Raw genomic sequence first — 139261 nt, forward strand, 5'->3', positions numbered from 1 at the left:
ATTACAAGGAAAGGTGGCTTTAATCAAAATTTGGATTTTAACCAAGCTTTATTTCTGAAGGAAAAATTGGACAAGTATTAAAACTGAAAATTAATTACAGCATACAAAATGAGTGTACATGCACACAATTGGTCTCCCTCCCCTCTTATATATTTGACCACTCTGGCTGCTGTTTGCGCTAGCAGTAAACTCCACTATAAGAACATGAATGTCTTCAATATTGATATACTGTCTTATTAATGTTTAAAAGCTTGGGCTGAGAGCTCTGGCAAAATTAAAGTGCTGTGATAGATTAAACCAAAGCAATTTAATTAAATGCATTAAGGCAAAAAAAGTGTTAATTAGAGTAATTAGGTGAGATTTTGGTCTCCTGTTGAGTCAGAACAGCTGCGGAGACCTCACACCCAAGGGAACGGTTACAAGGGAATTATTCGTCTTCCCTGGAGAGGACACTAGATTCTCTGCGAGGCCCAGGAGATTCATATTCCCCAGCACATCCAACTGGCCTATGATGTCACCCAGTGCTATAAAACTTTTTAATGGCCCTCTAAATCAGAATCATGGATTGGAGGCATTTAAGGCTAAGTGAAGACAGGATAAGGTTATGGGGTGAAAGAGGGAGAACAGGATGAATAGAGACATGAAGGGAGAGCGAGAGAAATGACCTTGCCGATGTCATAATGCAAGCAATATCCAATCAGAATGCATCTAGCATGAATGTTCATACCAGCACATTAAAAGCTATTTTTGTGCTTTTGTAATGTAAAATTATAATAACCTTCTGTAAATTATCATTTTCCCCTCTTATAACAAATTAGTAGAAAAAAAGCCTTGAACGGAATAAATGAAAAGTAATCATTTACTCATCCTCATGTCATTCCAAACCTGCATGTCTTATTCTGGAGAACACAAAACTGAAAATTTAGCAGACTGCCAATGAAACGTAAGCAGATGGGGACCAGTGACAGCAAACGTTCATTATATGGAGAATAGCAGTTTAAATATTCTGTTAAAACTAAAAATGGGATAACATTGTGAGGCAATAACAGTGTTTGCAAGTGAACATAAGCAAATGTACTGTAAGGTTGCACAGAATTCTGGGATATGATGCAAGAATCAGCTCCATTCATCCACACAGTCCTCAGTGTCTGAAATCAATGTCCTCATTTGCCAGGATCAGAGCAGTTCTGCAAGGAATGTAGATCTAGAAAGAAAGAGAAAAGTACTCATTCACACTAATTCATATTTATATAAAGAAATATCTTAAAAACACCTATCTATCTATCTATTGTATCTTGTTTTGGTTTATTTGTTGATGATAGACTGATGAGAACACCCAAGATGTAGCAACCAGGTATAAATGTGTTCTTCAGATTTGAAGTTTCAATTGTAGGTAAGTCCATGAATAAACTGAACCATGTTTTAAAATGTTAAGGATAGTGGCTGCTCTGATAAACCTGCCATGTACAAAACAATTCACATGGCTTTACACTGACCGAGCTCAGAGAAGGCAAAACAATATTTCTCTTGGGAGAAAAGCTTGAAAGCAAGTTATTGCGCTGTTAAAAGGAGCTCTAATCTGCGGAGGGAAAACAATTCTTTATGTAACCTGGGAACAACTAGCAATATAGTTTATATTAGTGAAATCACTATTCTTTGACCTCACTTCACACAGCAGGACATGAGACTACAGGTCTGGGATCAGTCCAGAGGGACCTTAGAAGTGATTGGGTCCGGGCATCTACGTACCGACAAGAAAGACTTGTTTCTCTCAAAGGAAAAAAGGAAATCAGAGACTATATCTAGTGAAAGTCCTCATGAATAAAACATTGTGTGTAGGGAGAGAAAACAGAGTCATTCTTGTAGGTCAGGTTGTGGTTGATTTCCACAGGGAGCAGACGTGTGCTTTATTAACTGGGCCTGCACTCACCTGCTGGAACTGGACCTGAGCGCCAAGAAGATACTGCCGCGATTACAAATGGAAAATCACTGTTTTAACACTAGAAGCCTCACTATGTTCCTGTGTGTGGCCTTGCATGAATGGTTTATATATTGTGTTTTCAGTGGGATTTATTGTTTAAGAAATAATGAGATTGAACTTGTTGAGCATCATTGACAGCAGCTGTAGTATACAGAATGCTTGGACTTAAGCAGGTGCGTTTACTCTGAAGAGGAAACTGAGGCAGTCTCCTCAAAATATTGGATGAGAAAAAAAAATTGTTGTACAAAAATAAAGAGCCCAAGGAGTTTTCACAGACCCCCTAAAGTGTGGCATGAGTTTACTAGGGGGTAATTGAGAATGAATGGGGGAAAGTCAAATGAGGGGAGGTAATGCCCGCATTGCGATATGATTAGATATGTGTGGTCATGAACAGCTGTTATTGGTTCATGCGATAAATTCCACTTCTTGTGTTTGTGCCAAGCGGCATCCTCCTGCTCTCTCGTGATGCCCATACAGAAGTGACTTAAAGGGATAGTTCACCCAAAAATCATAATTATGTCATGTCATGAAGCATCGAAAATACATTTTGGTTCAAAAATAGCAAAAACTATGACTTCTATTCAGCATTGTCTTCTCTTCCGTGTCTGTTGTGAGAGAGTTCAAATCAAAGCAGTTTGTCATATCCGGTTCGCGAATGAATCATTCGATGTAACCGGATCTTTTTGAACCAGTTCACCAAATCGAACTGAATCGTTTTAAACGGTTCGTGTTTCCAATATGCATTAATCTACAAATGACTTGAGTCTTTTTAAATTTGGCTGACACTCCTTCTGAGTTAAAACAAACCAATATCCCTGAGTTATTCATTTACTCAAACAGTACACTGACTGAACTGCTGTGAAGAGAGAACTGAAAATGAACACAGAGCCAAGCCAGATAATGACTCGTTCATGAATCAAGAACCGGCTGAATCGGTTTTCAAAAACACCAGTAGTTCTTTCGGACAGTTCGATTCAATAAATCGGTTGAAGAAAACGGTTCACCAGTTCTTTTGGGCTCAACATAATGGCGTCAATTCCGATGATTGCAAGCCTTCGGTTTATCTGGGCTCATAACATTAGCACAGAATCAGTTCAGAATCAATCACCAAAAGAATTAGTTCGGTTCAGACGCTCTATGTGTCAGTCTGCTTCATGCTGAATCACACATGCACAGTATCATCAGCTCATTGGTTCTCGAATCGGACGGGTCTGACAGAAACAGTTCTTCACTCGTGAATGTGTCAGTCTGTTGTTCGTTATCTGGCTTGGCTCAGTGTTCATCTTCAGTTCTCTCTTCACAGCAGTTCAGTCAGTGTAAAGGAATTACTCCGGGATATTGATTTGTTTTAACTCAGAGGGAGTGTCAGTTACATTAAAATAGTTAACAGTTTAAATCATTTGTGGATTAATGCGTATTGGAGACGCGAACTGTTTAAAACGATTCAGTTCGATTTGGTGAACTGTTTCAAAAAGATCCGGTTACATCGAATGATTCATTCGCAAACCAGATATGACAAACTAATTTGTTTTGAACTCTCTCACAACAGACACGGAAGAGAAGACAATGCTGAATAAAATCATATTTTTTGCTATTTTTGGACCAAAATGTATTTTCAATGCTTCAAAAAATTCTAACTGACCCTCTGATGTCACATGGACTACTTTGATGATGTTTTTCTTATCTTTCTGGACATGGACAGTATACCATACACACAGTTTCAATGGAGGGACTGAGAGCTCTCAGACTAAATCTAAAATATCTTAAATATTATCTTAAATATCTGAAGATAAATGGAGGTCTTACTGGTTTGGAACGACATGAGGGTGAGTTATTAATAACATAAATATGATTTTTGGGTGAACTATCCATTTAAACTGTAATTCGTCAACTTGCCGCTAGAGGCTGACTGCAAAAGGGAGTCAATCCCATAGACTATGTTAAAATGCCCAAATATACAGCAGAAAAAAATATGTTTACAGCTTGGTGCAAATGTTTTTTTTTTTTGGTCTATATAGCTAATTTTGTCCTTCATGACAACTGTGAGGGGGTGATTACTTATCTGTTTACATTATATTAAGCCTTAAAGTTCTGCATAATTAAGGGCGTGGTCACTTGAGTGACAGGTGGATTGCCACTGCTGTCACCACCAAGATGGCGATGGCCGGCTCCGCCTACTTTTGGCCTCAAAAACGCTCTTCGTAAACCTATGGTTGATGTCACGGACACTTAGTCCATGTTTTTATACTGTCTATGGTTTGTGTGCATTCTGTGTTCGCGAATCAGTCTGAATAAACAATATAATAGTTTTAATATGAAGACTAATTAAAGTAAAGCATACTAAAGTAAAGCCTTCTACACACTGCACAATTTTAGCCATCCTGTAAGATCAATGCTGATCACAGTGTGCGACATGGACCTAATCAACTTGGTAACGACGTTCATGTAGACTGAACGATAATGACCTATTGACCCGTATGCTATGACGCATGTTATTATATAAGAATGAAACATCATCAGCATGTGCTAGTGGTAAAAAAGTGGGTCGTAGCAGCAAACACTGTGTGATGATCAAGCTGTATTTCTGACTCTGTCAGAAAACTATGGTAGGCGATCTTTGATTGCATGACTGTGACAACGGCTACCTTTGAACCTCTTTCACTGTCTGACATAGGACCAATGATTAGAAACCATGATCACAGAAATTGCCACAATTGTTTCCCAGTATCAGTCTTTTGTCAGAGACAGACAGTCTCAGGCTAAGGTAAACAACTCACTTCTAAATATCCACTTTTTTACATCAAAATAAGACTTCAAATACTGAACTTTGAAAGAACCAGACTAAAAATACTTCAGTCTGTGTGCATTGAATTTATTTTATTAACATACGATCACCATGATCCGATCAATCAGATCGGATCATCAGTCAATCAGAACACTGCGCATTTACACTTGGCAACATCAGCTTATTTTTTTCTATCTGGATAACCATTTGGATCTGTCTTTTCTGTGAAATATAGAAAATAAGTCTACAGACCTGTAGTCTTGGATCCAGATAGAGAAATCAGCTGATGTTGGCAAGTGTAGACGCGCTGTGTTCTGATTGACTGATGATCTGCTTAATCGACTCATGGTGATCTGTATGTGGACAACATCCTGATGCAGGTTGCATGTTAACGGCAAGTAAAACACAGCCATAGAACCAATCAAGTTGTTGAGGATTATTAGGAGGTCATGATTGTCAAGGGCTTGGGGGGCAATTTGGCCATGGGATTTTTAATGACCACAGAGAGTAAGGACCTCAGTGTAACATCTCATTCAAAAGATGATGCTTTTTGGCTGTCAGTGTCCCCCATCTCTATACTGGGGCATTAGGACCCAGACAGACTACAAAGTGAGCTCCCCCTGCTGGCTTCACTAACACCAGGGGGTCTCCCATCCATGTACTGAGCAGGTTCAACCCTTAGCTTCATTGGAAAAAAACAGTCTTGGTCTGAATGGTGATATGGCTGAGGCTATATAATTAACTAAAATTCAACCATTCATAATATCTATAATAATAAAATTATTAAAAATAAATAATTGTAATTTTATTAATAATTAATTGATAAAAGTTAACTTCCACAAAATGCATGTTATTATTGGTCAGGGTTATTTAACCCAACACCACACAGTTTGATTTAATATGAAACTTGGGGCCCTGTGGCATCTTTACATCCATCAAGATCTAAGACCCTTGCTTTAGAATAACTTTCTTTAATATCCATGATTAACATTACTACTGTACATTATCAGTATCTGTGCTGATTCAAATAGTTACGTAATGTTTTGAAAAATGAAGGAAGTTCTTCACTGACCCCCTGCATCACCATTATGGAGCCCCAGGGGAAACCTTGGATTTATATTATAAGCCTGCTGCAATGGATTATATTGAGATGCATCTAGTCTCATGCCTCTCTGTCTTCTGAGATTTACATCAGATTTCATTATGAAACAGACACAGCAGTAACTATTGATTCATGAGTCACTGAAGTTAATCTCAGAGCTCAGCCCTGAATACGTGCAGTTCTGCACCTGACCACTAGATGTCACTCCTGCAGTCTGGAAACAGGAAATGGGATTTTGAAATTAATGGAGGCTATAGGCAGCTCGAGCTATTCTTCTGGTAAACTGCAAACTGTTATGTATTGAATTTTGACTAAAGTGTTCTCTATAATCTTTCCACAAATAGGTATTAACTTCCAAGCTTATTTTGGGTGTTTTCTTAAAGCCAGTTTACATTATGCTGTATAAAAATACAACTAGTTAAGAAAAAACTTAAATCCCTCTCTAATGTAAAATGTAAAATGATCTAAGAAAGTCTCAGTCTATGTGACTGAGGAGGTGAAAAAAAAGAAGCCAATATTGCTTTCTTTGCATTCAGACTTGATGTTAGCAGAACGCCTACGTCTATACAGACACCTGATTTACCTCAAGAGAAGCACTGAACTGAAACTCACCCTTAAGAAACCTTAAGACATGGGAGAAGAGAAGAAAAATAGATAAAATCTCACTTTCTGTCCAAAGTCACATACAGACAGACGCTGAATGAATGTTTTTGTCAGAGCTCCGTCTGAGTTACACCGGTATCTTTGCTCAATTAAATTGCCTGCTGCGATTAGCTGGATCTCTTAAAAGGCACTCTGAGCCAAAACGGTATTAACAGGCTCATTGATTCCTGGCATAACCATCTTTCAGTCAACTCATCAGCACCGGTAATCACGCAACTCTGGCCATTACAAACTACATGGCTGCCAGTGACCCCTGACCAGCTGGCTAATCCATCACTGACATTTAAAGCAAAAACACTTCAGGTACAACAGTCCTGGAGAAAGCAGGGCAGGAAAGGGGACATAATGTGATTATCACTCTAGAACATTTTGTAAGTTTAGATGAATAGTGACATGACACACAGCTAAGTGGTAATCCATACTCAGATTTCATGTTCTGCATTAAACCCATCCAAAGTGCACACACACAGCAGTGAACACACACCCAGAGCAGGGGGCAGCCATTTATGCTGCGGTGCCCAGGGAACAGTCAGTGGTTTGGTGCCTTGCCCAAGGGCACCTCAGTCATGGTACCAAAGGTGGAGAGAGCACTGTACATTCACTCACCCCACCTTCAATTCCTGCCAGCCCAAGACTCGAACTCACAACCTTTGTATTACGAGTCCAAATCTCTAACCATTAGGCCACAACTTTGCTTTAAAGATGTCTTAAAGGCTCAATTCTGTCAATGCTTACTCACACTGTTTTAATACAAAAAGGATACAGAAGCCCTAGAAGTATCTTTGAGTGAGGAAAAGGTCAAAATTCTAATTTAAGTTAAACTTGAAATCAAGCCTTCTCTGTGCGTTCATAAGAAATGTTATATAGCAATTTCAGAACCAGTTGTTTTGAGTCAGATCTTTTCAATAAATCTGTTGATTCAGTTCACAAAACTGGTGTGCATGACTGATGAACCAATCAGATGGTTTGTTTCGCTGAGTTCAACTCAATGTTAGAATTAATGTTAAATAGGAAATACAAAATAGTGCACATGGGCTACTTTGATGGTGCTTTTGAATCCTTTTTCAAAACTGACTTAACAGAGAATCTTCAGAATGTGTCTCTTTTGTTCTGTAAAAGTCACTCATATGGTTTTGTAATGACATGAGACTGAGTAAAAGATGACAGACTGTCATTGTGGATAATCCCTTTAATATCCCATTTTTATGTTCCTTTCTTCTCCCAAAGTAATTTTAACTTGGGGAAAGAAAAGATTAATTTCTTGATTATTATAACTTGTGTATGAAGGCTGTGATACTACTTTATTTCATGTTAATGTTGAAAAAATGAAAAAAAAGGCAACCCTCCCCCCAAAAAAAACAACAACCTATATCTAAAGCATTTTTAAGAAGTAGATCAATGTATGCTTTATTCAGATCTTGGTTTGTGCCTCAGGCTAGAATGCAAAGCGAGTCAATGTTAACATTGGAAATGTAAAGGTAGTGATGTGATTCATTAAAGGCTGCTGAATCAGGACTCATGCTAATACAGGAAGACAGAGCAGAAACATGATGAGGTTGAGCTCCAGACTGTCTGCTCTGCATCTGCACACACAGGTAAATCACAGCTGCAATAATCTAAGGCTGATTTATACTTCTGCATCAGACCTATGGCGTAGCCTACACATAGACGCACTACCTTACAACATAGCCTGACATGCACCTCTCCAAAATCTAAAATCGCATCACTTCTACGTGGACCGCAAGCACTGTGATTGGTCTGCTAGAACCCTCCCTCCCATACTTGAGTTTTGTGTGTGTTTGTGCATTTTAATATAATAATATGTATTTAATGTAATATACACTTTCTAATATAAAATAAAACAAAGCAAAGAACAAATGTCTTATCATTTATTATACTACATAGCATTATACATCTGTAGTTGTCCGCGACAAATAATGTTGATCTGCTATGATACAAGTCGTGGAGATGGAAAGAATGCCATCTTCTTCTGTTCCATTATTGTCTCCTTTTGTATTTTTAAATAATGATTTAATGGTTTGATATTAATTTGCACGGCTATAATGCTTCTCAGATGAGCCGCTTCTTCTTCGGATTTTGCCGTGGTCTGCGGGTTACACAAGCAACATTCCCATGGACACTGCATGTGTACTGTAGGTCATCATGGACAACAACACAAAAGTATAAATGAAAACTGATGCATAGCCTACGGCATGAAGGCTATGGTGTAGGTCCGACGCAGAAGTAAAAATCAGCCTTTAGGCCTCAGTTTGGAAGCAGGTTAAGGGGTAAATTTGACTGATCATCCAACAATTTGGATTTATCCCCTTTAAAATACTGCTACTGCACATGTAAACACAACCATTGTTCCCTGCTTCTATGCTAAAGCCTGGCTCACACTACAGGAGTTTTAGCCTGATTTAGCCTCGATTTTCTCCTCCCAAGAATCAGATGAAAATCTTGTCCAGAACCTTGATAGGTTCAAATGTTTGGCACAGATTATTTGGTAATGTGAGGCGTTTGTTGAAAAAACTGTGGTGATGTTAGTCGAAAACTAAAGTCTTTCATGATGAATGACTGAGACAGTCTCACTTGCTAAGCTTAACAGCCTGCTGAGGAGCAAAACAGCATACCAGAACCAAAACACAACATGCTGCTGACTAGCTAAGCTAATCTTTCTAGCAGTGATAAAAGAGCGGTACTTAGAGCGAGGAGAATGAGAACAAACGACGAGAAGTGTCAAGTGTTTCATGCATTAGTTTTTGATTGAAGCCACCTCGGTGAGAGTGAGACTGTGCAGATGTAGCAGCAGGAGCTTTGGGCTCAGTAGGGACAGGATGAACTCCCCGACACTTGCTGAAAGTGCACCAGCTGGTTTACTTTGTGACCCACACCGTCTCGACTTCTCACAAATTAGTGCTCTATACTAGTTTGTGCTTAATAGTAATTGCAGGTAGACCTATGAGCTGTGGATGTTTTAATGTGTTTCTTTAAGTTTCAGTGTCAATCCATGTTTAAAAGATATTATGCTCTCATTTTGCCATTCACATATCATTTTAAAGGATTAGTTCACAAAAAAAATAAAATAATAATTTAGTCAATTACTCACCCTCATGTCTTTCCAAATAAGATCATTTTTCATTCAATTTTGCTACATTTTCGAATGACATCTGAGAGCTTTCTGACCCTCTATTGACAGCAATGTGACTACCACCTTCAATGACAACAAAGGTAGAAAAGACATTGTTTGGAATCAAGTGAGTAGCTAAATATCACTAGATGATGTTATATGCCATTTAGCCTATTCATTACCTGCACTGCATTCAAGCTAGTGTCAGCATTTTATTGTTACTTCTTCTGCTACTCTCTGTGCTCACATAGTAGGTTAATACCACATATTGCATAAACCATTTATATATTCCGTTGCCAAATGGTAACCAAAATGCTCTGTTAAATTCAGATTTATAATCCAGATGTTGTTTGACAAATCTCTATACATAAGTCATTGCTTGTCACTAGGAGCTTGGAAAAGTCGTTAAGGGTCTGAAAGTCGTTATCTAGCAATAAGTTGCATATTTGTTAACACTAATGGGAGGAAGTGCAGCATGCAGAGTGGCCGATAGGTGCCGCCTTCTAAGTTATGAGCCAGTTGTGATGGATTAAGTTGCTTCGGCTGCATTTAGAGGATCCAGTTGCCGTGGAGGTGGTCGGTGCTCTGAGATGCACATTTAGGATAGCGCATAAGTATTGACTGGTCAGCCTGAGAAACGCAAGTTTGTGATCTTGTGTTTAGAAACCATTATGAGACAGTCATTGTCAGATTTATTGGTGATTTTAATGATGATTTTAATCAGAGACTATAATAACCTTTGTGGAGTGGTATTGCCTGTTCATAGATAAAGGAGCTGAGTTGCTTATCTGAGAGGCATTTCAAGGACTGATTTACGTGAACTTGCCAAGAAGGGACTTTGATGACATGGACATTTCACTGGCTACATGTGAATTAATTTCAACTGTGCTATAGTTTGATTCAAGAGGGTTCACATTAACACAGCTATTTAGCTTATTCATTATTCACACTATTTCTCTAGGGCTGCAGGTGGCATAGCTACATTTGTAATTAAATTGCTTTTAACAATAGTGTGATAATGCTATTCATGTTAGCACATCATTTTCAGTCTCTCAATGCTTACATTTAAGGAGACAATGCTTGCCTAGTTCCTGCAAAGCTACTTCATTTTGCTGGGGGGATATTAACTCAAGAATTATTTCTTCCGCTCATGGAGTTATTCAACGTTATTTGTCCGGTATACATCAATTTCTAGTTTTATCCTCACCAGCTGTCTTACCAGAGAACAGCATTCCTGATCATTCTTTAAATATACCATGTCCACCACATGAGATGTTCGTATTCACTAAAGTGACAATCAGCCTGAATGCAGAGGCTGGGAAGTTGATCAGAGAAGACCAATCATTGAGAGTGGGAGTACAAACCGATGGTTTGAGGTGAGCTGATTGAGGAAGTTTAGCAGTTTATCAACCTTCTGAGCATAGTGGCCACTGATGGAGGGACATAGGCTGAATCAACAACCGAATAAGGAAGATCAATGAAGACATAGAGACAGGCTTTCCAAGAAGACCCAGAAGACATTTGCATCCAATGGGAAGATGTGGATAATGTGGCCATGGAACATATTTTGGCCAACATGCGACATGATCTGAAAATGGTGAAATCTTCAGATCTGATAATGGTGAAAGTGCACTCCCTGAATGATCTTAGAACTGTACTTAGTATGTCTTTGTGTTGGGGGGGGGGGGGGGGGGGGGTGGGTGTTAAAACCTCAATGAGGCTTGCCTGAGGAAAGTTCAGAATCTGAAGCCTGCTGCCAAATATAATATAATATAAGGTTTAAATTTAAATTTATAAGTTTAAATATAATATAAGGGATTTGTATAGATTTGCATATCCTGTAACTGAAAGGTATACCAGAACCTTTGCATATGGCAAATACACGGTAAATTTACAAACTGCAGTTTGTAATTTATAAAGATCTGCAAATGATATGTAAAATATTTAGAAGTGATGAATAGTCTACACTTTAGATTAGGGGATGCAGAAAGTGTTATAAATGACTTGTGTGCATATACAAATAATTTAAAACAGGTAACAAAGATCTACAAGTGATATGTAACACAAGAGATGAAAAGTTTACACTTTAGATTAGGGGATGTAGAACGCTTTGTAAATGATTTATTCATGCGTTTACACATCATCTATAACAGGTTTTGAACACTTTGTAGGATATAGACAGCTGTCTTCTCTGACACACATGGAGTCTTTAACTGTGAAGGTTCACTTCATCACTAGATCCCACACACTCCACACAGAACACAAGTCTGTGCTGATGAGTGAAAGGATTTAACACTAGCCACTGGAATCACCTGACTGAGGTATTTATAAATGTTTATCCACTTCAGAACAAATGAGTTACTCTTAAAAATAGTGTTTTGGCATACCTGCATGTTTGTGCTTTTGAACACAGACCAGCTAACAAATTTGCCAATAAATCATATACTGATCATTTACTAATGGTTTGTTCATCATTTGTTCATGATTAACAATTGTTTATTGAGATAATCATACAAAACAATTTTGACATAAATTCTTCAATTATTTATAAGTGCTAAATAATGTTATCAACTAATAACTTATAAACCATCTACTAATGATCAATTTGATTGATTTCATGATTTTAAGATAACTTACAACACATTTGTAAATCATTAGCTTACCACTCATTTATTAACATATAGTCATGTTTTGTAAATGATTCGTTCATCATTAACTAATAACTTATAACTGACTTATAAGTGAATTAATAAAACATTACTAAAATGTTAACTTATTACTTACCAATCATTTATAAATGTATAGTCATGTTTTGTCAATGATTAGTTCATCATTAACTAATAATTTATAAATGACTTATTACAGAACGTTATTATAAAGTGTTACCGTGTCGTAGCAACACCCTAAAAACTGTAGCATCTACTCAGCAATGCATGTTTTGCACAGACACCCCCAAAAACTCTAAGCTAATACCCTAAGCTTAAGTGTAGGTGGTTTGTATCCCAGGCAAGACTCCAAGAGATGTGGACACAGTGCTTGAGGGCTGCAGGTTCAAAGGTCCCTAGACTTCTTTTGATTACAGCAGCACCTTACCCCAAAATGCTCCAGGGTGTACCTGTGTGCAAATATGAACTTGCTCTTCATGCAAAACCAGAACTTCAGAGACTCTTGCAAGATTTTTTTCCCAATTCGTGCTTTTGAATAGAAGAGGAACAAAGCTGTAAAATAACTGCAAAGCATCAGATATTCGCTTCACGTTCGATGCTCGTAACACCCACAGTGAGGGTTTGTGGCTTGCAGTGCCTGTCTTTTAAAAGGTGTGCAATGCTTTTGGGTAGTTAATATATTTAAACACTTTGATCAACATTTTATAAGCATATAAGGCAGACAGAATAAGGAGAGTTGTCTCTCCCCTTGAGTGTCCTGGTCTATCCTCTAAGGATCCTGTTTTTCTCTTTGCCTTTTCCTTGTTCTGCTTACCGCTCGATTTATCTTACCCCAGAGTCAATCTTCCTGTTAATAAAGGCCATTTCCTCATGTGGAATGAGAGGTTACTAAGTCACCGGACCCATAAAACTGCGATGCCCTGTAGAGTGTTCAATAGCAAGGTGTCCTTCCAAGACCTGTCACTCACTCAACCTGGTCACTCGGACCTGATGAATGTGGGTCAGAGGAAAGGTTCTAAATTAGTAAGAAAACTCCCACTGTTCTTCCCGGCCTCCATCCCAGTCTGCTTCCTTATCTGTAAAGTGTGTGAACATGGAAGATTCATATTGCTTTAGACAGAGAGTGAAATGAAAGGGAGCTTTTTGGTTCCTTTGATCACAGAGCTTCACACTTCTGTATCTTTCCTCTGTTCTTTTCTTCAGGAATCGTCAGAAGAGCTGCGTGGCCCATCATGAGCTGCAAGGATCTCATCAAGAAAACATCTAAGGGCTGTAATTATTCAATCCTGATGCTCATTAAGAAACCTTTTATTGCCCGTTCTTCAGAGAGACAAAGACGGAAAGAGCGAGAGAAGAAAAGAAGAACAACTGTAAAGTATGGCCTGTGCTCTTTCAGACCTCCTTTAAAGTGATGAAAAACTGGTACAGAGACTATTTAGCCACAGCTTTCTTCACTTTGGAAACACACAATGCACAAAGACCATTGTGAGTGGAAGGTTAACACAATGGCTGATTCAGCACTGAACGGGTCCTAAAATTGTCAGAAACTACTTTGAAATGAAACAAGCTCACCTGCTATCGAGCCGAAATTGGAGGGGAGCAAAAACCTTTTTCCTGATCCGACAAATTGGAGCTTTTTGCAGCGAGCACTACTGTGTATAAAGTACTTCTTCTTCTACCAAAATGAAAACTACGAGGGATAAAGTGAGTAATTCATGCAGAACGACTGTGGAAGGGGCTGTTCAGGGTAATGGGTGATGCTTCCTACAAGCGGGCCTGATGGAAACCAGCGTGATGTTTATTTATGTCCGAGTGCTGAGGGTACCATGTGAAACCTGCAATATTGAACAAACACCCTAGCTGTCCAGCACAGCTCATCCTTTTAAACTGCGATAGCTGTGAGCAAAGAAGTACAAATTCAGAGTGCAATGTTGGCTTGTTTCTGAGAAAGAGAATAGAATGAGCAAAACAACAAGAGTGAGATAAGTCAGAGAGAGGGGGGAAACGGTGATTGAGGTGATGGGTCCCATTAAAGAGAAATGCAGAGAAAAGACAAACTTTAAACTGACTTTGAAGCAACAGTCCTTTAAATAAAACATGTTGTGAGTCTCCCAAAAATGGAAGCTGCATCCGGCACCTGTGTCTCCTATTAATAATTCATTTTCTGTCACAATCAGACATTCCTCTAAAGCGTGTGTGTGTGGTGTAAACTTGTTTGTATGGTGTTTATGTTTTTATATCAGGTCTTTAAAATGTAAGTATTAGATGAGTGAGAAAAATGCTGCTAGATAGGTTAGCATGGGATAGATAGCTTGCACTTAGTTAAATAATGTGAACTGAAAGAAACGATGAGTTTGGTTCTGCAGTTTAAAGCAACAAAAGAGGAATTAAAAACTGAGAACATATTTAATTTCATTGGTTTAAAAAAATGGCAAGGTTTCTTGGCAACAGAAATTTTTTCACAAGTATAAAGGTCTCTAGAGGATACCGGGGCAACTGTAACACTCAAATTATTTATAAAGCCACCAAATATGATAGACTGATGACATTTATTCTGCACCCACTCTGCTTGTCTGCCTGAAAAAAAAAAAAAAAAAAAAAAACATTTTGATTGTTTCACAAAAAAGTAAAGCATTAAAATAGAACATAGGGTGAATAAATGATGACATAAATAAATACATTCATAAATAAATTGCATTATGGGTTTATATTAAATTGTAGACATATAAAGACAGATTTATACAAAAAGATGTAGGTAGATTTGTAGCATTTTGAGAGCTATGAAGTATTAATCCAGGCTACAGTTGCTCCTGCATTGGATGAACCACGTTTCATCCATTCATCCATCTATACAAGCTTTCAATATCTAATATGGCCAAGAATGTGCGGTTACATTGAAAATGTTTGTTTTGCTTTCCACCTATTCATCCATCTTTTTTATTCATCTATATACCCTTAATAAGCTGCCTAGCCAGCCGACCATGAAAAGGAAGGTGAAGCGGACCGTAAAGGATAAAAATGAGGAAGACGTTGTGAAACTAATAGGCTGAGTTTCCTTTCTATAGCAGAGACAACAAATGATACATTTATCAGTCTATAAATAAGGGGCAGTCAAAGATCAATAGCAATATGAAACAAGGGGGTGTGTTTATGGACCTGCCCAGAGAGAGTGAGAGGGAGAGCTAAACAAAAAGCTTATGTTATGAACAGAAAGTTACCCAGGCTTTTACAGGCTAACTGATTGGAGACGGCTCTTTCAACTGTTCGTTACAGGCCTACCTTATTCCTTGGCTGGAGTGCTCAATCAGAAAACAGCCTGGGGAAATGACTGAATGGGCAGTTACTAGCAGTGGAGTAAAGGGAGAAAAGAGGGAAAGATAGAGACAGATTGAAAACTCTGAAAATAAATCAGGTATGGGGGAACAGTTTGAAGTTCAGCCTAAAACATCCCCAAGGGTTCATCTCCATCTACAGAGCTGTGTTTGGAGTCTCCTGCTGTATCCAGGCTAGCACTGTTCACTCTAAGGACACCATACACATCTTGGGACTAATTGTGAATTCACAGCCTGGAAAAATAACTGACTTTATATTTTACATATATTTAAGAGAATAATTATTTTCCAAAATTTGTTTTCTACATCTAGCCTTTGACCTTTTTTTTAAGCTTCCGTCATTTATAAATGACTTTGTCCCATAAGGGTAAATTCTTTTTTTTAAATCTAAAAAACATAAAAAATCTTTATGAATTTCTTCTTGTGCTGCTATATTTGATTTAGAACTCACATGTGAACATGTCTAAAACCTGAATCAAATGTGGATGCATTTTTACTGCCTGAAAAGCATAACTTTTTGTTTCAAAAGCATTAAAAACAACTTTAAGATTGTGTTTCATCTTGGAATTTCAAATGATTTATCATAGCACAAGTGAAAGTCAACAAGACTTCTTTTTCAGTGTACCCAACACATCCCACATGTAAGTATATGTTGATTTGTGCAATCATCATTGGAACATCACTGCCTGTCAGAGTACTAATGCCAATAGATATTGACATCTTTCCTGACCTCTGGTTCTTGTATGGACAACATCTTTCAAACTGGCATACAATAATGTACCCAAATGCCAGACTTCCACAACAACCTATTCTTCATCACTGCCCTTACCCTCATTACTTCTATCCTCCTTGGTCCACAACAACTCAGATAGCCTTCTCAATGCAGGTGTGTGAACTGTCTTCTTCTTCTTCTTGCTTTATGGTGGATAACAGACTTATAAGTGCATTGCCACCACCTATCTCTCAAATGGGCCATTGATACTTTATCTACAGTCTCAATTAAGAGTGTCAATGGTCAACTTGAGACATAGCTGCTTTAGAGCTTAGTTGGAATACGGTCTAAAAAATATTTTTGGTTTAGATGATTTAACAAGTTTATACAATTCTTCCTCTCCCATAGTAGATAATGAATTGTTCCTCAGGGGATCTATAGCTCATCTGATGCAATTCTGTAACTGATGGCTGCATGGTTACAATTTTATCTCTAATAGTATTGATCTTGGAAGTAATGTAGTTCATAAAGTCATTGCTGCTGTGGCTGTTGGGAAATGTCAGTGCCTGTTGATCATTTTTTTTCTCTCGTTAATTTAGCCACTGTATTGAATAAATACCTGGGGTTATGATTGTTTTCTTCCAAAAGAAAAACTAAATAATCAGATCTATCAGGTTTAATGCTTTTCTGTAGGATAGAGTACTTTCCCACCATGCAATACAATACACCACTAGTTTTGTTTTCCCCCAGTTGTACTCCACTCTCCAAGCTGCTCTCTTTAGGGTACCAATGTGCTTATTATACCACGGTGTCAAACTGTTTTCCCTAACCTTCTTTAAGCGTAAAGGAACAACTAGTCTTCCTACCTACTGTCCCACGACAGTTTTTCGGCATCCCTCCTTCACCCCAACTCCTCACTTCTAATCTATTTATCCCAAATTAGGGATAGGGGGAGTTATTTGGGTTCGGGGCTATGCTCCGGGCCCGGACCCCTCCCCCCAGACAGCACGGCAAATTATGACTACTATTCGCTTTCAGATTAGATGTAAGGGTGAACTCGTGAAACGTCTAGGCTATATTACATCTGAGGATGCTGCAGATGGCGGATCATTTATAGCCGTTTCTCACAGCAGCTGGAATAATTAAATTTATTATTCTGATGGCAGATTGTAATCCAGAAAGGTCCATATGACAATCATCAGTGACGAACGTATATTCACCTGCAATTATCAGTAGTTTACAGGTAATGCTAATACAAACTAAATATACAGAGTCACACAATACTTAATGTTGTTAACCTTCAAACTTTAAGAAAAATGTGGCAGACTTGTTACTGACTTGTTCCGTTCTGGTGAAAATTCTTATTTGGGTCATACTTCCAAGATGTAGAATCTGAGATTCTGAAATACAGTGAATATCTACACTAGTGCATTGACTGACAGCCACACATACACCTCAAAACATTAGATTTTGCCTGAAAGAAGAAAGTCATGTGCATCTAGCATGGTTTGAGGGTGAGTAAATCATGGGTTAATTTATATTATTGGGTGAACTATCCCTTTAACACAGAATTAAGTAAAATTACACAGCACAATCAACTAACAGTGCATAACGAATCTTCACATTACATGAAGAAATGTTGCACTGCATGCAAATAATCTTTACAGTAGAGATAGAAACTGTAAAATTGCACAACACACTTCTAGAACTTCACACTCCATAAAATAACTTTACATTAAATAAAGAACCTTTTACATGGCATTAAGACAAGGAACTGAATCGCTTGATATACAATAACTGTATAAAGAACTCTCCAAACCAACCTTAACACAGCAAAAAGAAGGTTTGCATAACCAAAGAATCTTCACACTGCCTGAAGAGCCTATACACCTCAAACAACAGTTTGGGCTGCTCTGCAAAAAATTACTTAAAAATCTTCAGCTGATTTATGGGAAGGGCAGCAGTGCTCACCTTCAGAGTTCAGACTTCATAGACTATATAAAGTGGATTGTCATAAAATTCAACGAGCTGTAATGAGGCCGAAATGAGATCATGATTTATTCAATCTCTTGCTCTACTTTTAAGCTGTATTTTTCAATAAACGCCATACTCTCTGAAGCTTACTATTGCATAATGAAAAACGCCTGTGCTAACCTCTTTAAAACCACTGCTGTTTTGAGCTAGTTTGGGTAACATGTTTTTATACAGGTAACTGTAGCATTTTACCAGGGTCAGAATCAAGGTTCTGTTTACAGCGCCCCCAATGTGCTTTAATTCAAAGCTTTCGACACAAGAGACCAAAAGAATCCTTTTTTAGCTGCAAGTATATCCCAAACACACATACTTACACAACCTTGAAGTACTACACAGACAATAATCTAAGCTAAAGTGAAATAAGCAAAGATTTCTGTGGCTCATTGCATATTGCAGCACAGCATGGAAAAGATAGATGCTGTACAAACCAAGGTCAATTAATAAAAACAATGTGTAGTTAACAAATCTTTCCACAATACAATGATTCAGGGAAGCAATCAATTCTCAAACGAGTGGATATATGATTTTTCTAATTTCATTTCTACATCTGTTACTTTTGGATAGAGGATAAATGCATTCAAAATGTTGAATTATTTGTCTAGCTGTAAATGTTTGCTTCGTGTTACACACTCATGGACACAATTGTTTGTTCAGTGACACATTTGTTTAAATTTAGTTTTGTGGTTCCACTAGACTAGATAGAAAAGCAATTAATTGAACGTGGGTCTGAGATAACAAATTCCAATGTCAGATCGCCACTCATTATAACAAACTAAATAAAGTCTCCTCCTTGAACAATGGAAATGCTTATTCTGCATTAGATACATGCCTGCTACAAGTAATTTCATAAAGTGGTGAAGAAAAAAAATGGGCGATGGAAAAATATGGTGATGGAAATATAATAATGTGATTTCTATGGATCGACTGCTTTGTTAAAGGGCAAACTTGAGGTCATGGACCAGCCCATAGTGTTGCCCACTATTACAACATCCAATTTTTGTCAACAGTTTAGGAGTGGAAGGTTGTAATAGAAATGAAACTTACCCGAAATGACTGGGCTCGGCCATTGAAAGGCATGGGCTCTGTGAAAAACTCTGTGTCCTGCACAAGCCTCCCGTGACCCCCGTACTGAAGCTCGTCCGAGTTCAATTTGATCTTATATCTGATACAAAACATGATCAAGGAACTGTAAAGAGACTCCAGTCAAACGCTCTTTGGTGTGACATTTATCTCTCTCTTATTCTTTCCCTCTATCTTGTCGGGAGTAGCTCAGGGCCAGATGGTTGGTTGGATAATGATAAACGCATGAGATGTGATGGATGGATGGCTGCGTGTTGAGTAACAGCTCAAGACAAGAGGGAAGCCACCAGACAAATGACACACAAGACATTGATCTCTATCTACATCTCTGAGGTGTTACACATGCACATTTGCAGTCATGAGAGACTTCTAATCGATGATACTTGTTTGAGTGAGAAGTCAAAAGAATAATACAAAAATATATATATATATTAAAAAAAGTCATGAACTTTGAAAAAAAAAGTATATATATTTAAATAAATAAATAATAATAATAATAATAAAAATCCGCACTGATGCATTAAATCCATTTTTTGTTTTTTTTTTTTTTTTTTACAGATTAAGAATATACTTGCATATTCGATTTATGAACATTCACATGAATGCTAAAAAAATGACACCTGAAGCATATTAGTCATGGTGCGTTATGGAGCAGTTTTGATGATAAATACCAGCTTGCGACCCTGCAGTCATGTTTCAATTGAATCATCAGTTTCCCAATGTTTAGAGGATCAAGACCCCTGCTAGTGCCCAAATTTATGTTCACCACATACTGATTCACATCACAGGGAAATGGCAGGCAGATGATTGCCAGTAAGTATATGCTATATGTCACAGGGACATTTATAATTATAATGACTAATCCATCTTCTTTAGTCAAGAGTTTGTGTCTAAGGAACATATCTCACCCTTGCCTTCCTGTGGAGGCCCTCAGGCAATCTTCTACGCCCCCCCGCTAGCAAACGTAATCATTAGCTACAACATAATTTACCCCATCAGAGGCGTGCTAGTGTGTATGTGTGTGTGTTCACAGCCAGACAAGTGAACAGGCTCCGCATGGTGAGGAAAGAAGCCGGGGAGACCTCAGTTACTCTAAACTATGGCATTATGGGAAGAAAAAAAACCTAATTAAAATACTAGGTTTTTCTATAGGTGGATTCTTTATTATTAAACGTTTCAAATGTACCAGTCACACAAAATGCAGTTAAAAGACTGCATCATGAAAATTAAGTAACACTTCAGACTGGTAAGTGCGAAATTTTTTGGTTCGGAAAAATTTCAGCTAAACATGTGATGAAAATGAATGCATACATCTGAACAGAATAATCCTGAAGGACAAAGTGGAAAATATTATTATTAAAAACAATGAATTAGCTTTTCTTACATTAATATTATACATATAATGCTGTATCTAACAATATATATATATATATATATATATATATATATATATATATATATATATATATATATTTTTTTTTTTTTTTTTTTTTTTTTTTTTTTTTTTTCTGCATAATTTCACAATATTTCTGCATATATTTTCATTGCCTGCAAGGGTAATGCATTAAACATATTTTTGCAGCTTTTTGGCTCACAATTAGCATAAAGTCAACTTTTTACGGTCATAAGGTTCCCTGAAGGTCAGTGTCAAAAAAAAAAGAAAGAGAAAAAGAATTTCTCGGTCACTAAATGTTAACAATTAGCATGAATAATCTTATCAGAATCGATACTGTGAAATGTGAGTCATTGAACGGCTTGAGTGTTCCTGTGAAACTGAAAAATAATTTCTGACATTTGACTGCTGCTGAAGAGGTTAAACATCTTTAAACTGTGGAAAATAACTCTTGTTATGTAATAAAGAAAAAATTTTACGACTGGATGGAAATATTCTGTCTAGGGCTGTCAAATCGATTAATCACGATTAATCGCATCCAAAATAAAAGTTTGTGTTTACATATGTATATATATAAATGCACACACAAACACAAACATTTATTTTGGATGTGATTACTCGCGATTAATCGATTTGACAGTACTAATTCTCTCCTTTCACAGACTTACATTACCAATGTTTAGATGAGTGGTTCTCAACTGGTGAGTTTCATTTGATGATGCTTGTAAAAGCAGCCAGCTGCTGTAGGGATTAGAGAAAGTCAAACATGTTTTTTAATTGTGAGCTGGATAAGAAGGGCAGGTGGCAACCTATTCTCATTAAACCAGAAAATCTCTACTTCCAAAAATTATGGAGCTGATCCAGATCCGCCTTCCTGCTTCCCAAGAGGCGTATTCCTTTACTCCTTCATCAAACAAACAAAACCTCACAAAGGAGGGAAAAAAAAAAAACATCAGGTTCAGGAATTGCCAAGCACATCATTTTGGAGAGAGATTATATCCGCCGACTTGCCGTGATAGTTTTAAAATCGGCAATAAAAACGCCACGGCTCTGTGTAAAATTGGGGATTTGAGAGGGATTGGGGTTGAATCTAGTAAACAGACAACAATGGCGTGTGCACAAGCAGAACCGCAACCTTGATTTCCAGAGAATTTCTGCATCTTAGGGGAGGCTGGTGGGAAAGCAATCTCTTCTTTTTAGATTTCAGTCTTGTTTATTGCATGCCGTCATGCATTTCCAAATCCATTCCCATTAAGTCTGTTTTTCCCTTTTTCTTCTTTTCCCCAGGTTGTTTGGAAGGTGGCTGATTTCTCTTAGAGCTACTCCCCACTAGCTCCGAACAGAGCCGAACAGTTTCCACCAGGCTCCTCCACTTTTTACAGAAAGGCTGGATGACTCTTGGGAAAGGAATCTGGTCTCCACACTACATGAATCACTTTGGGAATCAACACCGCTGTGGGTCATTCACCTAAACTTCTTGAACTGTCGAAAATCTAATATCCTAAATCTAAAATCTATACCCGCATGACCTTTCCTCGCTCTCTGTCTTTATCTGCTTTGAAAGTTTTCTCTCATTTCAAACACACGTTATCATTCTCTCTAGCCAATTCGCCCTTTTTATTTCACTTCTAAAAGCTTTTTTCCCCCTACTTTAATGCTGCCCTTAAATCGCCTCTGTTGAAATGTAGGAAAATGTCCAGACTATAACGCATCGCTTTAACAGCCCTAGAAGCTCTCGTTTCAGAAGAATTATGCTTGTTTCTTCTCAGTGTAGATAAACAATTTAGTTACCTTCATTCTTCGGCTACACAAATTATGTCTGTGTGCCCACTGTGTGAATGAGATTAATGTCTGAATCTTATGATGGTAACTACAGCTTCAATCAATCACCATTAAATCAACATTAGACAATCCAGTCGATCTCTCCCATTTGTTTTGAGTCCAATTGTTGTTTATCAAAGGCTATGTGTAGAACGGAATACAAGTTTACTGCTGCACACATTGTACTGACTACTGTTTGTTATAATAGTATTTGAATGATGTGTTTTAAAACATTACCGATCACCAAAGGTGATATGATGATAGGAAAAATATATGAGATGGGTGGAAAAATTATATTAAAACACTTTTGCATTCCTTCACAAAAACTTTGAATTTGCTGGCAAAACATTTGTTCTCTCATTATTTTTATTATTAGTAAAAAAAAATTTTAAACAATCATAATATTGGGATAGTAAAAAAAGATAGAAAATATTTACTTTTCTTTAAGAAACATTTTCTTATATATATATTTGAATCTCTTAGCATGTCAGGGTCACGGAACATACTTTTTTTTTTACGGTTCTCGCCATATTAAGAGATAGAAACTTTCTAATGCTGTGTAAATACAATAGAGGATCTTGGGGGTCAAATACGTTTCATTATTCACAACAGAGCTTATTTATTAAAATTGAAAAAAAGAAAAAGAAAACAATGCTAAACGATTCTAAATGAAACTGCTGATTCATTAGTGCTGCTTTGAACTGAACAAAGGGAAGTTCCATCCTTTGAAAGAGAGTCAGAGTACTGCTCTGGGATGAATTTAGTCTCTAAGCTTGCTGGAAAAGAGTCTAAAGAAAGTGAAAACATGCTCATATACAGTACTAAACTGAATTATAACTGTATATTTCTAAAATGCATCCCAAAACATAATATAAAAAATATCACAATTTTTGTATAATTAATTAATATTTAAAACATAAGAGCTGGAAAAAAACAATACCGATGTTTGTGTCTCAAGGGGCTCATCTTATTTTGTGTCTTGTCTTTGTGTTTTATGTCTTGACTTTATAATAAGGAGTTAAAAATACAGACAAAAATACAGCAAGAGAATGAGACTGAGCCCAGGGCACTAAAAAGCAGAGATTACAGCAAGTATTTGTCAAAGTAATTAATGTTATTGTTTCGGCTTACTGCCTGTAAACTGCTTTGAGTGGCAGTCATTAAAAGTCCCTCATGCGTGCCCTAAGAATATGTAACATTATACAATCAGTAGCCTTTCACCTCAACTTGGTGCATTAGTCTTCATGAATAATGCAGAGAAAAGTTTCCAAAGTGTACACAATGTCCCACCATCCTGGATATACAGCTCTCTCAAACTTCGCTGAAGTTGGTCCTTTCTCTCAGCACCCCAGTCGATCTGAAGATAACTTGCCCCCGGACACATTTTAACTGGGGAACCCTTAAGTCTGATATACTGTAGACCTGACTGCACTCTCTAGACTTCTCGAGGGATAAAGTCTGGAGGACTTCATTTGTTTCTCTGAGAGTGGACACACTCACATAACCAAACAAAGTTTACTAAAAAGTCACAAACAAAGTGTGTATGTGAACCCAACAGGAACACTGCAAAGTACAGTATTAAGAGAAATATGAATGAATTAAAAAAGGCTTAATGTTCTTAATTTAAATTTTTTTTACAATAATATTAATATTAATAAAACATTATTTTAAGTAACTCAATTTCATCTTGTTGTCCAATAAAAATAAATAAAATAATAATATATCTAAATAATTAAACAACTAAACAAAAACTAAATAATAAAGAACAAAATTAAACATAATAAATACAAATTAATTAATTAATTAATAATAAATAATTATTAAATATCTTCATTTTATTTAAATAACAATATGTTTTCTTGGTGTCCAGTACAATATCAAGTAAATAACAACTATTTTTTTTTTTCATAATTAGAATTATGCTTAAAATGTAAAAATATATTAGCCAATAAGTTAAGAAAAAAAAAAAAACATTTGTAGTATCATGGCATTAACTAGTGGAAAGAGTTGGGGTGAGACTATCAGTCCAAATAATGAAAGATACTTCTTTTTTTTTTGAAAACAAACATTATTTTGCCATTCTTTTTGCTGTCACCAGTGGAGCCAACAAAGTTTATCTCTGGTCTTTCTGAGAGGCTTTGTTGATTTTATGCGATTCATTCAATCTCTCCTACGGGAAAACCACCATCCCCACATACCCTTCCAGTTATTGTGACCATTCCTCCCCGTCCAGCATCAAAAAGCGTGGCTGTGATCACCTATCAGAAGCCAGGGTGAGCCAGCCACGTTCTTATCGACCTACCCAATCGGCTGAACGTGCCCTCTGCACTTCATGGCCCTGGAGACCGGATGGATCGATATTCTCCCACGAGGAGAAATGATTGATCGTCCTCCAAGACCCCGTCCCTGCCTCCCCCAAAACAAAACACTCCAGCAGAGGAGAAATCTGGCATAATGATCAGCTTTAAGCGATTAGTAACGGTTCCAGCCAGTCAGCGGCACAGCTATGGGAACGAGGCACGGCAGATATGAAATAATACCAGACCTTCATATCATATCAGAGGTGTGTGTGTGTGTCGCTGCATTACGCATGAGATATAATGAGGATGTGACTCACAGCGAAATGTGTTTCTCAAAGACAGATCAAGCCAATGTCCTGGTGGGATTCACACTTCAACATCTACAGTATCAGCTCTGAGAGGGAAGACACGGGACAGGCCACCGAGAGAAAGAGAACCGAACAAATCTACTGACAGGGTAAAAAAAGCAAAATGCCACTTGAATATCAACGAGTGTCATTTCAAATTCTACATTTAGGTTTATGGCTTCAGGGTGGGAACGGAGGAAATGTTTTTTTTACAAAGCCCACACGGGCTCTGGTTAAAGGCGATGTTTTAATGAGAAGAATAACACTGGCAAACACAAAACGATTAGGTGTTCAGGGAGGCGCAAACAGCCGTATTTACCGCTCTATCCGCCGGTCCCATACTTCTATCAACCTCGCCTCTCATCTTCAAAGCCCGACGGCTGGTGGCATGGGAAGAGGGCTCCCCCCTCGTGAGCAAGACACAGAAAGGGCAGCGGCAGGGGCTGGAGGAAGCCAAAGTGGCCCTGGCTGAAGGGTGTCTTTATTCCCCGCCAAGTGGGCTCGCTGCCTGGGCCGTGATTAAATAGAGGCCCTGGTGGGAGGCCTTCAGCTGGTGGAGCTCATCTCCGGCAGCTCCCCGCAGCCCTGGCTCTCTGAAGAGGAGGCTAGGGGGTAAGAGCAGAGCTGGAGGTGGGCAAGGGCCATTGCTCTGGGTTTGCTATAATGAGAGGATGATCGCTCGAGTCTGGAGCTGCTGGAGAGTGCATTAGTGACACAGTTCAAACTAGCCGCTCAGTGCGTGTAGCTCTGTCCCTTGCAGAGGTGTTTATTACTTGACAGTGGGGGCATTTATAATTGAGTTTGAAAGTTTTCTGGAAGGCGAGTGCAAGGCTGATTATATATATATATATATATATATATATATATATATATATATATATATATATATATATATATTTTACATTTTAAATAGAATTTGGTTAAGTATTTAGTATCTCTTTAGTATCTTCAGTATCTCCACTGTATGTTCAATTACATAAATCTGAAATATTTTTTTAGATGAAAAAAACAAAAACAAAAAAAACAGTAATATTGTAAAATATCATTACAATGTAAAACAACTGCTGTCAATTTTTATATATTTTAAATTTTAATTAATTCCTGTGATGTCAAAGCTGAATTTTCAGCATCATTACTCCAGTGATCCTTCAGAAATCATTCTAATATGCTGATTGTTATTATTATTAATGTTGAACAGTTTTTGAAGGTGAATATTAACATGGAAACCATAAAAATGTACATCAAATACAGTTTAAGTTGATCAAAAGTGACTTTAAATACATTTATTATGTTAGGTTTTCTATTTCAAACAAATGCTGTTATTACTGAACGTTCTATTTTTGAAAAACCTGAAAGAAAAACATTAACTCTTTCAACAAAAATATTTGCCATTAAAGAAATAAATAGTTTTAATAATAAAAATATATTATAAAAAAATATACAAAATTAGAAAACAGTTGTTTTAAATTGTAATAATATTATATTATAGTCTATTAGTGTGAATTAACTTTATGAGCTAATTCATAAATTAACAATAACAACAAAAATAAGCACCCACTAAAGAACGAACTGAAACTGATACAATTACAAACTTTTCCATTTTGTAAAAAAAAAAAAAAAAGAAAAAAAAAAAAAATAGGATTTCTAGGAAATAGGAAATCTAGGATTTCATCATGTACAAAACTGACAAAGGATATTGTCATTACCTCTCTCACTTGGCTTTTAGTACCAAGAATCTCTAAGCATCAGCTGCAACCTTGTAATGCACACGTACTGTTTATCAAACCCTTGCCTGGCAAAGTGTGCCTGCAACTGTTGACTATCACAGACGAGAATCCCTGTCCGCTTCCCTTGACTTTGAAAAGAGGGAAACTACTGTAAGGGCAAAACACATTGAATGAAATGTAAAAGTGGAAAGAGGCAGGGGGAAAGGTCTGGAGATATACTTCTACTGCACCTTATCGATCTCATTCTATTTCCCTGAAGCATGGAGGCTGCAGAAAACCCCTAGCAGAAACTCAAGCCTCCCCCAACATAGAGCTTCGTTCTTGGGGGCAAAATAAATGGATCCCACCCCATTTGAGGCAGGCTGCCCGAGTCTGTTTGCCACCATAATTTGCTGTTTTATTGATCTGAGGCATAGGCACATCCATTTCGATGGGCTCACAAACAAGATTCTGATACTTTCAGCAACTCACGCACAAGCACAGACTCATGACAAGACAAAAACAAGAGACTTGAAAATGAATGAAGTGTTGAATTAAACTAATTATGCAGATTTACGCAGTTAAGTGGGGTCCATAAGTCTGAGACCATAAGTGAAAATCCATTTGTGCTGCATTTTCATTATGTTTTATATTGTCAGCAACATAATAATCTGAGTGAAAAGATGAACTTCAAAATAAACATGAATTTCACAATATATAATATTTAGTATATTAGTATAGTATACTACTAAGCCAAATACTATTTAAAAATGTAAAACAATATTCTATATAATAATAATAAGAATACAAAATACTGTTTGGCTTAGTATTCACAGGTGCTGTTCAGAATATCATCAAAAAGTTGATATATTTCACCAATTCCATTCAAAAAGTGAAACTTGTATATTATATTAATTCATTACACACAGACTGATATTTTTCAAATGTTTATTTCTTTTAACTTTGATGATTATAACGGACAACTATATATTCTAATTATATGACCAGCACCTGTAGTTTGTACTATCCCTTTTGATTTAAGTATTGTTATATTTACTGGTGTTATTATTATTATTATTATTATTATTATTATTATGAATTTATATTTTGTATAATAATAATAAAAAACAACAATACAAAATATTGTTAATTTTTGACTGTATTTGGCTTAGTATTTGGTTTGTCCCCCATTTGCTTTGATTATTAATATTAGTAAAAGTAGTAGTATTTTTACAATAATAATAATAATAATAATAATAATAATAATAATTCAAAATACTGTTTACATTTTAAACCGAATTTGGCTGAGTAGTATATAGGGTTATTCCCATTTTACTTTAATAATAATAATAATGGTAACACTATTTTAGTGGCCAATTCTCACTATCTCACCTAGTTGCTTATTAGCATGTCTATTATTGACATATAGGTTTTTTATTAGTACTTATAAGTCACTTATTCCGCATGACCATATTCTACATTCCTAATGCTACTCCAAACCTAAACTTAACAACTACCTTACTATTAATAAGCAGCAAATTGGGAGTTTATTGAGGCAAAATCATAGTTAATGGTTTGTTAATAGCGAAAATTGGTCCATAAAATAAAATGTGACCATAATGATAATACTGATACACAATCTTTGTTTACATTATAAACAGAAGTTGGCTCAGTAGTATATACTGTAGGTTTATTCCCATTTTACTTTAATAATAATACAAAATCTTATTGACATTTTAAATAGAATTTGGCTTAGTATTTGGTTTGTCCGTCTGTAACGTTGATTATTTATTACTATTATTATTATTATCATATTTGTATTATATATTTATAGTATTTTTATATTGATAAACTTCTTTCCTCTAAAACGTCCTTAACACTTAAAATGTACATTTAATAAATGATATTTGGAATTCAGATTTTGAATCTCCACTGTATGTTCAAATACATGAATCTGAAACATTTTCTAGAGTTCTTCTAAGTTTCAACAAACCCTCTGCCTTTAATTGACCTGATTTCTGGCTTAAGGTAATGCTGTCTTCCACTATATGCTAAAAGCATAATCAGTCAAAAACAACAACGGCACTTGTTTCATCTTTGTGGATTTGAACCGGGCTAAGGCCTTCTCTTTTGGTGAGTGTGGATATTTGTGTGCGCAAATATATGCGAGTGGGTGATGTTTGATGAGCCGTAGTTTCTCTCGTCGTAGGGTGTCTCGTTCTCTCCTCCTAATTGGAGTCTCCATACAAACACAAATTCCCATTGGTGCAACCCGAATGCCCCAACACAGCATCACATGCACACACCCACGCACAAACACACACATACAAAGGCACGAACAGCTCGTTTTGTGTGATGACAGTCAACTCTAGCATCTCTGCAGCCAATTAAATGTGTTTTCAAGACTTGTCAGATCGTTTTTCCCTCCCCCTTCCTCCCTAGTGTACAAGCTCGTCGTTACACATCAATGGGAATGTGTCACAACCAATGGCAGGCTGGCCTCTAAAGAGTCATGAAGGGTTGAAGGACACACACGGAGGTCTTTAAATTGCAAAAACATTGTAAACACACACTCAGTCTCATCATGCGTGTATTATATGTGGATAATGCATTTATAATAAATGACCTAGCCTCTCTCCCACATCCTTGCTGTAAATTTCACAGCTCATATGCACATCACTCCCACACATATAGAAACACTCTCCATTACTATAATGTGCTAGTCTTCTGGAGATCTCTGGTGAAAGGATACTTCCCAGCATGCTCCACTGCCACCCTGTAGTCGATGTAGCTGTTGCAGGGATGAAAGTTGAATATGAACAGCAGGTTTGAGCGTTCAAACACGATCACCTTGTCAGTTTGATTCAAAGTCGTGACTGCTGCCTGTTAGAAACAAAAGCAAGATGCAAATTAAGTATATGATTGTCAAACATGAAGGTAAGCCCACTGCTTAAGAAACCATCTCTAAATCCAGCACATTTAGGAAACTACAGACCGGTATCCCTTCTACCGATCATTGCAAAGACAATTGAGCGAGTTTGTTCAACCAGGCTATTCTCATCCCAATGCGTCATATACTGACACTTTTGACATTTCGTCAGCATCCTATGCACATGGCACCCTCTAGGGTCAATATTAGATGCAGATAAATATCGGACAGAAGGCCCCTAGCGGTCTAACCCTAACCCTAACCCATAATCTGCGTCTAATATTGACGCTAGAGGGTTGACGAAATGTCAAAAGTGTTAGTATATGATGCCTTGGGATGAGAATGCTTTAGTTCAACCAACTCTGTATGTTTCTTGTACAGAACAACCTCCTGGACAGCAACCAATCTGGCTTCAAAAGTGGCCACTCAACTTGAGATTCACTTGCGAGTGCAGTTAGACAGTTTATTGGGAACAATAAAAGCTGCATTTTTATCATCATTACTATAGTCAGAAATCATAATATTCTGATTTGCTATTATTATACATATACATTTATATACATTTATAGATAATACATTTCTTCTTCTTCTTTTTATTATTATGGCGTATAATTTTTCCAGGTTTCTTTGATGAAAAGAAAGGTCAGAAGAACAGCATATTTTGTAACATTACAAATGTCATCATCATCTCTTTTTCGCTTAATAAATGTTTTTAATTTCTCTATCACAACTTCATAAGTGGGGAATAGGAAATTTCCGATAGCACTTGAAGGCAGTCGAGAATCGCGATCACACTAGTCCAACGAACCGGGCTTTGGGGGTCAGACGTGCTCGGTCACGGTTAAGATTGCCTAGTGAGATACACCCTTATCTCGCACAACCTGCTCCAGCACTTGCCCATCAAGTATTGTCCAGCACCGCACTGTGCTGCATTTGGCCCAGTGCAGGTTTTCTTACTCGGAAGGTGCCTGTTATAATGTTATGATTGAGGCTCTGGACTTTGAGCATAACTTGTTTTTCTATGACAAACTATAAAATATTTTCTATAAAAACGTTAATGCCCTGGCAGTGACAGTAAGTTTTATATTAAATTAAAGTTGACATACAATAAATATTTTAACTTTTTTAAAATTTTAATATTTTAACTACTACTATGTAAAAGAAATAATGTCATAAATAAGAACCTTATTTGTTTAAAGTGTTTGCAAAAAAAGTATTATTATTTTTTTTCATAGAGCAGTACTATTAAATGGAAAAGTGCACAACAAACTACTTTTGAATTCATTATTTAAATTTTTACATAATGCGATTAATCTCGCTAAAAAAAAATAATCGTTGATGTATATACAGTGCCCTCCATAAGTACTGGAACAGTAAAGACAAAATTGCTTTCTCTGCTGTGGAGTCAATATGATTAAAAGATGAATATGCGACAAAACTACAGATTGTTACAGAGTTCATCCCACTATTCGATGTGAGCATAAGTATTGGAGCAGTTGATTTTAAGGCAGATGTAAAAGATTAAAAGCTGATATTTAGTTTCAGATCCCTTTCATGCAAATCAGAGCAGTGAGTCTGCAACCCATAGACATCACCAGACTCTTGGTCTTATGCTTTGAAATGCTTTTCTCCAGCCTTTAATGCAGCCAATTCAAACTGTTGCTTGTTTTGGGGAGCTTCTGTCTTTAGTCTTCTCTTCAGCTGGTGAAATTCATGTTCAATATAGTTATATAGTCATTTATAGTTCTAATTGACTTCCGCTTTTCTTTTACCATCCAAATTGCTTGTTTTTCTTTCAGAATCGGCTTCCTCGTCTTCATCTTGGTTTGCGTGTGTCATCATCGAATGCAAGACTTAGAATGCAGAAGCAATGGAAATTACTGATATGACACATTCCCTGCTTTTAATATCTGAAGAATTAATTCAACAGGACACAGCTGAACACTTAGAGAGACCTGTGTGGCAACTTTTCCAACAGTTTTGCTCGCATCAGATAGGGAAAAGTGCTGAGTTTCTTATGGTAAAACATCTTTGTGTTGTATCACACAATAATAAAATGTGACATTCTGTAGTTTTGTCTCATATTCATCTTTCAATCAATCAATCCTTCTACTATTACATATAAGAATAAGAAAAACAACATAAAATAATATAAATATATAAATGATTTAAATAAATACATTTTAACTAAAACAATTATACTTTATAATGATTATATAATGATATATATTATTAGATGAATTCTAATAATATCTAATAAAACTTTTTGGACAGGTTGCGAGATCAGCTTAAACCAACTAAAACAATTGAGCCTGCTGGTTTAAGATTTTTTTTCTCCTTTCTCAAAATGGTATAAAGCTATTTTTGAATGGAGTAGCTTAGATAATATGCTCTTGGAAGAGTACAATGATATATATTTGAATTCATATTGAGATTTTTTACAATGTCAGACTGCGACATCCATCTCTTTGATTGTTAATTAAATTTAAATCTCTGTCTTTAAAGACAATATGAGTCTCTGATTTTGTTGAGACATATATTGGACAGAAACTGTGGTTTGACAGGGTTTATACAGTTTAATGCAGTTGTAATCTTCTTTCTGCTGTCTTCAGTGGAAGTTGTGTGTGTGTGAAATAGACTTCCTGCTATGGAGAGTCATGCCTGGTTGGCTGTATTATGCAATTTCATTATCATATGGGCCATGCATTTCACATCCCATTTATTATGGCAGATAAATAGCTCCCCACAGTTTAACAGATGGCAAGGAGAGATTCAGCAAGGAGATTTACACTGGATTTCTTCTGTAGGTTAAAGCCAGTATGAGACATGCACATTTAGAAAATGTGTGTATGTGCATCTCACCTGACCGGCAGCTAGCCAGCCGTATTTGTCTTCTGTAAGATTCATGTCACGGTCGAAAGCGTAGAGTTGTCGGTATCGCAAATGCTCAGTGTCCACAAGGTTGAACTGGCGACGGGCATAATAGTAGCTCTCGTTGTTTCCTTTCCTGGGAAAGTCAAGCCATTCCGGATGGCCAAACTCGTTACCTGGAGAAAGAAAAGTTTGAAAAATGAAGATTGCAAAAGCTGGTGAAAGCTTTTTTCACCAACAAGAAAACCCACCCCGGAGCATTTTAAGGTAATTTTGTGTGTTATGAAAATTTTATAACTTACATCCCCTACGGGTCCTTTTCTCATGAGATTTTCTTACGCTGCACTGTTTTTTAACTAAATAAGATTTATTTTTAATTTTACCAGCATTACAATATATGCTTGGCCATCAACAGGCAGAAAATCAGCCTTATCTAAAGATCTCCAAGCAAGGTTCTCTTTCTTTCTTTCTTTCTTTCTTTCTTTCTTTCTTTCTTTCTTTCTTTCATATAAGTGATAGAAACTGTAGTCTTGTTGAAAGATGTCTTGTAGGAGTTTATGACAATACATGAATTTATAGTAAGGAACAAGTAATATTGGTAAGTAAACAAATAAATAAATAATTGCATTTAATACTTTAAGCTATGTAAATATGACTACAAATTACATATAAATAAATAAATAAATAAGCTACGTAAATGCTACTACACATTACACACCCACACAAATTAAATAATTATATAATAATATGATAGAATGACAATTATATAAAGTACTACTACTACTAATAATAATAATACTAAGAATAAGAATATGATTAAAAATAAGGGTTACAGAAGGGTTAAAATAATTGTATTTTCAACAATATAAATATTTTCTTTTTGATTAAGAGCCACAGCTTTCTTCTCTTCTTGATCCAAACAGCATTTCTTTCTCAGTTAAAGCATCTAGCTAAATTTCTACTCAGAAATCCTTTCATAGACATTCACTGATTAACAAGAAATGAGAAAGAGCAGCAGCAGAAAAGGACACTGAGACAGTGAATGATCCATGGCAGGAAGAAGAAATAAAAAGAGAGAAAGAGGGAGAGTATCAGAGCGATCAAACCCCTTAGCATCCACTTGAACTTTACTTAATGTGCACAGGGACCTTCTGCAGCAAATAATTCTGATAGAGTCATATCATGTGTCAACCGGAGAGAGACAGAGCATAGGCAAGCAGTGGCGGACACTTGCACAAAGAACCGTGACAGCTCAGACTCCATAATTAAACGAAGAGAGTGAAGATGACGAGACACTTTGTCTCTCTTACGGCCCCTGTCGCCTCCGTCATGCACCTAATCCTGCCGCCCCATGCACCGAATACAGACACAGTGATAAGGGACGTCCACTGCTCTCCACCTGCATATATATTAAGATAATCTTAAAATATTCAATGCTTGCACTGACACCGTACTTCTGAAAGTTATGGGACAGCACTGAAAAGAGCAGTTTGAGCCCAACACATCTGCTGTTTTGCGGCAACAGGGTTCTCCTGAGTGAAGGTTTAGCTTGAGTGAACTGTGATGCTCCATAGATTCACTGCCTGTGCAAAATCCTGCAGTTGTATGCATGAGTCTTTTTGAAAGATATATAAAGCTCACTTCATAACACCGGTTGATTGACAGGTAACAGTGCTCGAACTGTATCTTTCACAGTTTAGATCAATATGGGAGCTATGACTTGGCAGGATATAGAGGAGATGGATTTCATCCAGGCCAGAAGAACTGCTGCTGTCCAGGTGCAGGTTAACGGCTCCATTATCTTTTTTCTGACAGCCGGTAGCAGATGCTACAATCTATAGATTAAAAAGTTACAGAAGCAAAAGTAGAATTGTATACTTTCTGAAGAAAACACCCATGCAAAACTCAACCGTGCAGCAGTACGTTTTTGTGGGACATTGCCAGGTGTTCTGACTATTTTTATGTGTATTGCAATGTGGTTGCCAAGTAGGTTGAAGAATTGAATTGAGAATGTCTTTTAAATTCCAGTTTTAGTTGAGGTGACAAACAGGATGAAGTATTGCAATACAAATTCATATTGCTAAATTTTTACTAAAAGCAAAGGCTGTCAGTACAAACATTGAATGCTGGTTTGACAATACCTTGAAAGTTTTGGAAAAGTTTAAAATCCATTAAGTTTGAATGTTCTTACACTACCAATTAAAAGTTTGGGGTTGAAAAAAAGTCTCTCTCTTTCTTACACAAAAATAAAGTAAAAACAGCAATATTGTGTATAAATAATAATAATAATAATAATAAAAAATAAATAAAAAATTATATATATATATATATATATATATATATATATATATATATATATATATATATATATATATATATATATATATATATATATATATAATGTAATTTATTCCTGAATTTCCAGCAGACAATATTACAGTCTTAAGTCTCACAATTCTTCTAGAAATTATAATTATATTGATTTGCAGTTAAAGAAACATTTCTTTTTATTACTAGTATAATTTTTGATAATGGCTGCTTAATATTTTAGTGGAAACCATATTACAATTTTTATTTTAATATTGTTTGATGAGTAGAAAGGAAAAAAAAAATAAAAAAAAAATAGGAATAGGAAATTTTGTAACAATGTAAATGAGTATAAATAAATTATTTCCCCAAACTTTAGAACTTGTAGGCCTTATGCACTGAATCAAAAATAAAACAATAGAATAGAATTGTACAACAACAACAACATGCAGACAGACAGATAGCAAAACTTTACTCTTTTTGGCTGTTTAGGTGAAAAGTATTAGCATTTCCTTAAGAATTTAAACAAATTCAGGTATTATTCATGTTTATAGCACAAACAGTCTAAGAAGTGGAAGTCAAAGTCCTGTAATTATGAGCGGTAGTATTTACCTTAGCAAGCACCACAAAAATGCTAATTTTGCCACTTTACAAAATGCTGATGCATAAAAAATGCACATTTTGCTTTTGTTTGTGTGAGTCACAAAAGTGCATTAAGATAACAAAAGAGCTTGATCAGAAGCATCGGGACCCAACCATGCGGCTTCCCAGTGAGACCTTCTCAACAGGCCCGGGTCCAATTTATCAATTAGTGTAAGCATACTATTTTCATTTTTGATTAGGCAGTCCACACTCAAGTAACCATACAAAGAGCATGCATGACACACATACACAGAGACACACACACACTTCCCTTTTAAGATTTCACTAAGCCCATAATCTGATTTGACGTGCAGTGATGTTTGAAGTCAAGTTTCTCTTTGGTATACTAAAGCGTGAGGCCAAAGATCCTGGTGAGCAGCAATGGGATTTAAATAGTTTGCATGAAAAGCCCTCCAAATGAACCCATAAATAAGAAATGGACTTCTTTTTAGCTCTCCATCTCTTTCATGTGTAACAAGCTGCAAGGTGGAGATTAGATGGTCTTTGAGTTCAGTGTCAATTTGAAGTCAAAGAAAGAAGCTCTTTCCTTCACTGTTAAAGATAATGTGACTTGTATGCAGCCTCTGTAGAACCGAGACTAACAGATGAGGCTAGTGGTGGCTCAGTCTGGATTATGGCCAGAGAATAAAAAACACGGTCATATAGTGTTCTAACAGTACAACAAGATTTTTGAGAATGATGTGCATTTTCAGTGCATAATAGGCGAGGAGCATTAAAAGTATGTATTAATAAATGAAGTGTGACTTGATGAGAAATTACATTTTCAGATGTAATTATCCTCATTCAAGGCTACCTGTTACTTTTGAATTACCTTACCAAACAACAGGTAATTAATTGTACGCTTCCAACTTCCTCCACACATCTAATTGGCTTTGTAGGATATTATGATCAGTCAAGTGTATCTGGAAACCCTTTTCAGATACATACTGTATATATCTAAAAATTACATTTTATCCATTTAAAAAAACTGTCACATAAATTTCTCTCTCTTAACTCTTACCCTTCTGACTTTTTTATGCTAATGATTTAAAGGGGTTGTTTACAAGAAAGAAATGAATACAGGTTTTCTTTCAGTGCATTATCACAGCAGAAGATTGTCAACCATAGTAAAGTGCTTTAGTTTATGCCACATCGTATTTCAAAAGACTTCACTCTTCACTTATGCTGGATTTTATGATATTTTTTCAGAGAATCTTATCCTCTATCAGGCAAAAACATTATGTCCAGCTTGAAATGTCATAGCAAAATAATAATAATAATAATCTGAGGTACAATTTAAGACAAATTATGCACTGTAGTCCAAATCGAAGCAATAATAAAAGCGTTTGCCTTGGCAAGCACCACTGAATATGCTAATTTCATACATTATACAACATTTTGCTTGTGCATACAAAAAGTTACTTTTTGCATTATGTTAGTGACAGTCACAAGAGGCACATTTAGACAACAAAACATTAAGATCAAGACTCTTTTGCATCACAAAGGCCACAACCTTGCGGTTTCTCTGCTGGGTATAAGTCTTCTGCCAAAATAACCCTCCAAAGTTCTGTCTTAATAACCAGGAGCCAACTGTGGCTGGATGCTTATAAACTTAGTCTGTGTGTCTGGATGCTTTTGTTTAGTGTGCAATTTGGCCTGCTGTCTGCTCTTCCTGTCTTAATTAGGGGGAGTAGGAGTCTGTTTAATGGGAGGAATAACTCCCTTTCTATTCCAGTAGGAGCAAACATATGCCTTCACTTCACCACAAAACTAATAACACACACACAAATACACATACACACCAGCCCCAAAATGTATATAGCTACTTAAGCCACCCTTAAAAAGCACAAATGTCATTGCAGTAGATAAAATAAAACACAAGTGGCATTTATGTAAGGAACAATTGCAAAGCACACTTTTCAAGGGAAATATTTCACACTGTTTGGAAACTTTCTGCTCAACAGCTAGTGTCCAGGTCAGGATCATCTTCAAGTTCATGAATAATGCAGCTGGGTTCCATAGTCCACTCATTCAGAGGTCTGACATTCCTCCTTTAGAAACAATACAATTATTATGCAAAGTGACCAAGCAGGTTATCAACAAATTGGTCAAATGCATTACTCTGGGAAATCCCCATATTTTTTGGGGACTGAAGCCATTTATAGCCTTATAGATGAAAACACCATTAAAAAAACTTCCAGAAAAAGAACCAGAATCTAAATGGATACTGTGATCTTTAATACTTCTTGAGCAAACCTTGGAAGAAAATTAGTTTGCCCCTCAGACAGGTATGTCCTATGCAAATGTTCAGACCCACATCTGTTTTTTTGTCCACTAAAACTGTGCACAGTTTAACAAATAACTCACAGATTTGTATTGAGAGCATCTCTGGGACTAAATCAAATAGGGCCATTAAATGAAGGTGACAAAATAAAAGTTTAAGAACCAGTATGTAAAAGGCTGTTAAGATAACTTTTATACTTCTTAAGTGACAGGCATGCAAACATTGGGGGTGGTTAACTTTCACCACTGGCACAAGTCAACAGATTTTACTAATATACCTTAAATCATAAATGATGCAGCCCTGTATTTTGGCTCCAAATCTCAAGTGAAAATAGTCATTTTGGCTTCCCTTGACAAAATATTGAATTGTTCCCTAAATATGCATCCGCAACATGGCTTTTAGCACTATTTATGCTTGTCTTACTTCAGAAAAATGTAAGCAAAATAAAATTTAACTCCATGTTTCAACAGCAAAATAACTTCCTAATGAACCAGCAGGAACAGAACGTAATGTTCGTAAAACAAATGGACAACTGCTAGAGCAGTCAGACTAGCAAGAGATATCCATGAACAAAACGGAAACAAACAGAAGAGGGGAATGGCATGTTTTGTTCCTTGTTCCAGAGTTCTCAACCTTCCCTCTGCCATTGAAAAATACTGAAGAGATACTTAAAACAGAAAGTAAATAAATAGAGGCCAACACTTCCCGCCCACAAACGAAACTCTTTCACTGCATGAAGAAAATGGCAGCCCTTTCAAATTCAATTAAAGCCTCTTCAGGCACATTGCCTTCCTGTGTGCTTCTCAGGCCTTGTCTGGCAGCCTCCGCGCTGTCAGGCTAATGCTTCTCTGATCTCCCGCTGAAATTTCTATTAATCAGGACTGGTGTTTTCCTGCTTCCACTTCCACACACTCCAGTGACAGGCTGATTTGTTCTTGTATTTATTTAACCTCCTTTTTACTTGAAACTTTCATTTTTTTTCTTCTTATTTCTCCCACGCTAACCCCGAATCCTTGGATGTGCACAGATAGTGGGTTTAAATTGGTGGATTATTTGCTCTGCTGGCATGTTGGGAAAAAGAAAAAGTTGTTTAATATTCCTGGAGTGTTTTTGTGCTCTTGTCTATTATCATACTTTATATCTAATTGTTAAATTTAATGATAAATATTAGATGTTAGATTAGATGTTATATAAATATACACACATGCATATATGTATATATATATATTTATATATTTTTTTTCTCAAGAAAAATATCTTATGTTTATATATCTAACATATTTATTTATAATATATGGATATAAATAAAGACATGTAAATAAAAAAAAGTGTACTTACATATACATAATAAATATACACGGAACACACACATATATGTTATGCATACAAAAAGTTTATTTGGTATGTGATTAATTGCGATTAATCGTTTGACAGCACTAATATTTACTATTTCTTATTATGCTTTTAAATCTGTCTTTAAACTCAATTTCAAAGTAAAAAGGGGTGCTAAAGTTTGATTTTGTGGTGGCTTTGCTTTAAAATGAAGAGATTATAATCTTGATTCAAGAGATGAAGAATTTCAATGACAGTAATTGGTGTCAGGAATCAATGCGATTCCTTTACATTACTTTAAAAAAGTAGCTGGAATAGTTATTCTACTTATTACATTTAAAACTGATAACTTGTAACCTACGTCTATCTATCCATCCATCCATCCATCCATCCATCAGGGCACAAGGATCAACATCAGATTTGAATGTTCTCCCATCTTTTGAATACCAATTGAATAAACTCTATTTACATGCACAGCTTTAATAACAGCAACCTGCGATGATGGTTGTAATAACAAACAGCAGAGGCAGACAGGCATAGCAATTTTTGATCAGTTCTCTAGTTCCCTTGGAGAGGAGCCAAAGTCAATGAGAGAGAACTACTAATCAGAGGAGGAACACTGCTAACATCAATGTCCAATAGCACAATGATCCAGAGAGAAAGAGGGCAGAGAGGAATGGAAGTGCAGCACAACCATCTCATGAAGCAGTGGATGTTGATCTGCCAAGTCTGAACTAGCTCTCACAGTTCAAACAGCGACCTCTGAAATGGGCTGGAATATTTACAGAGCTGTGCTAGCATGTCGGCTGGTGTAGGAGATGATGTAGCCGCAGCATGCTAATTAACAGCATTAGTGGGGAGAGAGATCGATGTGTTTGTGTGGATGGATTTGAGAAAAACTGAGCATTGATTTGAGAAGGAGTGCAGTCTAGTCTTTCACCTGAACAACCAGGATGAACCTGCTCTGCTCCACCAAGTTCTTCTTTACACAGTTTACATTAGTTCATAATTTGGTTACTTAAAAAGTATAATTTACCATTTTCTGTTCTACATCTAATCACTAGACAATAGTTTAGGAGTGTATTTGGGGCTGTTGTCACATTATGATTTAAATCTACAAATAGCCTTTTCATATTTAAGATTTTTTTTTTAAAGCCTATATTAGACTGTTTGGCAACTTCCCTTACGAAAGGAAAATATATTTACCAATATATTTCTTAAAATATATTGTGATATATTGTAATATATTATTTTCCCTTTTTATTTTATAATATTTTATATATTTGAATACATTTAATAATATATTGATGGTACATATATTATATAATATATTGCAAAATATACAAATGATTGCCACTTTCAATATATTGCAATATATTGTAAAAAAATAAATCTATATAAGAATATATGCCTAATATATTACATGATATTTCCAATATACTGCAATATATTTTTCTTTCATAAGGGTTACCAAATAGTTTGACGACATGCACACAAAAAGATGACCTGTGTTTGTTAAATGGTTTCTTTTTCCTGTACAGCATGGATGGAAATGTCCAATAGATTTTTTGTAAGACTTCCAGGCTTGTTCCAATATAGAAACTTAGTTAAATAAACAATTTCACCCTAAGAAATATTCAGTAAAGTGCGTAAAAACTAGCCCCAGGCTTCTGTATACTATGAAACATTTTTGTTCAGCTTACTATCTTACACAACCATGCTTAGTTTTTGTTTTTATTAAAAAATAAAAAAAATAAAGAAATAACTGAGGTAAAGTTTAAAATAATATAAATATGGATATAAAGTCACAATTATGAAAAACCCAGACTTCCACAAAAAAGGCTGCTTTAAATATGTTTCTATAAGTAATATATAAAAAAAATCAATATGAAGTTGACCCATACCATCAAAATAAACATACACATAACACAGGGATCACACAAAATTCTCTGCCTTCCAAAAAGGAGCAAATTTTTGACGTTTCCACAATTACCTTTTAAAATGCAGGTATGTCCTTTTCCATGTTCACCAAATGTTTTTTTTTCTTTCTCTCACTTTTAGTTAAGAGGAATTTTTCTAGGATGAGAAGCTTAAGGCTTGACATGTCAGATTGATTCTTTTGCTCGAACAATTTGTTCTCGCTCAACACGGGCTAAATGACTGCCTTGCCATCGATCTGATGGCACTGCTGTTTGCCGTCTGGCCTTGACTGTTTCGAGTCTCAGGCATACATTCCTTTTTTTTTTTTCTCTCTGAATGTGCTCTGCCACTCGCCTTTTGTGTGCAATTATACCAGAGTGCCTTTACTTACTATTTGCAGATGGAGAGATACAAAGCTGGTGACCTTTGGACATATTACTGTTTTCAGTACTGTCGCACAGACATGGATGAGCAGACAAAGTGAAATGCTTTTATGCATTTGATAGAAGAGAAGTGCGCTTGTAATGAAAGGCATCTTTACCCATCCAGACAGCAATCTTTGAGTGTAGTTTCTTTCCTGTGTTGTGATGTATGTACACACTTACTTAGCTTTCTTTTTGGCCACTTGTCTGAGATAGTGTCTTATTTTATAGTTTTATAGACGTCTATTTTTTTTAAACTGTAATGCCTCTCAACCACACCAATATTGGGAACTACTAACCATTGGAAATCTATTCAAAAAATCCTCAAGGGGAAGATCCAGTAGCACATGATCAGCCTGAGATTCAATATGCCTTACAACTTCAAAACTAGTTTACCCCTGCCAAGAATGCCAGCAATCCCTCTTCCTTGGTGGAGGCACACTAAAGAAATGCATCAAGTATCCAGCAAAACTGGTTTCCAAGGAGACTCACCCATGAAGTTGAGGTAGCCCTCCCCTCCTAGACTCTGAGTAAGGAGACGGATGAGTTTATGCAGCTGGATGCCACGGTCTATAACAGGCGTCATGGCAGTAAGAGCACTCATGTTGGTGTACATCTCCTTGTCCATCAGCCAGAATGCCAATGATTTGTCCCCAACCAAGGCCTAGAAACAAGTGTAGAGATTTGAGCATGTGTGATCTTATATAAAGAGAGTAAAACACCAAATGGTAAATGGTAACCAGCAAAAATTGAGTTTCAAATTGACAAATTGCTAACTTGGTCATGGCTTTCAGCATAGGTAATAGATGCCTCCCCTCTCCTTCTGTTGGTCAGGGTGTGAACAATGTTCACCAAATCCCAATCTTCATCTCGAACTTCCTTCAGGACCTTTGATAAGCGATTAAGCAACAAAAAGTTAATGAGCAAGTGCTATTACCATTTTTGGTATGACTTCAGAATAATGTCTGTTTTCAGCAAGTAACTATACAGGAAGTATGTAATACATACTACATTAACACCGAACTTAAAGGAATACTCCACCCCATAAGGAAAATTTTGTCATACAGTAAATCACTTACTCCCATGTCATTCCAAATCCGTAAAGCTTTGTTCATCTTGGCAACACAATTTATGATATTTTGGATGAAAACCAGAAGGCTTGTGACTGTCCCATTGACTGCCAAGTAAGTTAGACTATCAAGGTCCAGAAAAGTATGAAAAGCATTGTCAGTATAGTCCATCTGCCATCAGTGGTTCAACCGTAATGTTATGAAGCTACGAGACTACTGTTTGTAGGTGAAGAAAACTAAAATAATGACTTTTTTTTTTAACAATTCTACGAAGATGTGCTGTTTTCTTTCAAATCAAAGCATAAATACACGTAGAAACAGTGCATCCTTGTGGTGCGGCTGACACAGAAGAGCGTAGGCAGTATGAGTGACGTGGAGAGACACAGAGAAGAGTGTTGACAAAGGAATTGATGAATAAAAGGGTTATTTTTGTTATCTTTGCTTACAAACAGTAGTCTCGTCACTTCATAACATTACGGTTGAAACACTGATGGCAGATGGACTATTCTGACGATGCTTTTCATACTTTTCTGGACCTTGACAGTGTACCTTAGCAGTATATGAGACAATCACAAGCCTCCAGGTTTTCATCCAAAATATTTTAAATTGTGTTCCGAAGACGAACAAAGCTTTTACAGGTTTGGAACAACATTTCAATTTTGGGGTGGAGTACACCTTTAATACTATTAAGTAATAGGGAAGCAAGATTAAGCAAGCACTAAGTAATAGCAAATTTAGAACAAAGGAAGTTCCTTATTAGGTACTTGTTAATTACTAAATAAAAAAATTGGGTAGCACTTTATTTTACAGTCCTGTTCCTCATGTACATACTATGTACTTATTATAGTAATTGCAATAGCTAAGTAATAACTAGGTACTTACCCTAAACCTACCCCTAAACCTAACCCTACCCCATGTAGTTACCTTGTATTACCAGAACTTTCTTAGATAAATACACTGTAAGTACACTATAAATACATGTAAGTACACGTACTGTAAAATAAAGTGCAACCAAATATTTTTATTGAAAACAACTTGTTAACGATGACCAATTAATAAATGATAACCAATTACTAATTACTAATCACAATACCAGGAGGTCTAAAAAGTTTCTTAAAATGATCATAAAATTTATTTTTTAAACACTTGCACCTCAAATGGGTTCTTCGTGGAAATGAATTAATAAATATTATATCCCCCCAAATAACTTGGCTACAGGTTGAGAATGTGACTACAACACTTATCAAAGGATAAACGTACATTCTTTGTTTATTTTAAACTTAAACATAGAATGATAATAATGATTAAAAAAAATCATTTTAAACATTTTAAACAATTAGGAAGTGATGCTAACGTTAGTTCACCATTATGAGCTTTATTCAGTGTCAGTTCAGTAAGTCTCTGACTTGAAAACACCAGTTATTATTGGCAGTAGCCTGGAGAGGACTCCTCTTCAGTATATGAATAAAACAATGATGTTCTCTGGTCAAAAACAATTTGCATCCTTGATGAAGACAGTTAATTGATTATTCTTTAGTAATTGGTCACAACTAGCAAGAAAGTGTCAATGAGGATATTTTTTCAGTAATTAATCGAATACCTAATAAGTACTTCGTTAATCTTGCCTCTATAGAAGCAAACAGTATTAAGTTCAGTGTTAATGTAGAACTACCTATTTCTTCCTGCATAGTTACTTGTTAACAGAAGACCATTATTCTATAGTGTTACCCAATTTTCTGTAATATCATCACTATTTATAAGGACAAAACAAACTTTGGATCCAATATCTGGATCAACAGAAATAAGATGCATTGTGAGCAGCTCCAAACTGAAAATGAACCAAAACCGAAGCTTACACATTGACCCCTTACATGAAAGGATGCAAACTGAATTCGTTGAGGTAGGATACATGAGTCTTTGAATAGGAAATGACAAGCAGACCCCGTGGGCGGCTAGATTTTTTCTACCGTGTCAAGCTGAGGTCGGAGCTGCATCTGAAAGTCAACTCGGGACGAAACTTAATGTAGCGAGCTCAATGGCCTGAGAGTTCTCTACAGACCAGGTGTGGGATCCTTCATGTGTGAAATCCCAGATTGCTGCTCCACATTCAGATGTCTGTCCACTGTCTTTCCCATGTCCCGTGGTTTGGAACAGCCATCTTGAAGCTGAATCTGTATTTAGTGGAAGACTGGCTCATTGACCACATTAACGGTTGGAGCTGGTGAATCCCATTGACTTTGCCAATACTGACTGTTGTTCTGGGTCGTTGATATGGTGCGCTTTGTGGGAGCGGGTCGATGGCTATGTTTGGACTCAGTGGAGCAGTGTTGAGGTCATTGACTGGATCAGTACTCTATGTTGTCCTCCAATGACTTATTTGAGAATGAGCTCACACTTCGAAAGAGTCGAAACGAAAGATGAAATTTCTGTTTGCAAAAGGTGACCTCCCAAACAGTTTCTAGCTTGCAAGTGCTCTGTGTTGATCTGACACGATTTGAGTGGCAAAGGGTCAACGAGCACAGCTGGATACTAGAGCAAGTCTGGCACCGTTCATCAGAACACAGGATTAAAGTATCTGTACTGCTCGAACTCTCTCTAACGAACACAAACACCTGCTTGCTGCGAGACACCTGTTTCTGATTATGAGTATTTACCTCAGGATGTTTTTTCCCTTGGTGAGCATATTAATTTGGCACATCATTTCATTTTATAAACATTTCAGAGCATACGGATAACTAGTCAGGAGGCTGGTGTTTGTTTAGAGTTTGTTTGGAAGTATAACGTGAGGGGGTGAGGAGAAACATACAGAGAGAAAATGTTTTTAATATTTAAAATTATTTTCCCCTGGATGAACCTTGTGTAAAAAAGCTTAAACCAGGCTAAAACGATTTTGGTCTCTTAGCCTGGACAAAACTGTCTAGGCTGGTCAATTTTGGCAATTTTAGGGGTGTTCTGACCATTTGTTTGCTGGTCAGCCATTGTGTCTTGGAAATTATCTAGACCATTTGAACCTCAGATTCCCTGCTTGGCCATGGTTAGTCTATTTTGTTGGTTTTAGAGGGGTTTGGGATCTTGTCAGCTGGCCAGACTGGGACACCAGCAAAATAGCAAAACAGACCATTTTTATAAGCTGGAAATCTGGTCTTCAGATGGTCTAGTAGGTCTCCCAGCCATGCCTACCTGGTTAGAATGGTCTGTTTCCCCACTTTTAGGGGAGTCTGGCCATTTGCCTGCTGGTGAGCCACTGGTCTCTTGGAAACCCTGCCTAGCCAAGTGGGTTAGATTGGTTTGACCAACCTGACAGGCTTGGCATCTGGTCTTTAGATCTTTAGATGGTCTCTCAGCCTGGTCAAGCTAGTCAAGTTGAAATATTTAGCTGATTTTAAAATTTTGGTTTGGATTGATTTTGGAAACCCTACAGATACAGTTAGGGTGCATCTAAGTCATTATCACAAATAGTAATCAACTAATGGCACATACTGAATTTAACACCAGTAGGGTGATAGCATGGTTGTGGAGGGAATAAGCATAGGGAGCAAAGAGACAGAAAGGAAGTGACTCTGACAGGCCCATCTCTCTCCGCTCCTCCTCTCCTGCTCACCATCATTAGAGCAGAAGGGTGACGGACAGATAAAGGAAACCTTTTAATAACACTGCAACCTTTTAAGAGGGGGCACAATCGACAGAGCCCACGGGCGAGCTGGAGCCAATCAATGCGGCTGTGCCCTGCCATCTACTCTTTCTCCTAGCCTCCCACTCCCTATCTGTTCCATCTCTCTCGCGCTTTCTCATTCTGTCAGTGAAAGGGGAGACATCTTCCACCTACATTTTCACAACTGCTCCCCGGAAACTTCTCTGTCTAAACAGTACTTTTCCTCATTATTAGAAGTGTTCCCTGCTCTCCCTGACGGGACTGACTCTCACTCTGTCATTAGCAGCAATGCGTTTTACAGATAGGGGACGAGGTCTGTGATAGAATCGCTCCTCTGAGGAAAGATGCATTTATGCTGTGGTGACATTTTAACAGCTGATCTTTTCCTTTACATTCATATGTTTTTCAAGTTCTGACTAAGATTAGAGAATTTTCCTCCCACGTAGTCTCTCGCCTGGGGAGCAAACTGTCCTATACCTTCTCTCTTAATTTTCTTATCTCTTAATTTTCCTTCCTGTTGCTCTCGCTCTTTCCATAGCAAGCTGTCATTAAAGTCCAAACTCAGCCATGTTCCATTTATTCAGAATTGACCCGATTAACTCCTGTACACAACTTTTTATTATCCTAAATTCGTCATTGCGCATTATTCCAAACACAAAATGTGTCTCCAGAATCTTTCATAAAATGTAATGACTTGCTCTGCCACTTAAATGACTTTCTGTTTTTGCATTCACATGGGCTATTGGTTAATGTTAACCAACAGCCATTTAAGCGCTGTCTGCATACATTCTGATACAGAATGCATATTTTGTTCAAATTCTAATCTTGCTTTTTTTTTTTTTCTCATTGAATCATCCTGGAATAGGTCACATTAGGTCAAACAGGTTTCTGCCTTTAAATTCTGGATATCAAATCACTTTTTTTTTTTATTATTACACAGAAGCAACATTCCCAATATGATTTTAAAGTATTATCTTTTTTATGTGCATCATATGAATAATTAGTACTTTTGTGACATAACTACTGTTATTGTGAAGCCTAATTAAAGACTAATCTTGAGACTACACAACTTCACATTCAGTGTTCTTTGAACCACATTAACACTTTTTAGCACCAACACAGACGCTGATCAGCATTTGATAATGAGCTGTAAATCCTTACCACTGATCTTCATGTTTAAGAACCAAAAGAAGAATCCTATAAAACGGAAGAACAGCATGAATCAGGAGCTGAAGAGGGACAGCACACTCATTAACGATTTTACTGCCTCGTTGCCCTTGTCCTTATATCATAAAAGAGGGGTGACCATGCATGGAAAACAAAACAAAAATGAATTATACTCACATAAAGTCACTTTCAGATTCGCTTTCATTTTCAAACTGATTTAAGCAGTTGCAGAAAGTTGTTTATATATTTAATTAGAACTGCTGTTATGAGGCTTTGGTTTATGATTTGCTATTTTTACAAGCACGATTCTTCATGCTTGCATACGTGATGCAGCAGAAGGACAGAGGATAGTCCCACACAGAAAAATATTAAATCACTTGTGAACATATTTTCAGGAAATTATTCAAAAACATAACTGAAAATAATTATTTGACAATGCAAGCAAACTGTCTTCATTATTAGTCTATAATTAGTTCACTTAAACATCAAATTATTTATCATTTAATTGTAATTATCCCCCCCCCCATGGAAATACATAAGGCAGAAATTTCAAACAGTACTCTGCATACAATGTAAGTGAATGGGTGGCCATTAAACTGTAAAATAATAATAATAATAATAATAATAAAAACAAAAAAACTAAAAGTGGTCTTTACATATTTCAAGTCTCCTGAAGCTATACAACAGAGTTACATGAGGGACATAGTAAAAATTAAATCAGTTCACTTCTTTAATCTTCGCTGTATGGAAATGTGCGGCTTGGACATTTTACTAAATAGCTTAATTTGTGTTTGACAGAAGATAAAGTCATACTGGTTTAGAATGACATGATGTAAATGATGACAAAACTGTCATTTAAATTAATCTATCCCATTAAGTATTATAACTTTGGCTAACTAAGACTTTGGCTCAGAAAAGTTTCCTTCCCTAGACAGAAGTTTGAATCACATGCATTCAAAGCCAAAGCTAGAAGCTGTGTTTATTTTCCCTCTTTTAAAAAAGATCAAATCAAAAGAACGGAACGGTTTCCTGTGGAGGGAGTGCATCAGGCCAGCGTGTTACATGCCCTGCCAGCACACTTACACTGCTTTACAAAGGCAATCTGTAAAGATCTTTCCGGTCGAAATATGCTGCAGTCTGCCCTGTCTGCCGTCTTTGTTGTGTTGTACTGTGTAATTCATTACAGTTCACTGAATGTGACAATAACTTCTGCTCACATTTCCTCTAAATATAATCTACACAAAGAGAAATCAGGAAGAAGCGGATGGGGGTAAAAAACGGTCAGGATTGTTAAATAAAAATTCCTTGTCCAACAAGCACATGTGCAACGAAGCTAAAAAACTGGAAGACACAGATAAGCAACATGAAACACAGAGACGTAAACAACAGAGGAACGGGAATAAAAAGGAACTCCAAATATACTGCGACACAACAAAAGAAAAAGAGCAGCAGAACTGAAATCTCAAAGCAAAGTGATTTTCCTTTCTGAATCCATTCCCCCTTTTTTTACGAGACACTTTTATGTGATAAAAAGCAGGTTTTCCATATTTGAGACAGGGTTAGTACACTAATACAAGGGAAGCAAGGGAGATGGAGGCAGAAACCACAAACTGCTTTTGGAAACGCAAAGTTTCTCGCTCTTGCAGGCCTTCAGAATGCGAATACAGTCTTCAAATAAATTTGCCACGCTGAACAGCAATGAGAGATGCGCAGCGTCAGTCCCTCTGAGCCACGGATTGTAAGGGAAGGATTAGAAACACGAGTCCCGGTAGGATGGCTTTAACACAGAGATTCTTAGATGATGTAGAGACGACAGGAGCTTGGGAAGAGTCTTTTGTGAAGCAAGGATGAGATCCGACTGTAATCTGTCTTTACAGTGGGTATCAGCTGTGATTTAGCAGTTCATTTGCTCTTTCAAAAGAAGAGGTCATCTTTTGTCGTAACATATGGACTACCTTGCACACAGCACATTAGCTTGATATTATGCAATTTTGCTAAAGTACATTATAGATTTACATTTATGCCCTTGGATGATGCTTCCATCCAAGAGTGCATTCAATGCTCGCATTTTTATCAGTTAATGCTTTTCCTGGAAACCCCTTGACCTTGCTGTTGCTACTATATACACTTACGCATAAGCAAATGGCATCATTAGCAAATCATTAGCATTTTTTACATTTAAATTGGTAATGGAGGATTGAAATGCAGAAGCGCCTGTGTCTGTGTTTGCGTTTATGAGCAGAAGAAGGGCATAAATAGACAAATCAATAGATGATAAGCTGCTGTGTCATCTCATTGGGACTGGCCAACTCCCAGAGGTCAAAGAGGTCAGTACACACATGCTATAAGTCTTAGAACACCTTCGAATCCAATCAATATTCAGAGTTTTTTTCTAGAAAACTATTCTACTATTCTACAGAAGTGTGATACATCTGACAAAACCTCATACACATTTTTACTGTTATTTTTTTTTTGTTTCAGGTGTCTGATCATTAAAGCTGCATTTTTAAGTAGTAGTAGTAGTAGTAGTAAAACTGTAAAATATTATTATAATTCTAAATAATGGTTTTATATTTTAATATACTTTGTATGCATTTATTCCTTTAGTGACAAGGCTGAATTTCCATCAGTCATTACTACAGTCTTCAGTGTCACATAATCATTCATAAATCATTCTAACAAGCTGATTTATTATCAATGCTAGAAATAGTTGAGCTGCTTGATTTTTTACTTTTATGAATATATTATTTGATAAGAAGTTTAAGAACAATAGCATGTTTTGATTAATAGTAAATAGCATGTTATCATTTTGAAAATGTTTTGTTTTTTTACTTTTAGTTAGTGTAGTAATTCTAATTAGATTTAAAGACAACAAAAGAAGTATAAAAATAAAAATAAAATCATGCTGAGCAATGGAATAACTAAATAAATCACAAATTATGACGATGCAAATAAATTAATAAAAGATAAAGAGACAAATGTAAATAACTAACTTGATAAATTGATTAATGAAAAATAAAATGCTGCTGGCTGGACTGCATTGTGTTCTTGTAAGGATATCATTCAGACACATCACAAAGAAAGCAAACTACTGTTGTGCCATATGGCTCTGAATATGACCATGCCATAAAAGCCTTAAAGAACCTAAATAAGATGTAATTGCTAAAGATACAGCTAATGAAAGTGAGGAGGACAGAGAAGAGAAAAACAAATGTTTTTAAGGAAAAGCAAAGTGCAAACTGTGCCTCCATGCAAGTCATATGCAGCTGTAATTCCTCAACTGTTCAGTAGAGGGAGGAATGAGTACACAAACTTCAGACAAAGCTTTAGGACAACTGGAAAGACTTCTCTAAAAACAGTCACAAGTTAAATATTAAGAACTCCCATGCTCCCATGGGGAAAGATGGCAGATTTCAAATTTGGAGATCATATTCTCCTCTAAATCTCTCTGCTAACACATTCAATGGCCAATCAAGACTTGAAGCTCGAGAAAACAGTACTGCTGGCACAACATATCATCTTCTCTCTCATCATACGTTTACAATAATTCCACATCTCCTGAAATCTGCTATTTAACCAAACAAACAGGAAATGCACATGCCTTAACCACAGACTTAATTACTGCAAACACAGCTCCCCCGCAATCACACACAATCAGTGCAGTCTGACGGGAGAGAGAGCCAGTTATCTGCCTTAGCGATCACCATATCTTCTTTTCTCTCCATCCTTCTCCCACATTTCTCCTCCTCAGACCACAGGAAGGGAAATAAAAGTATATAGATACATAATTCATCCACCTGAGGTTGAACTAAAGCTCCAATATGCTCGATTGAGGAAGCCAAAAAGAGTGACTTCCCATTACAATTATGCATTATAAGCTTTAATTGTTCCTCTTGAGAGCAGACGAGCACGAGGGTGGGGTGTTGATGTTGGTGTGGATGTAATGGAAAATTATTAGATAATTTGATTTAATTTGCTTAAGCAAATTAATCAAATCAACAGCCACATGGAGCTTAGCACCATGAATTAAACAAATAAGGTCTGTGGAGTACTTTTAGCCAGGGAGGCCAGAAGGATATTAATCTGTTTTCTAGTGGCACTGCTGGTAATTACACACGATGGCTTTATTTGCCACCATGACCTCTTTCTCCCAGAGCACACAAGAGATTGCTCGTGCATACAGTAAACTCAGATGTAAATAAATGCTCACGACTACACACAGATAAAATAAATGATCAAACTCATAACAGACTAAAACTTGCTCACAAAGATCCACGCCAAGTCCTTTTGTAGTTAACAATATACGTGATACTTGAAATACAATAAGGTACTGTTTGAGAGGTTGTGCTGTATTGTTAATATAACCATGTTAGCTATGACATGCACTGGGTGTGCTTATTGCTTTAAGGGTTACTATATAAAATAAACATTTTGCATAAGAATAAAAGAAGATCAAACAGTTACAGTATGTAATTCTACGGGTGCTTTGAAACCATATAGTGCCATGTGGTGAAGGAATGTTATAGCTGCTACTTAATCTTGTAATATTGTTTAAGTTTTATAAAACAAAACACAACACAAATTAAACAAATTAAACAAAAACGTAAAAAGACGACACAAACAAAACTTCAACAACATAAATTAAACAAAAACCTCAAACGACACAAACCAAAACCTCAAGACAACAAAAATAAAACTTCAACACAAAAAACAAATGAAACAAAAACCTCAAACAAAACAAAACCTCAAAACAGCACAAACAAATCTTTAACACTACATAAAACAAAAACCTCAAGACAACACAAATAAAACTTCAACACAAAACACAAATGAAACAAAAGCCTCAAACAACACAAACTAAACAAAAACCTCAAGACAACACAAATGAAACTTCAACACACAACAGAAGTGAATCAAAAACCTCAAACACAAACAAAACAAAAACCTCAAGACAACACAAAATGAAACTTCAACACAAAACACAAATGAAACAAAAACCTCAAACAACAAAAACTAAACAAAAGCCTCAAGCCAACACAAACTAAACAAAAGCCTAAGAAAAAAAAAAATTATAAATATATAGGACCAGGCCTGGGACATTATTTTATGTTTGTTTTTTATTTTGTGCGCACCAGTCGTCCGTGAGGGGCTGGTGCGCTGTTTTGTGTTTATTTTTGGAATTATTAAAATGTTTTGATTGTCCGCCGGTTCCCGCCTCCTTCTTCCCGATGATATTGAGTTTTAATATTATTACATATATATATATATATATATACATATATATATATATATATATATATATATATATATATATATATATATATATATATATATATATATATATATATGCTATACACACACACACACACACACACACTTATTGCTTAAAATAAAACTTCAACACAACAAAACAAAACCTAGACAAGAAAAACCTAAACAAGGTACAAGATACAAAATAAATAAAATTAAATATGCTATGATGCTTATGTGGGAATGTGAATTTAAGTAATGCACAAAGAAACACCTATATGATACTGTACGTGTCAGTTGACCTCTCCTCCCAACAGACAGCAGCAGACATTATAACTGCCACCCGCCACAGGCCACCAGAAACTCATTGTGATCTAATCTGCTTTTCAGTTATAACTTCATTTCCATTTCTCTACTTCAGGAAGTATGACTGAACTCGCGCTCTCCTCTCTGCCCCGCAAATCAAACGGCATCGTTAATAAACCTATTGATTCCACATATTAATGTATTCATCACCGAATACAGTGAGGGAGAGAGAACAGCTGCTCTCTTTATGGAAATCTCTAAAGATTTCATTAGCTTTTGGGGAGGTTTCATTACGGACCGCGGCCCTCTTCTCCTTCTGTTTCTCTCCAGTCTGTTCATCATCTGCATTATCGATTCGGAGAGGCGGACATTTTAATTTCACAAGTGAGCCACGCTCAGCCGACCTCCGTCACAGCGCAGCGCGCAGCTGAGAAGCCCTAACACAGTGTGTGTGACATAGGAGGAGAGGACGAGAGACACAGAAAGAGAGAAAGAGGTGGAATTCAGAATTAAATCAGGAGGGAGTTTGCCCTTTTGAACAGCTCATTGTGAAAGAGAGAGTTATGGCACGGAGAGGTGAAGCATGGACAGGAATTTCTTTGTCTGAGGGGGGTCACAGACGCAGGGTTACTATAGTTTGTCAAGGGATTAAAAGAAAAGTTCATCTAAAAATGAAAAATTCATTTACTCACCCCCATTCTTGCAAACCCATATGACTTTCATCTAAAAATACCATAAAGCTGGAATACAGGAGTTGGGTTGTACTCAAAGTCTTCTGAAGTCTCTTAAATTCAGCAAAGCTGCATTTATTTGATCTATTCTAATACATTAAAAAATTTAATTTTTTCCTGTAATGGGAAAACTGAAGTTTCAGTCTCCAGTGTCACATGATCCTCCAGAAATCATTCTAAAATGCTGATTTGCTGCTTAAAAAACATTTCTTATTCTTACTATCAATGTTAAAAGCAGTTTTTTTCAGGTTTCTTTGATAACGTACAAAAGAATAGCATCTATTTGAAATAGAAATCGTTTTTAACATTATAGTTATACAATAATGCAATTTAGTGATATTTAGATATTTAACTTAAAATATTACATAAAAACACAAAAGATTATTAGTATAACTTTTAGCATGATTTATTTTTGTAAATGTCTTATTTAAAGTTTGCGCAACAGAATTTATAATAAGATATGCAAAACTTTAAAACCATTGTCATTTATACCACAACTGGGGCATAATTTGACCATACACCAGCATAAGATGAGATTTCAGAGCTACACTAAAACAAATGATAAGATTTTCATTAAGGTTAATTTATTACAGCTACATTTTAAAATAAATGTTGAAAGTTAGTTAACTAAATTTATTTAAACGTAGCTAAAATAAATTGATTGCAACCACGTACCTTAATTTTTTTTTTTTTTTTCAATGAATATATTTTTCAGTGTATGGCTACAATGCTAATGACACAAATTTTGGTTTGTTCCCACACAAAGCTATCAAATGTCTTTAGAAGACCTGAAAAAGGACACACATTGTACCTGTATGCTTTTGGAAAAGAGCAGCATCACCATTCCACAAACATCATAATGTCACTCGGGTTTGAACCACATGAGTGTGAGTAAATGATGTATCAAATTTTCATGTTGCGATTAACTGCTAATGCTTTTATCACAGTATACAGTCTTATCATGATATTGAAATTTAGTTTAAAAAAGTGTTGTCATAATACAGTATATCAGGTTTAATAACTTTTTTCTTATAACAAAAATAGCTGAACATTTAAATAATACAGTTGATTTGAACAATGTGTTATTAAATATTGGAATTACCTTAGATTAATTAATGTTTAGAATCATTTTTTATTGGAAGTTTATGTTAAGTAATGAATTGACTAATGTAAATTAATGAAGCCTTAATGTAAAGTGTGACCGAGCAATAAAGAATCAAAACATTTCCAAACAATATCTAGGGCATGTTTAGTCCAGATTAAAATGTAAAAAAGTTATTTTAATAAATAGCCTATTAAGTCTAAATATTTAAGTATTTGGCACTGTGGTGCACACCATAGCGAAAACAAAAATCTGAATGGCTGTTTAAATAATTTAAACATGTTTTGAAACAGAAAGTAGCGCAGCTGTTTGTTTACAGGGTTTCCAGGGTAACGGCTGCATTTCTGCTGTTCTGCGCCATCTGCTGTAAGAGAGTACGGTGCGCTTTCTTCCAGAGCGTCTCTCACGCATTCAGCCATGAGCTTCTCTTCTGTGCTTTGTTTACACACGCTCTTATAGCGGTGTTATGCAGTGTGACCATTTGTTGGGATAAGTGTTTTTAAAATGCATTTAAAATTCAGAATAATTTGTAATAAATAATTGTTATCTGTATTTTTAAGTGCCCACGATAACAATATTGTGCGTAATCATTATCGTGATATCGCATTACCAAATACGGGCACATGTCTAAAATGATGACAGGGCTGTCATTTTGGGGTTAACTGTTCCTTTAAGATTGTAAACAGGGATACGCTTGATATTCTGTGCTCAGCTAAAAGGCAATACAATTTGCAAGTCTGTTTTTTATATGATTGAATACGATTTGTTTCACTTGTTTTCAATTATTTTTCGGGGGTTATGTTCTGGTTTGGTGCCAAGCGTGAAAATTTTGACTTTGCTATACGAGACTTGAAAGCGATTAGAGTTTTGGAAGTCATATTGAATAAGCCTGAAGAACGAGAGGAGTGTGTGTGTGTGAGAGAGACAGAACAAGCACAGAAAATAAATAAATATTAAATCACACAAATACAAAGGCTTGCTGTAATAGAGAGATAGAGACGGGGATATCAATACACAAACCTTTTAATGGCATTCAAAATGCTGCCAAAGGACGAATGAAAGATGAGTAAAGTGGGACTGAAATAGAAGCCCAACAGAAAAAAAAAGTGGGCTGCTATCTGAACTGGCTGTGCCAGATCTCAGATTACTCTGAACTCACGATGCAAACTCAAATCAATACTCTTCCTTTTGTCATTTTAAAAAGGCATCGTCATGCAAAAACCTGGCTCGAATTAAAGTGGAAATGCCCACGCTGATACATGCGTAGATAGAGCTGGGCCAGCAAGGGATTTGGATGCTCGACAGCCACTGCGCAAAGACTACAAATACACAGCTTCATAAAGAGAGATGACCTCAAAACAGTGAACTGCAAACATCAAACAACATCATTTGCACAGAACCAAACACAAAGGAGCAACATCTGTGTGGAGAGGGAGAAATCACAGGAGACGGAAGCTCACCTGAATCCATTTGTCTGGCACGGCCATGGTCAGACGATAATCAAAGCCCAGTCCTCCCTCTTCAATGGACCTGCACAGGCCTGGCATCCCTGATACGTCCTACACAAAATCCATCAGGAATGGAGAGCAGTAAAAAGTGTGTAAATGTGCATTGCTTTTTGGAAAAATGCAGATTAAGCTTTGTTTTAAACAAGCTGGCTTCTATCTGATCCAAGCTAATCATTACAAATATCTAACCATTCATTAACTAAGATACATTTAATTGGCAAGCAAAATGACATCAGATATTTAGGGCCAGATTTACAAAATTAGCATTACACCACAATTCCATAAAAGCGCAGATGGGAGGAGAAAATTATGTGGGTGATTCATTAACAATTACCAACAATTTAGGTTTTAAATAATGGCACAAATACCAGTTTAAAATACCAATGTCAAACGGTTTGGTACTGTCAGCTGTTAGTAAATCTGGACCTTAGTCTTGTTTTCTTAAAAACAAAACTACATTAGTTTTTGCTTAAAACAAGAAATAAAATATCAGCAAATGACTAATAAAATAATAATCATATTTCCCTTTGCATTATTTGTTTGTCTTGCCCCACAGACACATTTTTTTAAACATAAACTTACTTAATATCTTACATCACTTTGCTTCCCAAGTAAATGTACTGTATCTTGAATATTTGTACTGGAAAACAAGACAAAGCTATTGAGGAACATAATATTTTTTTGCAGTTTAATTAAAGTAAATGAGGATTAAAATCCACAAATGACCCTAAAAGCATCATAAAAGTGTTCCAAACTATTTTTCCAAGTGTCCTGAAGTTTTGTATATCTCATCTCCACAAAGCCTTTTCCTCTGGCAACAAGAGCATTGAATCAGTTGAACTCATGAATCAAATCAGTCCTAGTTGTGACTGAATCATTCAGACTGGTTTTGTGAATTGGATCAACTGATTCACTGAAAACATTTGATGTAAAAAAAACAAATTATATTCACAAATTGGACTACTTTTCTAACAAATGTGCCAAGGATAGCTGTGGTGGATGTCATGATTTTCAGTGGACGCTGACTCAAATTCACACAAAGCTATTAACCAGTTAATATACCTTAGACCAGTTTAGACTACTTTAAACTGGAAGTGTTAGCAAAGATAAAGCCAAGGTGCAGAGAACACATAATATATAGAGAGAACATTTTGGATTGAGTCTTCCAGTTCCATTGAGATCTGACTTGTCCAGTCAGTTTCCCACTTTATATGCAACATCAGTGTTAAGAAAATGTAAGGACTGAATATGGCCATCCAGAACACACTTTAACCGATGGAGTCACTTTCTTTTGCAAACCTTTGATGCTCGAAAGCAAAGTATCCATTGGTTGGACGGTAAGAATGTTAATTTCAAAGAGGTTTTGAACAAAAAGATTAATTTCAGATTTGATTTCCCTGCATTGAGAGGGGTTTGGGACTGAGTAAATGTATGAAACGAATGTTGCCTGGTTTGAGGCAACCCTTGAGATACAGCTTCCGTCCATCTTCAGGGATGCTGTTGTACTCTTCTACTTCCCCGATCATTCTGTACTTTTGATTAATAACATTGGCAGATGGGTGAATTAAAGCAATTTGAAAAATGCCTGCTTGAATTACAACCTGCCTGTGGGTCATACGAGACCAGCGAAGAAGAGAGTGAAACAGATCCATACGGAGCCTGCCCCTGAAAATCTCTCCTGCTCTTTTCTTGAATCTTTTGGCCTTAATCACCCAATTATCACCCTGATCCATTAGCCACGGCATTCAGCTCCGACCTCACAGGAGCTTAGATTTAAATAAACGCACCGGCACAGAGCAGGAGAATTGAAAAGAATTAAATGAAATTTCCACTTGGGAGTGAAAAAAAAAAGGTAATGGGAGCTGTAATTGGTGGGAAAGAGGAAAATTTATACCCCCTGTGAAAAAATAGAAATGCACCCGGTGCAGGTAGACTCTCACCTCTGCTACAGTGATGCATTGTGGGTAGAGCTTGTGGAGAATGTAATTGGCCAGCATTAGATAGACAAGTGCGTCTTCATCCACTTGTATCCCGAAGTACTCGCTGTAGTTCCCCGAAAACGACGTGCCTGGGCAAAACCAGATAATTTGACTGTGCGATTCGGAGGAAATTGTGCAGTGGGATATGGATTAATGGCACCACAAGCTTTTCACAAGTGTAATCATTTTACTGTAATATGTATAGAGCTGCCAAGGTCTCCCATAATTTATGATAATGGTTTAAGAAGGCCTTTCAAATCTATTCATGCAGTTAGTACTTTTCCTCCATGTGCGATGATTCAGAGCTTTATTAATACAACATAAATGACATAGTTGACATGTCTCTTACACACTATTCAGGAATCAGTGCATCAAAGCCTTCACATTTCATCTAATTGAACTGATTCAGAGATGTACAGAGGCTTTTATACAGAGTCGCTCTCTATATAGACCAATACAGACAGTAAAACTTTACATATATGAAGTACACCATTTTCTTCTTGAAGTAAGTAACATAGTACATGGACATAGCGATGCATATTAAATAAATTAAATTAATCCGTAAATCTGTTTCATTTTCAGTAAAAAATTATGTGTTTATATAGGATAAATGTTAGACCTACTTGAGAACCAGAAGCAAAATTGCATTGCATGTTTCCAGAGAGATGGCTGTGTCTGTTATTAATATTTCTAAGCCTATTTTCTCATTTTAAGCATGAATTAAACAATTTAGTGAGTTTAATGGTAGGATTGGAAAGCTTTAATTTCAGTTTTCACAGTAAATCAGCATACAGCACAAAAAATATAGACCGATTCCTGAACGAATTACTTCTTTTAGTTCTTTTTACCTTGATACTTCGATATTTCAACAGATAAAGACTAAATACTATAAAGACAATGATTTGTTTTTACAATGAATGATGGCTTGTTTACAGGTGCAGAACAACTAACCGATGCCATGGTGGTGGTACAGCATTGAAGTCACAGCATCAAACCTGAAGCCATCAAAGTGATACTCCTCCATCCACCAGCGCAGGTTGGAGAGGAGGAACCGCACCACCTCCCAGCTGTGGGAAACAGAGAAAGACATTTCCTCCAGAGCTTCCACATAACATCCAAAAATCAATCAACTAGAACACACTCTGGTGCATATAAATACAAAAAAACTAAAAAACAAAGCAAAATGTCAAGCTGTTCACAAAGGACACATTGTACTTGTAATATCTGTTCAATGATTGACTCATCTGCCACGATAATGTTTTTGAATTATCTTCATTTGGGAATTATCTTCAATATTTAATGTAATTTTCGTAAATTGTGTTTAATTTGATTGAGTACTAGCCATTTCATGTAATGATTTAATTTAAGTTGATTTTAAGTTAAATTGATTGACAGTGCTTAAATCACACAATTGAGAAATGAATTCCTTCTCTGATTAAATAGTAGCTGTTACACAGGGTTGGTTGATTCAGCCCAAAAAGACAGATGGAGAGAGAAAGAGGAGCAGCAGGTTGGGCGGCTGGTGGTGGTGTGATTCCCTGAGGAGAACGATGAACAGTGTGTGAACGAGGAGGAGATGAAACTAACTCAAGACTGAAACCATTCTTTCATGAGAAATGGCACTCTGAGAACAGCCTCCTGCTCTCCATCTATGACCCTTACTGCTTTCCTTCGTCCAGAACCGTTTAAATCCTGCATGAAGAGTATTACCCTAATAATGTCCTAGACCAGGGATGCTATGCTATGGATGCCAAAATACGATAAATCCCTTGAAAGAATTATGCACATTTCATATACTACCAAGACCCAATTATTCTGTGCAAAGAAAGCACTGTATTAATGCAGAAGTATAAATCAGCCTTAAGGGTTCTCTGTTCTAAGTATAGATATAGGTATAGATAGGCTACATTAGATTACAGTATGTGACACCACTATGAAATTACCAGTTTGTTGTGTGTGCAACTTATACATTAAATACAATGTATAATTTGTACATTAAATAATCTGTCATAGAGTATGAAATAAATACCCTCCAAACCCGCGTTAGCTCTGTTCCTGCAGGAATGCATTTGCATAGACACAATTAATATTGATATTTCCACAGTATGTGCGATGCAGAAATATACATTTGTTTACATTTTGCAGAACAGATGGAAGAAGATGTGCATTTGGTTTGTTTTGTTCAGATGTTCGGTAACTTAGAGGTCACGTGAGGAATTTTCACTCTTTTCCGTGTCAGATGTATATACATATACAGTATAGGCTAATACAGTGAGACAAATCAGAAATTTCATGAGCTGTTACTCCAGTTTTCATGATCCTTCAGAAATCATTCTAATATATTGATTTATTACCAGTGCTCGGAACAGTTTTGATGAGTAATGTTTTTTGGCACCTGTGACATTTTGTTTACGATTATTTGATGAATAGAAAACTAAAAAGAACATCACTGATAGTAAATCAACATGTTGTAATGATTTCTGAAGGATTATGTGACACTGAAGACTGGTGTAAAGGCTGATTCAAATATATAGATATATAAATATTTAATATATAATATATTAAAATAGTATATACAGCATATATTTTATCTATATATCTAAATAAAAATAACCTGTAGATATACAGTATATAATCCAAAGTAAGTTTTTTTTTTCTCTTACTCAAGTAACTATTCAGACTATTACAGTTTTTGGGTACCCACCTCTGCCCCGGTATATATATATATATATATATATATATATATATATATATATATATATATATATATATATATATATATATATATATATATATATATATATAATCCAGAGAATAATTACTTTGTGTTAAGTCGACAGCATTATTTTCCTGAAAAGTAAAGACTTTGAATCAGTTTTTACTCAAACAATGCTGCTAAACTTTACAAATAATTAAAAAGCAGCAGCAAGTTAAATACTGAAGCACACACACACACACACACACACACATAATGTACATATATACATATGCAACCCTGAACCACAAAACTTGACTCGCATGGGTATATTTGTGTGTGAGTAAAAATGTTTTTTCTTTATCAAGAAAGTGGCAAGGTGAAAACTAGTTTATTATAACATTAAATAATTCAAATACAGATTTTGATTTTCAAAGACTTATTATTATAATAACTGATTATTTCCCCCCCGAAAATGCAATATTTTTCATACGGAAACTGTTGAAAATACACAACATCAACATATGACAGCCTATGAACTTGGTCAATACCAATCTTATTAATAGCTTATGTTTCTTCTCCGCCACAGAAACCACCAAATGTTCATCAATGCCATCAAAATTACTACTTTTTTTAGGGCTGCATGATAGGATTTTCAAATAGTTGTTTCTTGGCCTAATATTGTCCTATCCTAACAAACCATACATCAATTGAAAGCTTATTAATTCAGCTTTCATATGAATCAATTAACTGAATTAACCTATAAACTGATCCTTAATTCTCAGGGGGGGTTTTTTCAGACCCATTATTTACTCCTTGCTGACCCCTAGGGTTCCCCAGACCCCAGTTTAAAAACACCCTGCCCTAGAAAACACCCTAACAACTGCATACAAAAAAATAAATAAAAATTCAAACCTACGTTTTTGCACAGAGATATACCACTCAAAATATATAATATAAAAAATATAGAAAATCTAAAATTCAAGTTTTAGTACAGAAACCCACTCAGGGTTGAAGTAAACTGAATGTATCCCCTGATGCACACCGTGATATCCCATTCACTTTTTGGATGAGGCCCCAGCACGGTCTCTCCTCTTTCTCAATCCTTCATTCCTGCAATTAAACTAAGTACCATGTTTTCAACAGTGGGCCTATGAAGGCATCCCAAAGTAAATCGAACTTTCTCGCCGTCCCCCGTCTCGTGTGCATTCAAACATGTGATTAGGTAGAACAGCAGGGGTTCAATCCTAACAACGTTATGCTTTTAATTCTTTGATTTTAACAGTGTTGTAAAAGCATTCAGACTCACCGCAGGAGCGTTCACTTCATTAAAAGCGATAAGAACCTCTAGTTACTTCACTACTTTTTTAAACCCGCTCACCACATTGGTGTCACGTCCACAAATAATATCTACAACCACAGCTATATTTCCAAGCAGGCACTGATGTATTCAGTCCACACTCATAGAGATGTGCTTAAAGTCATAATCGTGTGCTTGCATGCTTGTATGAATACATACGAGAGCGTTCACTGCAGTACATAGCAGCAGGCCTTGGTAAGAGTCACCAGGGGTGGTTAAAAGGAGTTTTGCCTTGGCTTTGTGGAAACCCTGGAGGTGTTTGGTTCAGTCCTGTACGTTTCAGATTAATAACATTTGGACTGACCCAGGAGTGCATAGCTGTGGGGCTAAAGAATTGTAGCCTCTACAGAAGTGATACAATACAGCAAATAAACAATATCATCAATTTAAGATGAGGGAATCTGCAGGGGTCTTATCAAGGACTCTGGCAAAAGTAAAACTTACACACACATATTATATATATATATGAACATATTCACACCCACACCTCAAAGCCAAACTCTAAAAACCTGAGGTTCCAACCTGATCTATCTGAACTGCTAAAATTGGAACATCTGCATCCGACCCAATATTATTCTATTCTATTCTATTCTTAATAAAAGAAAACATTAATTAAACAATAATAGCAAATATTTATATTACATAAATAGTTAATAAAAGTATTCATTTATATTTTATATTTTATATTTTATTTTTTATTATTATTTTACATTATATTACATTATTTTATATTATATAAACATTATAATAAATTATAATAAAGATAAAAATATTATAATATAATATTACACATTATAAAATATTAAAATAAAAATAACTATACAACAACAAATATTTATATTTATATTGCATAAATAGTTAATACAATAGTTATTTCATTACTGTTTTGTATAAAATAGGGACATTTGATGATGACGATGATGATGATGATAATAATAATAATAATAATAATAATAATAATAATAATAATAATAATAAATACTTTTACGTAATATTTTATACAATATTTAGTATTTTTTCAATATAAATAATGATATAATTATTACATAAAATACGCAATCATTCATAAAACATTAATTAGAATTAAAAAATATATATACTAAAACTAACCATAATAATCACATCAACAAACTATAATATAAACTGTAGACCTCCAATTCACATAAAAACTTACGTGTGCATAAATTCACAAAAATGCACAGAAATCCACAACATCTACTGCTGTGCATCTGCGAATACATGAATGGCCATTATAACAATTCAGTCTCGGCAAATGCACACTCCATTGCCACATCTTCCCCTTTCACATGCACAGTTTTTCAGTGCAAGAGATAGTCTTGCCGCACACTGATAAAAAGCCATGCATATTATCCCCATATGAAGCTTTCATAAACAGAGGCAGATTGCATTTGTGCATCTGTGGAATCTAACGGGAAGCTGCTCTGATATGATAAGGTTACAGAACCCACAGGCCTGCCTCCACCCTCACCATAAACAGATTAGGACCATCACCTCGAACTGACAAGAAACGAGAGAGAGAAAAGGTGGGAAGCACAATAAGATTCCCACCGAGGCCAAATAGAGATGAGTGATGAATGGTTGTGATAGTTGAAACCCCCACAATCCTTCAACTTCAGACCATTTTTAAACAAATCAGCTCTTTCAAACCTCAAGCACTCCAGCAAAGTAGGGCATTGCTGATGTGTCATGACATCAAAGCATTTAATATGATTTTCTCATTGAAATCGTTTAATACATGCGTGTATTTGTTCTGTAGGACAGAGGTGAGAGCGCAGGGCAGACGCTGGAGCCCGTGAGGGGTGATCATTCAGGAGAGCGCAGGTAGCGGTCAGACGGGCCACTGACCAGGACCATCAGACAAACATCCAACACCATCTGCTCTGCGTGTTCACAATAGACGTGTAACACACAGTTAAACACTTCAATCTGACAGTCAAACTATGAAAGCAGCCTCATTCTGCTCGTATGAATTTGACACACGAGGCTGTTTTTTTTTTTCTTAAACAAAATGCTTCTCACAATGAATCATTTAGTAGAAAACTGGCATGAAAAATGCATCTCTTTAAAGAAGTTTTAACTAAATGTATGAGAACACATCAGTGTTGCCTTAAATATGAACACTTCTGGCTTTTAATGGATGTTGTTTACTTAACCTTTGCCATTATAATTATACAATTTCCATAACTGGACTTGCATTGCTAATAGATGATAACCATAAAGTCATTTCTATTATAAATCTTAGATTATAATAAAAGCAAATATTGTTGTGTGTGTGTGTGTGTAGTTTTGCATAACAGGAATACATTATATTTCAAAACATTAAAATAAAAATTATTTTAAATTAAAATAACATTTCACAATTTTGCTTTTACTACTAATACTACTACTATGTACTTTACCACTTCTACTACTGTTTCTGCCATATTGTTACGAATGCACACACGAAATGAGAGATCCAATTGCAGTGTTTTAATAGGGTAATCCAAAAATCTAAATCCAACAGGCAAAAGGTCAATAACAGAAGAGCAGTCCAAGAAACAAGAATCACGAAAGACACTAGGGAACATGAAAAAGCAGGGTGACATAAAACAAGGACTCCACGAAACAGATAGACACAAACCGGGTATATATGGACAGGTGGAAAAGATGAAAGTGGGGACAGCTGAGTGCAATTAACAGGTGTGCAATTAACAGTGATGAATGGGACAAAGGCTTGTGGGAAATGTAGTGCCTGCAGTGGGGTGACTCTAAGGGGAAGTGAGACCACTAGTGGACACCCAGAGAAACACAGACCAGTGTGACACACATTTGATCAATTAAACTATTAATTAGATTGATTTGAATCAATTTGATTTGAATTTGACGTATTACCATTATTATTATTATTATTAATAATAATGATAATTAATATTAGATTACGTAATGTTACTATTAATATATTGATATGGATTTAAAAAACATTTTGTTTATATCTTGTGTCGTCCATTTCCATTTCCGAATCTATATTTTTATCTTTTTACCATTTCATCCTTGATAAATTTCATGAAAACTTAAAAACTTTATAAACTTTTATGATAAAAAGGCTAACGTTCTCATTCAAGCTAACTCTTATAAATAATATATTTCCATATTTTTTCTGTCATTGTGTATATAATCAATTTAGGATTAAAAAAAAAAATGTTGAAGTGTCTGAGTTTGACCTAGCCATATGTTCAACAAAACAACAAAAGCATATTCCTTCAAAAATGTGTAAAATAAATGAATGAATAAAGATTCAGGCATTTCTACAAACCAAACAAACATCCACACACATGGTATCTTAAAGCCACAGAAAGAGTTCTTGTGCTGGTTATGAGTTTAAAATGGAAAAAGGGGGCTGATGGATTAGTATAACAAAAAGTTGTTGAGTAAAACAGATATTAATATATTGAGGGCCATAATATTTAGCTACAAAAGTTTCTTTCAGCCCTCTGTGTGTTTATTCTTTGAGCGCTACCGTTCTCTGGCTCTTTCAGTTGAGTCCCAAGGTTAAACACTGGCAGGTTTGCTGAACTCTCATCTGCAGATAAGCCATAATTGTGTTCTTTTGTATGGAGGCCAAATGAATAGTGCAACTCAACATGTTTATGGATTCTGATCCTGAAGGTCATGATTAATTAATGTTGTTTTTTGTTTTCAAATGCTCAAAAGTCTTGAACGTACATTTGCTTGCGAGAAAATATCAAGCTGCATATGCGGTTACATCACTTCGGATTTTGAAAGATTTGGATTTTCTGAACGGTAAAGTACAATGGAAACAAACAACTCGCAAGAACTTCAAACGACCAAAAAAGAAGAAGAAAAAAAAAAAAGAGATAAAGAAAACATCAAAACAAGCCTAAGAGCAAAATTTTCTTCTTTAAACCCCATGCATCTAACACCTCAAAAATCTATCTGGGAATTTCAAGTTTAATGAAAGAAGTTAAAAGTTGTTAAAATAACTGCTCATTTTCTTAATTTAAGTTTACAGCAGTGCAAGTAATGCTGATGTTCATCTAGTTAAGATTTTATGGATTCAGAAGTTCTTTCCTCCTTTTTAACGTACAGTACATATTTAAATATGACTTGACAGCTGTGATACTAAAGGTATGTAAAATAATTTTTCATACTAAGAAAACATTATCGTAATTATTATTTTTTATAAAACATATATTCATTTAAATTTAACAGTTATTAATATATATCTTTAGACATTAAATGGTTACTCCATCCCCAAAATGAACATTAATTACTTTACTCCCATGTCGTTCCAAACCCGTAAAAGCTCTGTTCGTCTTCAGAACACAATTTAAGTGTGAGTGTGAGTATTCTGACAACAACTTTTCATATCTTTTCTGGACCTTGACCCTGTTATTTACTCGGCAGTCTATGGAATAGTCTCAAGCCTCCAGGTTTTCATCCATATATATCTTAAATTGTGTTCCGAAGACGAAAGGAGCTTTTACGGGTTTGGAACGACATGGGGGTAAGTGATTAATGATAAAATGTTCATTTTGGGGTGGAGTAACCCTTTATTTATGCAAATTATGCAATCATAAACATCTTAATGTGACTTAATATTCGAAAGGATTGCACTTTAAATAATCAGAAAAAGTACTGAAATCATAACATATCTGCTACTAACTTGTGTGAAGCTGCTTTTCCAGCAATAAGCTTCATTTTCATCATTTCCATTGCTTCATTAATCTAGTGAAATATTTAGTTAAATACTATGGTTTATTTCTCTGTTTAATAAATCAGTGTATTTTCTTGTTTAACTATCTCTGTTTGGTGTAAATGAACTTTCAGCTTTAATACTGTTCCACTAATTGAGATCCTCATTATTTTTGTGCCAGACTGCTAAATATTAGCCTAACAAACTTCAGTGTAGATAGATGTGCTTTGCAATTACCTTACTGTGCATCTGACTATTTATTTTCTTGACTGTAGTTGGACTACTATGAATAATAAATAGCTTGGCTCGCTACAGTTTCAAATTATCTTCCTCAGTTCTGCACAATATCTTGCGTTTTAAGTCTCAGTCCGCACAACAAACACTCACCAAGAAAATCCTTCAACAACAACATACACAAAATGCTTCAATACAATTCCTTGAAAATAAAATGCCTGTCCTCATCTATTAGATCAGCCAAACATGCTGCAGGCCGGCCGAAAGACAGGCGGCTCGGGAAAGACACTGTTTATGCTGTATATGTGCAGTGACTAATGACCAAACTGATTTCAGAGAGAGAGAAACACACACTGGCAACCCGTCTCCTCACTGCCTTTCTGCCAAACACTAAATGCAGGAAAGACTGAAGGCTGAATATGGGCTCATTATGTTTGGGTTCAAAAAACGATTCTTCTGCGCACAAACAGCCCTACTTCTTTACCATCTGTTGCTGTGGGAGACTGGAGGAGTCGCTCTCTTCCAGCAGAGTGAATGGAAGTTGCAAAACAGGCCGCTGATTAAAAACTGGCTACGCTAACGTGGCCAATCAATAGCCAGGAAGAGCAGTCAAGGTCAAAAGTATCCTCATTTACAGACAGAGAACAGAGTAAGACGGAGACAGCGACGGAGAATGTCTAGTGGATTCGGTGTTTGTTGCTGAAGGATTTTTTTTTTTTTTTACATTTTTTTTTTTTCAAAGAAAATGATTCAATTATTTAAATTAAAATATACAGCTGACAAAATGATGCCAAGAAAAACTAGCAAGATTCAAAATCAAGATCATGGTAAACACAATTATTTTTTGCTAACATAATTTACGACATATATATATAAAACAAAAACAAAACGCAGTTTAACATAAAATATGCCAGACTAAAATATAAACTGCATGTACTTGAATAAAATAAACTAAAACATGAATATTGTGGAATTATTACTACACTTTAAAACAACTAATTTTTATATTTTAAATAATTAAAAAATATGCTGATTTGATGAAACATTTATTATTATCTATAAAAACAATTGTGCAGCTTAATATGTTTGTGGAAACTGATTTTTATTTAAATTTTTTTGGGATTAATCAAAAGTTCAAAATAAAATAATAAATAAAATAAATATTTTTAGACAAAATAATTAATTGTAGCATTTACTATTATTTTAATTTAGATTCCCCCCCCCCCAATTTGCTAATAAATATAGCAAATAACAAAAGTTGTAGCATTTACTATTATTTTAATTTTGATTTGTAAAGTTTGATTTGCAGTTTTTTATTTGATGAATCAAAAGTTCAAAATGCATCCTTGCAAAATTAAAGTATTAATAATAACACAAAATATAATAATAATAATAATAATAATAATAATAACAATTGATTGTAGAACAATTTTCATTCAGATTTTTAATTCAGATTTGCTAGCAAATTTCACAAATAATATAAAGTTGAAACAACCCATTATTAATTATTTTAGTTGAATTAGCTGAAAGTGATAACAAATAATAAGTGATAACTTGTGATAACTAATCACAGATATAATTTAATACAGTGTATATACATATAAAAACAAAAAACAAAGACAAATGTTTCTGTTTGCAGATCTGGAAATTGACCATAAGAAAAAGTATTTAAATGAATTCTGCAAATCATTTATCAAAAGTGATGGAGAGTTATATGGCAGTAAACCTCGCACCCATTACATGAGATTACTGACCAGGGCCTGATGGAGACACAACAATTCAGCACTTTTCTATGAGTCACACACAAGAGCCCTGGGTCAGACCTGAAGGCTTAAAATAGCAGCACAACTTTAATTGCAAATTGCAAATGAAGGCCAGGGTGAAAGGTCTAAATACGGCTTTACCACACTGCTCTGATTTTCTGAAACTCAGCACAAGGGCACACGGGAATACGAGGAGGAGATTTTCTGACTTCTCTACATTTCATCTTCCTGTACATTGATCTCTCACCCCCTGACCTGTTTTTCCCTGTTTATCCATCTATTCTCAAGCTCTTTGTAGATGCTTTGTTCACTCAGATGTAAGGGTGGGCGGTACAAACTTTCATATCATGGCAATGGTGTGCATTGCAATATAGTTATTTTCACAGGACATTCCAGGAAAAAAGAGGTAAATAATTTAACCATCCACGTGTGATAGCTCTATAGATAATCTACTGAATTTTGTCATTTAAAAATACTGAAAACACTGTAAATCTCATTTGAATATTTTTTCATTTCTCTGTCCATTAGTAATTTAATGGACACAAACCAAAAGACACCGATAAGCTCACAGTTATGTTCATGTTATTGCCAGTACTGTAACAACAAGCGACAGGTGTTAAAATTATATTTTGATTAAACTGATTAAAAATAAATTACTAAAAAAAAAAAATGAATGTAGCCATCACACCACTGTAATGAACAGCATGATTACAGCATCATATTTTCTAAAAATTACATTTAATAGTATTATTGACATTTTTGGTGTTTTTACAGATAAATTTTATACATTGATTAGATGTTAGAAGGATGTTAAAGGATGGTAAAGGTAATCTAAATGTAAATAGTATAATAGTGTAAACAACAACAAAATTGAGATATGTGACAGATTCCAATTAGAAATTTTAAACAACAAACAAAACAAAACAAAACAAAAAACAAAACAGCAGTACTGGTGGATTCAACTGATTTTCTTTCTTTTTTAATGGTTTACGACCATTTATGAGCTTTTTACAACTGCAAACGCCACAATTATTATAGTTAAGCACCTTTGAATTTAAATCTATTTAATTGAATCAAATTAAGCTGAACCAAAGCCAATCAAATTAATTATAAAGTGCTACACCAGCCAGAGGAAAGCCAACCTGCCTCAGGAATCATAAAAACAAATCCTCACGAGTGTTACTGTGAGCTTTGATATCCCACATGCCGTGCTATGATGACCCGCGGAGCATTAGGCAGCTCTCTAAGAGTAAACCATACAATCCCTTTAATTAGTTGTGGATCTCAGGCCAGGCTGCGAGTCGTCGTTGATTGTTTTGGTGTCAGTGTTGGTTGTGAGGTTTGATTGGACTCAGTGGAGAGGCTCAATTAATCCGACTGTCAGCTCAGATAGCAGCCAATCAGCAACCAGACAACAATGTAACACTTCGACAGGCCACTAACAAAGGAAAAAAAGAAGACAGTTGATAAAAGGAAGGGATTAAAGAGACAAACGCATGCCCACATGGACACATGCTTGAAACTTGTTGGCCATCTTACACCAGGAGAAATAATGACAGAGTGGAAGAACAAGCTTGACAGAATGTAAAAACAACAACAATGGGTTATTTTTTTTTATAATAAAATGGCCATTTATAATGTTAGCCAAAGCTAACAATAGTTTAGTTATTCATGACTATTTATCATAATTTCATCACCTTTAATTAATCAGGGGAGCATTTAACAAGCTAGTCACCACTGTTTCCCGAAACAACATTAAAGGGGGGTGAAATGCCATTTCATACATACTGAGTTTTTTACACTGTTAAAGAGTTGGATTCCCATGCTAAACATGGACAAAGTTTCAAAAATTAAGTTGTACATTTGAAGGAGTATTTTTGTTCCCAAAATACTCCTTCCGGTTTGTCACAAATTTTCGGAAAGTTTTTTTCGAGTATGGCTCTGTGTGACGTTAGATGGAGCGGAATTTCTGCCGAAAGAGCGCGCGCTCGTGTATAGCAGAGCACTGACAGCACAACAGACATTCACTGATCAGAGCGAGAGCGTCGCGAAAAAGTCACAAAACAAGTGTGCTTTTGGTTGCCAGGGCAAGACAACCCTGCACAGATTACCAAAAAAAAAAAAAAAAAAAACAGCATTAAGGGACCAGTGGATGGAGTTTATTTTTACAGAGCATCAACGGAGTTGTGCAAGTGTTTTTGTTTGTTCCCTGCATTTCGAAGATGCTTGTTTTACAAACAAGGCCCAGTTTGACGACAGATTTGCGTATCGTTTATTTCTTAAGGATGATGCAATCCCAACGAAAAAGGGTCACGATCGTGTGTTGGAACCGCAGGCGGTGAGTAAAACTGCTTCAAATATCTCTGCCTCCTTGTTAGTGCGTCCCCTCCCATGCCGGAGACCCGGGTTCGAGCCCTGCTCGGAGCGAGTCGTTGATGCTGCTGTGCACTATGCATGTGTGCTACAATAAATATAATTAAATGTCTATGGGCTAGATTTATGAACAGCTTGTACCAACACAAACCATATTTTGGAATTAAAATAGTACTGTCATGAACTAAAGACACGCAGTGAAGAATTAGCACTGTAAAAAAGCATGGACACAGCTATTTATTTGCCTGACCTTATTGAATATGCATTTGTGGGAGTTTACCTTTCAGACACAAAATTTATGGGAGTAGAGTGTTCAAATGAATCACGCAATGCAATTTACTAACGTTTGTACACACCAAATTTCTGTCATTTGCACCATTATTTATGCCCCAAAAATGCATGTTTTAAACTATTTTGTGCTTGAAATAGCTGCAATTATTGTTGTTAAGAAGAGGCACCGCAGAAAGCGCATAGTAGAAGGGAGAGGATTTTGTCCACATTTATTAATTAATTTGAATGCCAGAACACATTATCCGAACATATTTTTTGCAAAGATATTTTATTTTTAATTTTCTTCAGGAAATAAAAGACGAGTTGGAACCCTCAACTAGGAGTCATTTATCAAAGCTTCTAGCATACCTTCATTTTTTGTAATCTCGTTCTCTTTAATGTGGCTTCTTTATTTGCTTATTCTTTATTTGTGACAATGCTAATTTGTGCTGCGCTTGGTATAATACGTTGGTCGATATGTAAATGAGATATTGCGTCTGTGTTCTTTAATTTGCACATTGTTAGTAAATCAGTTTTTGCGCTAATTTGCCTGTTTAGTAAAACTGTCCCTGAAACCTCACAGTAATACACAAAACTAATTACTAATTACTTTAAAAATTCATCTTCATTTTCTGAATTATAATAATTTAATTTTAAAGCACAGAATCCACAAAATCAGACTTTAGCACCTCTTTTTTACTTTGAGATTGTTCTGAGGTTGAATACAGATTTAAAATCATATTAAAAGATTAAATATTAGTTAATAAATATTAATACAAGAAATATAAAGATGTAACCTCTGTAATAGTTAACATGTAATTGTAAGTAAGGGAGACTTATTATGCCCTTTTTTCACAAGTTTTAATATTGGTCTTGGATGTCCCTGGAATGTGTCTGCGAAGTTTCAGCCCAAAATACACCACAGATCATTAATTATTACAGCTAGATATTTGTATTGTGTGTGTGTGTGTGTGGGGGGGGGGGCTGTTTTGGTGTGTCTCACTTTAAATGCAAATGAGCTGCATATTCCCGCCCCCTCTCCAGAATAGAGCGTCATGTATACGTCTCTCCGCATTGAAAATCTACAACAATAAGCAGCCGGTAGAACATGTCAGAGCAAGAGAACCATTTTCAGCTGTACATATGGGAAGCCAAATGCACTGAAAGTTTGATGAAACATTGCAATGTTACAGAGCTTGTGGCATGATCTAATCTGAAAAATTCTGCCCTGATCAATTAAAATACTACACACACAAACATGGCTGAAATTCCAAGCCCTATGATGGCATAACATTCACAAAGGAGTCTAGAGTGATAAAGGTAGATTTTGAGGCGCATTACCTTGAAAAATGAAAGCCATCCACTGCATCCTCAGCAGCTCAGTTGCTGGGAGAAAATTAAGACTCTTATGTTCAGTCATGCATCCAAACACAGAACACCAGGATTGTTTACGAGTCACTGTTGATGTTACAGCTGCTTAAGAGCGGAGAAAATGGAGGACAGCGTACAACCTCTGAGGGCGGAAACTATAGCAATGCAGGGCTGTCAATCAACCAGGCAGGCCTAGTGAAACTGATTTGGTTTAAAGGGGATCAAAAATAAAGAGTGGGTGGATTTTATCATTGTAGGTTGGTTGTGTTCACACACTGCCAACACACGTTTATGTCCAAACACCCTGTTAAAGTGGATTTAGCAAAATGGGTGCCCTTTAATTACATATTTATTTTCTCAGTAACTATAACACATAACGGTTTCATTTATTTTGTCATTAAATTATGTAACGCCATACCATTTAACTAGCTTCTCCACAACTCTGGTAAATCTCCAATGTGCGATTGTTTATATTGTCGCAAAATGTATTACCACACAGCTGTGTACATAAAACTGGATATATGCAATATCTGATTCTGATACTGTACTGTAAAACAAATTTCAAATGCCTGTAACTATATTATGTAACTACATTATTGCCCAGCTCTTTAGATTAAGATGGAGGAATTTGATTGAATGTTTAGCATGCCGAACTTGTGGAGGTTCTTCTTGATAGGTAAGCTATTACTACACATTTTCTAACATGCTGTTTATGATCAACCCCCAGATGAAACAGTAAGACATCGTAAGGATAAAAATGATCGTAAGGATGTGGTAAGTGTAAGAGCCATTTGTAACGGTTGTTTAAAAACATGCTTTAGTTTCGAAACACTATTATCTGACACTAATAGTGCTGAAACAGCATATATTGCCTGAAGGTGAGTCACTTGTTATATTCTTTTAAGATGAACTCTCTCTGTGTGTTTAAAGGAAGAGGAGAAAGTGAAAAAGGCAGATACGAAGCAAAAGAGGTGAATCTCTTCTCAGCTTGTTTCTAAATCTCAGGCATCACAGTGGCCCCTTGTTCTACATCTCTCTCTTCCCCTTAAAAAGTTCAATTTTCAGCCTGACTGGAAACACAAGCCTTGTCAGACAAAGCAATCTGTTCACCTGTTAGAGTACAAAGTACCTTCCAAATACGGCTTTATTTCTCACATCAATAATTGATTAAAGACAAAACCCTGGCACGCTGCCCTTGATGAGAGATAATGTCTGTCTCCTAAGTGGAGGTTTGCAGCACTAGTACGGAGAGTGAATGGGTGACAGAGTCTGAGCTTCCCTCCTGCGAGGCTCCCTGGGTGTTGAAGACATTGAGTAAAAGCCCTTGGTGTGATAAGTGAGGTCCCTGTGGGGCAGAGCAGAGTCGATGAGCTCCTACGGAGTCTTAGCTCACAGCCAGGACTGCTCTGTCATACCGCTAACACCTTCTGCCATCTCTGAGAATCAATAAGCTCCAGAGAAGAGTGACTCGGGGGCTCTGTTCCAAACCTTACAGAGCTGCCTGCCTAGGTAACATTTTTAGCCAAATCTTATGCCGTGCTCACTTCAAATTACATTTAAGCAAATACAATGCATAAATGAGTTAAAGTTTCTACATTTCATGAATGGTTAATGCTAATATTGGTTTACATTGTTTCCTTTCTACGCCATTTCTGGAAATAGAGGATATGGAACAACAACAGCAACAACAAAAACAAGAGATACCTGCAACTCCAGTTTAAATGAGATTAAAACAGACTGAAGTCTAGTTAAAATAGACATTTTTATTGAGGATAACCTTCGGAGTAAATTACACAACAAGTCACTAGGAGTAGGTGTGTGATAACACAATAAATTTACACTCCCAGGACACTGAACTTATTCACAATCACAAAAACGCATTATTTGCATGTGCTTAAAAGTCTTGTAAGTTAAAAGTGTCATTTGTGTTCTGTTTTGACATGCACTTCTTCTGAGCATGTACATCTGAAGTGCGTAGACACTAAAAAGTCTGCCAAACAGCGCGTGCTTTCTGGATAAAATTTATCGTTCAACTCTGATTGTGCTAATACTGAAAAAAACATTAGTCTATAAACACATTTGGTTGTGTCTAGCATGAAAGCAAACAACTGGGAGAAAGTGAAAACAGATTAATAGTACTATGATGTTGATTGTCATTTAAGGGATAATTCACCCCAAAATAAAAATTCTGTTATTATTTGCTCACTCTCATGTTGTCCCAAACCTGTTTTACCTCCCATAAGCTAAATACAATATAACCAGATTGGCTCAGTTTAAACAAAATAAGAGCAGTAGGGTTTGTATTGTAATTGACACTTGTTACGGTGTCAAATTAGCTTAGCAACATGCTAAATTACTTTGTTAAGGACGTTACTGAATCAGAAAACTAATGTGCCAACAGTTCTCTGTGCTCTCATAGACCTTGCAGTGGATCTCAGCTTTATTAAAAGCTTCTTTGATGGGCTGTGTGTTAGCAGACAACAGACCAGAAAAAAGTCTACACTGTGTGATTCTGACGGATCATATGAGTCTCTTCCAAACTTCCCTTAACTCCCCACCAGTCTCTCTGGCCCCAAAACAACACTTCACAGGCAGAGACGGACCCTTTGGGATTCAATTATAACCAGTTAAGTGAGATGTGCTGGACTGCAACAGCATGTCTAATGGTTTGAACTCTACAACATCAAAATAGCTTCCAATTAGACTTCATAAATAAGCACAAATGCACTGCTGCAAATTAGAGACAACACACAAATGCAAATGCATAAACGTACACAGAAGCTCAAATTCAGTCCAAACTTGAAGGACTCACGCCACAGCTGGAAAACATATTTATGAGACAGCACTTCTGGATTCCAACCGAGACTCCTTAACAGCTCATAAACATTAACACTTGAAAGTAAAAATATCCTCATAAACATCAGAAATTCGGTTTGGTCTGCTGAGTGAGGGTTTAAGTGCAGTAAAGCCCAGGAAAGATTTAAACCAAGATTAAAGCTGAGAATCCTTCCTCCCGCCCTTGTGTTTACTCAGCTGAGAGATGAATGATTACAAGTCATCTAGTTCATCTCAGAAAGACAGAACAGCACTTTTAGTGCTGTGTAATAGATGGACGCAGTGGTGCTGTAACTTTGTATTTAAAGAGCTGGGCTAGAAACCGGAAGGTTATGGGTTCAAATCTCGCAAGGGCTGATTTATATACAGTAATAAACAACACCAAAATTCATCCATCCTTCCATCTATCTGAATAATTAATTCTGTCAACAAAGATAATACCTAATTAATTAACAGCTTTGAACATAGCTCATCAGTCAAAAATATATTTGCCTAAAATGTAAAACTCTTTTTATCCGCTTATCACCTGTGCTTATAATAACACAGAGGTCTTCTTAAGCAGCTGTGTTTAAATTTGTAATTAAATTTGACCTTCTCATTTAAATTCTTATTTTAAAAGGTAGCCTAAACTGTTCAGCTATTGCAAGGATCAGATGCATGTCCTGGTCTAAGTCCTACAATACTTTTTGAGCCATCCCAGATTGTGAGTGTCACATAAATCCACTGCCAAGAACACTGTTTGAACTAATGTGCTTTTGTTAGCTAACACCCCTGCAGAAGCCTGGCCTCCAGGGGCCCATGCGGACCACTAGAAGTCTGTTCAGTTTCTGTGAGTTGAGTAAGCCTGCTAAGCTCAGTCAGCAGTAAGCTAAACTTTTAATGGTGCTAGTGAGTGCATGTTTTGATTTACTGACATTGATTATCTTCCTTTCACCAAAAAATAAGATACTGACTTCTTGTTGTCTTTTTCTGGATTTACAAAAGCATTTCTCATGACATCAGCATCACTGAAATCTATCTTTTAGGGTGTCCTATTAATACTATATAACAATAATAGCAAAAAATGATTATTGCATTTAGTAGTTTTTGGATTGCATTTATGAGACGTTGATCATCTATACCTTATTTCAAAATTATTATTTTATTTTATTTTTTATTTCCCCTCAAAAAAAAAAAAAAAAAAAAAAGTGACTTCTCCAAGATGTGTATGGGCCCATCATTAAGGCAATTAAAATTTCATCAATACAAGACTTTTCGCCAGTGTGCCCTGCGGCAGTCTTTCAGATCTTAAAAATTAAATTAAAAAAAAGTGTCAGACTGAATGCAACAGCCAATCTTTTTGTATATCAAACCTAATGAGGTCTATTTCCATTTGAGCATTTGTGTGCGTGCACACACACACACACACACACACACACATACACACTATGTGCAAGCTGTCTACTGTACTTAAATATTAGCTGCACTGCCATACAGCGTCTTTTGTTTTGCTCTGTTAGCTTTGTCTCTAGATGTTTTTTTTTTTTTTTTAGTTCTTTGTACTTTTGTTTCAAATTCAGAATTGCATCGCTCGCACCTACCTAATGATGCCTGCTGCCTACGCATGAAAGGATTGAAAAGGTTTATGCCTTTTTAATTTTCATGGGATGTAACATTTTCGAGGAAAACTCAAAGGGTACGACTAATTCACTTTCATATTAAAAAAACAAAACAATTCCTTCAGTCACTGTTCCGCACGGTCTGACTCGAGGCTGTTGTGACTGACTGCAAAAGACACCGATACCATCTTTCCGGCCATCACAGAGAGTGTCAGTGGATTAAAAACAGAGCTCATCAAACATGTAATTAGACTGCAAACAACTCCAGACACAGTGTTAATTACAGAGTGAAGTCTACTGCAGGAGAGCTGCTAATACACGCTGACGGCCAGCCAGAACTAACAAAGCTGTCGTCTGAGATGAAATAAACAAGTGTGTATTACAGCATCTGTTGCAGAAGGTTTACTCTTTCAGTCTTCAGGCTTTGTTTTTCACGTCTTGTTATGTCTTTTATAGGGGTATAATAGTGCTGTTTCAAAAGAGCTGCTGAAGGGAGAACACTGAACGTTGTCCTGATAGTATAAAGTTAAACATTATAATTTTGTGAAGTATTTGGAAATAAAGTTGAGAAATTGCATCACGTTGCCAGGCATTTTGAGTTTTCTTAAGTTTCCTCTCTTTTTAAGTTCAACCCATGTTCAAAAAAAATAGGGCCTACATAATTATTACTTAGTTTGATCAAAGCCACTTCAACTCACAAAACCAATTAAATTGCATTAAAATTACAATATTACTTTTAATACTGCGCATCTGCAATTAAAAAATTCACAATTCGCCTACAGCTAAATTTTTGAAATGTGATGTCATTTGCAGAAATTCTTGTCAAATAGAATGACTGGAATTAAATTAAGTATAATTAATTATAGATTTTTTTTTTAATCCATTTTCCTTTTTTTACAGTGTACTATAATCATAAATAATACTATCAATAACAATAATTAGAAGAAAAAGAAAAAGGAGGAAGAAGAAGATTATTACGAACATTTTAAAATAATGGTACAAAATCTTAATTTATAATACTTATTATCAGTGATGGCATGGTTAAGTGTTGTCCAGTGTTTGTCCAGTTTTTAAAAATAAAATAAAATAAAATAAAATATATACTTATAAACTTAAAATGTAAAAACTTAAACTTAAAAAAAAATCGAAACAAAATTTGAAATGATTCCTTGCCAACGAACTGTGAGAGATATACGTATATATTTTTAAATAATTGTACAAAATATTATTCATTAATAATAATTATTATTGTTAGTGTTGGCATGGTTAATTAAAACTATTTCAAGAATTAAAATAAAGCTGAAATAAAATTAAATATATAAATAGTAAATGATATGAGAAATTTTAGCAACTAACTGTGATAAAACAAGTTTACACTGAAGAACTAAAATCATTCAATATAAAATCTATATGAAAAAAAAAACTAAAATTAACTGCAAATTCAAAACATTTATATACACTATAATAGTATATAAATAAAAGTAAAATAACACTAGTTATTATTATTATCGATATAATTGTTATTTTCCTTTTTTATTATTAAATTTCTACTGAGTAATGAGTATTATACTCGGTAATGCACACTGGAATTTGTTCTAGATTTTTAGACATGGCATTATGCTGCTATGTAAGCTGTATCACCATTCTTTCATAGAAACTGCCATACAAAACACTGCTCTGCATTCAGTTTTCGGACACAGAGTGTATCAGATCAGGGGACGTCACGGCCATTTACGGACCCACGCAAGTGAGGCGTGTCTCCTGTGATTGGATTTTAATGGAAATCAGGGTGAGAGGGTCATCCTTCGGCTATTTCCGATGGGCCATGTCAAATCCATAAGGATAGTCGAAGGAGATGGAGTCGACACAGTTATCATTTACAATCACCTTCAAAAGACGCAAACACCCGGGAAGAGCGACACTCATCACTGGTGACTCACTTCAAAACAAAAGCGAAAAAACTTTTACAGAAGCATTAGACACTTCATTCTCAGGCACTCTGAATTTATGCATGATGAAGAGATGCAAAGGAAAGAGATTGTTAGAGGGAATTGACAGAGGTAAGGGGCGGATGAGACAGGCTCATTTACACCACAGAGACGCCAACAACTGCAGCAGGCCACAGATGAAAGACTTTAAAGAAGAATCAATATATTACTGCCACTCCACCAATCCCTCATCAGTATCAAAAATAATTGGAGCTGAACAAAAAAAAAAAAAAAACAAAAAAAAAAAAAACCAACAACATCAAAGCCTTCAAACAACAGTCCACAAAATAACAGATTAACAAATAAAACAGAATAAATACATAAATCATTCACAATACAATGCTTTGAAACTGTACTGTCTATTGTCCCTTTATTCCATCATGAAATGATCCTCGAATTCATCTATGTAAACAAACATGCACATTCTGATCAAGTTGCAAGGTGAAGCAAACTATTATCAAAATTAATAGATATTTTTTAAAAAGCATCAAAAAACAGCTTTTCAACAGAGTAATTAAACTCAAAAATCAAAGACTGATAAATGAAGAGCGTCAAAACAATGGGTATAAATGAGCAGCTTATCAATTAGCTGCGATGCAAGTTAATTAAAAGCAGAATTAGACTAGACAGGCTATTATTTTGGAGTTTCTTTCAAGAAACGCCGAGCAGCCGTTGATTTGTTTTGTCTGAATAAACCGTCTGAAACTTAATAAGTATATATAATAACAATGTGCAGGGTATAATGGCATTACGTGATTTGAAAACAGTTACATGTGACTAAACAGCTACATACTGCACATAATGTCAACCTTTCTTTCAGTTATGATAAAAAGCAATAATCTCAACCAGAATGATACATTTTTCACTCCAGTACAGCAGATATTCCATCCCATTTCTATCAAGCTATGTAAAAGCATTAAAGTATCACCAGCGGCAAACAGGAACCCGGGAAGAAAAACACAGAAGCAGAGAGGGAACAAAAGGCATACGGCCAGAATCAATAACAAAGATATGACCAAAAATCAATGTTCATTCTCAGAGGTAACAGTCAGACAGGACTATCATTTTGGTGGGTGATGCATGACTCTTCAGATTCAAACAACAATGATGTGAAATCCCATTACAGAAGAGGGCAACGGAGAGCAGCGCTGAGACCTCTAATGGATCAACGATGAGAGGTGGCATAAGGAGAGCCTGTCATCTCAGAGATGAGGAGAGGGGAGAAGAAAGAAGAAGGACAGGAGAAATTTCTCATGGTTTTTGAGTATAAGGCGACACGGACTGAAGATTTAACAAAAAGCTTGTTTGGAAACTTTGCAAATCATATGCAAGGCATGCCATGCTTGCCCAGTAATCAATGTGGATCACAGGTGAACGGCTGTGATGGTTCAGGAAACACCGTAGTGCCTCTTATACGTCTTAAGATGCCATTAAGATCCATTAGTGGTCCATTAGCATGTGGAAAACTTAAGGGCTGTTTGATATTCACAAATGAGAACTAACTGAAGAGGACAAGAGGTGGGAGAGCAGAATGTACACAGCTTGCATATTTCTTAGCCGTGGTTCACCTGGAGTAATTGAAGAGTCGACTGCCCCAGAGCGAGTGGGTTCCTCTGGAGCCTCCGTGAAAGAAGCAGGAGTCGGTCCCGTCGAAGTAGTTCAGCCCATCTTCTGTGTTGCTGGAGGCGTGACTGTGGACCATGTCCAGAAGAACCACGATGCCCATGGAGTGTGCGGTATCAACCAGATGCTTCAGATCATCAGGAGTGCCAAAGCGGCTGAGGGAAAGAGGATGCATGGTTTTTAGTGAATTGGTGTGCTGTTTGTGGAGTTGATGGTCATGAGGTGGTGTAAGCTAGCTGATAAAGATCTTTAGATCTTTTGGGGAATGTCGTGGCCTAATGGTTAGAGGGTTGGACTCCCAATCGAAGGGTTGTGGGTTCTAGTCTCGGGCCGGACGGAATTGTGGGTGGGGGGAGTGCATGTACAGTTCTCTCTCCACCTTCAATACCACGACTTAGGTGCCCTTGAGCAAGGCATCGAACCCCCAACTGCTCCCCGGGCGCCGCAGCATAAATAGCTGCCCACTGCTCCGGGTGTGTGCTCACAGTGTGTGTGTTTGTGTTCACTGCTCTGTGTGTGTGCATTTCGGATGGGTTAAATGCAGAGCACAAATTCTGAGTATGGGTCACCATACTTGGCTGAATGTCACTTCACTTTATCACTTTTTTAGTGTTAAACCGAAAGGTTCTTGGTTAAAAGCTCACAGAGGCTTTACCATGATCATTACAATCGGCCATTTTTTTTCAATATAATATTTTATTCAAATTTGTTAACGTTGTTAACTACTAGTACGCTGTATATTACTTGTATTACTTACATTTAGGGTTGGGCGATGTCTACAAATTTGGTATCGGACGATGTCTACAGTTGAACATCACGATGGAGTTGAATCCTTATAAGGGAAAACAACTAATGATTCCTAACTCCGTGTATACATCGGATGTGAACGGCACAGCGCGACAAAATACTATAGAACCACTGATCTATAATAGAGATTCATTATATAGATAAGTCAACAGAGCTCAGTATAATCAGTGATGCCGTCTACACTGGATGCAGCAGGGCATGGCTTGAAACCACTTATTCCTGACAGTCACCTGTTGTCGCGTTCTGTTAATGATGTCTTGACACAAATTTCAAATGATTTCAACGGCTGATTTGTCACGTCCAGTGTAGAAGTCTTTAGCTTATACAGATGAATGAGGATGATGGTGAATGATTTGTAGTTCCACTGACAAACATATAATCTTGTAAAATGTGTGGTAAGTACTGCCACTCCATAGAATAAACAGAGTATGTGCGATTGTGAATCTCGAAAATAATAGTGAAACTAAAAAGAGATCATGGATTCAATGTGATGTCTATCAGCCATCGACGATGGACGATGGCATCGTCTATCGGCCCAATCCTACTTATAATTTAACATACACTAGGTAGACATTCAAAAGGCCCTTTTTACAGCCGCACGTACCGCGGCGGCGGTGGTATAAAGTGCATTTGTAGCCTTTGACCGCTGTAAGTTTGGACTGTTGAAAGTTTTTGAAAGAATATTCAAGATTTAAATATTATTAGTTTAAAATGACTCAATTTCAATATTAATTGTAATTTATTATTAAATTTTATGGCAGATATATTGAATCAGAACCACTCTCTATGTTGAAAAAATTGACTCTTAGTTGCAGAAACATTTGAACCAATCACCTTAAATTACCAGCCGTAAATGCCTGCACTGTTAATGGACACAGGGAAAAACAATTTTGATTATGACCTAATGACATTTTTTTATTTATACAGTATGTTGCTTGCAAAATACAAGCATATGTAATTTTAAAGGACCACAGCCTCCTACAGAATAAAAAGGGAGTGGAATCTGATGCAATGGTGAAACCGCAAACCAAACACTCACTCCAAACTCCCAGCATGCCTAGAAGCACTATATCTAGTCCGCGGGGTTAAAAGATATCAGGACAAAGAACAAGTAAAGTGAGAAGAGAGCTAATGACATTCCAAGTCACCTCCCTTGCTCGCTCCCTCCACCCGGCAGAAAGAGGAATAGGTCTTAAATGTGCATGAGTGATCAATCATGAGTGAAATTACTCTGTATACATTGCACTTTATCTGGACTGGTCCACCAGTGCCGACCGCCTCAGCCAGCCAAAGCCAAATAAAGATTCCCAATGACTCTGTCATATCTTATTAGGTTGAGGGAGTTGCTCACTCCCCACATTCAAAGATGCAATTTTCTTTCATGAGAGTTTATTTATTTTGGAGACCCAACTCTTTTTTTTACTATTGTTATTTATCGGGGCTTTCTTCTATTTGGGGATTAGCGGCAAATGTGTTTACAGTAAGATTACTGCCCTTGACAGAGGACCTCATCCTGATTTAAAGACTGGAATTACTGCTGCATGGGCTGAGAGACAACCCCACCAAACCATGAGCTCTAAAGGAAAATGAAAAGCATTTAGATACTGTCACACGCTGAGTCTACCAGGGCTTGTAGATATAATGCTAATAAATAAAATGTGACCAGGGCACAGCATGCTAATGCATTTTGGTGAAAGCGTAGTGTATGTTTTTGCCATATCCGGGACAACTAGATCTGAAGTCCTGAGGTGAATATAATTACCTTCGGGACGAAGGTGCTACCATTCGTTCTTAAAGATACAATACATAACCAACCTCCTTTGCAAGATTAATTATTTTAGTGATCTGAAAGCTTCATGAGGGAAATGCAAACGTGTCCTCTACAGCAGCATTTGTGCTTTATTCTATAGTTTTGACTATATTTTGAGGATTATGGCATCAAGAGACAAATTTATTTGCACAAAATCCTAAGTTTTAAGTCTGCTTAATAATATAAAATTCAGACCTCTTAGGTCATGGGTTCGATTCCCATAGAATGCATGAACTGATAAAATCTATGCCTTGAATGCAAGTCGGTTTGGATGAAAGCATCGGCCACATGCATAAGTGTAAATGTACCTGGAAGCTGCAAAGAAGTTAGTGACCTGATAGCCAAAGCTCGCATAGTAGGCATGTTCCATAATTGCCATGAGCTGGACACAGTTGTATCCTGAAATGAAAATAGTGTAGAAAAGCATTTCAATCAGTTTTACAGTCAAAAGACCTTCAACTAAACAAGATCTTCAAAGTGAAACACATCTGAGGTGTAATCTTTGTGTTAGTTGTTATCTTAATATGGATTAATTTCAAGTGCTGCACACTGGAAAATGTAAATGAATTAAAAACATAATTAAAAACGAGTGAAACCAAAGCATACAATTAAATGTCAACTGCAGCCTGATCTGAATCTTCAATACCAAAACGGCAGCATGATAAATTACAATTAAGTGGATATTTTTTTAAGAAAAGAATATGTGAACAGTGTAAAAGCTTTCTGTGAATGATAAGTCATGTGATACAATTATATCTATAGATTTTGATAAAGAATGCCAAAGACGTTTTGAAACTCCAGTTTCAGCTGGTTTGGGACTTCTCCATCAAGATCTGTTTCCCAGCCCAAATGTCCATTGTCCTAAGGCTTAGTTTCACATGCTCCTTTAAATTATCTTAACAGCCAATCCTGTGGAAAACTCAACACACTCTTACACATAAATTGAACCGACAGAGGACTGACTTGCTGCTCAACAACTAAACATTACACATCTTTTAATATTAAATAAATGTAGCTATGCTGGGAGTGAGAAGATTTAGATAAACTGACCATTTCTATTGGTATTTTATGCGCACTTAAAACTAAATGTTTATTTAACAGAATTAATACGCTGTTGTTCTATCTGAATTGTGCCATTCTATTTAATAATTGTGTGTTGCAATTATTCTTGGACAGAGAACTGAGGTGAAACAGTAATTACTAAAACACTTTTTTCCATTTCAATTCACTCAGTCTTTCTCCACGGTGTCCCCAACAGAGGTTATTATGACATTTTTATGAGTCCTTTTATGAAAACAATACCACAAGGCCAATTCCAGGATTCAATAACTTTGAATCAAACTGCTGTGAGTCCAGGCAAACTTAAACGTATTACCCCCTCCTATAACAAGTATGACTAAAGCATTTGTCAAAGCTGAGATTTAAATAAATGATCTTTAAATCTTATGCAGGTCCTCTGAGCACCAACATATAATACGTTATTAATATTTCATGATGTATGTTCATCAAATCAAAGGGAAAGATAAGAAAAGAAAGGTTCTTTAGAAAGGTAAGAAAAACGGCTGCTCAAAAAATATTTAATGAAAATTGCTGCTTAAAATACATTCATAAAATACATATTTTGTGAAAGTCATGCAGAGAGACTGTAACAACATGAGGGTGAAGTTTCATTCTAAGTTAATCTATTACTTTATAAATGCCAGTGATTGTAAAGAATGACATTTTTTGGATACAGATGTGTTGCCACTTGCATATCTTGCAGTGATCGTGTCTTGTCAATCACTTTTTCATGTGGATGTTGATTAAATCATTCTACAAAGGATGCTTTTGTGTCCCGCTCGTCTGACTCAGTTCCTCCTCCGTCACAAAGTCTCTTATCAATGGATTTAAACATCAGACCTGTCAAGCAACGATTTATCATGCAGTGCGCTACAAAAAGACTCAAGAGAAGGCCATATGTACCGTGTAATAAGATGAAAATTATTTTCCAAATAGAACGTTCCTTTCATTACATTTGCTTTGGTATTCAATGCCATTTTTGATTCAGAGGAATTTGAGTACTGCACTGTGCTTGTGATATTTTACTTTTTATAAAAGAAGTCCATTTCAGCATGTATGTCTGTATAACCAGAACATTTCTTTTCAAAATTCCCTGAATTGAAACTTTTTTCTTTTCTTTTCGGGGGAAAAATAAGACATGAAAGGATTTAAAGGCATCACTATTTCTAAAACGAGTGCCAAAAAGCTCTTCCATTTGGAGACAAAGTGTAGCTTTGCTTTTGTTGCCTTCTGGAGGGTTGAGGAGCACATTAACTGAGGCACAGAACCCCGGGGAGAGCGCCGATCATGAGAGAGAGAGCAGTCAGTGGAGCCACAATGACTCACTATTTTCACATCCATTTAAGGGGTGAAAAATAATTTTACGCTAACTAACACTCTGCTTACAAACAGATTTGCTCCAGGCAAAGGTTAATGCTTCAGCCCTTGAGAAAACAAACAACAGAAGGTTATGTGCTATGGATCAAAACCAATGCAATGAACACTAATGTTTAAGGCACCTTCTGTAATCCCCACAGCTCAAAAACCAAATTTGGAACCTTCTGACATAGTAATTGTAGGCTGGCTTCCTCTCAGGCTTCCATGTCAAAAGCTCTGTAAGGGAACAATCATGGGAAACGGCTCTCTGTGCAGTAATGGAATCACTCGAGGCGGCGGCTGTTCTCACATCTGCTAACTAAACTTAACAGTTCCTCTTGCGACAGTTTGCACGATATTCCATGTGGAACTGCTTGGCGCCTGCCTTTTTCGCTTAATTTGTGCCACTGTATGCTGTATGCATGATCATTTTAGGTTGCATCTTGAGCTGTGTCTTTCTTTCTTAGAAATATGCTCTACAGGATTTTCCTTAGGATGCAAGGAACGCAGTGCTTTCTCTAAAAAACATGATTACGACTGATTTGACAAAATATAAGATCAAATGGTGTGTCAATTTCTCATGGGGCAATGACACAAGAGGGTCTGTGATAAAAAAAAAAAAAATAGAATAAACATTGGGGAGTCACACTTCATGACATTTTACGACCTGAACTAACTTTGCCACCTTTTCACATATTTTGAAAGACATATTGACCACGATACACACTCATGCTGAATTACAAAACTTTGAATTTGGAAATATTAATAAGAAGTGAAACTCCCCTAAGAAAAAAAATAAAATAAAAGATTATCCCAAACTGTTTTTTTCTTCATTATAATATCAGGATAGTTGTATCAGCCTGGCATTTTGACTTTTCCCACCATTAGTCAGCTTAAAAAATTATAATAAATTAATTTTTATTCATAGATTAAAGACATTCTCATAAATTGTGTATCAAAGTCTTTGAGTGCATGAGCTGAATTTTTAATAAACGAATAGAGGGCCATGCAACGACCCTAATATTTCTGAAGTAACACTGTCCAACAGCTTTTAGTTCTATTCCTTTGCTGCCTGCTAGTGTAGTGATAAATAAAGAATAAGATCAACACAACCATGCGATGTAACAAAATGTAAACTTGCTCAGTCTAAGTGTACTTCTTTCATATCCAATGTAGCAAACATCACCTTGCTCATATGGATTCTTTGATCAACAGTTAGTTTTTTCTTTTAATTTCTTCTGGCCTGGGAGCTGAGGGGTAGTGACTGGCCCTTAGAAAGGGGTGTGTTCCACTTTGCTTGGTTTGTATCAGTTTGATGTGTGTTTTGGCAGTGTTTCTGTAGATTTCATCACTCACCGAGATCTTTAATGCGAGGAAGCACCTCTCTGGTGAAGTTTTTGTACGAGGCAATCTTTTCCTCAGGCGAACTGATGCCCACATGGGCCTCATAGATACGAAGGCTGCTGGGCCGTGGGGGTCTGGGGTGCTGGAACTGGGGGCGAGAAAGAAGAAAGGTTAGAGAGAGAGAGAGAGAGAGAGAGAGAGAGAGAGAAAGGGCCCAGATATCAATCCACATTTCTGAGCTTTGACGAGAGATTTTGCTAGAAGGTTCTGCTGAGCATCTGGGTTACCTCAAAGATCCTGATGCAACACAAGACAAATATTTGACTCGATTGAACGCTTGCAACAATACAACGGAGTCTAAGCCTAGAGTTCAGAGCTTGAAAATGTAGAAATTGCAACTTAGAGTAAACTTTTTTTGTTGTTGTTGTTGATTCAAAGTTTTGTCATCTACAATAATACAGTGCATTACAATACAATATGTGATTAATTTACTTCATTTATTACCATATTTCATTAATAAAAAAATAAACAAAAACACACAGTTTAGCCTATTTTAAAAGAAAATGTCAGTTCTGAACGCAATATCCTTTTAATATTATATTGGTTTTAGTATGGCAATCTTTCCGGTTTTATTGCCAGGCATAACTTAGGCAATTACACATATAGGCACACTGTGAAATGCAAAAAAAAAAAAAAAAAATAGAAACCTAAACCAATTGTGGCTCGTTGAAAAGGGTGCCATTCCAGAGAGCAAAAAGCAATATTTCCTGCCTTTAATCATGCAGCAACCGCGTTAACTGCCAGATGACATTGTGTCACCAATTCATCTCCTGTAAAAAACTGGATCATGAGCATGATGCCATTGACCACAGTCGCTGTATGAACGTCTGATGCCATGAATAGATATCAAAGGGAAATATGCCTCATTGCCGTTGTGGAAGAACCACCCATATCAAAGGCGTTTGCAAATGGTTCTTCGGCGAAACGAAGACATCAACAGGGCGAAAGCAATTGTTGAATCGCCTCTGATTAAATGGCCTGTTTAATGTGGTGAGCCACTTAAGAGGAGGCGGTTTCGAGTGTCATTACTAACACGGAAGAGGGGTCGCTGTGAGAGCGGGGTGCTTCAGACATGCTAATGGCTACTGATGATAAATGTTCGAGAGCCACAGGAAGGCCTGAACAACATCACGGCCCTGTAAACATTCCCTCCCGCTTTGACTTCTATTGTAAACTACGTCCACCCTAAAAACAATTAGTGACTTTTAAAGGCGATTAAAATCAAACGGGTGTTTCCTCAAGCTTTTGGTCCTATGAACATTCAACGTAAAGTAGCAATTATGAATATTTAATCTTATAAGAATAGTTAAGGTGAAATTATTTGTGTGTGTGTGTGTGTGTGTGTGTGTGTGTGTGGTGCAACTAGACTCTTTCAGTCGATGATGACTGGTGTGATGTACAATTCTCCACTGACCCTCTGCAGGGCAAAACCTGACTGTAATAGGTTAAACCATTTCAGCGTCCATAACTCAAACCCTCCCCTCCTTGACAGCTCAGAAAGCATCTGTCTGAACCCGTAACACTGGAAACCTCTGAGAGCATGAGCTCGCGTGTGATGCTACAACATTTTAGTATTTGAGATCCAACAACCAAAAACATTGTTTCACAATTTCTTTTTTCTTACTGTGAATCTCAAAAAACAAAAAACAAGCAAAAAAATATTTTAATTTTTTTTGTTTTGTTTTAAATTTATAATAATAATAATAATAATAATAATAATTATTATTATTATTATTATTGTTATTATTTATGAATTGAAGAGGATTATTTAACTGATTTAAAAGGTTGGTCCTAAAGTGTCTTGAATAAATGCCCAGAATAATTATATTATGTGTATTCTACTGTATTTGTGTTCAGCTGTGTACACTCACCTGATATGGCTGTGGAGGGTCCCAGTGAGTCCAGTCATAGGTGACGGAATCTAGTGTTTTTGTGACATGTTTGGCCCATGGAGAGATCCGAAACAGGTATTCGCCTGTTTTAGTCAAGACTACGAGCTACAGACAGAAACGACAAATGTGACATCTTGAAATTTTCTTGGTAAGGTTTTGGATGCAAAACAGAAACATACAGTACATACATATATGTGAAAGACATATATTTTTATTACAAGGCCGTTCAAAGGTTTTTTGGAAAGAAATTAAATATCGTTCAACAAACATTATATTGATCAAAAGTAACATTTATAATGTTTTATTTTAAAATATTTTATTTCAAATAAATGCTGTTCTCTTTAACTTTCTATGAATCAAATAATCTTTAAAAAAATGTATGGTTTTCATAAAATATTAAGTAGCTCAACTTTTTTTCACTGTTTTTAATGTATTTTTGATCAAATAAACGCAGCCTTGGTGAGAAGCAGAGACTTTCTTCAAAAACAATGTTTCAGACCCCAAACTTCTGAATGGTAGTATGTGTTTATACGCACACATATATATGTTTTAAAAGCTTGAATGCTGTATATTATGCAAAATATATTTTCAAGGCAATTCCATTGGGCTTCCTGTGTGCTGCGAGTTGTTGTCATGGTTTAAAAGCACCGTTTATTAAAATGGAAATATTGAGAGCTTTTCATCTAGATTCTAAAAACAGCTCTTTGCCATAACCATGCCACATTTGATTAATATTATTACAAAATCTCTTCCCCTTAAAATGCTCTTTTCAAAAGGCACCTATCTTCATAAGCTTACCTGAATACTCTCACACACACACACATATACACAAACAAACACCAGCTGGACAGGTGTTTGGTGATGAGAGCTGACAGAGGGGAGGAGAAGAGCAGAAGAAAACAAAGCACTTTAAAACGGTCCATCATTGCTTTCAATCTCTCTGGGGGCAGCTTGGGGATTGTCACAGATCGATAGCCGCTCTGGAGAGACACTGGGGTGGGACAAAACATCCTTAAACAGCTCTGCTTGGCTTTGCACTGACTATTACCAAGCTAAGAACATAACCTCGCTTTACTGACAGCAGGAATAACACTGTGAATTTGAGAAAGAATGACAGAGAGAGAGAGAGAGAGAGAGAAAGAGAGAGAGAGAGATTTGGAGAGTGACTTAGAGTGTGACTGTGAAAAGCTAGAGGAACAGAGTTCACCAGTAAGGTTCTGGAAGAAAAAAAGTCATTCATGTCATCAAGGCAAAGAGACTTCTAGTACATTCCCAGAAAAGAAGGTACAAAAGCTGTCACTTGGGTTATACCTTTTTAAAAGCTACACTTTTGTACCTTATTTACACCTAGTAGTATCCCTTAAAGGTACATATTAGTACATAAATTAGACTAAATGAAATGAAATGAAATTATTTTCTGAGAACCACCAACATTATCAATTGTGTAACATTAACATGTTATGGATATTCAAATTATATACTTAAATTCAAAAGTTAGATAAATAATGAAAAACTACAAACTAAAGTAATTTCAAATGCTTCAAGTGAATTTAGAGATCATATTAAGAAAGCGCTTAAAAATTAATTAAAAGTAATCTACAATGTCAAAATAGGGGAAATTAACATACACAATTAAACATAATATTTGCTTGCACACACACACAAACACACACAAATAGTGTATTGAGCAACTTTATAGAAAGACGACCCACAGTGAAACAATATCTACAAGAGTGAACTGAATCATGCTAGTGCATTGATTTGTCTTTTTTTTTTTTTAGTAAACACTCTGCTAAAATAAAAGAGTAGTGAACTGGTCTTCCAGTTTGGCTAAAAAACTGCTAAAACAGCTTGGTTAAGCTGGAAGAACAGCTAGACCTGAATAAACTACCTTGGGTAGGCAAGAAGACAAGCAAAACCAGATGAAACCAGGTAAGACCAGCATCCAAATAAGTCTGATTTATGTAATTATTTTTTATTTTTTGTTTAAACCAAGTTCTACAATCAAATTGAGCCAGTTTATTCTGTAGCAAATAGTTTTCTAAAACGTATATAGAAAAAATAGGGTAAATATACTGTACTTCTTGGGTTACTGTTGAGTGAATGTGTTGTGTTGGAGCTATACAACTACAGAAGCTGCATCTGGCCGGTCCTTTTCTCAGCCGTATAGAGCTAGCCAAACAGGACCATTTATGGATTAGCATGAGTTTAATTTAGAGTGAACGGACAATCTCGTCTGCATTTAGCGCAAGAGTAAAGTTCACCTAGGCACTTTTCATCTTCAAAGCGACATCAGACCTTTAATTATATTTCATTCCTATCAAAGTGTCCTCCCTCTGATCTGCCATAACACTCACCGCCTGAGTCCAGCCTCAAATCTCACATGACAATCAATAAGAAATGGACTTGAAGTGTTAATAGGGCTCCTGAGTAAACATCTGGAAATGTCTGTGTGTAGACGGAGAGATATGGATGGAGGGTTTAAGTTGCTTAGGCTTTTCTCACTTCATGCACACACACACAAACTCACTCACACACACAGAGAGAGACGCTATATCTCTTCCCACACACTTTCAGCAAGAAGAAACCCCTAGAAAACTCTCCTTTCTCCTCACTTCCTTCAGACTCCAGTTAACAGTGTTGTGATTTCCCTCGAGACGACGACTATACCCATGAACCAGCTGTCTGGAGTCACTGAGGTATCTATCAACAAACAGAAGCACAACAAAAAGAATGTACCCACATAGAGAATTAAACATGGCCTTGCAGGAGAGCTTTCTTGGAGATCTCTGAGCCACCTGGGAATCTGTATTGATCACCTTCAGCTGCTAAAGTTTTTGAGCATCTAGTGTTCCTGGTGTTTTTTAAAATGCAATATCACAATAAAGGGTACTGAAATATTCATGCCTGAATTAATGAGGATTGGGCTTGTTGGTCCCAGTGCTAAAAAAATAAAATAAAATAAAAATAAGCTGAGTTGATTTCAACTAACGCTTACAGCAGGTTTCAAATTCATTTGGCACCCAGCAGAAGGCCATGTGTGGGAAACGCATTAGGCAACATTGATTACCGGGACGATGAAAGGGAATCTCATGAAACATTGAGGGCACGTGCATGCACCTGAGAATGTGTGCATGTGTGAAATAACACTGACAAAGGCCAGCCCTTCTTCAATCATGTGCTTAGAATTTAACGCTAAATCAGGTCTATTGATCGATACACTCATGATGAATTAATGAGTAATCACATTTTTTTTTTCCTTTTGTGCATTGGAAAGTAGGAGGTGTTTCTATACATGAGGCTGAAGGTTAAATAATAATCTATATAAAATGAATATCAAATAAAATATAACAATTCAGCTAAAAAATGAAAAAGTGAAACATAAAAAGATCATTAAATTATAAATTACAACTTTGTATACACTGTATAAAATATTATATTATAAATAAATTCTAAATAAAGCAAAGATTATAGGAGTTTTCCTACTTCAAAATTTCAAATTTGACTGAATGTGTTACTTGCTATTTCTTTATAATAATTTGTGAAATTTACTAGCTATTACTACTCTGAGTGAATTTTTTTTTCTCATTTAAATATTTTTTTTTTCTCATTTAATTTTATTTTAAATTATTATTGATTTTTTTTTGTGGTACATAATTATGTATATACATTTATATATAAATATCATTTATATATAAATATTATATATATATATATATATATATATATATATATATATATATATATATATATATATATATATATATATATATATATATATATATATATACATAATTATGTATATACACATATATATAAATATATTATATGTATTTATATATATTTATATATTTATATATAAATATATATAAATATATACATGTATATATAAATATATATAAATATATATTTAGCTGCATTTATTTGATCAAAAATACAATAAATCTGTAATATTCTGAAATAGTTCAAAATAGTTATTTATATATATATATATATATATATATATATATATATATATATATATATATATATATATATATATATATATATATATATATATATATATATATATATATATATATATATATATTTTTTTTTTTTTTTTTAAGTTCTGTAAAATATTGTTTAATCTTATAACGGCAAAGCTGAATTTTTAGCCGTCATTACTTCTGTCTTTAGATTTACAAGATCCTTCAGAAATCATTCTAATATGCTGATTTGGCACAATAAACATCTCTTAGTATAATGAGTGTTGAAAACTGTAGGATTCTTTGATGAACAGAAAGTAACAAAAAAGAAATAAATATTACTGATTCCAAACTATTAAGTACACACATAAATAAAATAGAAATAAAATATTACTATGGTAAAAATAACAAATTAAAAGAGCTATATTATATTTTCCATGCTCAGTCAAAATAAAACCGGATAATTATTTTATATAAAGAAGGTTAGAAAAGAGGCCAATACACACAGATTACACACCTCCAGCATGCCTTAAGGAGAATTTGAGATAGGGGAAAAGAGACATGGACCTGGTGAGAAAGAGAAAAATTTACTGGAGTGAGGGAGATACAATTTAATCAGAGACTCCAATTGGATATTCTGAAGGAAGGAAGGGCAAAAGAGAGAAAAGTGCACTCCTGGCTAAAGTTCAGCAGTCCCAGTTTCCATATGTTAAACCTGGCCGCTCACCCCCCATTAAAATCTCTCCCTGGATCCCCTCTGCAGGCTTAAAGAAGCTGTGTATGACAGCCAATTACCTTATAGAAACCTCCACACAGACCCAGGACTCCATCTGTCCACCTAACACCCAGTGAAAAAGAGAAAATTCAACCACTGACCGCCTCTATGGACATAAATGGACTTCCCTTCTGCTCTTGTTCACCTGCTCCAAGACTCACTCAACTCACACACCTCTTGTTTTCTCTTTTCAATAATGACCATTCAGTTTCTCAACACTTTAATTAAAAAATAAATAAAATAAAAATTAAAAACATGTAACATGAAAACTACCCTTGAAGTAAATGGTTTATGTATTTATGAGCAAACATATCGGGTAAATTTAAGAGATGGAGGTGAGTATCAAAGTGTGTCCATTTCACATGTGCTTCAAAGGGTGTGTGTGTGGGGGGGGGACTAGTGGAAAGAAATCATCCAAAATCCAAAATATATGTAAGCATTTATTACACTTTGTTTTTGTAGTCCAGGGATCTCCGACCCTGCTCCGGGAGAGCTACAATCCTACAGACTTCAGCTCCAATCCTGCTCCAAAACACCTGTCTGTAATTATCAAGTAGCCCTGAACCAAAGCCACTGGACGGCAAGGCTGCAATCTTCAGCCAAAAAACAAAACAAAAAACATAATGGCTAATGCTAACGTTGAGGCTTTGGCAGTACACAGGGAAGGATACCAGAGTTTTTTTTTTTTTTTTGGAATGGATGGATGGATGTCAGTGGTGTAGAGGCTTCAATACACTGAAAAAACAGCTTTTGTGAGGAAATAGCATATCATTTAATGAATCAACACTGTCCGCTAATCTTCAACAAATTTTTACACTAAAAATACTTTCATTGGGAACTATATGCAAATAGTGTTGCAACAGGTATAGGATTCATTAACAGCATTATTACCTGCAAATATATGTCACATTACTATTTAATATTTTTTGTTATGTAATGTTGTTTGCTTGCTTTCTTTGGTTTTCCAGTTTTACCTTAAATAGGTTTTATGATATTGACTATTATGTGACCATGTATTGATATAATGCATTTTATGACTAAAGGATTTTCATTATTTCAATTATTGTATACAATTTTTGTATTTTTGTGTTGTTTAATGAAATTAATATATGCTCTTTCTATGGCTTCCAATTTTCAATAAACAGACTTGCAATGACTTGTGTATGTAGAAATGTAGTAACTTGACTGCTGTATGTGCATACCTGTCAAACCTCCCATTTTTCCTGGGATTCTCGCATATTTTACCATTCTCTCCCACTATCATTCCGTTTTAACATTTCCCATATTTCTGTCATTACAACTCTCGGAGGGATTGGCATGGTAATGTGCATGACAATGTTAATGTATTTGGTCTTGGCGGAATAGATCTGCTATGCTGCTGCTGCTGCTGTTGTGGCAGAGCAAATACCCTTGACTTGCTACTGCCAATACATCCACAACATGCTACTGTAAGCATGAAAGAATATTGCTGCTGAAAATATAACATACATAAAATAACCCCATAACATATGTGAATCACCTTGTATCAGATCTATACAGGTGGAGCTGGGGAAGGTGGAGGGTCTCTGAAGCAAGCTGCACTGTTATGGCGAGCTCTAGGATTATTGGACATGGTTGGAACTGAAATCTGCAGTAAAATATCTCTCCAGGAGCTGTAGAATATCGATTTATGTAGATTTCTATTACAATATATAGATTTCATGGACCATCTTTCAGAATATGTTTTCTTCTCACTTCAGTAGGACTTTTGTGAAACGAAATCTTCTATTCTAAAATTTCTATTATTTTATTCCTAAAAATAACTTGACATATACTTTTTACAGTATTTTCTGATTTATGGAGTGATAAAGAACGTATCTAAAATCCCCTCCTAAAAAAATCTTTAACTTCAATATGTTAAATATATCTATATCTATATATATATATATATATATATATATATATATATATATATATATATATATATATATATATATATATATATATATATATATATATATATATATAGTGAAAATGAATGGAAATGAACTGTAGTTGATCTGAGCTTAGCTGTAGCAGCACTAATGTGATCCGATCAACCTCCGGTGTCCGGCGGAGTCAAAACCCATAACACGGCACTGCGGCAAACTGTGCTGGACATGTGTACCCCCGCCATCTCTGGCAAATAGGAACTTGTTGGGCACTCAATGTTCCCATCTGCTCCCTCTTCCCATCTACCCCAGATTAACCCTAAGAGCCAAGTCAAGCAGCTTTGCCCCACAAATGCCACCCAGACCTGCCAATGACCACCGGCCTTCTGGGACAGAGAGAGCCAAGATCCTGTTCTGCTTTAGCAGAGCAGCTAACAGCTCCTAATCAGGTTGAAGAGATTTACAACCTTTCACTAATCCAAATGATATCTCACAAGTTGTGAAGCGGAAAACTGTGGCCCATAGGACAGCTTTCAAATCCCATTAAATGTCCCCTTCTTCGTGATTCCATGTTTTAATCTTTAGTTAGTGTGTAATGTTGTTGTTAGAGTATAAATAATATCTGTAAAATTCTAAAGCTCAAAGTTCAATGCCAAGCGAGATATTTGATTTAACAGAATTCGCCTACAAAAAACAACCCGTTTGGACGACATCCCTCTAGTTCCTGTAGTAATAACGTCACTAAAAGAGTTTTTTTGACTAACCACCGCCCACATGAATTCACAAACAGGGGGGCGTGGCCTTGTTGTGCTCCGATGGAGAAGAAGGAAGAGCTGTTTGTGTTTGTTGCCATGTTGTTGAAACGCTGTTTTTTTTTCATCTCTGAGTCCAACTATCTTTGTTTGGGCTTCCCAGGACGCTGTACTTTGAGATTAATGGTTACAATTTATGTTTAACTCGGTTCCCGAAAATTATAATGCACATGTAAAACTATGTGCAGCTCATTTTGCTGAGGACAACTTTCTCAATCTCAATCAGTTTAACGCCGGATTTGCACAGAGATTATTCTTGAAAGATGGAGCAGTTCCCTCTTTGTCTGGAGAAGGCGTTGTTTATGGACCACAACTAGTGTAAGTGTATTTTATTATTTAAGTTGGTGCGTTTAACAGTTTCTGTAACTTATTACACAAAGGGCAACGCTGTTTAGCTTTGTTAACTAGATGTTAGGGCTGTGCAAAAAAACGAATGTGGTTTTCATGCGCATCTCGTCAGTAAAAACGCTCCTGTGACTATAAATTCATCTCCAGCACGTGCGTTCTAGCCCAATCGCGTGAGGGCAGCCTGCTCTCAGCTGCTGTCGAATCACAACACGGGTACCACTGGCCCAATCAGAACCCGTTACGTATTTCTGAAGGAGAGGCTTCATAGAACAAGGAAGTCATCAGCCCGTTTTTGTGACAGTGAAAACAGCAGTATACACAGGTGAATTGTGTGAAAAATACTGTTTTTTTACACGCGAAACTTGAATACATGTTATATTGCACACTGTAAACACAATCAAAGCTTCAAAAAAGCGCGTAGTAACGGGACCTTTAATGACCTGCCAATAGCTTTTGAGATGCACTTTAGATGTTTATAGTGAAATAAACTGCATATTCAATGCCATGGTGTGATGTATTTAGTACCTTGAGTTTGGTCAGGTGCTTGATGGCAGGAGATTTGTCCACTTTTGGAGAGAGGTATAGTTCCCATTTTCCATATTCTTTCTTCGTGAAAGGGTGTGACTCTTTTTCCCAGGAATCTGAAGATAAACATATTGAATTATTCATAATTGCTTACCTTTGTATGACACACACACAAATTTATAATATCAATAGCATGACTATCCAGTTTGTGCCCGGGTCACTCTAGAAGCAAACTACAGGCATATTTCCACATGGCTCTTTTGAGTGGCTTCTTTTGTGGCATCCTTTTATACAGGTGTTATGAAGAGCTCTTGATATGTTTGACTCGTGAACATTTACTCTGTTCTTGAACTCTGTAGCCCCTCAAAGTGATTGCCAGTCTTTCTGTGACTACTCTTACATGCTCTTTTCAATTACTCTTTTTCTTACTTTATTTAGTAGGTCACACTTTATTTTAAGGTCCAATTCTTGACTTGTTTTTAACAAACCATCAACTACGACTTTTTCCTCAATAAACTCCTAATTTGCTGCTTATTAATTGTAAGGTAATTGTTACGTTTAGGTGTTGGGTAAGATTAGGTATGTTGAATATATTCATGCAGAACATGTGCTTTATAAGAACTAATAAACAGCCATCACGTTAATAAAAGGCATGCTATTAAGAAACTAGTTAATAGTGAGAATTTGTCCCTATACTAAAGTGTTAACATGTACAGTGTATTAGTTTACTGAATTTCCAAGACACTTTTGGGAAACTCATAGCACCTCTTAAAGAGGCCCAAGAAAGGGAGATTTTTTTTTCAAAATGAAGATTTCAGGATGTCTTTCTGCTAAATTGATAAAAATTATTTAGTGTTATGTATTAGCAATATGACACTCCTAACAGTGCAATATGGCTTTATATCATTGAGTTGCTTCATTGAAATAATATTGTATTATTGTAATAGAAGCTCACTGTATTATTTAGAGTAGAGTATTGTGTGAGAGAGATGGACTTCGTGAGTGTGATTAACCGGCAATCTGATACAGCAATAATTCTTCAGATTAATCTCAAATTCACAATAAAACAGTTTCTTTGTCTGCTGAGTAAAGATATATCTTTGTCGTACAATCCTTTCATTTACTAAGGGGGATTTTTTTGGCTGCAAAAGAATGTAACTTTAATCGTCATCACACACACACACACACACACACACACACACACACCGTTTTTCAATACTAAATACTATAATTAAATATTATACTATACGTTGTATAGTATATTATACCTATATGTTATTTATTGAATAATGATATTTAATAAACAACAACAGCCATCTTAAAAGTTGCTAGACAATTTGCTCTTATACAGCATTAACGATACATAAAACAGATTTTGCACTTAGCCAAAACTATTTGCTGTGAAAAAAATAATTGATTAGAGACCAAAGGCTGCCCATTAGATTTACCCAAAACAAATTATATCTCATCTTTAACCACTATAGAGACATCAGAGCCAGCAACAAAATTACAGAAGAACTGGCGGAGGTGAGGCTGCTCTTAGTGGATTCATGAGCACTGAACGCCCGCTGACGCCTTTGAGCTCACGTCTCTGAAAACATAGAAGCACATTTTTTGGAGCTCTGTTATCACCAGAATATTGCACTCCTTTCACCCAGTCAGATTCATGGACTAGAAAGAACTGTTATATAAAATAGGACATTTCCTAATCAGACAACTCTGACCTTTTGACGAACAACCACTTCAAGCACGGGAGACCATAATAAATTTAACATATCAAATGATTGAAATGTCACATGATACAGCCCAGACTTACAAAATTAAAGTCAGATAAATGTTCAGACATGGCGTCTGGAACTGTAATAGGTAAATATTAAATATTTCAATTGTTCACAGATGTTTATATTGTCATGTCATGTGTACAATTTCCTATGAGTTTCTGAGTTTTAGGGCCAGATTTACTAACAGCTTGCACCAATTAAAATTTTTGTGTCAACTATTACTTTAAAAATAACTTATAGTGCTTAGAGAGAGAGAGAGAGAGAGAGAGAGAGAGAGAGAGAGAGAGAGAGAAATACATTTTAGAGCACAGTTTCAGAGTCTGTCGGAGAATCTTCATACTTTTGCACAGCGAAGTGTATTTACATAGCCCTTAAAACCAGCTCCATTCATCCATGGCTTTAACAGCTGAATAAATGTAGAGGCAGAGTGTAGTGAAAATGCAGAGCGCCATACAGCAGCTGACTTTACAGACTCCCTCAGACTGTTCATTCAGTTTCTGGGAAAAAAGCCACGCAAGACTGTGTGACCCCCTCTCAAAGCAGAGAAAAAAAGACTCTGATTTGTTGTGAATAATTTCTGTCGTTCTGCCCTGTACGCCTCTGTGTATCTCTTTTCACATTACATACTCTAATGGAGAGCAGAAAGCGAATATAAATAAATCAATCAATAAAAGACCAGTGCCAGTGCAATATGTCTACCCACCTGCAGCCCCCCGACACAGATCAAGACCGGCTCCCCCAGACCCAAATTTCTCTCTCCCTCTCTTTCAAACCTCTCATTCCTACTGTGAAATTGAAACCATATAATATGAGCCATGTCAAAATGCAATCTCACGCCAAATTGGAAGTTGGGATTTCCTATGACACCGCCTCTGGGTCTCAGAGAGAGATAATTACAAAAAGGCAGAGGGATAAATAGAAAAGGGGAGGATGTGATATAGGTGGGGGATGGTCAGGGAGGAGAGCGGCCGCTGGTCATACGGATATAAGTAGTGTCACAGCGAGAAGAGAGACAACATTTTGCTGCGATCTAGAATTCTAGTAAACAGCTTCTTTCCCCAGAGGGAACAATGTGCCCTTTTCACCCGACAGTATGAATTCACTAACTCCAAGAGAGGCGTGTACACATTCATAGCAAACACACACACACACACACATATATTCCAGACATCGATGATGGAGTACATCTGAACTATGCGTGTGTGTTTTTTAAAGCAGTCTTCTCAGTTTACATATGTATTTACTGAGCAAAGTGAATTTTTATTTTTATTTTTTTATTTTTACTATAACCATAGTACTACCATGGTATTCTTTGAGGGGCCTTGGGTTATTTTATAATTACCATGGTAAGACAATTGTTCAATGTCACGGAACATATCAAAATACTGAGGTATTCCCAAATGATAGCACAATACCTCCACAGATATATATATATATATATATATATATATATATATATATATATATATATATATATATATGTGTGTGTGTGTGTGTGTGTATGTGTAAATCCTAGTTACCATGAGATGTAAATCCTGTGGCAAAACAGAGAAACAAATAGAGACATCATTAGCGAAGCTGCTTTTCCAACAAAGTAAAATTAATTAGTTTAACCCAAGCTAAAGAATAAGCATGCGCATTTGATCACATACAACTGCAGTCACAAATTATGAGATGTATTATTCGAATGCTTGGTGAAAGAGATGTGTTTTTAATCTAGATTTAGACAGAGAGAGTGTGTCTGAACCCCAAACATTATCAGGAAGGCTATTCCAGAGTTTGGGAGCCAAATGCGAAAAAGCTATGCCTCCTTTAGTGGACTTTACTATCCTAGGAACTACCAAAAGTCCAGCGTTTTGAGACCTTAGGGAGCTTGATGGATTGTAACGTGGTAGAAGGCTAGTTAGGTACACAAGAGCTAAACCATTTAGGGCCTTATAGGTAAGTAATAATAATTTGTAATTGATACAGAACTTAATAGGTAGCCAGTGCTCATATTTTCCTGACCTGGGGTGCATTTCCCAAAACCATAGTTGCTAACATGTTAGCTGGGAAATTGCATTGCAACCAACAAAGTTACTAACTTAGTTAGCAACTATGGTTTTGGGAAACGCACCTCTGGTAAGAACTCTAGCCTCTGCGTTTTGGACTACATGTAGCTTGTTTATTGAAGATGCAGGACAACCACCAATAGTCCAGTCTAGAGTCTAGAGTCTAGCTTTTCTGCATCAGAAAGAGGTAACATATTTCGTAGCTTGGCAATGTTTCTTAGATGGAAGAATCCTGTTTTTGTAACATGGGAAATATGGTTTTCAAAATAAATAAATACAGTACAGACACAATTTTGAAATGAGAGGAAAATGTGTAAAATAGAATGATACAATTACAAATTTGAAACTGTACAATATAATTGTACAATGTAAAGCGGAATTATTAATCAGATTACTATGAGTGATAATTAGCTAAAAAAAAAAAAAAAAAATCACATTTTATTATGAAAAAAAAAAAAGTGAGATGTGAAGTCTTGAATAACTTTTTAATTTGTTTTGTTTCAGTGATGGAATCCAGCTTTCATGCAAAGATGTTCTGCAACTAAATAATATCATATCCAAAAGAAAAATCATGTAAAACATAACTATATAACCAGTTCTCTTTAACCATCTACACAGTTTATTCTTAATAAAAAAGGAAAACTATTTCACTTTCAAAGTGCTAATCTGACCAAAGGACTGCCAAACTATCGATCAGGAATAAGTCAATAAAACCAGCTTAATGAGGAAGCTGCTGCGATACAAAGACAACACTAAGAGAAGAACCATGAACTAGCTAATCATTCACTCCTTATCATCAATTATCATTTTAAAAGGTGCTTTAGGCTTTGAGATCGATATTCTCTTCAAGGCGTGTAAGCAGTGTATTAAGAGAAGACTTTGAGGGAGGATCTGCACCAATATGCATCATGTCTCACAGCTATAATCAATAATTGATGAAACAGCATAAGTGGGGCCCCAGGAATAAGCTTCATGTTTGTGAACATACAGACATGAAGTATAGATATGTACATAGAAAACTGGAGTTGGGAGTTTTCACAGGTCACACTCCCAGGACTCTGTTTTCCCACACGGCCTGCGGATCACAGCACAACTCTCAATTAGAAGAAGTCTGAAGTTGGCCAGAGGCAGTTTGACTGCTTTGCAATAAGACATCTGGTGCATTTTTCTAGTTGCACTCCCATTCCTTGAGGACTTCCGATTAGGTACCAAGGCTGAGATATGAGCAGTTTTGGGAGAGAGGAGTAAGAGGAGCACATTGGGACGTGGCCCACTGGTGTTTGAACCACTGAGAGTCAGATCATCAAACACAGATTAGTATAGCTAGCAATAACTGAGCCGGAAGATGCTATTTTTGCAATCATCTGTATAAAATTAAAAAGTACTCATATGTAAGCCTTTTGCTTTTCAGTATAATGATGTCTTAAAGGGACAGCTCACCCGAAAATGAAAACTGTGCTGGTTGCTCTTTTTTATGCAATTGCATTGAATGGGGACAAAAGGACCATTTGATTATCATAAAATATTCCTGGTCATCTGAAGTCGTAAAACAGATTTGAGTTCAACTCTGGAAAGCCGAATCAGTCAGATTCATAAATCAATCAATTCAGAATCAATTTAGACGGTGAGTTGAACTTGAGAAATGGTCAGTTTGATTTGTAAATGAATCATTCAGACAAGTTTTGTAAACCAAAAGAGACAAACAGACCGAGATTCTCTTAGTGAGTTGAACTGCATCAGTGGTGGCAAGTACCAAATACATGTTTCAAATAAATGTTACACCATACTGTTGCTGCTGCTGCTGTTCTTTCAATAAGTGAATTTAAAGGGTATACAATAAATGAAATGCCAAACGAACATACATTTGTTTTTATCAAAAGTAAATCAAGACACCACACAAAATATAAAAGGTGTAACAATTTATCCAGTTTAATATATTAAATTAACACTAATCAAATAAAGTAACAAACTCCAATATATATATTTTTTTACATCATACCAAAGTTTTACAGAATATGAGACATTTACACTTCCCATAAAGGACTGATTTTGGTTCTTTTGTATTGTTAACATGATGCCATGTGCCTTGCACTGCTTTATTTAACGTTATTTTTAATTTTATCATATGTCATTTTAGGCTCTACTGTTAATGTTATCAGTATGCACCGGGGGTCTGAGAGTAACGCAATTTTGATTCTCTGTATGTATGTACTGTACATGTGGAAGAATTGACAATAAAGCAGACATTTGCTTGTTGATCCTGGAACAACATTCCTATTAATCAATTAATCAATCAATCAATCAATCAATCAATCAATCAATCAATCAATCAATCAATCAGAATTGAGGGATAACTTTTCAGGAAATATCTGTAGGCTTACAATCAAGGTACACGTTTGTTAATCAGCTATCATCTAAAACTGATTTTAGGAATAAATTATGGCTAGGGTTAGAGATTGGAATAAGTCTATATTTTTAGACAGTTATGTTGATCCAAGATCAACAAAAGATGTTGATCCTTGAACTTGTCTTACTTGCCAAAATCACGGCAACTGGCCAGTTTTGTGAACCAGGTATAAGATAATTAACTTTAAGTCATAATTCACTGAGTCAGTAAACTGAATGAGTCCAAATGAGTCAACGTGACTGGTTTTGTGAACATCAAACAATTCAATGAATAGATTAGACTCAAAAGAATGATTCATTCACAAATTGAACATCACTACTTCTCTCATCTATTTGGCTGCCAGCATTTATGATTTACTTTTTGGGTTTAGAACAACATGAGGGTAAATACTGTACATACAATAAAATATTCACTTTTGGGGCAATTAATCCTTGAAATCTCACTATATATTTTTTTTGTTGCATATACCCAGCACACCCTGAATGGTCTCGGTACATGTGTCCTTATGATTTATGCGTGTGTGCAGAAGCAGGGAACGTGTTTTCTGGCTTTCTCTTTTATTGAAGACACTGTCACACCTTTCCGTCTGCCAAAGGAGGTGAGAAGGTTGGAGGGAAGGACCAGACAGGAGAGCAGACACAGTTTTTAAACAGGAACTTTAAGATCTCTTCCTGACAACACGAACTGACACAAAGTGGTCCCTTTCCTATTGGTCGACTCTACACAGGGACTGCAGGCTGACTCCACTGACAGAATATGTGATCCGTGAGCTCAGAACAGGTATCAGATGTTCCCACTCCTGCGTTTGACAGCTAAGAGCTTCACTCTGAGACACAACGACAGCAATGGGTCAAAACAGACGTCGGCTTAGAGGAAAAAAAAAAAAAGGATAGAAAAACAACAACTTCAACTTAAAGTTTCCAGCAACAACTACTCTCTCGGAGGAAACAACTGAGCACTGAGGCAGAGCGTGAAGGATACGTTGAGATGCTTTGTTTGTGAGGAACAGAGGCACAAGAGAAAGGTGAAGGAAACACAAACGCTAAAGAAAGAGGCTCTAACCAAAAAGAGAATAAAATATTATGGCAAAAAGCATGAATCCCGCCAAAATGCTAGCAGTGCTCCCTCAGAGTGGAGTTTGTCTTGGGTTGCTGTTTGTAGAAGCTGGATCAAATAGGAGTTATTATAAAACAAAAAAAACAAAAAGAATATTTATGAAAAGCATTTTCATTAAAAAAAGAAAACTAAAATGACACTAAACTACAAACAATGGTTAAAACGAAGTGAAATAATAAATTACTACAACATTTAGAAAGAATCGGATAAATATAATTGGTTTTAAATAACTAAAACTAAACTAAAAAGTAATTGAAAAAAAACAAAGTTAAATAATAATAACACAAAATGTAAATGTTTTCCTAATCATAAAGTCAATCACATGGCGTGACCTGAAATATGTGCGCTACAATAAATAAATACATTTACTTGTAGCTACGAAAATAACCACTACATGACTTGTTAATAAAAAAAAAAAAAAAAGTAGCCTATTAGCAATAATTTTAACATTTTTGGTGTAATACCACAACATGATCTGTATAATTTAATTCAGCTACTAACTGGCTTCATCATTCTGGTTAGATTACATATTTCACATTCAATCATTGATCTTTTTTTTACACAATATTTCTTTTTTGTTGTTCCCTCTTGCTACACATTCTGTCTTTTCTTCTCTCTGCCTGACAGTTATTCAAGTAGCACTGAAGCAGAAAGCTTTGAACATCACATCAAAGTTGTCTCATGCACGTTTCATGCTTAATGCACGTATGTGACCAACCATCTGGACATGAAGTTGGAAAAGACATGAACACTGAGAGTGAAATTCACTAAAAATGAATTGTGTTCGCTGATAGCACGGTTCATGTGTCAGCCAATAATGAGCCTCTTTTAGGTGTTAGCGCTGTAAAAATGACAGTGAGATCTAGGGATGCAGTGGTCTTTGGGGAATGTTTTTTCTTCTTCTTTTTTTATGAAAAGAATACTTTGATTTAACACGGATACATTAAATCAGTCAAAAGGGACAGTAAAGTTTTTTAAAGAATTCACAAAAAAAATCATGCTTGTATAAAGTAGCAACTGTTTTCAATATCGTTAATACTAATGCCTTTGTGACCTTAATTGACCAGTGATGTTAAAGTATAATTGTGACTAGTTTGCATATGACCAAGGACTTTCTTCCATATGTAAACAAAGCTTGGATGAAAATTGTCAACGTTTTGCCAATCAATCGATCTCTGTCACACTTTACCACCAGGGCATCAGTTTAATTTTCAGACACAGTGGTGAAGCTTGGCAGTCGGGACAACGCAAACTGCAGGATGTGTTCCTGTTACTTCAAGATTAGAAGGAATTGAGCCTTATCTTGAACCCTGCTTCTAACAGACTCCAAATCGGCTTTTAATGGAGTAAAACTTAACAACAGAAAATCAGTCCAACTCTCTCGTCCTCTCTGTCTCTAAAAGAACAATACTGTCAGACTACTTGTAAACAATCCAGACAAGCACACAATTGGCAACACACATCATTACAGCTTAAAAAATCACTCAATGTAAACTCAGATTCCTCACCCTGCAAACGCGAAGAGAATTTCAAGCAATAGCGGCCTAAAATGAAACATGTTTCTTTGGAAACAATAAACCTCTTGTACTTTGCTTCATAAATCTGTCTATTAGTAAGGGTCTGTGTCTGGATGTAACCAACAGACCTCTCTAAATGTTGACACTTACTGAAATCCCCAGTCAGGAAGACGGCCTCCGCTCCCGGTGCCCATTCCCTAAGGACCAGACTGTTGTCGGATCGCCGCTGAATTCCGAACGACTGGTAGCTCAGTGTGAAGTAATCAAAGGCCCCTTCTGCCTCCTCCAGCTGTGCCAGACGCTCGGAAAACCGCTTGTATCTGAAGTCACGACAGAGATAGAGAGAGGGACAGAAATATACAAAGAGAACATACAAATGAAAGACATTACGGACCCAAGCTTCATATCTCTCCCTTCCACGAACCAGAGTTCAGACAGTTGTTCTCTTCAGTTCACACAAAAAGATCACTCATATTCAACTTTCTCTGTCAGCTTTGCATTACAGAAAAAAAAATAACAACTTTTATTTGAATGTTATTTTGCGCAGAAGATCTGGCTAATGAGTCACAGGAGCAGAAATACACACACGGCTCTTTTCAACAAAGTTTGTCGTGTGAAACACACTCGCCAACACACAGTGATTAAAAAAGAATTTGTAACCTTTAGAAAGGCTTTTCAAAGGAATTCCTCACTCTTCTGTTCCTTTAATCTTACTGCTTTCACCAAAAAGACATGAAAAATTTGATCTGACGTAAATTAGTGATGACAGTCTAGAAAGTGGGTAAAATTCAGAGTGTGTGGACATGTGTTCACAATTTTAAAGTGAAAAGAGTAAATGTTGAATAAATTAAACCCGCTGAATTAAACTGATTTGTTAAAACGTACCATATTTTAAAGTCTGCATGAAATGTGTGAAATACTCAGGAAAACAAAACATCAGCCTGCTGAGGAAATCTCATTTGTAACTTGACATATTTTTAAGTATTCTGCCTTTTTTTTTTCTTAAAGGAGGGGTGAAATGCTATTTCATGCAAACTGAGTTTTTTACACTGTTAAAGAGTTGGATTCCCATGCTAAACATGGACAAAGTTTCAAAAATTAAGTTGTACGTTTGAAGGAGTATTTTTGTTCCAAAAAAACCTCTTCAGGTTTGTCACAAGTTTCGGAAAGTTTTTTTCGAGTATGGCTCTGTGTGACGTTAGATGGAGTGGAATTTCCTTATATGGGTCCTAAGGGCACTTCTGCCGGAAGAGCGCGCGCTCCCGTATAGCAGAGCACTGAGAGCACAACAGGCATTCACTGATCAGAGCGAGAGCGTCTCGAAAAGTCACAAAACAAGTGTGTTTTTGGTTGCCAGGGCAAGACAACCCTGCACAGATTACCAAAAGAGAAACAGCATTAAGGGACCAGTGGATGGAGTTTATTTTTACAGAGCATCAACGGAGTTGTGCAAGTGTTTTTGTTTGTTCCCTGCATTTCGAAGATGCTTGTTTTACAAACAAGCCCCAGTTTGACGCTGGATTTGCACATTGTTTATTTCTTAAGGATAATGCAGTCCCAACGAAAAAGGGTCACGATCGTGTGTTGGAACCGCAGGCGGTGAGTAAAACTGCTTCAAATATCTCTGTGTTGTTAACTTAGCTATCGGCGCGTAAGCACATCCAGTAAACAACATGCTATGTTGTCATCAAATTGCACTTTCCACATGTAACGTTACAGCTTAAAAAAAAAAAAAAAAAAAAAAAAAAAAAGACGACATAAAGTGGAACTTAGTCCTTTTCCAAAACCGCTAAGCAAATATATAGAGTTTCAGTACATACCACATAGAGACGCCTTTGCTGATGCTGCTCTTGTTAAATTTCAGCCTCTGGATCTGTGTCAGCTTCCAAACGCTCTCAATGCAAAATCCTACTGATGCTCGTGATTCTTTAGCTCCGCCCACACGTCACGCCTCTAGGCGCTCGTGTTTTTCTGGGAAAAATCGGTACAGACTATCTTTCTCTTATAAATATGATAAAAAATAAAGACTTTTTGGAGTTATGAAGGATGCAGTACTACTCTATAGGTACTCAAGATTAACAGGATATTGAGTGAAAACGAGCATTTCAACCCCCCTTTAAGCAAAACACTGTTCACACTGAGAAATGAGCAGGGATCTGCGTCTTCAAGGGAAAGTTCACCCAAACACTTACAATTCTGTAATAAATTACTTACCATCATGTCATACCACACTTCTTGGGAACTCAAATTATTTATTTTTTTTGATGAAATCCGAGAGCTGATGCAGAAGCCAGAGTTCTGATATAGAACGCCCTTCTCTCTTAGTTCATCGTCTGTATACAGAACCACTGATGTCACATGGACTATTTGAACAATTTCCTTACTACCTTTATGGGCTGTGAACGTGTCAGTTCTGTTGCTGTCTATGCAGCATCATGTATGTATATATATATATTTTTTTTAATGATCAACCAATTACGTAATAATCATAAGATGCCTAATATGGCCTGTCCTACTGCCAGAATGTAGAGAAGACAAATAAAAATAAAAATACTAGAAAAGGATGATTAGTGAACATATTGGCTCTGTTTGCCATTTGCCATGCTTGCCCATCCATTAGAAATGGTGTATAACTGAGGTAAAATCATGCAAGACTTTAGCTGGTGTTTGAATGTAAAGAGTGTTGGGCCCAGCTGGGACTTCTGCGTGCATATTCATGGCAGTGTTAGGAATAATTACCGATGGGAACCGCTCATTTGGGTTCCTCTGGGAGTTTAAAGTGCTCATTAAAACTTGAGGAACAACAGGGTGATGGGTGCCGTCAAGTGGCCTCTCAAACGCTGCTCTTAATCACATAGAGAGAAAGCGAGAGAGATGGGGAGAGAGCGAACAGATGGACAGACGAAGGGAAAAACAGGCAGAATCTCTTCCTGATGATTCCCAGATAAACACAAATGACCAAACCGCTCGACCGATTACTGTTTTGACAGTTAACAGCCCAGACACAGATTTAAAGTCACAGCTTGTCAGATGATAAGCAAAACTACTTTCAAAGATTTTCTCAACTGTATCGAACAAAAAACCTGAAGTTTATGGAAGAAGCTGCTAAAAGATGTAGAATGAATATTCCACAAACCTGCAAGAAAAAAAAAAAGAAAAAAAAAAATTGAGCTTTGGTTATTTCAATGCCTTAAGCCTTGAGTTAGCTCTGATGGGCCACACACTGAGATCCACAAGGCTTTTTTCAGACGTCTATCAGCACGGCTGGATGTACGAAAGGGAAAAATATGACCCCCGTGGAGCAGATGGAGCAACTTAATCACCCCCTGAACAAATCTTTCAGCAGGCCGTCGCTTACTCAGTCCGGTGGTCAAACGGACTTGAGCTCTGAAAGAATCAGTGCTTAGCTCGCCCTGCTGGAGGCACCGAAGAGAGGGAGGGAATGCAGGAAACGCCACAGCCTGCCATCGCGGATATAATAACAAGCTTTCTCCCATTCTGTAATAACAATGATTCAAGGCGACCAGGAGCGGCCACAAAGTGGTGCGTGCTGCACCTCCGGTCAGTTTTAAAAGAGGCTACACTCGTCCACTCGATCTTGTCCTCTTGAAAGCACGTTTTGGTGAATCGCTGCGCTCTTTGAGGGGGGACGCGTTGGTGGATGAGCATGGGGAGCTCGAGAGAGATTGTTAGAGGAGCGAGGGCACTCACACATGTCTCATCTTCTACGCTAACAGCCCCGGGGTGAGCTGACTCATCATGACACAGCGTTTTTCGCACGAATGGCTCACTTACACGCGGATGAAAACACACAGCAGCAAACACCTCCCATTTCTGCCCCTGGCATCCCTGCACGACCATAAAAGTGTCACAGAGGGTCTTTCACTGCTTTAGAGGCTCTCTTGCGTACACCCAGAGGCGTCAAAACCCAAACTCAAAAGCGCAGTTAAGCTTTGGAGTGGAACGAGGTAAAGGGGGACTCCAGAGAAACAGGAAGTGCTGATGGTTTAATATCTGCAGTGTGGGATGGTGAGCTAAGTGGTAAAAGTAGCGTAGTTTTTGTATCAGATGTTTATTTGACTTCAGAGTACTTTGTTAAGACTACCATTTTGTTTTACTTTTTGTTACTCTGGCTTGAAAGCTGTTTAGTATGCATTTCTAATTATTCAGATTGTTGGTAAGATTTCAAATTGTTTTGAGGCTCTTATGCTTAATAACACCGTGTCTTCACCGGTCGCGACAATTGTTGTGTTGTGCCGCAACAGCTAAAATCTGTCAATGCTGGAGACGTCACATGACAAAGCAACTTTTTCTTTAGTACATTATAAATAGAACGAAGCAGCAGTTTACAATCAAAAATGTGTTGTGTTGTCGTGCCGCACCGTATCCAGTGAAGACAGCATCACTGATTATAATGGGTACTAAAGCCTAGTCTAATATGCTAAAATCAGTCTAATATGCTGATTTAATGTTCAATTCATTTCCCCTTGTTATTAATTTTGACATTTGTGCTGCTTAATATTTTTGTGGAAACCATGATCCATTTCTTCCCCAGGATTATTTAATGAATAGAAATAACCATAAACTATTTCTTTTTTTTTCACACAAATTACAGATGTCCAAAATATGAAAGCGTTTCTATCATACCAACATTTTTTAATGATCATAATATTCAACATTTAGCACCATTATTTACCAAGGAGAGACAACAGTAAGAACAACGTATTAGATAAGCGAGAAAAAAAAAACAAGGAAAATATAACATATCTTAAATATTTTAAAAATAATTTTTTTTTAAAAATAACTTCATAATCGGATTTTTTTTACTGCACGTAATTTTTAATCAAACTGCAAATGTTGAAATAGGCTAAAAAAACAACAACAACATGAAAATACTATTTAATTTTGCTTTCTCCATATACATAAAATGCTAGTAATGAAATAATTTCTAAAAACATTCAAAATGCCATTTCCAGCAAAGAATACAACAAACAAGAAAAAAAAGTTAAAGAAGCACACTATTATGAATGAGAAAGCCAGAGAAAGAGAGGACAAGAAACTTCTTGCTGAGCTTCTGCTGACACAAACCACATCTTAACCGTTAATTTAACCAATTAAAGAAGAAGGATGTGGACACAAGTCCTGTTTTTGTCTTCTGGATTTGCCATCAGGGACTAAGCCTTTGCCTGACTCAGCCAGTATTGACTGTGTCTTTTAAAAAATACTCAGGTTCTTTTTTTAAAGGTGATACACCTTGGAATTAAAACTCTTACTTGAGTTGTGGTTTAGTGGTTAGCACACATGCTCCAGATGCATTGATCTGGGGTGTTCATGTGGGAGATGAGAGTTCATTTCTTTTGTAAAATTAAGAAAATAAATGAGCCAAACAAACAAGTATAAGGTGTAAAATTAATATGGTATGATCTAAAAAGCTGGAAAAACCTTTCCTTTATTATGAGTCAGTTTGTAAGAAGTCAGACTTTTTCTCCATTTAATTTCTTCTCAGTTTATGGAAAATAAGCATTACATCACTTTCTCACCAGTTGATATTCTAAAGTGAGAAGGAGAGTCCAAACAGCTGATGAAAACATCATAACAATCCATAAATAACCCTCATGACACCAGTCCATAAATTAACATCTTGTAAAGCAAAAAGCTGAGTGTTTGAAATAACAATTTTTTAAAGAAATTTTTTACTTCAAACTGTTGCTTCAGGCCAAAATATGAGTCCTCCTTCTGTAATATTGAAAAAGTTATCAAGTCTGAATCGGCAAAGAAACATCAGATCAAGCACAATTTACCCAAAAAATGAATAAATGAAAAAAAAAAAGAACTAAACAGTTCTAAAGAAATATGTCTGTGAATTTTAATATGGGAGGACAATAGGGTATGGACTTTTCCACTGGAGGAAGTGTTATTATGGACTCATATTTTGTCCAGAATCAACTTTTTGAAGTTAAAACATCATAACAATGGATTTATTATCAGCTGTTTTAACTCTCATTCTCTGCAGCCATTCACTGTAGAAGTTCCATTCTTAAGCGAGTGATGTAATGCTAATTTTTTCTCAGTGAACTGTTCTTTTAATAACAGACTACAATAAACAAAAAATAAAAAATAAAATAAAATAAAATAAAAAGAACCAAGTACCTTCACTCAGTGTCTTCTAGACTTCTATAATGCTAAAGCAAAAACAATCACCCCTTGAAATGTCCAAGAGGGATTAAACAGCTGCCAATCAGGATGTAACTGCAGGAAGCTGATGATACAAAATCGTTTGCCAATTTATTATCTTATGACCAAATGCTATTTATTTCAGCAAACAGTGAAATGGTCCAGGTGAATCTTTACCTGGGGCTTCTTAAAGGCACCGCAAAGACAACGGGAAAATAAGCTCATGAATAATAATGGTGTAGTGCAGTGTGAGAGAGCTTAGCATCCATGACTTGATTATTGGTGTGAAGCGGCATACTGGTGAATGCCAGCATACTACTGAAGGGCTGCTGGCTTCATACAGTGTCTATCCCTGACCAGTGTTGTGAGCCCTTAAGCAAGGATCTCGAGTCCAAAAATTGCTGTGGGTTCCAACTGTCTCTGTCATCCCTCACCCATGAATCCACCACAGTGGTTTTCCAAATCACATTGCTCTACTGCATGTTAATAAAGTTTGGTTCCAGAAAAGAAAATCGATCTCATGTTGTTATAAACCTGTATGACTATGTTCTTTCTTATTTGTCTTTGGAATACGAAAAGAAAACTGGAATAAAGTACTGCTCTCTCCAAGCAAATGCAATGAATGAGGACAGCTCAAGCCTCTAAAGGATCATATAGAACTACAATTAGTTCCCATTACAGAATGACATTAATAATAAGTGAGTTGACAATCATTTCGAATTTAGATCTTGCAATGCACCTTTCATTCTTGTAACTGCAATATTTAAATCTCAAGTTGCAAATCTGAAGATATCTTAAAGTGTAAATGCAATTTACTTTTACTTTTTTACAGAAATAGGCTTCCATATGTTATTTATGTTTGTGCGACTCTTGGTATATCATTAAAACTAATATAACGCTTACACAAAGCAAGGTTTGTGGTATCATTATTTATGTATAATACATGAACCCTACTGTAATTTTTGTTGACCCCTCTAGATGTGTGAGGCTCTGGAATCACCCCTACAGCCCTCCCTATAAACAATGCAACATGCTAACACACAAACCCACCTTGTTTTAATCAATCTTTCAGAACATTTGAAATATAGAGCCTGTAAAATGACGAATAAGCTCACAGATAAACAACCACCACCTGCATTACACAAATGTGTTTCACCAGAGGGAGAAAAACCGTGTGCGTGGCTTGACAGAACTACCATTGCCTACAAACCAAGAGCTGCTCATAAATATCACAGACGGAGATCACCTCATAACCAATTCGGAGTCCCCGCGTGCACCCGCAGAATGCCTGACTGCACGTTTTGAAGTTTAATGAAAAAAAAAAAAAAAGTTTTGCATGCGCACAGGAGTTCAGGAAGAAACCCGTTTATGCATTCCTTGCGAGTGTCGCAGCACCAGAATGGGCTTAATTGGTGTATGCCATCTTATTCAAATCTTATACTCTAAATAACATTACTTTTGGTTTTTGTTTCCCACCCCATTTAAGCTCTGCGTTTATCCAGTCCCCTGGGTGCACCATTCTGAATAGAAATGAACCTTATCAAAAACATTGTCTGAGAAAGGGAATATTAAGAAGGCAAGAATAAATGAGGCAGCAAAAAAATTAGTGGTTGTTCTCTGTTGGCAGAAGGCAAAGGTGGTATGACATGTTTACTTATGAAAGGAAAAGGGGTGGGTGGGGTGCACAATTACAAGGTTGGCCCCTAACAAATGGAATTCTGGATCAATTTTGTACAAACGTCAGAGGTGGATTCAGACCTGGCTAATGAATAAAATGTAACTTTGAGTATACGTATAATGATGCCGCTACACCATCTTTTAACTCGCTACTTTATGTACAGTGAATATTATGACCGACAGGCTCTTTAAAAGTGCCAACAGCTTCATCTCTGGCTCCCAAGAGGAAAGGGGCCATTATCAGTGATGAAGGCAATCAATCAAACTGATTCATTTCTGAAGCAATAAATACGGCATTGCACACAGGGCTGAAAGAGAGAGATATCAGGATGTAATGACTCACACTAGGGTAGAAGCGTCATCTGCAGCACCTCGAACTGGTCCTCAGCAGAAAAAAAAAAAAAAAAAAAAACTTCCATAGCAGGGAAGTGGCTGTCAATCCTTCAGACAGTAAAAATTGTTGTTAATTCTAATGGTTTTCATTACAATTTTTACTTGATCTTTGTAGGTGTTGCATACAGAAAGCATGGTCAGGATCCTTAAAAGGCTCAGAGCCTTTTCATTCAAACAAGAGCAGCTGGGCGTGATATAATGAGTGGCGATGTCACACTGGAATTTGAAGTTTTTAATGTGTTGCTGTGTGTTCGATGCGGTTGTCATCAGTGGCAAATCCTGTTATAGAGCAGAAGTGTTTTCTCCCGCACAGCTCTCATCCACAGTCTGCTTTCCATTCCAGTGCTACACAAAATAAAATGCATACAAAAACATCTCTGCTACTGATGCACATCCACTGACATATGGCTGCAGCTATGTAAAATAAAAAAAATAAATAAATAAATAAATAAAAAATAAAAATACAGTATATATATATATATATATATATATATATATATATATATATATATATATATATATTTCTATATGAAAGAAAAGAAAAAAAAGAAAGTGACGTGACGTGACATTCAGCCAAGTATGGTGACCCATACTCAGAATTTGTGCTCTGCATTTAACCCATCCAAAGTGCACACACACAGAGCAGTGAACACACACACACACTGTGAAAACACACCCGGAGCAGTGGGCAGCCATTTATGCTGCGGCGCCCGGGGAATATATATATATGATAACAACAAAACTTTCTTTGGAATTCAGAGCCAGAGCTTTTTTTTTTTTTTTTTACTCAAATTGAAAAACTAATTTCCTGTTTATTATTTTTACACTACATAAGTATGCATTAATTTTCCCTTTTCCCCACTTTAATTTTAACTATTTTCCCCACAGATTTAAAATGTTATTTGACATTTATTTCTTCTCATATTGACTCATTCTCACATCACATGATAGCAACCTGCTTGCACAACTTGTCACATGAAATGATTATTATATACAAATGTAATAATCACCATTAAAGGTGCCATGTGTCATGTCTGGCAAAAAAATTAAGTCACACTCCACATACCATACCAGATGGGGACAGTATGCCTCGATAAAGTGAATTGGTCTACTCTAGAGTAACAAACGAGAAACGGCATAGTCTCTATGCTCCGCCCCTACCTTCACAACAACCCTAGAGCCATAGCCGAAGCCTAAGAGGACGTTTTGCCTCCAGAGGAACGTTGGGTGATTTCAAGTGATTTTGAAACATGACATCTTCAAGCTACTCCCCTTCACCTTTACCAGTGAATATGTTCATATTCGTTTTGTTCATATTACATTTTGAGTTGTATATACACATTATTTGAATTAAATTAATTTGACAGACAGCATTCTGTCAACATCATTGGTCAACATCAGACAGCTGATGTTGACCAAGCTAGCGCCAACCAACGTAACCAGAGCTGCCAGCTCTCAAGCATTCACCGTGATACACACACAATTGACTCTTTTCACACGCTTTCACGCCACACATCAATTTTCTCACGCACAGAAAAACCACGAAGCAAAGAGGACCAACAGACTAGACAGAGCAGGTTAGTTATGATATTAATAAATATCAGATTCTGTCAATTTTATGACGCAATTCAAACAATACCGTTTTGGCACTTGTAAATGTTACACGGCAGATCCCTAGCACTCTTGAACCGATCATCTCTACTATAGTAAAAAAAAAAAAAAGAACACTGTTGAAAGATACAGTAGGCTACAAATGACCAAAATGTATTCCTCATACATAATATCGATCAATCAGTGTTTTTTTTTTATCAACGTTAAGAGGTCAATAGGGCTGATGGGACTCTCTGTATGTTTACAGCATTTGGTGATTTATCATCGAAGACATTTCAAGCTTCTTAGGTAATGTTACATTTTAGCATCAGCTTGGTAGAGATGGGCTTTGGTAGATAACTGGTGAAAACCGGATCAGATCTGTGGGTAAGTTATAGCTAGCAAATTATCAAACGCAGCTACGGTTAGCCATCGCTAACATTAGCACGTTTATCGAACAGCCTTCGATACATTTCTATGTTATAACTTCCCGAAAAAAAGGGATTCAGCCATCCTTCCGCTCTCTTCCCTGAACTGAAATGAAGTAGTGGGCTGTACTTTCCACACGATTGACATCAGGTTCAAGTACGCCCACAAGCCGTGCGAGTTATTCGTGTATTGCAGGTTGGCTGGTGGTTATGTTGCCCGCATACCGCCTCCCATGGCCGAAACTGGTATTACGACACCTGTCGGGCCGTGGCTAGTAATGCTAATGCTAATTAAGGTTGATATCTCTGCAGCACTATAACTTGACTTTTTTTATGACATCATCGCCCTTATTTCTTCTCATTCTTTTGATGCGTGTAGGTCATTTTTTGGATATTTTTACCTCGATTTTTGCACATGGCACCTTTAAGATAAATGCACACATGACCAATGAGGCAACTAACAATAAGATAAACCATCTTAAAAAAAAAAAGAAAAGAAAAAAAAAAAAAACATTCATCCATAAACCAGGAAGCTGTAGCAAAAAAAAAAGTTAAATTTTGAGTGAGGATATGGATATTTTGAACCGCAAAGTTCATTTACATACTTCACACAAGTATTCTTTTCTAAGAAAGTTTACTGTCAAATTGTCATCATGAACTGAACCCCCCCGGGACAATATTCTGCTGACAATGCCTGACTTAATTTTCACTTTCTGTCTCCCAGCCCCACAAAAACCATCCCAGTCTCAGGTGCATGTGCCTAAGCCTGCACGAGTGCTAGTGTGTGTGTGTCTGTCTGAGAGGCTCTAGACATTAAAGTGAATTTTAACAAGGTATGACGACTGGCTGGTGGTATAGGGGAAACCTGCCAAGCTCAGACGCTGTCTCTCTGTGTGCCATCTCACCCTGTTTTCACAAGCTCTGGCCAATTAGCTGCTTTCTCTGTCTGCTGGACTAGCTGACAGTCCCATATCTTCCACTATGAGTTCTATATGAACATTAATAATCAAAAAAGTCTGGAATTCATGACTGTCACAGTAAAGCTGCTCATGCTCACCGAATATGGCAAATGCTACTACATCAATCCAAAATTATTATGGAACCGAGAGGAGACAATGAGGTGGTGCCATGAGGATTCTAAGGTGAAGGATAGTCTATTCAGGAAAGCCAAAGTTACACAATTTCACAACATTTTGGCTCTTAATAAGCAAGGAATAACAGGTACAGAATAACAATAACAGGAATACCTCATCCAAAAAGGGTAATTTAGTAATGCAGTATCAGCAAAACATGACAACAGACCTTAATCATGGTATGTGCATTATTGAATTTCACATGGATGAAAACAAGGCTGTGACTTACGGTTCTTAACAATGGTATAAAAGTTCTTAAATTACATCTGATTTTCCCAACTGAAAGACTTTTTTAAAGTTCTATTAGCTGAACAGTCGGTACTCTGCTGAAAAATAGCAACCATTATTACAAACATTAAAAACCACCAACTATTAACAATTCCATTTTCCATTAAAACCAATACTATATACAATACCTTTATAACCAGTACTGTGATTAAAAATTATGTGATTGTTTCTTGTTTTTATTAGCATGGTATGCCATTAAACTACAGTACAATCCATTTAACACACTGATGTACTTCTATCCCACACAGCCTGCTTTTCATTCTTGTCAAAAATTACACCTACCCTGACTAAGTTCTGTTCAGGTCTAGAATTAAATGAGAGCAAGTAAATGACAAACTTTACTTTTGGTGAACTATCCACTTAAAATCTTATAATACTTTAATTAATTGATATGTGGAGCTTATAGACGTGGCAGCATTAATAGATAAACGCAGACAACTTAGATTTCTTTATTAGAGGGCGTGATACGTCGGGCCGAACACGCAGCTTTCTGATTGGATTAGCATAGACCCGCAAGCTCCACCTGAATGACGCACATACTGAAGAACACTACAGTATGAAATTACAGTTATCTAAATTATTATGTTGATAAAAAAGAAAAACACAGAGTAAATTATTAAAATGGAGAATAAAACCAAGTGAGCATTTGCAGCATTTGATTAAGGTGTGCTTACCTTCTGCGCAGTTCTCCCTCATATTGTCCTATATACGAATCAGTCTGTAGAAACGCAGTGAGGTTTGGAAAACTCTCATCAGTGCTTGAATCCGACATTGCCGTGGCTCTCAGTTTTAATAGAAGCAATATATCATCTCTTGCTCAAAGGGGACTGGTAGTCCGAATTTAAAGGAGGTTGGGAGCTTCTCTGGGAGCTTGGCAAACACACGACCAATCCACCTTGGCCTGTTGCGCAATCCAGTCCGCGCGCAGAGCAGAACAGAACAAGCCTCCTTTCATATAAAACACATTTCTTGGCTGGCAGGAAATGTGCCCTCATCTCTCAGTGCTTGTGCTATCATAAATACTTTTTTCTTATTTTATTGCAATAAGGTTTTCACTGTAAAGTTGGTTTAAAATATAATACAGAAACAGTTTGTTTTTTAACTTTAGAATGCAAAGTAGTTTTGACAATTTTGCCATTTATTTACTTTGTAAGGGGGGAATTGGCATAAGTAGTTTTTGGACTAAAGTTTTATTATTAACCATGTATAAAATATTGTATATGTTATATGTATCATATAAATGTATTTACTATTACATAAATATAAAATACATGTTATTTAATATTGATGTCTAAAACATGAAGTTCATGGTTATGTTTACACAGTATGTCAACATCTTACAAACCGATTTCAAAATATGTGTACTTATCCAACTAACCTCCAGAAATGGCAAGGCAAACTACTGTCAGAATGATGTAGTATGTAGTACTGTAAAGCCCCATGGCATGCCAAGATATTTTATTAATATACCAAAAGCTGCACATAGGCTTATCATTTATGCTGTAACTCACCAGGGGAAAAAGTAAGGTAGTTAAGCTACTTTTCTTTCTTTTTTACCTTTTTCTCATCATAATGTTGTGCATGCACGCACAAACTCTGCCACTGGGTTTAGTAATTTACCATAAAGAATTAGACTGCCCTCGTTTATTATTATTGTTATTATTATTTTTTTTTTTTTTTAAATTAGAAAATATGATATTCCTTTTTTTATTATTACATTTACAGTCATACACCTACACATGCTCAAACAGGATCTACATACAGAGAAAATATTCTACTAACTTTCGGTCTTTGTCACGCTCTAGACATTCTTCCGTGAGAGAAAACCTCAGTCCGCAGGAGCGTAATGCGGGAAATAAATGCACACAAGTGTACTGTATGGCCAGCTGAACCACAAACTGGATTTGAGCTTATGAGATCATAAAGCCTGGGGTCATAGGTCATCTCACTGTTTATTCAGCCCACACTGGGAATGATGGCAGCATCTAGATGAAAACGGCTTTGGGAGCATAAAGAGTATTGTAGACATTTCCTCCACATATTCTCAGGAGCAGAGAATGGGGTTCAGCTCCATAATGCATCAAGAAGAAAAATTGTTCTGTTAAATGAAAAGGCACATATGTCTTTTGCTACAAGCATTCTGTAATCTTCAGAAGGTATGATCAATGAATGAAGCTGTATTGTTGCTCCAGGCTACAGACTCTTCATAGTCCTCAGCCAGGTAAGCCTTATTCATGCTGCACGAAGGCCATACATTAGTTGTTTTTGTCTTAAATATTATATATTCGTATAGGGTTGCTGTTTAAAATGAAAAGAGAACCTTAAATCGATTTTGCTGTTGTGGCCCAAGACAAATATTATACCATGTCCATATGATTTTTTTTCCTAGTTCCCTTCTGCCGTTTTGTATCTGAGGTGGTTCGCTCACTCTCTTTGGCCCCAAAATGAGATGAAAAAAAGCAAGAAAAAGGAAGTGCTGTGATTTGTCTATCCCAGGCCCTACACTGCTCTACTTCACTTGAGATCTACATTCTTACCTTTATTGTCTGCAATAACTTTGCCTGGAGGAGGCGAGGTATTTCCTGACTGTTTTTCTGAGACTGGGGAAGAAGAGTGAGTTATGATGTTATGAAGAATATGCACACAAAGCACCCCACTCTCCCGTTTCTCGCTTTTTCTCTCGGCGGCATAGTTTTCCCTGGTGAAATGCAGCGAGAGGACAAGACGACAGCGCAAATTCCCTGGGTAGGGATGCCGAGGCGACATAAAAGAGCCTTAGATCTGGTAAGATGGTTATTATGGGCTGTGAATCGGAATCAAAAGGCCATTTTAGAGCTGTCACATGACCCCTGGGGCCATGTCGCCACATCACGTTGAAGACATTTCCTTCCAGCATCTTCCCTAGAGACAAGTCAAACAAGACCTCACCCAGACACACTCACTCAGACAGACTGAAACCCTTAGACACGGAGGACGAGGGATTCAGACAGACAAGCAGAGCTTTTGGGATAGTTTAGTTTAAATTAAAAGAACTCTTAAAATGGCTCCCTCTTGAAGTCGTCTGATGTGACTAGTAATGGAGTAGTTCTCAGATCTCATGACATGTTTTTGCTGGTAATGGACCCATTTTTGTAATCAGCACATTAAGTAGCTCAGTGGTGCATTTACATGTCAAGATTTGCATACGCATGTTTGGATTTACATACGTAACCGTGGATGAGTGGTCGAGAGTCACTTATACTTTACATCAGGTTCTGACAAGGCCGTTAAACCAACATGTCCCCCATAATATTGAGGTGTAGATTTACATATCCATGTCATCATAGAGTTGTGCTTGGTGGATGGTGTATTTTAATAAAAACTGAGCACACCATGTTTGTTTTGCTGTCAGCGATAGATATGCAGCTTATATGTTTATGTGTGTGTGTGTGTGTGTGTGTGTGTGTTTGAGTCTGGTATTGGTATATGGTGTGTGGATTTCAGAGCAACATTTTATCTAGCCGCATCTTATTTGGCCTTCAGCTTGTATAGCCAGTATCAGACAAAGTGTGTGATCTGGATATCATTTTATAAATATGGATCTTAGCTCTTCTATTGCATCAGCACTGTTGTTCACTCCTTTGTGATGAATTCAATATCAGCAGGGGCTCGGGTTGAAGGCAAATCCCTCCCGGTCCACAAACACACACTATAATCACTTGTCGGTTTATCCACCAGGGGGAGTATTCCATTCATTTTCATTCTCTACCTAACATTTCACCCCCTTTACTGCATTATTTATTTGGTTACCTTTAAATATATATATATATATATATATATATATATATATTGCAGTAATCAGAAAATATGATCAAAATTGTTTGTATTTATTTCTAGCCTGAAGCTTTTTTTGCTCTGTTGCAATGCTACCAAAACCAGAGCATCAAGATAGATAGATAGATAGATAGATAGATAGATAGATAGATAGATAGATAGATAGATCTATTGTTGGTCAATCACTGGTAGATGGGAGTGTCTGTGTTTCTGCATTTCAATTGCAAATTTACACACTTCCCATTTAAACAATGTGAATTAGTTGTTTCACATCTTTTTGTGTGTTTTAAGCAGAAGGCATGTGTGATCACAAGCTCTGATAAGAAATGACAGGAATTTATTGTTTATCTGTGGAGGTGTGCATGGATTTTGTGTTCACTGTTTTCTCTCGGTCACAGTCTGCTAGAGCTGCATGTGTTTGCGGTTGTAAATGTAAGCTGGGATAGATTTATAGAAAGGGATCAAGAGTGAAAAAGATTAAGCAGAATGGTGTATGCTGTTGAAGCAGCCCTGTGAGGTAATTGATCTAAATCACCAGTGTCTCCAATTTGGCAACTTTATGTGTTCCCTTTTTTCTGTGACTTGTATTTCTTCTGTTTGATTTTAGTGATATGCACTTTATAAATAACTTTATAGGGAACTTTTCTAATAATAGTTTTTGTGGCGTTTTGTGTTGCGCCGCTTAATTTTGGGCTGTATTTGTATTTTAATGTAAATTTACATGCATAAAAAAATGGTGTAGTTCCACTCATAGATTGCTAGTAAATTTCACAAGCAATTAAAAATAAACCAAGTAACATAATGAATTAAACGCAGTTTTGAAATAGGAATAGTGAAATAGTGTTTTCTTACATACTATAATAATCTTTGTTTTATTTGCAAGTAGTGCTGTTAAATCAATTAATTGTAAATAATATATGTATGCACACACACACACACCCACACACCCACATATATATATATATATATATATATATATATATATATATATATATATATATATATATATATATATATATATATATATATATATTCATACATTTATATTGTATATTCATATATTGCACATATTTCTTAATATATACATGTTTGTGTGTGTATCTATAAATACATATAAATATACACAGTACCCACACATCAATTATGTAGATGCAAACTTTTATCTTGGATGTTAATAATTAATTTGACAGCATTATTTACAAGTTGATAAAAATTATATATTTTTTTTCTCTTCAGTAGTGAAAATGTTTGTTGAGTCTTTTTAAAGCAGATGCTTAATGACATCTTGAATAAATAGAACAGAAAGTCAATACTTCCTTTTCTCTGCATCATCATCACTGCTGGTTGCTTCATGCATCCATGAGAAGGGTTACGGTGAGTGATCTGGACATGTTTTCCAGGTTTCTTGTCCAGCACAAGACTTGCAATGAAACAGAAAGGATGTGTATGATCAGGGCATATTGATTGATTTAGACCGAGCTCATGACACCTCCCGCCCACCGTACTTCAGTCACAGTCACAAGTGCTGTGAGTCACTGATCTGATGCATTTCAGTAAGACTGACAGCACAGACGATCTCCATGTTTCAGTGTGTGTGTGTGTGATCACAAAGAAAAGACTGCGAGCTTGTGATATATTTATATATATATATATTTGTTTGTTTTTTAAAAATAAATCAGAATTTAATTGCTGAAAAAATAAATTACAACACACTAGATGCATTTGTTTTCTAATTCATTTTCTGGATTGAAAGAAGCCAAATAACATTTCCCATTAACTGCTAACACTAAGCTCTCCAATAATACAGCCAGGTTGATCAAGGTTGATCAAAACAGCAGGTGTTTATATCTCAAAGTAGGTAGTTTAATTAATATCTGAAAGAATTGCCTCTTCAAGTTTGGGCAAAATGCTTAATTTTAATTGTGTACAACAAAGGATCTGTGCTGCTTGTTGTTATTTTTTTTATTCTTTCATTGTTTTTTTTTGTTTGTTTGTTTTAACCGAGAACATTGAAAACTTGCAGCTTTCAACTCTGAGTAGACATGCATTAGTATTGAGTCATCAGGCGAAGAGGAGCTGCGACACGGATGAGATGAGCAATACATAGTGGAGAATGTTTTTAAAAGCCACCGGGCACAAGTCTGAAGGACTTCACATTTCCCTGATGCTTTCTAACAAAAATTAAAAGCAAGAAGGTCAGATGGATACTGACACATAATAAAATATCATACATTACAGCAGAAGCTTTCTATATTACTAAACAATCACAAATATCCATATTAAACAAACACCAAATAAAAAAGTACTGAACAATGTGAATGGATGATACTTAAGCCTCAAATCATGCAGCATATTTGGGAGCAGCATGATGTTACTTTCCTATGCAATTGGACTTCCAGTTGCGTGAAAAATACATATGGATGGGCGGAAAGCAATACTAACTACTGTAGAATACCACAGCAACCACTATGCACTAACCTCTCCATTTAATATAAGAGCTAGTTATATTAATAATATCATCTGGCAATATCAGTAGCACAAATCTGACCCAATTGTTATACACAGCAATGTTATTAATAACCTTGAAATGTGTTCAATCAAAAACTGTAAAACTCAAAGTGTTGTCTCATTAAATGTATACACCTGCATAAAATCTAATAAGAGCATGCAGAATTATGATGCCCTTTTGCCTACTTTGAAATAATGTGTACATTCAGAAAGATGGACAGTTACATTGAAATATTAAAATATTTATTTCCCGCAGTCTAATACTTTTTCGTTTAGCACAAAAATTGTTCCTAAGATTGTTTGTTTGACATTAGAGTTCACTGACCATCGTGTTCAGAGTTTTCTGTTAGTCTGCTGTGGTACATTTAAAAGACGTCATCAGCTGTCTGTTTGACCCTTGAATCAAAGACGATTGAAGTCAGAAGTAAAAATATGAACCAGACTTCTCAGTTTAAAGGCGTTAAAGGGGGAAAAAGGGTTAAAGGGCACTTTCAGGTCTATGTTTTCTTCAAGAGAAGTTTGTGAGAATTCACTTTCAGCTTAAGGTGAGTTCTGTCTGTTTATGCAGTTTTGTTTCATTTGACTTACATTTATGCATTTGGCAGAGTTCTATAAAGCTAAACAAATTTATATACCCCTGCTAAGCTACCATTATCAGAATACATTACCCGGTAAAGAAACCTTGGCTTGCCAGTACTGAAGATTTTTAATGTTCTCCACAACAGTACAGGTCAAATTTGAGTTTCGGACATCATCTCACTAACGTGATCACACATTTTCACACGCGACCTCAGACACATCACTCATTCTTGGAACTCTTACAGCCTCCTTGTGAACTTACTTCATGAGGTGTTTAATGGATGTTTCAGATCCTGTTTTCTGGTCTGGGATTACAAAGATTCAAGCTACATTATAGAGCGAGTGAGGTTTTAATGCATTTATATGAAAGCATTAATGGCCTCATTAAAGCAAGATGTTTCCTGTAATATAAACATTTAAGTTCATTATGTCTGTTCTGTGTACTGTGTCTATTGGAATCATAATTAAATTATGAAATAGCTGAAATAATTTCTGTTTTCTCAGAGGGTCAGCTCACTAAATTGCTTCACAGATGCCAAAAAATTGAATTGCTTTGAGCGATTCTTTAATGTAAATAGTAAAAATTGATGGTGGTTGGTTGGTGGGGCTTGGCAGTTGGGGGGAAAGTGTTCAGGTGGGATGGTACTGGGATTGGTGGGATGATCATGCAATGGTTGTGGGAGATTTAAACAGAGCTACATGTATTGCAAAAAATGTGATGTGTGTGTAAAGTAAAATATTCCCCGCAATATATAAGCTGTGCATGCTATTCAGACCAAATTCAAGTTATGAAAAACAAGTGCAGGCTTTAACAAATCTGTATACTAGACATTAGTGACAAACAATAGCTAACATTAGTAACACAAACTTGTATAATTCTCTTCATTATAAAAACATATATATATATACAAAAAATATACAAAAACATTCTTAATTCAGTTCATTGTGTACTTATTTAGATCAATAAACCTTGTTCAAGAGCTCTATACAGACATAATATTCAGTGTTTGTCATTAGTGACTCAGTCTCTCAAGTGTGTATTCTCACTTCATTTTCACAAAATCACTTCAGTTTTAAACGAGGTGGCGGAATGGCCTTTAGCTTACAAATAATTAGCTCGCCACCTATTTGCCTCTGAAAAATCTTGGTGACTTGCGGAAGCTGAGGGTGTACTGAAACACAACACATCCGGAGGAAAATCTTCAAGAAAAGCAATTAAGAGTCTTTTAATATGCTTCAGCTTTCACAGAGCTGAACTATAGATCACATTGACCTTTATCAAGGCACATGGTGTATATTTTACATGACACGGTTTTAACTTCATTTTCAGGCAGTTATCACACAGTTCCGCTACAGAACGAAATTACAAAGGGGTTGATTTGCTGCTTGCGTGTCAGAGACGAGAGATTACCTCAGATTCTCTCACGGATTGCAGGCACACAGAAGCTGACACATTCTGAGAAGGAGTTCTTTGTGAACTAGATTGATTATGTTTTTATTTCTTTAGAGTTTATTTCTTAAAAAAAAAATAAGTCTCATTTTAATATTTACATTTTATCGGAAAAACTGTTATTGCACAGCTCTGTTGTGCCAGAAGTTATCTACTGTTGTTAAAGTAAAGCTGTGTGATTAATCTCAGTTGCCTTAACCTTGTATATTAACTTATATGCATGTACTTTGAAATATAAAAGAGGTTTTATGAGCACACTCAGTCCCTTTGAGGCAAGTCTGTTCACTTTTTGGTTATGCCTCCAGGCAGCTATTTTTTATGCAGGCAACAAATTCTCAACTACAGTCCTTTTATACTTGAATGGAGAAAGCTTACATTCTATTACATGTGGTTCTATCACTGGTTGATAGACAATAAGGTTTTTATGAATCTTGAATCTTATATTTCAATAATATAGTTCAAGATATTAAATATTCTTTAGTTAATTTTTTTTTCTTCATTTTTATTTTATAGACTTGTTGGCATTCAGTTGAGCTTTAACATTTTTGGGGAACACATGCTAGGAGAAATTGTTAGCCTGAATGCAATGTAAGTCGTCTGATAAATGCATACATTTAATTTAAATTAAAATTTGGATCCTGTCAATCGTGAATTTAATTGCAAATTTTTTATTTATTTATTGTTTATGTATATAATTTTGGATTAATCATGTAATCCAGTACTTTTTTTTAATCAGTTGATGGTTTAAATTCTATGGTAACAATGGTAGTATTTTTTTAAGTCTTGAGTCATATCATGAAATATTTGGCTTATGAAATAGCTTGCTTAAATAGTTTCACTTAAATTTGGCCTTCCGAGAAGGTGTATTAAAGCAATTACAACTTTAATAATATTTGTGAAAGTTTACCAGGTCTGCTGTTCCTGTATGTGTGTAGCCCCTTCATCTCTGCACATCCTTCCAAGGGATCCATAGACACGTGGTTGACGTTTATTTTTAACAAATTCCCCTTTTCTTATCCTAATGATTTATTTAGCACATTTCACTACAGATTGTTGTGTGTAGCTGTCACATATACAAGCTGTGCAAAGAAGCAAGGGAGAGATATTTATATTGAATTTGACAACAAGCCATGTGCAAGTGGCTCCAGTTACCCATTTTACATACAAACAAGGCATTTCTTAAAGGCACAGCAGTGTGAGAGAGAAAACAAATCTGTTGAGGGTGTCAAATGGTAAAGACAACTCAAATACAACTGTTTTGGCAAAAAAAAAAAAAAAAATCTGAAAATAATTGTTTTGTAGTTTTTTTTTTCAATGCTGTTTTTTCTATCCAACACTACAATGAATGACCCATGACTGGTCTCGACCCATCAGAAAGCACACAAAGTATGGTAACTATATTCCTTTATTCTTCCAAGATATATTCTCTTTCAGATGTAAGAGTGACCCTTTCCACAGACTGACAGGAGTCCAAGTCCCCTTGTTCAGTTGCCATATAGATAAAGGGACTTTCAGCCTGAAGGGGCAAAAATTCTTCTCCAGATGCTTAGATCTGAGAGGTGAAAGACAAAGCCAACACTCCAATTCAAAGATTTTAAAGATCATCTTAAATATTTATTAACCCCTTTTGGCTTCCTGACATTTATATGGACATCAAAGAAGTCAGTCTCCAAGCACAAACAGTGGAATAGAGTCGCCGCTGATCTACAGTACCAGTGAATTTTCCTTTATTCAGGTTATTCTGTCTGATAAAATGAATTCAGTATCTTTGAATGCAATGGCCGCAGTGGTTGTGTCATTCATTGTAGGCTTTGCACTGTTCTTGCAGGCAACATAGGATCAAGTTTGCCATTTCAGATCTGCAGATCATTTGAAACAGGTGTCCTTTATCGGTTGCGGTCAATGGAATGATGGAAACGTCTATTGAGAATATGTAGTGTACGTTTTCTTTTTGACAAATTGTTATCAATTTCGCCAGAACTGCGTTTTTCAGACAAGTTCACTAGAGAGGGAGTCAAACAACATCTTTTCACCGGCACTTGCAAAAAGTATAGATGTAAAGTTTCAATGAACTTTTCAGGAGCAAACAGCATCAAACTTATTTGCAACAACCTTGAAAAAGTGTTTTTTCAAAAGGACAAAAAGGCTTTTAAATGCAATCAGAGGGCAGAGTTACAACTACCTTAGAAATTCCTATGGAGTACCAGGTTCTACCCAAGAAATGGGTCGTTTTCATTAGATGAATGGAGATGTATTGATTTCTATCTCTGTTGATTGTTCACAAAGACTTCAGTCGAGCAGCTTCCTGTTGTGATGTCTTTCGCCTTGAATGCCCTTGCCTTTCCGTACCTTGTTCTCTATCTTCTTCAGTCCTGTCCCTTTTGAACCTTAAAAAGAACTAGTCTTCTCTACAGCATCCCCTTTACATGCTCTCACAGTATACAGACTCAAAGGAGCTGCTGAATTGGGTTTAAATTGACTTGTGCGGTGATGACTGTGTTAATTAAAAAGAGCTCAGAGACCTGGAAATGAACGACATGGATTTGAGAGCTCAAATTCACCTTGCTAAGGCTCAAGAGTAACTGAGCACTAAATTTTATAAATATCTTATTCATTCCAAAGTTAAACTTGTTGAACTTTTTTTCCCCCAGCTGAAGGCCCTTCTTCTTGGCAGGAGGTGGCTGTAATGTCTGCTGCCCACAGAGCAGTGCTGAGAGGGCCGTTCTGCCCAGAGCGCTTCGTATTCATAGGTCAAAGGTTGCCATCATTAAAAGTGCCATCACAGAGTTTTGATCTCCTGTGGTCCCCTTTGCCTCGGCTCCTTAATTGAGATTTTTGTCCTCGTTATCCACCCAAGCTGGGCCCTAATGTCTATACGTACATGTCTCTCAAAAGCCGACGAACTACTGTTAATGAATGTGCACTGCGAAAAAGGATAATTTTACTCAAATTTCGTGGATACTCTCCATTTTTTTATACTCAAAAGCTTTGGCTACAAAGGCAAAGTTTGGATGAAAAAGTTCTAAAAAAAATGAGAGCTGCAGATGTCCAGCTTTGTTTTTTGATCTCATTTACTTTCATTGTACATTTTTAAAAATAAAGTTATTTTTTTAGGCATTGATGATTTTAAAAAGAACTTTTCCATTTCACAAAAGGTTTGTTATTAATATATTCTTCACACACACACACACACACACACACACACACACACACACAATTTTATTTGAAGAACTGTTCACTGAAAGGTTCTTTAGGGAACCAAAAATGGTTCTTCTATTGCAGGGATCCTCAAATCTGGACCTCGAGATCCAGTTTCCTGCAGAGTTTAGCTCTAACCCTAATCAAACACACCTGAGCATGCTAATCAGTGCCAATCAATGTATTTGGGATTATTCGAAAATCGCAGACAGGTGACTTTAATCAGGGTTAGAGCTAAACTCTGCAGTGCATTGGACCTCCAGGGCAAGATTTGAGGAATCTATGGCATCAGTGCGAAAACCCTCTTTTGCAAGATTTTTTTTTGTGTATGTACAAAAACAGACTTTTTTATATCTTCTTTTGTGCTCCATATAAGAACAAAAAAATGCATACATACAGTACAAACAGACATACAATTTTTGGTTCAACATGAGGTTGAGAAAATAATGACAGAATATTCAGTTTTGGGTGAACTGTTGCTTCTTACATTTGGTCCTGCAGTCCTGAATATTTGATCACATTCATGATACACCGGTAACAAATAAATGGTTGCAATTTTAGTTGAATTTTCATTATTGTTATTATTATCATAGATTCAGTCTGTGATCATGTAGAATAAAATTTTTGCTCTTGCCAAAATGAGACTATTCAGATTAGGATGTCACAATAATACAACATAATGCCTATGCGTTTATAGGTATTTGAATTATAGATTTGAGTTCATGCTTGAGAGTATCAATTATAAGAAGATGAAAAGAAAGGTTGTTGATGGACTGGAATATTTCAGACCCCCATTCATTCAATATAAAATGGCTATATTGGGTAATATAATGGATGTAATTATCCGTGCGCAATTGAAAATCATTTTTATCTTGAATTTATGTAAATGATTCATTAAGATTTAGCACTAGCAATTATTTGCTCTTCCAAATAGCCTTTGCCTGTTCTGTATTAGTCTGTCTTTGTACTGCCATTGACAGAACTCATCTCTCAAAAGGGCTTTATGAGATCCACTTTAAAAGCTTTATCCGGTGTTCTTCAGTTACCTGACACTTTTTCTTCTAAATTCTTCTCTTGAATTTTCCTGTTTATCTATAATTATCTTTAACCTTTTTTAATGGTTACTCTCTGCAATTTTAAAACAGTCTATATCAATATCTACTGTATGTCTGCTGTGTTATGTCTGTTTAGTATATCACAGTTCTAACAAACTCTTGGTTTTAATTAGCTTGCTTGGCATTTTGTACAGCACCTTGTCACTTCTCATTAAGACTAAGTTATGTTTGAAAAGTTATCCTCATAGGAATTCATTGTAACTTTGGACAGTAAAAGGAATGTGCTTTTGTTGTAGACCACCACACACTTATTAGGAATCATCCAACCTGTTCAAACAAAAACAAACAAAACTGTTTACGTGTATATATTAAGTATATAACGCAGTTACGTATGTCCAACATTTCTCGTTGTAGAATGTCCAAGCTATTTTCCCCCTATAATTGTTACACCCACCTTGTGCTCTGTGTAGCACATTAAAGTATCTAAAGCTTTCAGATACTTTTTATGATTTTGGTGATGCAGGATAAAAGTTGCTCCAACATTTCCCTAATGAGACTTCTTTGAGTTGACAAGGAAATTGAGTAGTTTAGCTTCCACTAACAGCTGATGTCAAATAAAAAGAATTAATGCAAGTTGTTAAATAGCCTGAATCATCAATTGAAAGCATTACAAATGTTGCTGTATATTGATAAGTTAACTTGAATAGGCATGGCTGATGAGTATTATTTACGTGATGGACCCATATCAAAACAAAATTAGTCATTAGCTCACAGACATGCTTTTATTTTAGAAGATAAATGCCTCTATAAATGATAGATAGCATTAGCTCACATTCTGTTTTGAATAATGAACTTTTCTGATGTTTCAAATCGTTTTGAATGCTGCACTTTAGTTATTAGATCTAAACTGCTTCTCTTGAATATGTATGACGGGATAAACATTCTATATAATTAAATAACTGAGAATGCATTTTAAATGCAAATTATCGTGGGAGTGAAATTTTATTGCCACTCACAACCTGTTAATTTAATTTTTGTATTTTTAAATAGCATTTGTTATGTTAATGCACCAGTTTGCAATAACTACATGCTGATGTAACATGCATTATTAGTACTGTTAACAACCAGAGCTGTGTGTGGTACTGTCAGTGCAGTACAGGAGCTCATTAGCTTGATATGTCTGTTTGGGTCACTGACAGTAACCTTTATCAGAAGGAGAGACGAAATCAGAATTTCATGTTTTTCCTCCCACTTAAAGTTTCAGGTTCAGTTGTTTATTAATAACCCATGAACTTTTTTATTTTTTTATTTGAACAGCTCTGGATATTTTGTGCATTTGCTAAATTTTCAGAACCATCAAAAAACTGACCAATCAAACATTATGTTTTGGAAACGGTTGCTTTCCTTTTTCACACTGGAGAATTAAAGATAGCATTTTCAAATTCATAGGAAATTCATAGTCCTTTACAGCATCACTCTCCTTGACATGTTGCAAAGTAAACACTGCTTGTAAAATCTTCAACTTTTTTTTATTTTATCTTCACATGCTAGGTAAAACTATATTGGAAGAGTATCATTTGAAAGCAATCCTCTAAGATATATTTTTTTCCCCATTTTCTGCAAAAACTTCCCACAGACTCAACCATTTCTGCTTGAGAAGAAAACGATCAGGCATAGCGAAATTACATAAAACATGCAAGGAAGTGGGTGTTATTTAAATAACAGGTGCTGGCAAGCAATCGGTATGATCAAAGTGATGGTTCAGCCAAAAATAAAAATGTTGTCGTCTAAACAAGTCATACGGTTTTTGCTGACTAAATGAGCATTTTCATTTTGGGCAGAACTGTCACTTTAAGTCCCGTTATATCAGAGTTCCTCTCTCTGGATAAGCACAATGGCATTTGGCTTGAGCCATCTAGTGCAAATGTCAGAATTCTCCATCAAGAACTATCTAATTGATTTGTGTTTGCAGACCCCTTTGTGGCACCTGTTGAAAAGGGCAGAGAAGGGAAGGGAAAAGTCTGTGGCCTTTAGCACACAGGCCAAGAGCAGCATCCGCTCACAAATTCAGAAATACAGTGCAAGACAGCAATTGGCACTTTCTATGAATGCTGCACCCTTTGGTGTCCCATTCCTTTTGTTTTAAGCATTAGAGGAACAAATCCCAAGATTGTTTTTTTTTTATTATTATTATTATATAGAATGTATTTGATAATGTACCCTAGACTGTTTTATAAAAATAAAAATAAAAACATACATTAATGCTGGAATATATATAAAAAATGATATATTGCCAGCAGTTACCAAACAATTTATATTTAGATGTCTTTGCATTGCATGCAACACTACACACACACACACACACATACATCAAAGACTAAAAATTAAAAGTCTGGATTGACTTTAAATGTAAATATAATGTTGGTAGCTTTAGGTAGCCTATAGTTTGCATTATAGTAGTCATTATTTTATACGATCCACTATCAGGAAGACATAATAAAGGAAACAAACATGCAACTGTGTTCAGAATTGATTTATATTATACAGGGATGCAATTAAGGGATGTAATTATGCAGTTACATGTTGTGATAATATTTTGCTATATACTTATCCTTGCCGATTAATACTTACTTTGAAAATCTCTGCTAATAAGCCTTCAGTATTCTGCAGGAAGAGTAAAAATTAAACTGTCTGCATAGCTTGCTACCTGAATAATAATCTGGCAGAATACTTTCAGTATTGCAAGAGGCAACGTTTGTGCCATTAATTATATATATATATATATATATATATATATATATATATATATATATATATATATATATATATATATATATATATATATATACAGTGGGGATCGAAAGTTTGGGCACCTTTGCAGAATCTGTGAAAATGCGAGTAATTTTCAAAAAATAAGAGAGATCATACTAAATGCATGTTATATTTTATTTAGTACTGTCCTGAGTAAGATATTGTACATAAAAGATATTAACATTTAGTCCACAAGACAAAAAAATAGCTGAAATTATTAAAATAACCCCACTCAAAAGTTTGGGAACCCTTGGTTCTTAGTACTGTGTTCTGTTACCTGATGATCCTCGACTGTCTTTCTGTTTTGTGATGGTTGTGCATGAGTCCCTTGTTCGTTCTGAACAGTGGGGGGACCATAAAGTCACTGCTGGAAAGGGTTCAAATATGCAAAGATGCTAGAAAACTGAAGAATCTGCAGGGCCTTAAAGATTTTTCTGAAGAACGCTGCTCAGTTTAACTGTTCAGAACAAACAAGGGACTCATGCACAACCATCACAAAACAGAAAGACAGTCGAGGATCATCAGGTAACAGAACACAGTACTAAGAACCAAGGGTTCCCAAACTTTCGAGGGGGTTATTTTAATAATTTCAGGCATTTTTTTGTCTTGTGGACTAAATGTTAATATATTTTATGTACAATATCTTACTCAGGACAGTACTAAATAAAATATAACATGCATTTAGTATGATCTCTCTTATTTTTTTGTAAAATTACTTATATTTTCACAGATTCTGCAAGGGGTGCCCAAACTTTCGAGCCCCACTGTGTATATATATATATCATCTTATAGAGTACCTCTGTGTAACAGTGTTTTATTAAAGTGTTTTATTTAAGTGTTTCTGCAAAATCAAAATCAAATATTTACTTTGTCGAGCAAGCAAATATTTTTTGCCAAAATGATGATTTTCATCACTGCCTTCATCTCATCATCCCTGTTTTAATATTGCACAGCCTGTCATATTTAATGAGCCAAAATAACCAGTACTCTTCCTCTCTACTCTCAGTGTTTATTTATTTGTCTGGCTTTGAATTATTAATCACTCTATGGAGGTTTAGCTTTGAAGTTCGGTAACATTTTCATAGTCATTAAGTAAAGTGTTGCTCCCGCTAGCCACAGAACTTTACAGGGTAAAAACAAACTCAGAGTAACAAAACAACAACCAGTTTAAGATTGAGAAGCTGAGATTTATATGACAATCCATTAGTTGAATTTGCCATTTAGTCCCAATTCATTTTTACTTGGCTTCAGGAATACTTAATTGTAATCGGTTTGCCAATCAGTGTTATTTACAATATGTATTTATTTAGTCTTTATTTAGCGACCGTATTACACTTGATGAAGACGTTTTAAACGAACAGATTGTATTCTTCAAACCACTTTTATCCTGGTGCATTTTGGGAATGTCAGCGGCTAGCTGCTAGTGGGCTTATTTGTGAGCAGAGGCTGATATCAGTTGATATGAAAAGCTCTTATCTCTTTTTATTCTGCTATTGGCTCTGGATGGAGAGGCTTATTGTGACCACAGACTATATGAAACCTGAACCCAATCGCAGACGTACCAATGAGATCTGCTTTGCTTTCTCCAGGTGAACGTTTGAGTCATTCCTTCTGTGTACGCTTTCGCCCAGTAATCAGTTTTACAAATTGCATTCACTGAGTACATGAGATTTGCAGCTTCTCCGTGAAGTCGAAACCTCAGAGCGGCAGAAGTAATCCCTATTTCTGAGGAAGGGAATAAGCCCTGTTTTCTGAACACCTGCTGCAGCCTTTTGGTTTTAAACACTTTTTAGGAGATTTGCGGGAGATGTGGGGAGAAGACAGATTATTTAGATGTTTTTATAAAGGCAACCCTGAACTTTCTAGTTTGATATCAGTACAGAGACACCAGCAATGTCCCCTAGGGAGCCAAAGATTCCAGTACTTGCTCAGAAATTCAGATGAGATAATAAGTGACTGTGCAAAATATGAGCAAATATTGCTGAATATGAGATCAAATCATGTGTACATCGTTTATTTTTCTAAAGCTACACTTTCTAACAGCTTAAGCTAGTTTAAGTGAAGCTACATCTTTTTTTGTGACACTTTTAGTGCTACAAAGTTAAAATAAACCAAGAGAATAAATATAAGACTAAGAGAATAAAGTATTTCTTTCTTTTGTTTATTTTAGGCCTTCATTTTTAAATGGTGCCCTTTATTAATTTGCTTTTCCTTGGTTGTTTAGTTCTTTCAACATTTTCTAATCCTTAAAGGGATTAGTTCACCCGAAAGTGAACATTTGCTGAAAAAGTACCTTGGCCAACCAAGATGTAGAGAAATGAGTTTCTTTTTCAGAACAAATTTGGAAGTGGTGTTAAGGACAGAGGACTGGAAACAATGGTTTGTTAAAGTCAGAAATCCTTGATGGATGTGTTTCTTACAAAGTGCAGCTTTTTGCTCCCCAAAACATTGATAATGTACAGAGGATTTGTGGTTTATTGTTATGTTTTTTGTGAGCTGTTAGGACATTCTGACGGCACCCATTCGCTGCAGAGGATCCATTAATGAGCAATCGATGTGGTGGTAAATTTCTCCCAAACTCTTCTGATAAAGAAACAATGTCATCTACATCTCGGATGGCCTGAGGGTGAGTAAATGTTCAGCAAATTTCCATTGTAACCCTGAAGTCTTTCAGATGGTCTCTGTCAAGTATACTGGCCTTGTAAAGGTCATATGAAGTGAAGCCTTCTGAAATTGGCATTTATTGAAGAAAAACGCTCACTAACCAGGGTAATATGGTCAATAAACAATGTAATCAGAATTAATCTGGAAAGTGTAGCTGTTATGACTGGTTTGAATATATAAATTACCTTTTTATTACTAGGGCTCTCAGAGTTCAAATTGGATAAAATACTAGTGGCTGGTCAGTCAAGCGAGCCAATTTGCTACAGAGGATCCATTGATGAGCAAGTGATGTAATGCTAAATATGTTCTGATGAAGAAACATTTATCTACAGTACATCTTGGATACAGTACTTGAGGGATGTATACATTTCCCCCTTTTTTTGTATTGGGTTGTTAACTATTACTTCAAAGGGATATTTCACCCCCCCCCCCATAATAATAATAATAATAATAATAATAATAATAATAATTCTGTCATTAATTACTCAACCTCATGTTGTTCCAAACCTGTAAGACCTATTTTTGATGAGATCTGAGACCTTTCTGATCTTCCATAGACAGCAATGCAACTGACATATTCAATGCCCAGAAAGTTAGTAAGGACAGTGTTAAAATAGTCCATGTGTCATCGGTGGTTCAACCGTAATTTTGCACAATTTCCTCTCTTCTGTTCCAGAATTTCACGTTTATGAGAGTACCACAAGACATGCTCAGTAACGACTGACATGGAAGAGAATAATTGTTTATTAAAAAATATTTATTTTTGTTTTCATTGAACCACTGATGTCACGTGTACTATTTTAATAACTCCTTGGCCTTGAACATGTTAGTTGCCTTGCTGTCTATGCAAGGTCAGAAAGCTCTTGGATTTCATATATTGGAAATATATATTAATTTGTGTTCTGATTATGAATAAAGGTCTTACATGTGTGGAATGACATGAGGGTGAGTGATAAATCACAGAATTTTTTTTTTTTTTGGCAGAACTATCCCTTTAATTCCTTTTTTTTATGAATTTAATCTCATAAAGCTACAATTTTATTATCATAAAATAGGGACTTTCATTATGCAAGAACTGTATTATAATATTCATATTCATAATGAGAAAAAAATTAACGGGAATAAAGTCATAAAATTGTGAGATTCATGCTAAAGTAAGGCTATGAATTCATTTTCCTAATCTGTATTTATTCTTGAATGGAATATTATGTAATTATTCTCAAAAATCTTATTCTTGTAACCTTTCTTTAATGTATTGACAGGCACTTTTATCCAAAGCAACAAATGACAGTGTATTTAAGCAATAGATATAAACAGTACATGTGTTTCCTGAGAAATGGAAGCTTTAGCCTAAGTTCTGCCAGGAAGACTCAATCACTTCGTCACTAATTACCTTCATCATTATCCAATCACGTCTTTATACTCCTGTATAAAAGATCGTACTTACACATGTTTGAGTTCGCAGATGCCGACGCGACAACAACCTCCACCCTCCCCACCACCACCAGGATGGTCCTGTCCTTACCTTCCAGGGGGGTCTGCTGCGCCCCTGCCTGCATCTTCAGGCAGGAAATGCAGATTCGCTACCCTCGGATTACGAACCATGGACGGGGCCTTCCGCCAAAGAAAATTATAATTGTGCTCGCTGAGCTGTCAATAAATGTATGCTTTGTACATCCTTCTATCTCCGAGTCTTTCTGGTAGAACTAAAACCTGCCTTTGGTATTATGCTCAACAAGTTGGGACTACAAGAGGAACTGAATGAGTCAAATTAGCATAAACTGACTGAAAATAAAGATAATACGACTCACCACTTTAGTTTATGGGCCAATCAGTTGGCAGCAGCTTTAAAAAACTATAGCAGCTATAGAAACTAACATTGAAAATTTTTATATATATATATATATATATATATATATATATATATATATATATATTAATAATAAATCCTTATCCAATACAACCTTAAATTGAAGGACAGGAGCTGTTTTCTCACCTTAGTCTAAAAATAAAGTCTGCTCTATTGCCAATATCACTTCTGTGAAATCTACAGTAGCCGTTACACTGCCGATCAAATCACTAGCTTCCCACACATCACATCTGTTAGAATGAACCCATTCCAGTGCTTACTTGTAAAAAAAAAAGAGAAATATATTCTTCATCAGCTCTTCCATCACGTTACTGTATGCCTTCCATAAACCCGTGGAGTGTGGAGGCGTTCGTTGCACTTTACCAAGAGACAGAGACCAGAAATGAGTTGAGAGTTGAAATTAAGTGTTGGTGTTCGCAAGCTGTTTTAAAGTGTAATCTCAGCAGATGAGGACGCAGAGATAGATAAAACTTCTTTTAGAGCTCTCAGCGGTCTAATAGGAGCTTCTCAGATGCTGGGTGAGATATGGTGATAGATATGGTGTTAGTGGACTGTGAAATAGACTGGAATGCATCTAACTCACTCACAGTCTTATTCCTTAGCATCAGCTGGAATATTTTCAGAGGAATTAAAATGTCTCCTGAACATATCATCCATCCATCCATCCATCCATCTATCTATCTAGACAGTAGTTTTATGGTAAATTGCTAATTATTTGATGCACACCTATTGTGTCTTCAAACA

The 139261-nt window shown here is 36.1% G+C and overlaps 1 protein-coding gene across 1 annotated transcript; it reads right to left on the minus strand.

Annotated features, from left to right (window-relative positions):
* Positions 1–779: 779 nt before the first annotated feature.
* On the minus strand, positions 780–119453 carry gbe1a (glucan (1,4-alpha-), branching enzyme 1a). Its single transcript, XM_026273678.1, has 16 exons — positions 119244–119453; positions 107037–107206; positions 98015–98130; positions 89656–89781; positions 87737–87872; positions 84274–84364; positions 81294–81503; positions 59476–59591; positions 58486–58613; positions 56498–56596; positions 42537–42647; positions 42252–42423; positions 32844–33028; positions 29805–29935; positions 19450–19567; positions 780–1204 (listed from the first exon to the last, which is right to left on the minus strand). The coding sequence occupies exons 1-16, from the start codon at positions 119339–119341 to the stop codon at positions 1142–1144; spliced, it is 2070 nt and encodes a 689-aa protein (XP_026129463.1). The 5' UTR covers positions 119342–119453; the 3' UTR covers positions 780–1141.
* Positions 119454–139261: the final 19808 nt, after the last annotated feature.

This window comes from Carassius auratus, chromosome 10, assembly GCF_003368295.1.
Source record: "Carassius auratus strain Wakin chromosome 10, ASM336829v1, whole genome shotgun sequence".
In the NCBI taxonomy this organism is placed as follows: domain Eukaryota; kingdom Metazoa; phylum Chordata; class Actinopteri; order Cypriniformes; family Cyprinidae; genus Carassius; species Carassius auratus.

Excerpts from the sequence above, each read along its gene's own strand:
- gbe1a (XM_026273678.1), bottom strand. The coding sequence starts at position 119,341 with ATGTCGGATTCAAGCACTGATGAGAGTTTTCCAAACCTCACTGCGTTT. Across the intron at positions 89,782-98,014 it reads AGCACCTGACCAAACTCAAG|CTCGTAGTCTTGACTAAAAC; the intron begins GTACTAAATACA and ends TTCTGTCTGTAG. Across the intron at positions 33,029-42,251 it reads GGGCTACCTCAACTTCATGG|GTAACGAGTTTGGCCATCCG; the intron begins GTGAGTCTCCTT and ends TTCTTTCTCCAG.